The 144,179-nt window shown below is 42.4% G+C and overlaps 2 protein-coding genes across 4 annotated transcripts; both read left to right on the forward strand.

The window, feature by feature from the left end:
* The first annotated feature begins 7,120 nt into the window (after positions 1 to 7,120).
* DUSP5 (dual specificity phosphatase 5) lies at positions 7,121 to 22,492 on the forward strand. Its single transcript, XM_053583617.1, has 4 exons — positions 7,121 to 7,745; positions 13,555 to 13,703; positions 18,115 to 18,334; positions 21,019 to 22,492. The coding sequence occupies exons 1-4, from the start codon at positions 7,367 to 7,369 to the stop codon at positions 21,423 to 21,425; spliced, it is 1,155 nt and encodes a 384-aa protein (XP_053439592.1). The 5' UTR covers positions 7,121 to 7,366; the 3' UTR covers positions 21,426 to 22,492.
* Positions 22,493 to 67,538: 45,046 nt separating this feature from the next.
* SMC3 (structural maintenance of chromosomes 3) lies at positions 67,539 to 114,957 on the forward strand. 3 transcript variants are annotated; one of them, XM_053583614.1, is made up of 29 exons: positions 67,539 to 68,747; positions 69,740 to 69,815; positions 75,401 to 75,439; positions 79,124 to 79,191; positions 81,931 to 82,002; positions 82,770 to 82,849; positions 83,126 to 83,204; positions 86,731 to 86,848; positions 88,475 to 88,650; positions 89,299 to 89,379; positions 89,596 to 89,760; positions 90,085 to 90,206; positions 91,327 to 91,540; positions 98,195 to 98,298; positions 98,495 to 98,594; positions 99,009 to 99,169; positions 99,799 to 99,940; positions 102,303 to 102,453; positions 104,605 to 104,757; positions 106,916 to 107,067; positions 108,458 to 108,616; positions 109,550 to 109,657; positions 110,157 to 110,265; positions 110,792 to 111,039; positions 111,399 to 111,611; positions 111,922 to 112,113; positions 112,300 to 112,477; positions 113,451 to 113,557; positions 114,545 to 114,957. In XM_053583614.1, the coding sequence occupies exons 1-29, from the start codon at positions 68,733 to 68,735 to the stop codon at positions 114,614 to 114,616; spliced, it is 3,654 nt and encodes a 1,217-aa protein (XP_053439589.1). In that variant the 5' UTR covers positions 67,539 to 68,732; the 3' UTR covers positions 114,617 to 114,957. The 3 variants fall into 3 exon arrangements, with proteins under 3 accessions (XP_053439589.1, XP_053439591.1, XP_053439590.1); XM_053583616.1 differs by having other exon boundaries at positions 67,540 to 68,747; positions 75,401 to 75,448; positions 79,132 to 79,191; XM_053583615.1 differs by lacking the exon at positions 75,401 to 75,439 and having other exon boundaries at positions 67,540 to 68,747.
* The last annotated feature ends 29,222 nt before the right edge of the window (positions 114,958 to 144,179 follow it).

A 144,179-nucleotide genomic window follows, 5' to 3' on the forward strand; every position in this document is an offset into this window, starting at 1 on the left:
CTTCAAAAAAACAAAAGATCAAGTTGCACTAGCCATTTATCTTTCTGGCCTGAATCCCTAGGGCAAAACTGAAGAGAAGACAGTATCCTCCTAACCTTCTCCCACTCCAAACCCTCTTCCTGTAAGCATTCAAGAATGCCTCAGCACCATCCAGATTTGATTAAAACCATGGAAATGAAGAAGCTAGAATTGGGAACTAAAAATCCCATTTCCACCCTCCAGGGACAGCCTGCGGGAGGGGAAGGAACTGTATCTCTTTGCTTTCAATTGTTTGCTCTCTTCCAACTCTTCCTTTCTCTTTTTTTTTTTTTTTTTGAGATAGAGTCTTACTATGTCACCCTCTGTAGAGAGCCGTGGGGTTGCAGCTCAGAGCAACCTCAAATTCTTGGGCTTAAGTGATTCTCTTGCCTCAGCCTCCCAAGTAGCTGGGACTACAGGTGCTCGCCACAACACCCAGCTATTTTTTGGTTGCAGCTGTCATTGTTTGGTGGGCCCGGGCTGGATTTGAACCTGCCAGCTCAGGTGTATGTGGCTGGAGCCTTAGCCGCTTGAGCCACAGGTGCCGAGCCAAACAAAAAGTCTTTGAAGAGTCTGGAAAACAGGTCTTATAAGGAGGACTGTTATTTTAGAAAAGAGAAAGTGGGGGACAAGATCGCCATCTTCAATATTTCAAAGAGGATCTAGATGCATATTGTTATTTCTCCAGACCTGAAAGCAAAGGGCAGAAGATACAGAGAAGTCAGGTTTAGCTGTGTGACCTTGGTCAACTGTAAAGTGGAGACAACAGTATTTATATCAGAGGGTAGTTGTGAGGATTAATTAAGTGAAGTACTAAGGATATACCAAGCGTCTCCTAAAAATCCCAGGATATATATGTTTCCTTTTTTGGCCTCATTCAAAAATGTCTCATACGGAAATAAGCTCCCTCTCTGGAAAATCTCAAGGAGAAATTATAATTCCTTACTGCCAAGACTCTGTGCTTCAGTGCTGTCCATGACTCTTCATTGAGAAAAACCCTGGCTCACATGGAGCCCTCCCTGTCTCCAGGAACACTGAGAAGGGCTTGGTGTCAGGACTTCATTTGATCTTCTCATCAGTCCTTCTCATCAAACTATCATCCTCATGTTTGTTTTTTATTTATTTATTTTTTTTTTGTAGAGACAGAGTCTCACTTTATGGCCCTCAGTAGAGTGCTGTGGAGTCACACAGCTCACAGCAACCTCCAACTCCTGGGCTTAAGCGATTCTCTTGCCTCAGCCTCCCGAGTAGCTGGGACTACAGGTGCCCGCCACAACGCCCGGCTATTTTTTGGTTGCAGTTTTGGCTGGGGCCGGGTTTGAACCCGCCACCCTCGGTATATGGGGCCGGCACCGCACCTCATGTTTGTTTTTTAAAGACGAGAGGATCATTGCTCACAGAGGTGAAGTAACTTGCCCAAGGTCAACCAATCTGTAAGTGACAGTTAGGGACTTAAACCCAAGTCACTCTCCAAAGTCCCTGCTCTTAGAATTGCAGGGATTTTTAATCAAATCTAAATTCTTCTTCCAGGCCTGCTCTAATGCTCCAGACTTTATTGATCTCACACTTCTCTCAAATCTCTTCAGTTCTTAGTATGAAACCAACCAAATTAGCGCTCATTATTGCATGAGCAGTTTTGTGTCTCTCTTACTTATAAGTGGGCCCAGGTATTTTTATTCTCTAAATAGCCCCCTGTAGTTAATAGGCCTTTGGAAGGACAAGTTTACAGACTCCTAATAATTCTTTCTTTGACTGCCAGGTGAATTAGACAGAAGGTAAGTAAGTCCTACTTCCTTGTCGTGCCAAACCCCATCCTTTTTCCTGTGCCATTAGAGAACAGTCTTTTCTTGGCTGGAACAAATACTACCACCTTCTGAACTAGCTAATATTTATTGAGTTCTTAATATGTTCCAAAGACTGTTCTAAGTACTTAAGTTGCATTAACTCACTGAATCTTAAGTATCCTATGATCTAAGTCCTATTTTTATCCCCATTTTACAAAAGAGGAAACTGAATGTACCAGTGCATCAGTATCTGCATGAGTAAATGAATGAACGCTTTGATGATGGATAATATTATTAGTAACAAAAACCATACAAATATCTTATGCTTGCATCAAGCAATACAGCTTTATATACATTATGTCATTGACACTCACCATTAGCAAATGGACATTAATGTCCCTATTTTATACAAGAGGAAACCATGACTCTAAGGGTGAGTGATTCTCAACAGTCACAACCCAAGTGCTGTCTGTACCCTTGACTGAACATTGTATTTGCTTCATTCTAAGAACCAGCCGTCAAAGGAAATGGAAGAGCCTCGGGGACAGAAATACCTGTACACCAAAGGCACTCTATAAATATTGAATAAATAAATAAAAGCTGGTAATGGCAATGATCCGATGGGAATCCAGACCTTTGATTCTTAGTTCAGTGCTTTTTCTTTTATCTAAGATGGTGGGAAGCAAGTCTTAGGTCCAGATCTGGCAGTAGCTTTGATATACGATCTTAAGCCAGAAAAAGCACTGCCCTAAAAAAAAGGAAGCGTTATTTTCATTTCTCTGCCTTTTCCACATTTTAAATCATGAGTATATACTACTTTCATAACCAGAAACGACAAAGTAAATAAGTGGAGGAGGCAAATGCAACCTTCTGAGTGGGCTGGGGCTTGTAGAGGGCGCTCGGATTTGATTTGTACTGCCCTGGACTCTTGTGTTTGTGGGTACACTCTGATCCATCCCCACAGGACACCTGGCCCACGTTATGGGCTGGGGAAGAGCTGGGGAGAGCTCCCAGAAGCTCTGCTGAGGCTGCAATGAACAGAAGCTGACATAGGAGCTCCCAAGATTCTGCAAGCCTGTGAACTCCCTGAAATTGTGAGCTGAATGCTGTGTGTGCAGTTTCCAAGGAGAGGGCCCACAACTTTTACAGAGGGGCATCCATGATCTTCCAAAGGGTGGCCTTGGATTACAGTGATAAACCACGGCATAAGGGTTAGGATGACTGGTTAACTGAGGGCCATAAACTCTAAAAAACTTCTTGTCCCTCTGAGAATAACTGGCAGGGGAAAGTGATTATAGAATAGAACAAGGTCCTGCCTCACAGACGCACAATATTAATTTAAATTCTCTTCCTTACCCCTCAGCATGCCCTCCCCTCCATTCCAAAGCAGTAGAGGGACAGACATGATTATTCACTCCAGTAAGCCCTGGCAGTCTCAGATACTCTCCTCTTCCTCCTAGACCTGGGACTGATGAGCTCTTCTAGTTCTTGACCCTCTGGACTGTGCACCCACAGCTTTCTATTTTGCCTCTTACCCAGTAGATAAGGCCCTGATTTAAGCTGTTGCCCATTTTCTCCCCAGGTACCTCCTAAACAGCAGGCTGCTCTCATGTCTCAGCAAGCATTGAATTCCATTCCCCCAACACGGATTCAGCTCTTATCACATGAGTGTTGTGAGAGAGACCCAGATGGTGGATAAGGACCCTGAGTCTGGCCTGGGAGCCTGAAGGCTCAAGCAGGACAGATAACACTCAGGGAGCAGGCTGGGAGGAGGGAGACACTGCTCCAGCCTATGAGATCCCCCCAGGAGAGGGGCTGCTAGCAGGCTCCAGGGGTAAAAGGTGGCTTCTTGGAGGTGCAACAGTAGCTCCAAAGTATGTGAAGGTGGAAAAGATTCTTATACAAAGAATGCGGAAGGAGGGCAAGAAATAAGGGGAGAAGCAAGGTTAGAGGTGGGTTATGGCCAATTGGCCAGAACCGAGACCTTTGTGTTCCACTTAAGGAATTTGGATTTGATCAAGACAGTATGTAGGTGGCATTGAATGTTTTCGAGCAGAGCAGGTGGCTCTATGCTCAGATCCAAGCTTAAGAAGATCATATAGCAGAGGATGAGAGGGCAAGGAGGGGGCCTCGAGACTGGGAAACAGGATGCCACTGGGGAGTATAGCGTAATGGGACCCTTTGACTAAGTCATGGTCAGGACCAGCACATAATTTATGTGGCTCAGTGCAAAAGGAAAATGCAGGATCCCTTGGCCAAAAATTATTAAGACTTAAAAAAACTTTTTATTGATACATAAAATTTCACATATTTATTAGGTAACATGTAATTTTTGTTATATGCATAGGATGTATAGATCAAGTCAGAGTACCCATCACCCTGAGTATTTGTCATTTCTATGTACTGGGAACAATTCAAGGTGTCTCCCCCAGCTACTTGGAAATATACAACACAATGTTGTTAACTATACCCTACTCTGCTGTTGAATATTGGAACTTCTGCTTTCTAACTGTATGTTTGTATCCATTAACCAGTCTTTTTTTTTTTTTTTTTTTGCAGTTTTTGGCTGGGGCTGGGTTTGAACCCGCCACCTCCAGCATATGGGACCAGTGCTCTACTCCTTTGAGCCACAGGCACTGCCCTCCATTAACCAGTCTTTATCACCCTCCCCAGCCTCTCTCTGGTATCTCTCATTTCACTCTCCTCCTCCATGAGATCAACTTTTTAGCTCCCAGGTAGGAGTGAGAACATGCAATATTTGTCTTTCTGGAAAAATTATTAACAAATTCAGCAACAACAGAGCATTAAATAAGCACAGAGCCCTGTGCGGCTGTACACCCCCTCATGAAGTCAGCCCTGGCTGTAAGACTGGAGACGGCAGGTCAGAAGAGAGATCTGGGAAGCAGAACCCTAGGATTTAGTCATCTGGATGTGGGAATTGAGGGAGCCATACAGCAATCTAGTGGACAGATGACCTTCCTGCTCTGGCTGCCAGTCACCCGTCTGCTTGCTGGGCACCCCCCCCCCTTTGGGTGACCATGATCAACTGTAATTCATTAGCATGTTTAAACTTCACCCACTCCTTTCTGCTACCTCCCTAGACGTGTTCCTGTAGGGCAGTGATTCTCAACCTTCCTAATGCCATGGCCCTTTGATACAGTTCCTGTCACCACCCACAGGTTGAGAACCGCTGCTGTAGGGTCTTATCTAAAGAACATTTACCCAGTCTCTCCTGTTAAAAAAAAGTTAAAAACTTTGGTGTCACCCTCTGCTTCTCTCCCCCAACCTTTCCATGAATTTACTTCCTAAATGTTCTCCCCATCCTGTGATCACTGCAGGGTTCCAGCAGGCCCTTATCAGAGCAGGGCCCTAGATATCCACAAAAGCTTCCTGTCTGGCTGACACCTGTCTGGACCCCTCCACCACTTGCAAATAAAACATCCATCATCCACAGTGCTGCCTCAGTGACTCTCCAAATGCTAACCTGACCAGATAAGATCCCAATGCCTTAAAAAGCACACAAGGCTGTCTGTCACTTGACCCTGCTTAATTTTCTATTAGATGCTAGAAGTGCCTTGGTTTCCCCTGCACACACACCTCCAGTACTAACCATGCTGGGGGTTTGTGCTTTTTGTTTTCTTTACTGTAAGTTGTTTCTTCCTTCCTCCCCCTTCACAGCCTGGTTGACTCAGTTCTCACCTTCTCTGGAGGCCTTCTCCAGTGCTCCCCCTCCCTGATCTCCACCACACACACCTCTACAGGCCCTTAAAGATTCTTCCCTCTGGGCTGGGGCAGTTGGGGGACAGGACTCAGTTTAGTGTTGTCAGTACCCAATACAAAGTACTGGGCTGAAATGCCTAGGGGTAGATAGTGCTGGTAACAGATAGCATGCTGGAGGAGGAGCAGGTTGCAGGGAAGGCCTGCACAGATAACCCCAGAGAAAGAAGATCCCCACATCACCATAAGACCTCATGGGTAGACTATGATGAGGACAGCTCCATTGACGGCGGCTGTGACCCAGAGGGAATGCTGGCTGTCCTGGTGTCTGATTGGATTGCATTTGATTTCTGCTTTCTTCTAACAATCTCATTCCCTTATGTCAGCTGTCAACAAGCTCCTCTCTAATGGAGGCAGGCTGTTTTCCATCAAAGGGTCCCAGACAAACAATAAAATGGTTGTTGGAAAGCTTGAGGACAGAAACATGTTTCCATCCTTGTGTCCTGCAGTTAGCAGAGCCCTGGGACAAAACGGACCCTCTGTAAACACTTGCTGAATAGATGAATCGTGTGGAGCTCCGCAGGAATAAGGGGGAAGCCTGAAGCCCTTGGGGACTTGTGGGGACAGACAGGCTGGGATTATACTTGATCCACAGATAATCCCTTAAATCCAGAAGCCACCTGGACAGCATTTGGTTGGACTGAGCACCCTCGTCAGATGTATGTTGCTGAGCTCACAACAGCTTTCCTGGGGACCAGAAAAGGGCTCCTTCAAAAGCAATTTATTATTCTAATTATTACTGTAGTGACAGAGAAAAAGACTCTCAATCCTTTGAGGGTTGAATCTATTTGGGGAGATTAACTGCTGGCTCTTCTCCTGCCCACCCTCATTTTTACTTTCAGGACATTTTTTTTTTTTTTTTGCAGTTTTTGGCCAGGGCTGGGTATGAACCCGCCACCTCCGGCATATGGGACCAGCGCCCTACCCCTTTGAGCCACAGGGGCCGCCCAACTTTCAGGAAATTTTATTTCACAATAAAATTTCAAACATACAGAGAAATGGAGAAAACAGTGTAAGGAACCTCCAGGTACCCATCACCAAGCCTTAAGGATTACCAACAGTCACCTCAGCTCGTGTCATCTATACCCCAAGCCCTGAAGTCTCCTTATACGCGTGAAGGCTTCGGTAATGACGGGAATCCGCTGCGGACTCGCGTCGGGGTAGTGGCCGGCTCCCCTGCCCTGCTCCGCGCGGTGCCCCACGCAGCCCCCTTCAGGTCCCTGGCCTGCGTCTGCGAAGCTGACAGCCCGGCGGAGAGGAGCCAGCTCCGCCTCCTTCTCAGCAGCCTCCTCTTCCCGCACAGCGTGGGTCACCTCGACCCCGCAGCGTTCCGGACACCCCACTGGCAGTCACTGTGATGCGAGAGTGATGAGTCCGTCCGTGCAACGCCAAGGAGAGAATGAGGAGGCGCCTTCCACTTCCTCCTCCCGGGCTGACTAAAGCTCGGCGCCCTCCCCACTTGCCCGGCTCCCTGGGGTAGGAGGCAGGAGCCCCGCCCCGCCCCTGGAAGGCGTGACCACGGCCGAGGGGGCGGGGAAATACCCATATTTGGCCTTATAAGGGCAGCCACGTCACAGGCAGCGCTCATTCACATAAAACGCTGCGCTGCGGGCGGAATCCCCAGCTTTTTGCGGCGGCAAGTGGCCCGGTCGGGTGTGGATCCTGCGGGGCGGGAAAGAAGAGTCGAGGCGCCGGGCTCCGTCGGCCGGCCGCAGCCCGGCGGGGCGCCCTCCCGTGCCTCGCCTGTGGGCACCCTGGCCGTGGGCACCTGCGGGGCGCGCGGCGCCATGAAGGTCACGTCGCTCGACGGGCGCCAGCTGCGCAAGATGCTCCGCAAGGAGGCGGCGGCCCGCTGCGTGGTGCTCGACTGCCGACCCTACCTGGCCTTTGCCGCCTCGAGCGTGCGCGGCTCCCTCAACGTCAACCTCAACTCGGTGGTGCTGCGGCGGGCCCGGGGCGGCGCGGTGTCGGCGCGCTACGTACTGCCCGACGAGGCGGCGCGCGCGCGGCTGCTGCAGGAAGGCGGCGGCGGCGTGGCGGCCGTGGTCGTGCTCGACCAGGGCAGCCGCCACTGGCAGAAGCTGAGGGAGGAGAGCGCCGCGCGCGTCGTGCTCACCTCGCTGCTCGCCTGCCTGCCCGCTGGCCCGCGGGTCTACTTCCTCAAAGGTGAGTGCCGCGGGGCACCTGCCCCGCGCCTCACGGGCCCTGGGGTCCCCTCGCCACGCGGAGTGCCCGCTGGACGCTGGAAAAAGGGAGTCTGCACGCTCCGGCTTGAGGTGCCTCGGGAGGGCCCTGCAAAACGTCGGCTCTCGGAGCTTTCCCCCCTCCGCACCCGCATTCCTCGAAAGCGCCTGGCAGCCTGTCCGTCCGCCGGGCTGGGTGGAGTTGGTTATGCTGCGGGGGGCGGGAGGGGTCTATTGCTTAGTACTCTGGGGGCGTCGGCTCGTGCGGGACGCGGACTTAGCTGCTTCCACCGGGGTCAGGGGACTTCCCGATAACACAGATCTGGCAGGATCAGTGGCGCCGTGGTGTCCTCGTCCTCCCGACCAGACATCTGCAGTAGTTAAGCTGTGTCTTCACCGACCCCTCTTACCTTTCTGGCCCGGGCGAGTCTCCCCTTCCCTTCCTTTTCATTATATTGCTTTTTATTGTTTTCTTCCGGCCTCCTCTTCTCCGCTCCTGGGTCTTTCTCAAGCTCAATTTGGAGCTGACAGCTTTCTCTTCCTTTTCACCTTCTCCCATCCCCCTAGCCCGGGATTATCTCTGGGACCCTTCCTGAGTTTAACCTCCTGCGGGCCAGGAAATGGGAGCGGTGCCACGGGGGCAGGGTGGTGTGGAGGAGATTCAGTGGCCTTTGATTGAGAGCTGCCTGCCACTTGTCCTGCCTGCCCTTTTCACCTGCTGGAGAGAGATAACTTTGGCTTCTGGTGTTGGGTGGGTAATTGACTCTCAAACTCCAGAGCATTGGCTTCTGGGTCACTCTCTATGGCGGCTCCTGCTTTGTATTTTTAAGTCCCTTCTAACCTGAAATGATACCGGGGAAACCTGGCCTTGAGGGCCTTGGCCTTAGCCCCAGAGGATCCCCCAAGGCCCTGCCAACTCTGATGCTGACTTCTTGGGATGTAGCACACTGATTCCTTGGGTGAGCTCTAACTCACCCAAGGAGTGAATTTTAAAGCCGTGTAACTTGGGAATGTTCCACATTCTGGCTCAGGAAGATTCCAGAGGCATGTGGGCAGCTACCCCCTCTATTTGCACCTCCGGCCTACTGTCCCCTGTTGATTCCTGTTAGGAAAATAACAGAGGTAGATGATCTTCCCAGTGCAGCCCATCCATGGAGGACAGAGGGATGGCCTCTTCCAGGCTCTGGAAGGTTTCACATATGGCTCCTGATGTCTTTCTCTTACTGATGTGGTTTTTGTCTCCTGTTCTTAGCAATGAGTGCAGGAAAAGCTTCCACCTTCCCAGTAGCATGAAAGATGTTCCAGGAAACCCCTGCCAGTCCACCACTGTTCCCTACCTTTCTCTAAATGGACTGCTGACAGTAACTGCAGAAAGTAGGCAGTTCTGTACACTTACATCTCAAGAAAAGTATGTTTAAGATTATTTTTAATGAAAGCAACAAATACTCGGGTAAAATTTTGAACACATCTGTACTATGAAAAGCAAGTCTTCTGAGCACCCTAGAACCCAGTTCCACTTCCTAGAGGCAGTTACCCAGTATTTCTTGTTGGTCTTTAGATAATTTTCCATAAGTATCTTTTAAAAATAGGTTGACTATTGTATATTTCCTGTTTCAACCTTTTTCACCCACCTAGATTTTAGAGATTTGTCCATATCAGAAATATGTGCTCATCTCATGTTTAACCAGTTGGTTGGCTAAGTTGCTCTGTTGGAAGCAGTGCTGTAGAGGATACTTTGTGTGCTTTATAGTTCAGTAAAATGAGAATTGCCAGGTTAAGAGTTATATGCATTTAAATTTCAGTAGAAATTGCTTGACACCTGGGCGGTGCCTGTGGCTCAAAGGAGTAGGGCACCTATGCTGGAGGTGGCGAGTTCAAACCCAGCAACGGCAAAAAACTGCAAAAAAAAAAAAAAAAAGAAGAAGTTGCTTGATACCTAACCTTATCCTAACACTACTAAATTTTAAGTTGTTACTAGAGAAGATTTTTATTTTTCTGTCTAACTCATTTTCAGGTATAAATTCAAGTTTTGATCTTGTGTCATCTCAGATCTTGGTGGGCAGTGCCTTTTATATTTCCCACAATCCTCTCTCCCCTTCCAAAAAAACCCACATATGATGAGAAGGTGATGAGTGACTCTCATGGTCAGTGCTTATTTATATGTAGCTTTTGTGCTTTCTCTGTTCCTCTGGTTATGCAGATGTGATTGAAAACAGACTCTGAAGAAGGTTGAAGTAGCTGTGAGAATGACCACAGATCTTGCAAAACAAATGAGGCCCCAGAGAGGATTTGTCTGTCTCTCCCCACCTATGGTGGGACTGGGTGAAAGATAGGAACCATCTGATCTGGAGGATTCCTCCAGACCCCAGCTTGAAGAGGAAGGGCTCTGTTTATCTGTCCTCAACACTGAGACTCTTTGTCTGCCTGTCTTATTTTGTCAACAGGCAGGGAGGATCCAGCCCACACCCACACCTCCTGTCTGTCCCCCTGACAGCCAACTCTTTTTTTTTTTTTTTTTTGAGATAGCCTCAAGCTGTCACCTTGGGTAGAGTGCTGTGGCATCACAGCTCACAGCAACCTCCAATTCCTGGACTCAAGCGATTCTCCTGCCTCCACCTCCCAAGTAGCTGGGACTACAGGTACCTGCCACAACGCTTGGCTATTTTTTGGTTGCAGTCGTCATTTTTGTTTGGCGGGCCAGGCTGGATTCGAACCCGCCAGCTCAGGTGTATGTGGCTGACGCCTTAGCCGCTTGAGCCACAGGCGCTGAGCCTGACAGCCAACTCTTTAGAGAGATCTCTTAAAGCCAAGAGATGGGGTGACTTGAAGGCTGTTCTTCCCCAGGCATCATTCGGAAATTTGGGAGAGCCAGGACCATTCTTGACTCCAAATTCCCATCCAAAATCAGTTTGTCTCCTAGAACCCAAAATGTTGAGGCTTAGGCATGGAAAGCTGTCTGGTCATTTACTGAGGGACACCTCTGAGAAAGTTGTGAGTCAGTGTAAGCCTGTGGCATTCACTCTGTCCCCTGGAAGGAAAGTGGGTGGAGGCTGTGGCTAAGTGGGGGACCCTAAGCCTCCACCGCCTCCCCCTGCCTTCAATCTCCAGTGTGGCCTCTTGTCATGGTGGGGTACATGATAATTGTGGAGAACCAGAAGCTCATGGAGAGTGAAGGAGTGAAGTGACCACTGGGGAGAGCTGAGTGTACTGAGTGGGGGGCCGGGCAGGGCGGTTCCTGAGAGCTGAGAGGAAGCAGTAATGCAAGATGACTCATTCTAGGAATTGGCTGCAGCTCCAGGGAGGGAGCTGGAGACTGCCATGTAATCCATTAACCATTTCTCTACTGCAGGGCTTCAAACGCTTTGGCATTGCAACACCCAATGTCAAAAGAAAAAAGAGAGGCTTTTTGGAAAATATGTGGTCTTAGAATGTATGCTGAATTGATGATTGGAAACTAAGTACAGAAAAAGAAGTGCGTTTTCTTTTTTTTTGCAGTTTTTGTCTGGGGCTGGGTTTGAACCTGCCACCTTGGTACCTGGGGCCGGCACCCTACTCCTTTGAGCCACAGGCGCTGCCCGAGAAGTAGATTTTCTTGACCTAGGAAATGCTTCAGGTTGCTCTGGGTTGGAAGCAAAAGGATTCCCCAAGTAAGCCTGGCCTGTTCATCTGGCAGCACTTGGCATTCTGAGAGTTTCAAGGTTAATTTTTCATTTGGTTCTTCTCCAAGGAGCTGAATGGGCTGAGAAGGCTCATATACATATATGTGCAATTTCTATGACTTAGTCAGAGAGTGTTTTTTTTTTTTTTTTTGTAGAGACAGAGTCTCACTTTATGGCCCTCGGTAGAGTGCCGTGGCCTCACACAGCTCACAGCAACCTCCAACTCCTGGGCTTCAGCGATTCTCTTGCCTCAGCCTCCCGAGTAGCTGGGACTACAGGCGCCCGCCACAACGCCCAGCTATTTTTTGGTTGCAGTTTGGCGGGGGCCGGGTTTGAACCCGCCACCCTCGGTATATGGGGCCGGCACCTTACCGACTGAGCCACAGGCGCCGCCCAGTCAGAGAGTGTTTTTACCTTAAGTGATCCATGCGGAGAAATATAAATATGATGTTAAGAATTCTTACAGTTTGCTGGGCCCAGTGGCTCACACCTGTAATCCTAGCACTTTGGGAGGCCAAGGCAGGTGGATTGCCTGAGCTCAGGAGTTCAAGACCAGCCTGAGCAAGAGCGAGACACTGTCTCTAAAAAAATAGCCAGGTACTGAGAAGGCTGAGGCAAGAGAATTGCTTGAGCCCAAGAGTTTGCCATTGATGTGAGCTGTGAGGCCATGGCACTCTACCGAGGGTGACAAAGTGAGACTCTGTCTCAAAAAAAAAGGATTTTTATAGTCATATGTGCTAGGAGTTGGAGTAGTGATTTGGAGGTGTGTAGGGGAGGAGGTGGATCAGAAGGATAGGATAATAAGATGCGGTAGGTGACCCTCAAGAGAATAGAGCCAGTTTTTGCTTAAGGGGTCTGAGAATTAGGTTCAGAAGTTCTCAAACCGGGAGGCGCCTGTGGCTCAGTGAGTAGGGCGCCGGCCCCACATGCTGAGGGTGGCAGGTTCAAACCCAGCCCCAGCCAAACTGCAACAACAAAAAAAATAGCCAGGTGTTGTGGCAGGTGCCTGTAGTCCCAGCTGCTTGGGAGGCTGAGGCAAGAGAATCGCCTAAGCCCAAGAGTTAGAGGTTGCCGTGAGCCGTGTGACCTCATGGCACTCTACCGAGGGCAGTACAGTGAGACTCTGTCTCTACAAAAAAAAAAAGAAGTCCTCATCCCTCCAGTGTGGTTTAGAAGGTAATTAACTGAATTGATGACTCCAAATTGGACTTACAGAAAGGATTGTCGGCAGTGTTCTTAGCACTTTGTAGGGTGAGAAGGCAAGGCTGTTTTACTGCTCTGAGTTGAAACTTATTAGCCCCCAGTCTCTTAAGAATGGAGCGAGTTGCAGCTATAAGCCTGCAAAGAGCAGATGAGCTGGGGAAAAAACCAGTTCAGGAGTCTTTTCTCACAAATTAATGGAATTTTGCATAATCTCACCTTCATTTTAGATAAACCAGAGAAAATAGCTTTTGTTTTCTGGAGGGATTTGGTTATTATTTGCCAGATGTCAAGTATTTCCTTTCACAGTTTAAGCTGCTTCTGATAGACACAAATCATTGCCTCTCTGAATTGTAGCTTTTTTGGGGGGGGGCGCTGGGGATGAGTAGAGCCCATTTCTATTCTGAAACTATGGAGTTGCTCAATTTTGTTAAAATACTTACTTAAAGTCAGGCTTGTCCTGTCCTGCACCTAGAAAGTGTGCTATATATCCATGCATTATACCCACTGGGTGGGAAGCTACTTAACTCCTCCTTGAATTTAATTGAGATTTCCCAGGTCTGTGATTGTTAATTTCCTCATTTCAAACTGGTATTGAGTGCATATGATGCTTGTTTTTCCAATCTTGTGATACTTAGGAGAATGTTCTCCAAATCCATCCAGCTTCTCTTTTTTTTTTTTTTGCAGATTTTTGGCCGGGGCTGGATTTGAACCCGCCACCTCCACCATATGGGGCTGGTGCCCTACTCCTTTGAGCCACAGGCGCTGCCTGGCTTCTCAATTTTTAATCACCAGAATCTCTATTAGCTTAATATTTTTTAAATTATTCTGCACTCACAGTATTGATTAATTGTGGGTATGTCCTGACAGCCGGAGAAATCAATTCTTGTGTGGTACCATGTCTCACCTTTTGGCCTGTTCTTGTTTTTGTAGGGGGATATGAGACCTTCTACTCAGAATATCCTGAGTGTTGTGTGGATGTGAAACCCACTTCGCAAGAGAAGATGGAAAATGAGAGAACCCTCTTCAGCCAGTGTGGAAAACCAGTGCTGAATGTCAGCTACAGGCCAGCTTACGACCAGGTACGCGGTGCGGAAGAGGCAGCCTGAGTGCCCGTCTTTGATCTTTCCTCTCTCCACTCAGCAACAGTAGCTGGTTCCTTTGCAGATCAGAGTGTTGGCCGAATCCTCACTTTAGAGGACTTCTTTTGCTTGCCAACTTGCATTTCCATCCAAGAGTAAATGGGCTTCCTTCCAGCAAACAAGCTGACAAGAGCCACAGAATGCTTGGCAGCTTCTGGGGAAAGGGGGGAAGTGAACGATACATTATTATCATCCAGCTCAGAGAGGCTTCAGAACACTGGTTTAGGTTTCCCTGAAGATGTTTTGGAGCTGACTCTCAGCTTCCTGTGTTGCTCCTCTTTGTAATTGTGCTCCCCGGTTTCTGCAAACATCCTAGTACCTGTCAAGATGAGTCTTATTGGTTTTTTTTTTTTTTTTTTTTTTTGCAGTTTCTGGCCAGGGCTGGGTTTGAACCGGCCTCCTCTGACATATGGGGCTGGTGCACCACTCCTTTGAGCCATAGGCACTGCCCTCTTATTGGTATTTTTAACTAAAACGGGCAGGAGTTGGGGAAAAGGGAGGGTGTTGTAGAGAAACTCCTTTTTGGATGGCTAAGAATGTTCCTCTGAAGGTTTCTATACATTCTGAAGCTAGGGGAAATTGAGAGACAATGGAGGGCTTCATGTTTCCATAAATGTGTGTGGGTTATTGTTTTGAGGTTTCTTCCCCCTTCAAAAATTTGTGCTATGTGGTAAGTCATTAAAGGAAAATAAATAGGCGGCTTTAGTCAGGGGGTTACCTGACACCATGCAGGAAGATGAGGAAGAGACAGGTGAGAATCCACATCTGGCAGAAACCAGAGATCAAAACCTACCTGCCCATTTTACAGAGGAGAAAAATATTATTCTGTGGCTAGTGAGGTGATTATAGCTGGCTCAGTGTGCATCAGGCTCAGAAGCCCTTTCTCTCAATACACTGTTCTGCTTTCTGGAAAGAGAAATGAGAATTGGGACCTTGTTCTGTTTTCTATGCGCCCTCTAATCTAAACACCTGACTCGGCGGGAAGAGCTTTTCAAACATTTCCCATAAACCAAGAACCTATTTAAGTCATATGAAGAAAGACTTCCGGATGCTAAAATGCCAGCTAATGACCTTTCAGGGTACATGAGAAAAACAACTTTTTTAATGGAAATTAAAAAAAATTATGTCAGCTCTCCACCATGAGCAAAACCCTATCCCTGGGGATAAACTTCAGAGTAAAGCCAGGTGACCTTTTCTTGAATTGGGATCCTTGGTTCAGAAGCCTGTTAGCTTGGCCAGATGCTAGCATTTTGATTTTGTTTGTTTTCTTTTATTAAAAATCTTCACAGTATATGATGAACCCCTGGTCATTAAGCTGTGGGCAGCTGGCCTAACTGGATTTCTGTTTTTATTTGTTTATTAGTTTGGGTTGTGTTTTTTCCCTAGTTTCTCAGAAAGTGAAAGAGAAATAAGAATTGGCAGAATGTTGTGAAAGCATGGCAGACCTTTGGCCAGATGAGGGGTGGGGAGGCCCTGACGTTTCTTCATGATTTCATCTGGGGAACCCCCTCACGCTACTTCTTAGAAACGCTTCTGCTCTGAGTGAAGCCAGGCGAGGCTGGGTTAACCTTTGGGGTTTCGGAAGGCCTTTGGCTTCTTCCTTTTGAGTCTAAACAGAAGTTCAGAAAGGGAAAGAAATGTGGTTTCAGGCTGAGCTTCAGGGGAAATTAAATAGGGGTCTCAGGACTGGTGTGTCAGTGACTTCCAGGCATTTGGCAGAAGGAGCAACCTTGAGTCAGTTGTCCAGCCTGCCTCTTGGAGAGTGAGCCTATTGTTGGGGGACCCATAACTGGTCAGTGGCTGAGTGAAACTGGATTTGGACCTCCAATCCCTTTTCCAAAGAACTTCCTACTACTTCTCTTGTCTTCCTGGTTCCTAACCAGTGGGGAGCTGGTTAGGGCCTAGGGAGAAGAGGGAGAAGATGCAGCTCAGGCCAAAACCAGACCTGTCTGGGATTGACTAGCCTCAGTATCCACACTGTGTCTTTCTCTGGGAGAGAAGCCACGTCTTGTCTTATTATTTTATTCTTCAGCTTCAGATGATATTGGCAGCTATGTCATGTGTCAGGTTTTAATGCATCTATTATCCTATTTATGCATTACCCAGAAAGGATAGGTTATTATCTCCAGTTTACAGATAAAAGGTCAGAGTTAGTTAAAGAAGCTGCTTAAGATCCTATCGGGCATGATGCACTAGCCCAGGTGTTTAACCACTGTACTGGGAAGGCTGCTCTGTATGTATGGAAGTTTAGGGAGGTTTCTGGAAGGAGATACAAATATATCTTTTGAGGAAGAGAGGAAGGAAAGGAAGGGAACTTTTCCTTCCTGTTTTTTTTTTTTTTTTTTTTTTTTACCTAAAATACTTGCTTTATACTGATCACTATTGAGATGGAATCAGAGAAGCCCTTGCATCTCATGCTAAGCACTCAGATTTGGGTTTCAATCCCAGCTCTGACTTGAATAAGTTATTTCATCTGAGCCTCAACTTGCCCATCTGTAAAATGGGAATAATGTTACTCACCTCACAAATTGGTTATGAAATTGGTATGATGTTGGTACATCTAAAATGTTAAGCCCCAAGGGCCTGCTGTAGTAGGTGCTAATAAAAACACTGGTGATGGTTATTATTACCTTGTGTAAATTCTCTATAAGTTTCTTCCAAGTGGCCAAACTGGCTTTCGCTTATACACTTCTCAGGAAAGAAAAGGCATACTCCAGGTGTGGGGTAAATTGGGAATTGTCTGTTACTGGCCCTTGTCATATACCCTTTTCCCTGTTATAGATCTGGCTAAGAGTTTCCATTCTCTTATTCCAGGACAGGAAATGGAAACACAGGAAGCAGATGGATAATATGGGAAAGGCTCCCAAAGTAAGAGCCACTGTCTGTCAGCCCCATGCTTCCCTGTGAATCTCTGGGGGCTTCCATTGTTCTGTCACTGGCATTTCTTGCCACCTTAGAGAGAACCCTGTATGTTCTTTTTTTTTTTTTTTTTTGTGGTTTTTTTTTTTTTTTGGCCGGGGCTGGGTTTGAACCCACCACCTCCAGCATATGGGACCGGCACCCTACTCCTTGAGCCACAGGCACCGCCCGAACCCTGTATGTTCTAAGACTTCCAGAATCTAACTGGCTGGAAGTTCTTTTTAGCTCGGCCTTAGGGTATACAGTCTCTGGTTCCCCCTTAATCTGTAGCCTCCTTAACTAGAAACCTGGTGTTGGGTGGCTTCCCAAAAGGGTAAAGCATCTCTCACCACCACTCCTGCCAGAGCCCCATCTGAAGAAGGTCAAAGGTAGGGGAAGCCTCTCCAGTCATGGCCTAACAGCATTTCTTAGTTTACAGATTCTGGGTAGGTAGTGGTTATTTTTAGTTCCAAGAAGCATGCCTTTTTGGTGGTGGAGGAGGCACATTTTAACATCTCTAAACTCTGGATGAATCTGGGGATCAACAGTGTCAGGTTTGGGCGGCGCCTGTGGCTCAAGGAGTAGGGCGCCGGTCCCATATGCCGGAGGTGGCAGGTTCAAACCCAGCCCCAGCCAAAAACCACAAAAAAAAAAAGAAAAAAAAACCAGTGTCAGGTTTAATGAAATGCACTATATGTTAGGGCTGGCCAGGCGCAGTGGCTCGCACCTCTAATCTCAGCACTCTGGGAACCCAAGGCAGGAAGATCCCTTGAGCTCAGGAGTTTTAGATGAGCTTGAGCAATATATGCCATCTCTACTACAAATAGAAAAACTAGCTGGGCGTTGTGGGTGCCTGTGGTCCCAGCTACTCTGGAGGCTGAGGCAGGAGAATGGCTTGAGCCCAGGAGTTTGAGTTTGCTGTGAGCTATGAGGATGCCATGGCACTCTAGCTTGGGCAACAGAAAGACACTGTCTCAAAAAAATAAAAATAAATAAATAAAATGTCAGGGCTGTAAAGGAGGGCATGCGTCTTGCTTCTTCTTACCTGTAAAGAAACTGAGGCTGCTACAGGGTGAATGGTCTTGGCCAGGGTACTTTCAGGACAGCTGAACTTCACTGGCCTTTGATCCTTCCCACCACACCTTGTGATTTATTGTTATCCTTATGGAGGGCTGCCAGCATTTCCTACCTTCTCAATATTTGCAAAAAATGAAACTCTTTGCTGTGTGGGTTTTACTGTCACTGAGTCACAAGGCAGTCGTGTAGGGTAGAGAGTTGGCCAGGATGAAGGTGCCACCCATATTCTTGCCCTGGTTCTGAACTCTCCCTACCTGGAAGCCAGAAAGGGAACCCTCCCACCTTGAGAAACAAATAGGTCAGGATTGTTTTTTCCTTTCTCAAAATAAGCTAGCTAATCCAACATTTCCTGGTTCTCCTTTGCCCCTTCTTCCAGGGTGGTCCAGTTGAAATTCTTCCCTTCCTCTACCTTGGAAGTGCCTACCACGCATCCAAGTGTGAGTTCCTCGCCAACTTGCACATCACAGCCCTGCTGAATGTCTCCCGGCGGACCTCCGAGGCCTGCACAGCCCACCTACACTACAAATGGATCCCTGTGGAAGACAGCCACACGGCTGACATTAGCTCCCACTTTCAAGAAGCAATAGACTTTATTGGTAGGTTCAGCTGTCCCAACCCAGTTATTTTGGGAGTCCTCTTTGGGCATGAGTTCTTGGCTTTTGATGTCCTGGTAGGGGCTACTCTTCACTGAAAGCAAAGTGTCTTATGTGTATAGTCAGCAGTTGGAGCCAAGAAGGGATGTAGCCACCAAAAAGCCAGAGGGGAGGATCTGAGCTATTAATAGGAGCTTTAATTTGCAAGATAAATGAATTAATATAATTTTATGGCAGTACTCACTGCCGATCTTGTTATTGTTTCAAGCTGCTCAGGAGCAGAGTCTTTCCCTGTGTAATGCTCCACACAAGGAAAGCAGGGGGGAGAATCTTCCTAACTGTGCTTCTACGTAGGTTGGGATATTTTTAAAAGCAAACAGAAGGCTGGAGCTAGCACTCCTTACGCACTGAGCCCCGAGAGCCCCAGCAGTTTTGGCAAACTGGGGGGGGGCAGCTTTGGGGCAATTTGTTTTGCATCTCCAGCTAATTTTGGATTAAAGATAGCACCTGCCTCAAGCTCCATGCTTTATACACAGAAAAGTTGGCATCTTTTGCGTGCTTTCTGCATTCCTGTGAGGAAGTTGTCATATACTCCATTGTACATGCCTGAAAACGAAGGCCTTGGCCCCTCTGCTTGGGAAAGGGCTTTGACCTTTGGGTTTCTAGGTACTTGGTATTACCTGGATTGTCCTGCCCTTTGGCATCTTTTCTTTCTCCCATCCATCTCCCAAGTAGGCTGGCCTGGCTTCTTTCTGTTTCAAACTTGTAAGCACCACTCCCCAACCTTTCCCAAGCCCTTCTTTATCTTTAACGTTTATCATTGTTGAAACTGAGCTGTGATTTTTCTGTATCTTGTTCAAAATGATGTTGGAAGGGAAAAGGCAGGTGTTAGGCACAGCAATAATTACTTAGTGCAGGGAGCAATTAAAGGGCACCCCATGAGCCATGTGGTGGCCTTCTGTTGTGCACGCTGTTCCTGCTGCACAGGAACATACCAGAGGCCAAAGACTGAGCCTCTCCTGCTTGTCCCTGAACCTCTGAGCTGAGATGATTCCCTTGGAGTGTGAGAGGCAGCTAGAATGATGGATTCAGGGTGGGAAACCCTTGACCTGTTCTCCCTGTCCCTGGGAAAGCCTTGCCCTTCTCAGCCTGTTGTTTAATTACCTAGATAGCTACTTAATGAGGTCATGAAACCCGCCCCCGTCCAGTTCTCAGAACCCTCCCTCCCCATCCTGTGTGCGTATTTTGTCTGTGTCTGTGCACTCACTTGTGCAAACCACAGCCTTTTTGAGAACACAGGATGCTTTTTCCTAGACTTCATGCCCTGCTAGTGGAAGGAGGGACTGAGCCTCCCCATTGGGCTGAAATATCACAGAGGGAAGAGGGCCACAGGGAAGGCAAGTCCCTGAGGGGTAGAGGGGATTCCAGACGCAGTGTACTCTAGGCCCTTGGCATTCCTGAATGTGGTCCCCCAGGCACTTATAGTAGACTACGCAGGAGGCCAACAGCAACAAAGAGAAACGCAGGAGGTCAACAGCAACAAAGAGAAACCCGGAGTTACAACCCTGTGATTTCAGGGACTTGGGGTCTCTCCTTTGAGCTAATTTATAAGGGACTGCGTTTTGTTTTGTTTGGGGGTGGGTTTTGAATCAGTGAATTGGGGGCACCTCTGAAGAGCTACCATAAATGTCCTTTGGGGTTTTAACTCAGGGAAGCTAGGGTTCTGACACCCCAGGAATCTTATCTTTTAGATCTTGCAGATTCATTTGCAAACTTCTTGCACTTGGGGGTGGTGGATGGTAAGGGGACTTTTGTTTTTCCTTTCACAATCTTAAATGTTTTTGTACACTGTAGCCTTACAGAGCATCAGATACATTGGACTTCCTGTGATGTAATTGTTTCCTTATTAGCAAGGGAGGTAATTGGAAAGACTGTATTTTTTTTGTGGTTTCAACTCGATGGGTACCTATCTTTGATCTTTTACCCCTTCCCCTTTTTGTAGCTGTTTTGCAGGGTAGAGTGGAGCAGGAAAGGAAGACGTTCCCTTTTTATCACATTGAGCTAAAGAATGCTAACTGATGGTGGTAGCTTTATAGCAGTGACTCCCATTGTTGAGCAAGATTGAGTTTGTGAAAGCCATTTATATCTTCCGTCTAGTAGGCGTCACTTAGCCAGGGCTATAATTAGTGGCTGTGTGCTATTTATTGTATGTTTGGTGGGAGCTGAGCTGAGCCTCTGGACCTGACACAGCAAGACAGGGTGCCTGTGGAGGCCAGAAAACCTCTGCCAGAGTGGGGGCGAGGTCATGGCCATCAGGATCAGACCCAAAGAGGCAAGAATCGCTTCTCCAATTCTGCACTTCATTCAGATGGTGCTCCCAGGAAGTGGGGGGTGGAGGAGGTCTCTCCAAGTCTAGTGCCTCCAGTGGCATCCCCCAGTATCCTGGGGATCTGGGAAGCTGCTGGAAGGATTACAAAGATCCTGGATGGAGACAGGTATTGGTAGGACCCCAAAAGCTCTACTTGCACCTGTGCAGATGAAAGACCAGCAGGAGTCTAGTGTAGCACCACAGTTCTCAAGTAGGCATGACAGTTTGATGAGTAGGTTGCTTTGGTGTTTAATTCTTACATTCTGGCATTGCCTTATTCTAATCCCTACTCACTCCCACCATCTTTTCTTCTTTCCAGACTGTGTCAGGGAAAAGGGAGGCAAGGTCCTGGTCCACTGTGAGGCTGGGATCTCCCGCTCGCCCACCATCTGTATGGCTTACCTCATGAAAACCAAGCAGTTCCACTTGAAGGAGGCCTTCGAGTACATCAAGCAGAGGAGGAGCATGATCTCGCCCAACTTTGGCTTCATGGGTCAGCTCCTACAGTACGAATCTGAGATCCTGCCTTCAACGCCCAACCCCCAGCCGCCCTCCTGCCAAGGGGAGGCTGCGGGCTCCTCGTTGCTAGGCCACTTGCAGACATTGAGCCCCGACGTGCAAGGAGCCTACTGCACATTCCCTGCCTCGGTGCTGGCACCGGTGCCCACCCGCTCGACAGTCTCAGAGCTCTGCAGGAGCCCTGTGGCCACAGCCACATCCTGCTGAAACTGGGGTAGAGGAGCTGGCCTGGCCCCAAGTGCTACTGTGATTTTGTTTCTTAAACTCGTGGACATTTCATACCTGTGCAATACTGAAGGCCTCTCTCTGTCCCACTGCCCCAGTGCGATGGTGAGCACTCACCAGGCTTGCAAATGAACTTCAGACACCTCAGAAATAGGTTCTCCGGACTGAAGGAAGGCCAAGCCATTAGGAGAGCACAGGCGTGCTGACTACTGTACCTCCAGACCTCCAGCCCTCTTGGGACTGCACAGTCCTCACACCTCAGAGTTCACCTTTTCATTTCAAGTGTAAGGCAATAAACTCCTGCAGCAATGTGGGAGATCAGGAGAAAAGGCAGTTAATGAAGCCAATGCATTTTGAAGGAAGCACAATTTCCACATTATTTTTTGAACCTTGGCAGTCTTCAGTGTCTGTCTCTGTTGCTTCAGGGCATAAGCTGATCATTATCTAGTAGGAAAGTTACCCTCCTGGGTTTGTAGGGACATGAGATACATACTTATTTGAACCCTAAAAGAATTTTGAGATTCCTTCTTGGGTCCAGCGGAGGCATTTGGTTGAAGTAGGAAGATATTGGTTTTTCTAGGTTTCTTTTCCACTGTGGGTCTTCCCTGACCTGAGACTTTGTCATTCTTATTCATACTTGAACCTGTCTCATTGCACCTCTCCTCAAAGAAACTATTTGAAAAGCATTTTTCAGACCATAGAGCATCTACTGGTGACAGTAGATACCAGGAGGAAAAGGGTACCTTCAGGTATTCTGGGTCGGTGATGTCAAAAACTGTGGTTTCCTCAGCTTACTGTCCTGTATGATCTGTGCTTGTGTCTCCTCTCTTGTGACACTTGTTTTCTTCCCTGCCGCTGGGGGTTGTCTTTTAGCTTTTGACTTCCGAGATTTGCAGATTTTGCAATGCGGTACTACTTTTTTGTCTGTAGGTTACGTCTCCAGGGTAAAAGGCAATAATTTTTTTAAAACCCATGCAAATGTGAAGAAAAACAGTATGTTACTAGTTGTTATTGTTTTTTTTATAGTGCAAAATAAAAATAGTAAAAGGAAAAAGCACTCCTTCGTGTTGGTGTTGGATCCCCCCCTTTAGGTGGGGACCCAGTGTACTTCACTGAGTTTTATTTCCTAATGAACAATAAGGATGATGGTGGATGTGCAGCTGCAGATGTGAAGATACAGTGTCGCTTTCCAACTGTGGGGCTTCCCTGAGTGAGCTTGCAAGAGAAGTCCTTAGGCACAAGCCCAATGGAGAGGTGGGAGCTTTTTGCTTGCACACACCAGGTAAAGAGTTTGATTTCGGCCTCAGACCCATCACCTGTGAAGTGAGTGGATTGAGGTAGACGATCCTGAGGGTCCTTTCAAGCATGAGGCCTTTGATTCCAGCAAATCAGAGTGCCAAGCTTGCACCTGCCACCACCCTCCAGCACCTGGCACAGGCTGCATAAGTGACCAAGATATGGGGAGTGAACTAGACAAGGACTGGCCTGCCCTTCTTTCACCCTTCAGCTAATTCTTCTAGATAATTCCCTCTAGAGTTCCTAGGTAAATCCCTCAATGAGTGGGTTTAAATCCAAGGCTGAATCGACTTGCTCTGTGAGTAATTTCCTCTGCGTCGGTGGAGGAAGGAAGGGGCAGTCCCAACTCCTCTACGTCTGACTCTGCCTCTGCTCCAGCCCAACTCTTGGGGCCTGTTTCCTCATCTGAGAGAACAGGGAACTGGTTGGAGTTTGTGCCATCCCAGCCAGCTGATACCTAACATAGGAATTCCAACCGTATTTCTCAACTCTGGAGGGCTCAATGGAGCCTGCAGCCAGCATGTACCGTGTCAGCAGATAGCAGGATGGTGGCCAAACCCAGGTTCGCTCAGCTCTCCAAATACCTCACCTTAAAGGTTTGCTCGAGGTCTTGCTCTTCACATGCCTTGCTTTTCTCCAATGTGCCCTCTACAGTTTCCTTGTGAAGTCCACAGATGAGAAGACCATCCAGACCAGGGAAGCTGGATTACTTTTTTTTTGGAGTTTTGGCCGGGGCTGGGTTTGAGCCGGGATTGAACCTGCCACCCCCGGTATATAGGGCTGATGCCCTACTCCTTGAGGCACAGGCGCCACCTAGGAGGCTGGATTTCTTTTAGCCTAATTCCCGCATCTGGGCAGTCAAAGGGGACTTCCATGGTTATGGGTACAAGATGGGGAGTGCTTGGTCTAGCTGTGCCTGATCCCTCTTGATTTCACATGCATGAGCCTCTGATCAGCCTTGGAGCTTTTCCTGGAAGCCTGCCCATTGTGAAGGCCTATCCAGGTGTCGAGTGGCTGGAGAGACCTCAAGCAGGGACAGCCAGGGACTAGGAAGCTGGTTGCAGGCTGGGGTGATGTGCTAAGCCTCGTCCCACTTGCTGACATTTGCTTTATTACATTAAAGTCTCTCTGAAGGGTGAGTAAGTGCTCTAAGTCAGGCATATGAGGATTGCTCACAAGCTGGTGAGTCACTGGAGGGGAGTAAAGCCAAGTGAAGCACCACGGCTGAAGATGGCTCTGGAACCCTCTCTTCACTTAATAGTCTCTTCATTAATTACATCTCCACTTTTGCCAAGGCCAAGTTTATGCTGGCTATCATTGCCACATGGGAAATTCAAACTGATGCTCTGTTCCTTCATTCCTGAGTTTTGAGAAACACCTCTATTTGTCTCTGGTGTCACCTTGGGTATAAATATGACTGGGAGAATAGAGATGTTAGTTTTCTCCTATTTCCCAGCTGCACCTGTGGGTGAGCCCCTATCAAGTCTACTGTCGTTTCTGAGTTGAGCACGATGGGGAAAGGGTCGTATGTAGTATGTGCAACCTCAGCCAGTGTCCAGAATGCTGGCAAAACCCTATGTACCCAATGGTCTCCTTCGTGTGAGGATCCTGGGAAAATGTCTCCCCAGTTTCAATGTGCTGAACAGCTATACCTCTTGGAGTTGCTGTTGGTTTACCTTATAAACACCAGAAAGCTCATGACTGCCTGTTTCCCCTCCTTGCACATGCCACCGGGAAGCTCAGAACTAAACTTTTAGCCCACTTCTGGCAGTTTTTTATAGGAGTTTATGACATGCATCTTTGGTGTTGATGCCAACTGTTTCCATTAAATTTTTCCAACTTTTTTTTTACTTCCATTTCTTCAATGACCTTAAAAAAAAAAAAAAGCCTTTTATACCCTATTTAATGATTAAAAATACCCCAATGCATTCATGTAATGAGATGGGTATAAATACAAACAGAAGCCTGTTCATCCTCCGTGGTGTTACTCTACCTCAGTCAGAAGGCTTCATCCATTATTTTTTCAGTGAGTCTGCCAAGTTCTGCATTGTTTCTGGAATAGATTATGTCCAGAACAAAGGTCCATGGCTGGCGTACTGGCTCTTTGCCTTAGAGTCTCTGGCAATGCCCTCTCCTTTCACTCCTCTGTTCTGCTCCTGGTGCCATTCCTTAGGGAGCCATGGCGCTGGTGGACAAATTGCTCAAGGCTAGATGCAGGCCTTTCTGACCCAACTGGATGGGACTCCCGTGTTCAGATAACCATTCCCCTTCCATCCACTTAACACACAGCACCTGCTAGATTCAGGGGAACAAGAGCCATGTGGCTCCACCTCATGAAGTTCATGAATACTGATGACCGTTCACTGGGCTTTCTGTCCCAGACTGGAGGTGGCCTCCACAGTTGGACCAATGTCTCCATCCCCGTACAACCCGTTCCCCAGTTCCATCCTCTCCCCTCTGTGGCTTAGCACCTTCCCAGTCCAAGCTCCCTGCATGTGCCAGCCTGTGGATATAGGCTGTGTTCCCTGGGCTGACAATCCACACCCTGCCTCATCCCTTAGGCCCTCTGCATCGTTCATTAACATTTTATGCACACCCCCAGAGTTCAAAAAGAAGCCCTTATTGAGCCTTAGTCCTTCTCAGCTATTTGGCTAATATCAAAGTACTCCATTTACAGATGCACAAACGGAACCTCAGAGATATAAAGTGGCTTGCCCAAGGTCACACAGCTATTATAAATAGTAAATGGCAGAGCCAAAGCAAAGCTATTTCATTGATTTTTTTTTTTTTAAGAGACAGAGTCTCACTTTGTCACCCTCAGTAGAGTGCCATGGCGTCACAACTCACACCAACCTCCAGCTCTTGGACTTAGGCGATTCTCTTGCCTTAGCCTCCCGAGTAGCTGGGACTACAGGTGCCCACCACAACGCCCGGCTATATTTTTTTTATTGCAGTTTGGTCAGGGCTGGGTTCGAACCTGCCACCCTCAGTATATGGGGCTGGCGCCCTACTCACTGAGCCACAGGCGCCGCCCTATTTCATCGATTTCTGAGGTATGTAATAGGTACTTTTGTCTGTTGGGCCTCAGGCCACATTAAGGAAAAACGTTTGAGGATAAATGCAAATGTCATTGAATGCCCAGTTATACTCTATCCTAGCCACGCTGGCTTTCTGCTTTCTCTTGCCTCAGGACCTTGGCACACACTGGTCCCTCTGACTAGAAACCTTCCCTCTATAAATTTACCCTTCAACTCCTACTGGTCCTTCAATTTCTACTGGTCCTTTACTTCTCAGTTCAGACTTCACCTTCCCAGGGAAGTTCTCCCAGACTCCCAAACTAAATCAGATGTCCCTGTTGGGTCTCTCATAGCACCCTATATAGTTTCTTCATATTTCATCAAAGATTAAAAATTATTTATCTGTGATTATTTTATTAATGTCTCTTCAGACCAGAAGTACCAGGAGGACAGGGCACACTGCATTTCAAGAGTAACCTAGCACAGGGTCTAACTTATCCTAGGTGTTCAGTAAGTATTAGTTGAGGGAAGGACAAACTGGGAATAAAAATTTGTCAGAACTGGAAGCTGTTCTCTCTCTGTCTCAGAGCCCCTTACACTCTCCTGACTCGTAAACCCCTTCATGGGGATGGAGGTGGGATGGTGGTGAAAGATGAATATTTACCAATTCCTCCTCAATCCCAGAGGAAATAGTTTCCCTAGGTTTATCTGATTATTGGTCAGAGTCCATGCTAGGAAGCTGGGCACAGGCTAGGGTGATGTGCTAGGCCTCCTCCCACTTGCTGTCATTGGGTGGACCGCCCTACAGGGGTGGGGAACCTGCAGCCTTCTGATTTCAAGATCATTCTTTTTTAAGCACCAAAGAAGGCAAGAAAAGCTTCTTCTTTTTCTGCTGTGCCCCTTTTAATAAAAGGATTTGATGTGCAAAATTTGGATTCAGTCAAAAGACAGCACTTGAGTACCAGGAAGGTCACACATTTCCATAACCTGCAATCCTGCCACACACTTGACTAATTCACTGTGTAAATTGTTGGATCCACGCCCACTGGTTAGACCCCTTCCTGCCACCCCATCCCCCACCCCAGCACACACCTATGTACTCCTAACAGACACCCAGAAGCCACCAAAGGGAAGCTTGAGGCAGACCCTTGAGGCATCTGTGCATGTCTCATGCTGGGCTTCTTTCTCCAGCAGCCAGGAGAAAATGTGTTTCTTGAAAGGAACAAACTTCCCAGACAATGAAGCCTCAAATATATCACTGTGATAGCAAGGAGAAAAAAAATTATCTCCAGTCCACAGGGAAAGAACGTGGACTTGGAATCAGGAAGCATGGTACTGGAGCCAGACCCCGGGGAGCCCCACTGCTGGGGACCTGAGAGGGAAGCTCTCCCCAGAGGCAATGTGTGTATATGTGAATGTAAGTGTGCCCTAGAATTGCCAGGCTGGAACTACCCCCAAACTAGCCCAGAATGAACGGTTTTCTATAGAAAGGCAGGGGAGAGAAATGATAGTTTGTTGAGCGCTTATTATGTGCAGGCTGCAAGCCAGGTGTTTTGCATATGGTCTCGCAAGAACCCTACAAGATGGGTATTGCCAGCCCTGATTCACAGGTGAGAAAACGGAGAGGTTACTTATCCTGTCTGAGGTTACACAGCTAGAACCTGTGAATTTCAGGGTCAGGATTCCTAACTGGTGGTGGACTCCCAATGCCATGCTCTTTCCCTTAATACAATATGCTGCTTTCCAGAAAAGGAAATTCAAGAGCTTTTTAGTATTTAGCTCCATGTCTCCACCCCTATTTGTTATTTGGAGCAGTTTCAAGTAATCTTTTTTTTTTTTTTTGAGACAGAGTTTCACTTTGTTGCCCTGGGTGGAATGCTGTGGTGTCATAGCTCATAGCAACCTCCAACTCTTGGGCTCAAGTGATCCTTTTACCTTAGTTCTTCATTTTTAGTAGGGACGGTGGGGGTGGGAGTAGCACGTCTCACTCTTGCTCAGGCTGGTCCCAAACACGTGAGCTCAAGCAATCCACTGGCCTTAGCCTCCCAGAGTGCTAGGATTACAGGCATGAGCCACTGTGCCCAGCCCAAGTAATCTCATCCTAGAAGTTTGTTAAGTTTCCAAAGCTTTCTCTTCCAACATTACTGCATTTAGATTTGAGAGCTGACTTTCAAGTGAGATGCAGACAAACTAGTTTGTTAATAGATAATATAAAACACGGCAATGAAGGAATTGGAGACTATGTGACATGAAGAAGAGCTGAAAAAAGGAGTGATGTTTGGCCTGGAGATGAAATTCAGTGAACTATTTAACCAAAGTTATATAGAGTAGTGTCTAGGAACTCAGGGGCTGGAATTTCATGACCCTGAGCTTGAGTTCTGGCTCTGTCACTTCCTAGCTCTGTGGACATGGACAAATTATTTCATCTAAGTCTCCAATTTCTTATCCATGAATGGATATAGTAATTGTGTCTGCCTTGCGAGTATAGTTTTGAAGAGTAAATGTGATGAAGAATCATTGCATAGGATGAGGTCAAAGACACAGTAAGTCCCCAGTGAATAATGGTTGTGATTATTAATTATAATAATTGCAGCAGAAGCAGGATTGATACAGAAAAGGTTGTAGTGGAGAGGATTCAAACCTCAGGGCCTTTGCACACACACCTCCCTGTGCCTCAGCCCTTTTCTTCTTCACCCTGCTCATTTAGGGACCTTTGGTGGGGGGGACCTCATTCACAAGTCTCTTACTCAGGAAAGCCTTCTCAGATTTTAGGATTCCATTTTAAGTGCCCTTCTGGTGCCTTCCTATTCCTTTTGAGTACTATCACAGTGGGAACTAATGATACCTGCAATTTCATTGATTGATCGATTGATTGAGACAGAGTCTCACTCAGTTGCCCTGGGGTTGAGTGCTACCATATCATAGCTCACAGCAACCTCAAACTCTTGGGCTCAAGCAATTCTCTCACCTTAACCTCCCAAGTAGCTTGGACTACAGGCACCTGCTACAACGCCTGGCTATTTTTAGAGATGAGTTCTTGCTCTTGCTCAGGCTTGTCTTCAACTCCTGAGCTCCAGCAATCCACCTGCCTCGGCCTCCCAGAGTGCTAGGATTACAGGCATGAGCCACCACACCCGGCCTATTTATTTATTTATTGTTTTGAGACAGAGTCTTACTTTGTCACCTTCGGTAGAGTGCCGTGGCATTACAGCTCACAGCAAATTCAAACTCCTGGGCTCAAGCAATCCTCTTGCCTCTGCCTCCCAAGTAGCTGGGACCATAGATGCCAAAACGCCTGGCTAATTTTTCTATTTTTAGTAGAGAAGGGGTCTTGCTCTTGCTCAGGCTGGTCTTGAACTGAGCTCAAGCAATCCACCCTCCTCAGCCTTCCAGGATTACAGGCGCGAGCCACTGGGGCCCAGTTCGGTGCCTGCGATTTTAAAAAATCAGCTTTAGCCAGGCGCTGTGGTTCACGCCTGTAATTTCAGCACTGTGGGAGGTTGAAGAGGGTGGATTGCTTGAGCTCAGGAGTTTGAGGCTTGTCTGAACAAGAGTGAGCCCCCGGACTCATGATAAAAATGGAAACACTCAGCCGGGTGCTAGGGCGAGCACCTGCAATCCCAGTGGGCTGCAGAGGCTGAGGCAGCAGGATGCCCACAGCTGGAGTCTCAGGTTGCAGTGAGCTATGACGCCATTGCACTCTGTTCAGGGTGTTGGGTAGAACTCTGTCTCCACAAAAACAGAACAAAGAAAAAAATCAGCTTTATTTGCATTTTAGATCAATATAAGAAACAAATCAGCTTTATTCAGGTATAATTTACATACAATAAAAATTTACCCATTTTAAGTTCACAGTTAAATGTATTTTGACAAATATATATATGTATATTCATCCACATAATTGCTTCTTAGCTTTTTTTGCTAAGAGCAAGTGTAGTACAGTCATGTCATATAACACTACCACAACCAAGATATAGACTACTTTCTTTATCCTTATGCTCCTTTGCATTCATTTCCCTTCCTCCACCCCAGCCTATGACAATCACTCATGTTTTCCTTTGTTATAATTGTGCCTTTTCTAGGACTTGATATAAATGGCATCATATAGTGTAGAGGTTTTTGAATGTGGTGTATTTCACTTAGCATAATACATTGAGATTCACCCATGTTGTTACGAATACTACTAATTCATTCCTTTGTATTGCTATAATAGTCTTTCTTTTTTTTTTTTTTGTAGAGACAGAGTCTCACTTTATCGCCCTCAGTAGAGTGCCATGGCATCACACAGCTCAAAGCAACCTCCAACTCCTGGGCTGAAGCGATTCTCTTGCCTCAGCCTCCCCTGTAGCTGGGACTACAGGCGCCCGCCACAACGCCCAGCTATTTTTTTTTTGGTTTGCAGTTCAGCCGGGGCCGGGTATGAACCCGCCACCCTCGGTATATGGGGCCGGCGCCTTACCGACTGAGCCACAGGCGCCGCCCGCTATAATAGTCTTTCATGGTATGGATATCCCAACATTGGTTAATCCATTCACCTGATGATGACCATTTTGGTTGTTTCTGTATTATCTATTCATTTTCTACTTCACTGATTCTTACTCTTGTCTTTATTTTTTCTTCCTCGTATTTACTTTGGGTTTAATCTGCTCTTCTCTTTGTAGTTTCTTTTTTTTTTTTTTTTTGTAGAGACAGAGTTTCACTTTATTGCCCTCGGTATAGTGCCGTGGCCTCACATAGCTCACAGCAACCTCCAACTCCTGGGCTTAGGCGATTCTCCTGCCTCAGCCTCTCGAGTAGCTAGGACTACAGGCGCCTCTTTGTAGTTTCTTAAAGTAGAAATCTACTATTGATTTTATATTTTTTTCTTTTGTAATAGAAGCATTTAAAGCTACAAATTTTCTTCTAAGCATCTCATAAATTTTGATATGTTGCATTTTCAATTTAATTCAGTTCAAATTTTGTTCACTTGTAATTTCTTTTTTGATCTATTTGATTAATTTCAAAATAGTAAAGGATTTTTCAGATATTATTCTGTTATTAATTTGTAGTTTACTTCTGTGGCAATTGGGGAACATGCTTCGTCTGTGTGATTCCAATCCCTTTAAATTTACTGAGACTGGGCAGCGCCTGTGGCTTAGTGGGTAGGACACCAAGCGTGGCGGGTTCAAACCTGGCCCCGGCCAAACTGCAACAAAAAATAGCCGGGCGTTGTGGCGGGCGCCTGTAGTCCCAGCTGCTCGGGAGGCTGAGGCAAGAGAATCGCCAGCGTGACATAGTGAGACTCTGTCTCAAAAAAAAAAAGATTCACAATATATATCTTTAACTTATCACTGCCTTTAAATAATGCTGTTATTCTCCTGTGTGTTTAGTGAAAGAACGTATAATAGTATACTAACATGTCCCTCTTTCTAGTCTTTGTGCAGTTGTAATTAATTTCCTTTGATGTTTATTATAAACCCCATAATAGCTTATTATTATTATTATTTGTAGAGGCAGAGTTTCACTTTATTGCCTGTAGAGTGCTGTGGGGTCACACAGCTCACAGCAACCGCCAACTCCTAGGCTTAGGTGATTCCCTTGCCTCAGCCTCCCAAGTAGCTGGGGCTACAAGTGCCTGCCACAACGCCCGGCTATTTTTTTGTTGCAGTTTGGACAGGGCTGGGTTTGAACCCGCCACGCTCGGTATGTGGGTCTGGCACCCTGCCCACTGAGCCACAGGCGCCGCCCAGCTTATTATTATTATTGCTTTAAACAGTTGATTATCCTTTAAGTAGATTGAAAAATGAAGAAAAAATTTTCTAGCCCCTTAATCTGTATAATAAAGGCTGGCCCAGGGCACGTAAGGATGGCCTTGCTGCAACATCTTCAGGGTGATTTCCAGGGAGAGGCCACAGGTCCTCCTTAGTTACTTTCTTAGTTACTGCCCATATATTGACAGGGCTGACACAGCTCCACAGTTGGGCTTCCTTCTAAGTCCTCTTTCCCTACAGATGCCTGCAGCTAAGGACAGCTGAAACCTTAAGCTCTTCTTAAAGTTTACAAGGACACCGGCCTTTATGCTGGAGCATTAGTAATCATGATGGCTGATGGCACATTAATCGAGATCTTTCTTTTTTTTTTTTTTTGTAGAGACAAGAGTGTCACTTTATGGCCCTCGGTAGAGTGCCGTGGCCTCACACAGCTCACAGCAACCTCCAACTCCTGGGCTTAAGCGATTCTCTTGCCTCAGCCTCCTGAGTAGCTGGGACTACAGGCGCCCGCCACAAGGCCCGGCTATGTTTTGGTTGCAGTTTGGCCGGGGCCGGGTTTGAACCCGCCACCCTCGGTATATGGGGCCGGCGCCTTACCGACTGAGCCACAGGCGCCGCCCCTCAAGATCTTTCTATATGTCAAACACCTTGCTAAACCCTTTGTGTGCATTTTCTCTTAATCTTGCTACTACCCAATGAAGTAGACACCACTATCGTCCCCTTTTTACAGCTGAGAAAATGGAGGCTAGAAAGTTTTAAGTAGGCCTGGTGCAGCGGCTCAGGACTGTAATCCCAGCACTCTGGGAGGCTGAGGTGGGTGAATCACTGGAGCTCGTGAGTTTGAGACCAGCCCGAGCAAGAGCGAGACCTGCATCTCTTAAAAAAAAAAAAAAAGCCAGGCATTGTGGTGGGTGCCTGTTGTCCCATCTACTTGGGAGGCTGAGGCAAGAGAATTGCTTGAGCCCAGGTGTTTGAGGTTGTTATGAGCTATGATGCCATGACACGCTGCCCAGAGTGACAGAGTGAGACTCTCTCTGTCTCAAAGAAAAAAAAAAAAGAAAGTTTTAAGTAAATTGCCCAACAGGAAGATCAATAAGGGTACTTGTCAGTGGTCTGACATCAGGGCTAACCATGGCTAACCACTCCAGTCTCACCAGTGGTCTGCCATGGACATTTTGCTTTTCTCTTAACACTTATCCCTCCACTGATGTTGTACACCTGGGGAACCACTGGGTTTGGGACCTCAGCTCTCTCTGCTCCTTTTGCACGTAGACCATATGGTTGAAGTGATCAGTGGGGTTAGGTGGCAAGAACCCTGGACTAGATGTCAGGGGACCCAGTTCTCTTCTCAGCTCTGTCGTTTACTAGTCATAACTCTTTAGGCATGTTATTTACGGTCTCTGGGCTTGCAGTTTCTCAATACTAAAGGTAAGGGGATTGCATCAGATAACCTCAAAGGCACCTTCAAGTACCAACATCCTATGAGCCTATGAATTCGTGGCCCTGCTGATACAGAGTTACTGATTACCTAAACTGGCAGGACATCTAGGATTTATTTACTTTAATAATATTTATCAAAGCCAAAGTGCTTAGCCGCTTACTTTATGCTCATATATCTTCTCTGGCTTCCTGTTTATCCCAAAGGTTATCTTTTCAAACTGCCCTTTGAGCTTATAAAATCGCTTTGTGTTTACTACGTTACCAAGTGAGCAAAAAGCAAGTTATAAAACTGTATATACCCCATTTTATTACACTGACAAATGTATGTATTTTATGTATATAAATTAGATACACATACACTAATATTATGTTATGTAAGTATATAAAATATAAGTGTGTATACTTATTTTTGTATTAACAACTAACTTATATTTTATTTATTTATTTTTATTGTCTGGGATTCATTAAGGGTACAAAGGATTAGGTTACACTGATTGCATTTGTTGTGCACTTATATTTGTGATTACATTGATATAGTCTGAAAAGGATATACATCAAAATATTAGAATGACTTTAGCCGGGCGTTGTGGCAGGCGCCTGTAGTCCCAGCTGCTCGGGAGGCTGAGTCAAGAGAATCACGTAAGCCCAAGAGCTGGAGGTTGCTGTGAGTCCTGTGACGTCATGGCACTCTACCGAGGGCGGTAAAGTGAGACTCTGTCTCCACACACACACACAAAAAAAATATATATATATATATATTAGAATGACTTTTTCTGGATGGTGCAAAAACTGATTTTTTGTTTGTTTTTGGAGATAGAGTCTCACTATGTTGCCCTGGGTAGAGTGCCCTGGCATCACAGTTCACAGCAACCTCCAACTCTTGGGCTTAAACGATTCTCTTGCCTCAGCCTCTCAAGTAGTTGGGACCATTGGCACCTGCCACAATGCCCGGCTATTTTTTTTTTGCAGTTCTCATTGTTGTTTAGCAGGTCCAGGCTGGGCTTGAACCCGCCAGCCTCTGTGTATGTGGCTGGCGCCCTACTCACTGAGCTACAGGCACTGAGCCTGATGATTTTTTTTAAGAATGAAACAAAGTTTATTGAGGACGAGAAAGGTTGGTTTACTGAGCAAAAGCAAGATATAGGTTTACAGAGCAAGATACATTCCCTATAGACAACGAATGAGCCTTCTTGTCCTGACAGCAAAGTCCTATTTTTTTCTTTCTTTTGAAAAATAATTTTATATTCTTAGTATTTTTGTGTGGGGCCTATTTTTTCTTTCTGTTTTTTTTTTTTTTTTTTGAGACAGAGTCTCACTCAGTCACCCTTGGTAGAGTGCAGTGGCGTCACTGCTCACAGCAACCTCCAACTCTTGGGCTTAAGCGATTCTCTTGACTCAGCCTCCCAAGTAGCTGGGACTACGGGAGCCTGCCATGATGCCCCCCTATTTTTAGAGATGGCATCTTGCTCTTACCCAGACTGGTCTTGAACTCCTGAGTTCAAGCCATCTGCTTACCTTGGCCTCCCAGAGCTCTGTGATTACAGGTGTGAGCCACCATGCCAGCCTTATTTTTTCTTTTTTAAATTATTTATTTATGCTTATTCATATTAATACGAAGGTGCAAATGATTAAATTACATTGTTAGAGTTTCTAAGGTAAAGTTCAAGTTGTAGTTGAGCCCTTCACCCAGGGGGTGTGCTGTATACCCTTAAATTGTGCACATTAAGTGAGAGCTTACCAATCTTCCTCCCTCCTCTCCTTTCCCTTTTCCTTCCTCCTTCCTTGCCCCCACTTAAATATACTTGTATTTTTCTCTCTGTATGAACATATGGTTGTTTTTCTATTGGTTTCATATTAGTATTGAGTACATTAGATACTTGCTTTTCCATTCCTGTGAAACTTTAGTAAGAAGAATGCTCTTCAACTCCATCCAGGTAAATACAAAGGATGTAAAGTCCCCATCTTTTTTACGGCTAAATAGTATTTCATGGTATACATATATCACACTTTATGAATCCAATCACAGGTTGATGGACACTGGCCTATTTTTTCTTTATGGATTTTTTGTCCCTTGTAATTTTTGCCCAGTAGAATTGCTTAAATTTTTAGTACTTACTGCTTATAAACAATAAGCTCCCAAACCTGTAAATAAGATCTCCTTTGGATTCAGAATCTCCCTGTCCCTTGACTTCATCTCTGGGGTCTTTTCCTGGACTGGCTATGTGTCTTTCTATCATACATAACAACATAATGGGCTGGGTGCAGTGGTTTATGCCTATAATGCCAGCACGTTGAGAGGCCAAGATAGGAGGATTGCTTGATGCCAGGAATCCAAGACCAGCCTGAGCAAGATGGAAATGCAGTCTCTACAAAGTAGAGAAAAATCAGTCAGGCATCGTGGCAGCCACCTGTAGTCCCAGCTACTCAGGAGGCTGAGGCAGGAAGATCAGCTGAGCCCAAGTGTTTGAGGTTGCTGCCACCAGGAGCAATGGCTGATGCATGTAATTCCAAACACTCCGGGAGGCCGAGGTAGGTGGAGTGCCCCAGTTCAAGAGTTGAGCCTGAGCAAGAGCAAGACCCTGTCTCTAAAATATAGCCAGGCGTTGTGATGGGCACTTGTAGTCTCAGCTACTTTGGAGGTTGAGGCAAGAGGATCACTTGAGTCCAAGAGTTTGAGGTTGCTGTGAGCTACGACAGCACAGCACTCTAAGAGGGTGACAAAGTGAGACTGTCTAAAAAAAAAAAAAGTTTGAGGTTGTTGTGAGCTATGATGATACCACTCCTATCTCAAAAACAAACAAACAAAGGAAACCTAATAAAAAAAAAAATTAGATAATGGGGTTGGAGGAAGAGAGAGAGAGCAAACTCATCTCTGGGAAGTCCGCCGTCTCCAGCCCTGGCTTGCAGCTACCTCCGCTTCCTTGTCCTCCTCCCCCCACTCATTCTCTTTCCTGTTATTTTTTGTGCTCTTGGGTTAAGACAGGCCAACATTTTCCCCAGTCCATCCTCTCACTCCCAGTTTCTCCTACAATCAAGCTTGAGCCCTCCGAGCATTCACTCATTCATTCTTTCATCATAAATTACATATACATCAGAACAATAATGGAATAAATTAGTTTTTTTGAGTTAAGGACTGACATCTGAGTTCTGAGAGTGGTGTGAAAAGTACATGGAAAGCCGTAGGTTTGAATCAATGAGAACCCTCATTGCCAAGACCTCTGCTGAGCCCTGTGGGGAGGAAATGTGGGTGAACAGTCTTTGCTCCAAGCAGCTTAGAGTTGTTCAAAAGCATAAAGGAGGAAATGCAAAGGTGAGGAAAGGGGGAGGTGTAGCGATAGCATCCATAGATAAGACATGGAAATGGCTAGATTCTGCAGAGGAGGAAGGATGAATCAAGTCTCACCATGGGGTTTGGGGCCCAGGTAATTGAGAAAATAGGGGTGACATTAATCCCATCATTAATCCATTTATTCATTCATTCCACAAATACACACACTTTGAGCATCTGCCACCAGCCTGGCACTGTCATAGGTGCTAGAGTTGCAATAGGGAACAGAAGAGGTAGTAATTGCCCACCTTCCTCCTTTTGCTTACATTCTATGGAGTGACAGAGAAAAAGGAAGTAAACAAGTACATAAGATCATTTCCAAAGGTGACAAGTGCTGTGAAAAAAATAAAACTGGGTAGTGTGTCAGAGAGCACGGGGGAGGCGAGTGGTGCTGACGTGTCATTAGCTGAAATAGAAGTCAGGGGCTGGTCTGAAGAGGAAGATGATGAATTCCTTGTTAGAGGTGCTGATTCAGAGATGCTAAGATTTACCTCCTGGTGAAATAGTTTAACCTTCTCTCTAACTCTACATTATATCATTCTCTGGCTCAGAAACTTCCACTGACTTCTGGACAAAATCCCAATTCTTTAAGTTGGCCTTCAAGAGCCTGGGTGCTCCTGGCCCAGTCTACCTGTTTGCCTGTCCTTGAGTGAATCTTTACTTCTAACTGTGATGGGTTCATTACTGTCTTTACATAGGCTGTGTCCCTTTATACCTGCATACCTAGGTCCTGGGAAACCGTCCTGAGGTCTCCAGCCCCCAGATGTTTTGCTCTGTCTCTGCCTGCTTGCTCTGTTAGATTGTTGAAATGGCTTATAAGTAGGGGCCTGACTCTCCAATAAGAATGTGGAAGGCGGGCATGGTGGCTCATACCTGTAATCCTAGCACTCTGGGAAGCTGAGGTGGGTGGATTGCCTGAGCTCACAGGTTCAAGACTAGCCCGAGCAAGTACTGAGACCCCGTCTCTAAAAAATAGCCAGGTATTATGGCGGGCACCTGTAGTCCCAGCTCCTCAGGAAGCCGAGACAAGAGAATCCCTTGAATCCAAGAGTTTGAGGTTGTGTGAGCTATGAGGCCACGGAACTCTACCAAGGGCAATGAAGTGAGACTTTCTCAAAAACAAAACAAAACAAAAACAAAAATAAAAAGAGAATAAGAATGCAGTGTCCTTGGAGAGAAGACTAACCCCTTGGAGATCCCCTCTCCATTGGATTTGTGCTGTGTACCTGCCCAGGACCACATTAAGTGGCTTTACAGTTCTTCTTGCATAAAATGAAGAAGGAAAGTTAAAGTCAGAAGAACTCAGAAAACAAGAGTTTCCCACCCAAATTCAAGAGCTAGAAGATGACAGAATTCAGCTTCAGTCAAAAGTGTTCAGAAGAACTTAACAAAAAACAGTTTATTTTGCTAGAGGAATTTGAAATTGGAATGAACTGCATCTGCCTTGAACATATAGGGATAAGCCTGCCTGGTACTGGCAGGCAGAACGATGGCCTGAGACAGAGAATTCTACGGTTCCTCCCATCCCTCCATCCAAAAGAGAGGCAGGGTTCTGGGCTCTGGGACCTGCTGAGAGTAATTCACAGCCTTTCTCTGCTAGGCTTCCTTCTTCAGGAGCCCTCGCTTCATCTCAATTTCCTCCCTTTAATCTGTTGTGGGGAATGGAGTGTCTTAGTTTACCCATCTGAAATAAAGGATGATGGGTGATCACCTGCCCCCTACTGCCACCTCCCCTTCAGGACTGAGTCAATACTGATGCTCAACTTCCTGTTCTTTGAGGCCAGGATGTCCAGGCAGTGGGGAGGGTCATAGAGCAACACGTGATTGTCATTCATGACAGGTATTTGGGATGACAGTCAATACTATAAATACCTATTCATCATGACTCTCCTTCTGTTGGGTCTTTCATCTCGGGAATCTCAAAGCCCTGGACAAACGGTAATTAATTTTCACAACAGCTTCCACAGGAGCAGGCATTGGTGCCTGCTAAAGGCCAGAGGGCATCTTCCCAGTGTCCCTCCCCCAATCTTTCTTGCTCACTCCAAGCAGCTGCCAGCGCCAAGGTGCCAAAGCCAGGCAGATGGGTTGCCTGGGCTGCAGACTTCTTCTCTCAGCCTAGAAGTCTCCAAGGGCTGCAGGAGCTCCTTGCAACTAGCCTCCTGCCCCTACCCTCTACCCTACTCTCCCAGAGGGTGACTAAGAATGAACCAGGCGGGAGTGGGAGCATTTCCTACCTCCACCGGCAGGCTGGGGCCAAACAATAAGTTAGTTGACTCAGTAGGAACCACATGCTCCAAAAATACAACTGGCTGTGCCCGGTTCCATCTCATGCTCCCTTTGCCCTCTGGACACAGTCACCTGCTTCTGCCCTCCCAACCCTCCCCCAGGGGAGCTACATGATGCAATTTTTGCCTTTAATTCTGATTATAGAACTCTAAACTCATCATAGAAAACTTAGTATAGAAAAATATAAAGAGAAGCATTTTAGTAAGCCTACAATTCCACTACTTCCGAAGTAACTACTGCCAAAATCTTGCTATATTTTCTTTGTATTTTTCTACTTTTTTGGCACATGAATATATATTAATATTAATATATACTCGTGGCAAAACCACTATTATATACATAATATACTCAAATAGAACAGAAGGTTATAAAGTGAAAAGGCAAAGTCCACCTCCAAATTTCTACTCCCGAGCAGGAAACCGCTATTAAGAGTTTCCTGTGTACCCTTCCAGAAACTGTCTATTGCGTGTGCAAGCATGTATGTGCATTCTTTACATGGCTGAGGTCATAGTGTATGAATAAGTTAGTCTTTTCTTCACTTCACATGAAGACGTGAGCATTTTGCATGCCATTAAAAATCACTGGTTAAACTACTTTTATTGGCTGCGTAGCATTGTATCTTACTGATATGCCATAGGTTATTTAACCTTTTCCCTATTGTTGAACATTTACTCAGGTGAGGAGCGGAAAGAAGGAATTCAGTCAGAATGAAGTGTTAGTGTGAGGAAGCAAGCTAGTAAGTACTGGGGGGTCTACTGTGTGCCAACCACTTTTCATATCTTCCCAATCGTATGGTATCAGAGTTAGGCACTATCCCCATTCTGCAGATGAGGAAACTGAGGTTCAGGAAGGATAAGGAGGAATCTTCTGGTAGGCAAGAGAGCCAGTCCTTGTGATCTAGAAGTTCACAGTCACTTGAGGGTGCACACATGTGTAAACAAGCCCTGGCCATCCAGAGGGACATGGAAGGTACCATTGAGGTCAACTGGTATTCCTCTCCCAGACTCCAAAGGTCAAGGAGGGTTTCCTGGAGGAGGAGACCCTATGCTGAGCCAGTTCTCTGGCATCCATCAGGAAGTGCCAGGGAGGCCAGACGCCTCTGCATCCTCTCTCCCTGGATCTCATCTGTGCCTCAGTCGCTGGAGGCCCAGGTTAGCCCCTCCCTGTCTTGGGTTTGGCCCCAGCTTCCTGCTCTTCACACAATGGCTTTCCAGGTTCCCACGGTAGTAGGGTTGGTGGTGGGCCACCAATTTCTGAGAAAGTCTTTAAGAAGATGTTTCTGGTTTGTTTTCTAGAAGTTCAGGAAATGTTTATCATACTTTTGAGGAAGAGTGGGCAGTGGGATTAGTTAAATGCTTGGGCTTCAGATGGGCAGATCTGGATTGGAGTCCTGATTCTAGAGTTCACTCCGAGACTATGGGAAAGTCACCAGCAGCTGTCAGGGCTCTTGGTTAACAAGCCACAGAAATGGACCCTGACTATCTTGAACAAAGAGGGGTCCATTGCAATAGAATTATCAGGGGTTCAAGAGAGGACAACCTTAAGAAAGGGGCAGAAATTAAGGCAGCCCTTGAGGCCCAGAGCAGCAGGAGGAGGGAAGAAGTTAGTCAGGACATCGCTGCCACAGCAACCAGATGTCACAGCAAATGTAGTTCTAACTCTCCAGTACTGGGGGTCCTGAGCCCAGGCCGCAGGCAGGTACATCTGGCTGGCTGAGACTTGATCACGTAACCACACCCAGTGCCAAGAGCTGAAGGTGGGAGGATGTGCCTTTGGACATCCGTGGTGGGAAGTAGGGTGTTCCCCACACCCAAGCCAGCTCAGGGGCAGCTCTGCCTCTAGAGGGGGGCTTTGGATCCTGCACAGACAAAAACTCAAATGTCCAGAACATGGCCTAACCTTTCAGAACCTTGGGGCAAAAGAGAGACAATAATACTATCTACTTCACAGGATGCCTATAAGTGTTAAAAAGAAACAAACGAAAACCAAGTGCTTAGCACGATAAATGCTCTGTAAATGTTCATTTACTACCACTGTTATTATTGTTATCCACTTCCTCTATTTTAACATAAAATATAGTTTTCATTATAAAAGTAAAACATATCATAGGCAGAAAAGTTTGAAAATACAGAAAAATTAAAAGCAGAAAATAAATCACCTTCCACCCGCAGAAAACCACTAGCAACATTTTGGTACTTCCCTCCAGTCCGTTTTCTACGTGCTGGGGTTGGTTCTTTCATTCTTTCTCCCCCACCCTTCAAACAGCTGTGATCATTCTGTGTGTGTCCTTTTGTGTACCCTGCCTTGAAGCATATGCATTTCCTTATGTTATGAAGGGCTCTGTGTAATTATCATTTTTAACAGCTGCAAAATATCTTGTGGAGGGGATGGTGTTGTTTGCCACTGTTTGTTTTTGGGGGGGGTTGTGGTGGTGGTATGCATTTATAAATTATGAGCATTTTTTTTCAAAAACATTTTCTGATTATGGAATGCTTCTCTGGAATATAGATTAGTGTTCATTTGATATCAATTAAGTACTTTTTTCTTTACTTTCTTTCTTTTTTTTTTCTTGAGACAGAGTTTCACTATGTCTCCCTGTGTCACAGCTCACAGCAACCTCAAACTCTTGGGCTTAAGCGATTCTCCTGCCTCAGCCTCCCACGTAGCTGGAACCACAGGTGCCTGCCACAATGCCCAGCTATTTTTCTGTTGCAGTTGTCATTATTGCTTAGCTGGCCCAGGCTAGGTTCGAACCTGCCAGCCTCGGTGTATGTGGCCAATGCTGTAACCACTGTGCTAGGAAGGGCTCTCGGGTGGCCATTTTTTAAAATTCTGACAATTCTGAGGCAGGTGGGGCAGGACCTAGCTGGATGTACATCAATCACGGGGGCATTTTCACTGCCACCAAAACGTGAGAGTCTCGTAGTCCCAATGTCACCTGTCTCCACTAGTCTGCCCACTGCTTTCTCACGTTCCCAATTTGCTCAACCACTGATTAGACTGAGGTGGTTTATCCTGCCTGCGAAATTACCTGCAACCAGTGTAGTGGAAAGTACCCCATCTCTGCCTCTGGCCAGACTGGGACTTGGAGCAATTTTCTCGCATTTCCTTAACCTCTTCTGTAAGAAGCGTCATGCTTATCTTTCAGGAGTAAAGGGAGACAGATAAATGCGCCTAGATTGTTGTGTTTCTTCTTTTTTCCTTCCTTCCTCAACAGTTCCACATTCTCCTCTCTGTCCGCCTCACCCCATACCCCGCCCCCATCCCACCCCCTCCAGCCTCCGGGCACTTGCAAGTCCCTTGCTGGGTTCCAGGAAGTGGCTCGAGTCTGAGGCTGATTCCCCACCACGGGGGTATCAGATGATCCGGCTCCCCACTGGGGGTGACTAAAATGCCAGCGATGTGGATCATTTGGACTTCCTGGGCAGGGCCTGGCACCCAGCCGCTGGTGGGGCTTTGGAAACAATAATTAATATTTTGCAGCGTGTGATTCCGATCGTCCCAGCAAAGAGGGGGTCCCACCCTGAGCAAGAAGCCCCGTGGGAACTAACCCGGCTGCATTCCCCGAGCAGCTATTGTGCAATGGGCGCCCGGACCTTCCAGCAAGCTCCAGTGGGGCGGAGCGCGCACCTTTCCCCTCCAGGCTCCCGGGGCGGGACACTCACGTGGTCCCGACTCCACCCTGGAGCAGCTCAGGGTCTCACACTGGGCGACCAGGCGCCCCAGGCCATGAGTGTGGGAGTGAAGTGCCCAGTGCTGAAAGGATATCTGAGGGGCAAAAATGAAACCACCTTTTCCCCTCCCGCCCACGCCTCCTGCGCCTTTCCAAACACCATTAGAACTTGAAAGGTGCAGGGGGCTGGAGAAGAGGCTGGTGCGATGCAGAGTCTCAGTTCACAAATCGCTCTGCCCCAGATATAAGAAAAAAACCAACTAGGAGCGCGCTGGAGCTCTGGAAAGCACTGACATTGTCTAGTGGGTGCGATCTCAATGGCTCGGAAAGGCTCTCCAACCCCTAAATTCTCCCCAGCACCTGAAAATCCTCGTTGCTTTCTTTATTTTAGCCAAGTAAAAGTTAACCTTTGCCTGGCAGAGATCACTTTCCACATTAGTCGACGTAGTTTCTATTCCTTTTCTGAAAGCGACTGTAATGGAGGGTAGGGAAAGAGGGCAAATAAAACCTCAAAGTGGCAGGATCCCTTTTATGGCTTCCCCAGTGGGGCACGTGCCCTGGACCTCTGGTCACGTTGGAAACAACGCGGTGGGGCGGGGGAACTATTAGCTGTCATTCCCATTCAGTAGAGCAGGAAGTGGAGGCTCAGAGAGGTTGAGTAACTTGCCCAAGGACACAGAGTACCTGCTGGGGTAGGGTTGAAATCGTGGCGCTCAGCTGCTCTCCACAATCCAGCATAAGGGTGTGGTGTTAGTGTTTTGTCAGCTGGTTTATAAGAAGTATGAAAGCAAGTCCTCTGCTCAAGTTTTGAGAAAGCTTGGAGTCATGAAATGTGCAATGCTGCTTTTCTTTCATAAGCCTCATAACAGCCAGTGGCAAACAGAACCCCATTTTGCAGGGCAAAAACTCAAGGCTCAGAGATTTACTAAATTCAACTGTGAGTCTCTCTGGTGCAAAAAACAAGGTCATGTCTATCTTTCTGTGTCTGACCCATAATTTTATCTATGAGTGTTTGTTGAGTGTTTGCAGAAAACCTTGCCAGATCATCTCATAGGACCTGCCCATTTTACAGTTGAGAAAAACAGAGGCCTATAGCTGGTAAGGGATGTGCCCAGATCACAGAGTTAGTGGCAGAGCCTGGACTTCAGAACTCCCAGTTCACAGTCTGGTGTCTTTTCCATTCTCTCCATCCATCCATCCCCTGCACCCATCACCCCCATCCAACCCTAAGAACTGAGCTCACATACCTCCAAGGTAGTATTCTGGGCTCTGGGAATGTAAATAGCAAAGTAAGGACAGTGAGGTACTTGCTTTGGGTACAAAGTCCCTTTAGGAGAGAGAGTACGAAGAAACTCAGTAGTCAAAATAAGTAATGTTGTATACAATATTTAAAAAAAGAAATCAAATTAAGAAACAATGGCCCATGGGCCTATAGCCTGCTTTTGTAAATAAAGTTTTTTTTTTGGCCGGGGCTGGGCTTGAACACGCCACCTCTGGCATATGGGACCGGCGCCCTACACGTTGAGCCACAGGCGCCGCCCCGTAAATAAAGTTTTATTAAGACCAAATCCTATTCCCTGTTTTGAGGAGCCCAGTTTAGTCTGGGGAGACAGACCACAGGGGGTACTTATAATTCTCCATGGTTATTCTCAGGCAGCAGGAAGGGGTGAGGGGAGGCCTTCAAATCAGGGAAGAGAGTGTGCAAAGAAAGCCGTATGATGCAGCCGGCTCAGGGGGCAGATTGCAGCATGGTCTATACAGATCAGGAGCCAAGGGACAAAGTGGAGTGACTAGGTGCAGAGACCACCAGGCTGAGAATGTCCTCTAAGGGTTTTGGACTTGACACCATAGACTGGCTAAATACCCTCAGGCTGACACTGAAATTGGAGAATCAGATGCAAACCGGAGGGGCAGGTCAGAAATGTATATAAAACCGTAACTAATGTGTTTGGCTGACCATCCCTTCACATTCCCGAGGCATCTGTTCACCCCCATTCCTTGTCCCCGAGCCTAGAGCTCTGGAGGGTCACCTGTGTCTGGGCCCTTCCCTAGGGTTCAAAGCTTCCCTAAGCACCTGCTGCCTCAGTTCAACTGCTGGAAGCCAGGGAAAGCCTTGGGGGGGAGGGGGTGTCATAGCTGCAAAGGAATTGTCTTCATTTGCTGAGAATATTATAAGAATCATGTTTAAAGATATTCCAGGCTGGGCACAGTGGCTTATGCTTATAATCCCAGCTCTTTGGGAGGCTGAGACTGGAGGATAGCTTGAGGCCAGAAGTTTGAGACCAGCCGGAGCTATATAGGAACAAAATTAGCCAAGCATCGTGAAGCATCTGTAGTCCCAGCTATTTGGGGAGTCTGAGGCAGGAGGATCACTTGAGCCCAGGAGTTTGAGGTTGTAGGTAGCTATGAAGATGCCACTGTATTCTAGCCTGGGTGACAGAGTGAGACCTTGCCTTGAGGAAAAAGAAAAAAAAGATATTTCATGTAAATCATTTACAAGAGAGCTTGGGAGAAAATAAATATTCAAAAAAGATTGCTGTTATTCCTCTATGTTTATTATAAAAGTATTATTTGAAAGACCCTCCCACATGTTGGAAGGACAATGTCCTTATCTCCATATGTTTGTGTTGATTGTTGATGGTTGTGAACGCACCCCCTAGAGCAAGCCATGGGCTAGTGGCTGAGAGGGTGTGACAGTGAGGAGAGATTGTAGTGGGGGGCGGGTGACAGGCTTATTTCACGAGGCTTTCCTGGAGGAGAGGAGGGAGGTGGGGACAGAGATTTAAAGGATATTGATAACAAGATGAATGGAAGCATTATGAATGACATGACTTCTGAAAGAGCAATTTTACCTACCTTGTATGAGAATGAACGGATATCACACACAGCAAATGGCTGGCACTTAGCAAGGACCCAGGGAATTGCTGATGCCAAAGAAGGAGCAGGAAGGGGAAGAGGAGAGGAGGAGAGAAAGGGGTGCGAGGCGGGAAACCGCCTGGTTTGGTTCTGGGCACAGCTGTGCCGCCTCTGGTGACCTGTTTGAGACCTTGGAGACATCGTGCCCCTCCTGCCTCCTCACATTTCTTTTTCTTAAATGGATGATTTAAGCCAAGGTTTCCACCTCTGAGAGTCTAACATAGAATAATAAGAGCTTTTATTCACTGCCCTACCGCACCCCCGTCTCTCTTCTAAGTGATGTGCATATAACATCTCATTTGATTTTCACAACAACACTCTTAGTGGGCTCCATTATTCTCATTATAGATATAAAGAAATAGTCTCAGAGAAGTAAAGCAAACCTGTCCAAGCGGTAGATCTAGCCAGTAGTGTCTCAAACTGCAGGAAGGCAGCGAGGTGTCCACTCTGTAGGGAATACTTTTCTTTGTGACTGACTGAGGCTGGGGCTGGCCTTGGTTCCCTGGAGATACCAGTGTTGCAGGAGGCCACTGTCTTTCCTGGTTTCACTGCCCAGTTTCTGTGGCAGCCTCAGCCCGTAACTTGAACATCCGCACCCCACCCCCCTCCCATCTCAGCATAGTGACTTTCCCCAAAGGCTGTGTCACTTCACAAATGACACTCAGGGAAAGGTTCTGTGGTTGAATCACAGTGACCACTTCCTGTTCCACTCAGGGTCCCCTGTTCTTCAGAGCCCTCACTCTGCCATGCCCTGTTTAGTAATAAGTGCCACAATGTTTATAACCCCAAGACTACTAGGGAGGCTTAGTCACTCCTTCCTATACCCTCATCCTGTGAAGCTGCGAAACACCAACCCTCAACTGACACCATCCCACAGACCTGCCACAGAGAGCCTGGTGGGATCCCCTGGGTGTTTTGGGGCTGCATAAGGAGGCAAAGGGTGATCTCCATCCCTCTAGACTGGTGACGTAAGGCTGACAGGGACAGGTAGTGGGTGTTGAAGCCTTGCCATGAAGTAAAGGAGGTAGTCACTGATCCTGTGGGCTCCTCAGAGGCGCCTACTCATTGGTTGTCATTGTCCTAAGCACACAGGTCAGGACACTGAGTGGAAAGACAAATGCTGAGGGCGTTGTATGCCTGTGGGGGGAAATCCCAGTTCCCTCCCTTTTGCTCAGAAAGGGCTTCCTGGAGGCTGAGAACTGCAATGAATGTGAAGTCTAAGAGCCGAGGGAAGATGGGCCTCCCTCGGTGTAGATGCAGAGAGCAGCATTTGGGACCATCGGTCTGGATTAAGATCTTTAGAAGTCCTAAACGTCTAAAGATTATGGTACAGGTAGTTCTTGCTCTACCCCTACTCCCATAGGTAATGCAAAATAAAACCATCTAAATCCCAAAAACATGCAAGAGATGTCCAGTATAAGGAAGTCTAAAGAAGTTCAGGAATGTCCTGGTTTTTTAGTGCTTTTGTTGTGGGGGAGGGGATATTATCAATTATCAGTGTCTTTTTTCATGCTTCCAGGTGCCTCTTCTTTGCTGATGACACATGGCCCTTGTATCAATCCGTTGGATAATCCTGAAATGGATGGATGTCACAGGCCCCATATGTTGGCTATACAGGGAAGATCTTTCTTTTTTTTTTTGTAGAGACAGAGTCTCACTTCACTGCCCTTGGTAGAGTGCCGTGGCGTCACACAGCTCACAGCAACCTCCAGCTCTTGAGCTTACGCGATTCTCTTGCCTCAGCCTCCCGAGTAGCTGGGACTACAGGCGCCCGCCACAACGCCCGGCTATGTTTTTTTTTGTTGTTGCAGTTTGGCTGGGGCTGGGCTTGAACCCGCCACCCTCGGCATATGGGGCCGGCGCCCTACTCACTGAGCCACAGGCACTGCCAGGGAAGATCTTTCTAACCATTTGTGTTGTGTGACCCAGGGAGGGAGCACCTGGTCACTGGTGTGTCCCTAGTGAGGCCGGAAGTCCCTTTGATGGCTACAGGATGTGTGGGATTCTGGAGAGGGAGTGGCTCATCCTCTAAAGTCCCTTCTAGGACAGCAGTGCCAACATAGGCATTCCAAGTACTTTGGAAAAAACTTGCAAAGACCTTGCTCCAAGCTGAAGGTCACCAGCTGTAGGGTGGGCTTCTGGGGGAGTGTTGGGGACTCTGAGGGGGAAGAATGGGCCTTTCCTCCAGGAAGGTGAGTGCAGCCCTGCTTTGAAGATCTTGAACCAGCGCTGCAACTACAGCTGGAAAACTATCCACACTACCACTGGTGCCAGGGATATATGGGTCAGGAGCAGTTGGGTAGCACCAAGGGGCATTTTGGCCACCAATCGAGGACTCTGTGTTCTGGCCTGTTTGCACGTGTGCTCATGTGCTCAGCCATGAGCTCCTTGAAAGTCATGGCTGCCTATTGGTCCTCATGTCCCTGGTGCTGATCCTCAATGAATTAATTGAATGAAAAGAGAAGGAATGGTATATTTCTTTGAGGCAGCATATAAGTACACATTCTACAAACAATAAATAAAATGTCTAACAATTGTTTAATGACATTGGATAAGGATACACCAGAAACTGGTCATGGTGTTCACCTCTGGCACAGGGGACTGGGGAATCAGGGTCTGAGGGTGGGTGTCTCTTAATGGCACTTTTATAGCATGCATATATTTAGTTGGTTATAACTAAAACAAAAACACTGGATTAAAAAGTGTACAAAGCACAGGCAGTGCCTGTGGCTCAGTGAGTAGGGCGTTGGCCCCATATACCGGAGGTGGTGGGTTCAAACCTGGCCCCAGCCAAACTGCAAACAAAAAATAGCCAGGTGTTGTGGCAGGCACCTGTGGTCCCAGCTACTCGGGAGGCTGAGGCAAGAGAATTGCCTAAGCCCAGGAGTTGGAGGTTGCTATGAGCTGTGACGCCACAGCACTCTACCGAGGGCAACAAAGTGAGACTCTGTCTCTAAAAAAAAAAAAGTTTCCAAAGCGCTTTCAGCAGCCACATTAAGTAACTTGAGTGCTATACTAGAGAGCTGGAGGTTGCAAGTGTGTGATGCTACTTAGAAAAGGCTCTTGACCTTTTTCTCAAATTTAGTGACTTTCGATTTACAATTTCCATAACACTGACACGTTTATTTTCCAGTATAAAGTGCATCAAACTTACTAGGTTAAAAGTAGGCTTGTGGGCTGGGCCGGTGGCTCACACCCGTAAACCTCGTACTCTGGTAGGCCAAGGCAGGTGGATTGCTTGAACTCAGGAGTTTGAGATCAGCCTGGGCAAGAGCCAGACCATGTCTGTACCAAAAATAGAAAAACCACCCAGGCCTTGTGGACAGTGCCTATAGTCATAGCTACTTGAGAGGCTGAGGCATGAGGATCATTTGAGCCCAGGTAGTTTGAGGTTGCTGTGTGTTAGGCTGATGCCACTGCACTCTAACCTGGGCAAAAGAGTTAGAGTTAAAAAGAAAAGAAAAGGATTGTGTTTCATTTTGGATACATCAATTGACAGTCAAAAAAATGCCAAGAGTAATTGGCATAAGATTCTATCATATTCACTTTTTTTTTTAAGAGAGTGAATCAAGATACTTTTTTAAAATCAGCTAATTCAGATGAGCCATATACCTTGAGACTGGATAGTTAAAGCAAAGAGAGTAAGCTGTTGGGGGCAGCACCTGTGGCTCAAAGGAGTAAGGCGCCGGCCCCATATGCTGGAGGTGGTGGGTTCAAACCCAGCCCCAGCCAAAAACTGCAAAAAAAAAAAAAAAAGAGAGAGTAAGCTGTTGGATGGAGCTAAATTCTAAATTCCCAAAGGGTTTCTCAGAGTCTGCAGAGTAGAGTTCACTGACACTGAGAAGTTTGCAGTCTGTAGGAAGAGGGGACCAGTGTGGGGCCTCAGAGTTTTTCCTTAGCTCCTCCCATCGACTCCATAGCAAAACCCGTTTCCTTTCTGTCATCTGTGTTAACATGGAACTGCTCGACCTTGGAACATCACTCAAACTCTCTGGACCTCAATTTCCTCAATAATCAATTGGAAATTAAAATCCCCACACTTGGTTCTGTATCATGACTTTAGTGCTATTTACACAAATCTATCTATACATGGATGGAACTATACACCAAATAGAAAAAAGTCAATTTTACTATATGATAATGTTAAAACTTTAATAAAAAAAATCCTATGCTTAAGGATCGTTGAGAATTAACAGGCTTTTTATGTGGCATCTTTTTTTACCTGTTTATTCTTGCTGGCATCTGGTATAAAGCTTGGCTCACAGCAGACATTCAACAAGTTGTGTATTTGATGAGTGAATGAATGACTACCAAAAAAGAGCAGACCGCTCTTCCGTTTCTTCTCTTTTCATTCAATTAATTCACTGAGGATCAGCACCACGGACACGAGGCAGCTGTGACTTTCAAGAGGAGACCGCGTACTTGACCCTGAGCACATATTCTATAGTTGTTTCCACCCCCCTCCCTTTAGGATAGTCGGTGCAGATAACAGGACGTAGTGTAGGAGTTTGGGAAATGCTAACAGCTTGCTCACTTCTCAGACCACTTGGGAAACTTTTGACCTCATGAGAAAGAAGGGCAGCTGCTGGCAGCCTGCTTTGATTAATAATAAATGTGCGTTGCATCCCACTTTAATGTGATCCTTACAACAACACAGCAAGTTAGGCATTGTACCCCTTCCTGCTTGACAGAGTAGGAAACTGAAACCTGGGGAGTTCAAGCCACTTCCCTAAATCACTCATCTAGTAAGTGCTGGAGCCAAGAATGCAACCCAAAGTGCATAGGATATGTATGTATAAATACTATATATCATATGGATTTGTATGTGTTTATATGGATCACATATGTGTATATAATAGTATATTGTTTGTATTCGAGGTCTGACAATTAAGTTTGCTAACTCATCCTAAAGAAAAAGTGCTACGTAGTGGATCATGCCTGTAATCCTAGCACTCTGAGAGGCCAAGGTGGGCTGGATTGTTTGAGTTTGTGAGTTTGAGATCAAGCTGAGCAAGAGTGAGAACCCCATCTTTACTAAAAAAATGAAAAACTGAGGCAAGAGGATTGCTTCAGCCCAAAAGTTTGAGGTTGCTGTGAACTGTGACACCATGACACTCTTCTGAGGGTGACAAAGTGAGACTCTGTCTCAAAAAAAAAAACAAAAAAACAAAAGAAGAAGAAAAGAAAAGTACTACATTCCTTATTGCTGGATGGTCACCTTCAAAGTACTTCCCTGGGCGAGGTACACACCAATTAGTGCACACTTCAAAGCAATTTTGGAACTCTTTTCCTGGAATGGCCATCAGAGCTGTCATCGTATTACCCTTGATGCCTTGAATGTCATTAAAATGTCTTTCTTCCCATATCTCCTTAATCTTCAGGTAAAGAAAAAAGTCAATGAGGCCATATCAGGTGAGTAGGGAGGGTGTTCCAATACAGTTATTTGTTTACTGGCTAAAAACTCCCTCACAAGGCCAGGTGCAGTGGTACACGCCAGTAATCCTAGCATGCTGGGAGGCCGAGGCGAGTAGATTGCCTTAGCTAATGGATTGGAGACCAGCCTGAGCAAGAGTGAGACCCCCATCTCTAAAAATAGCTGGGCTTTGTGGCGGGTGCCGATAGTCCCATCTACCTGGGAGGCTGAGGCAAGAGAATCACTTGAATCCAAGAGTTTGAGGTTGCTGTGAGCTATGATGCCACGCCATCTTACCAAGGGTGACAAAGTGAGACTATCTCCAAAAATAAATAAATAAAATGAAAATTCCCTCACAGATAGTGTGGTGTCTGCTGGTGCACTGTCATGACGCACCAGCCTGCTTTTTCACAAACCTTTCTCATGCCAAAATTTTCAGTTAAGATTTTCCTGTTTCTCTATCAATGTTTGCTTGGTCTGCTATGCTTCTCACAGTCAGCTGACAATTTTGACACACAATTCAGTGAATTTTGGCAATGTTTTCATCAGTTCTGCACAAGGTGGCAAGTTCACAAACTTAATTGTCAGACCTTGTGTATATACACACACATACATATGTTCTGACAAACTTGCACAAGTAAACAAAGGGTATGTGCCAGTGCAACAGAAGTACTTTCTTTTTTTTTTGTAGAGACAGAGTCTCACTTTATGGCCCTCTGTAGAGTGCTGTGGCCTCACACGGCTCACAGCAACCTCCAACTCCTGGGCTTAAGCGATTCTCTTGCCTCAGCCTCCCAAGTAGCTGGGACCACAGGCGCCCGCCACAACGCACGGCTATTTTTTGGTTGCAGTTTGGCCGGGCCGGGTTTGAACCCGCCACCCTCGGTATATGGGGCCTGCGCCTTACCGACTGAGCCACAGGTTCCGCCCATATTTTTATTTTTTTATTTATTATTTTTTTTGTAGAGACAGAGTCTCACTTTATCACCCTCGGGTAGAGTGCCGTGGCCTCACACAGCTCACAGCAACCTCCAACTCCTGGGCTTAAGTGATTCTCTTGCCTCAGCCTCCCGAGTAGCTGGGACTACAGGCGCCCGCCACAACGCCCAGCTATTTTTTTTTTTTTTTGGTTGCAGTTTGGCTGGGGCCGGGTTTGAACCCGCCATCCTTGGTATATGGGGCCCGTGCCTTACTGTCTGAGCCACAGGCGCCGCCCAACAGAAGTACTCTCTTACAGGTTTCCTCACAGGCAGGGGCAGGGAGAGTTACCTGGTAGATTTCCCGTGGCTACGAGTGTCTCCTTCAGGCCAAGTACCAAGCACCGTGGTTGGTCTCTCTCTCTCCCTGGTCAACTTGAAGAATGGAAGCTGAATAATCCCAGTGCTTTGAGTTAACATATGCTGGGGGATCACCAGCTACTGGTATTTATAGAAAACACAGCTTATTTCAATTAACCCACTGGGAGCTGGAGTGAAGGAGACCAGGCAGAAATCAGGCAGGCTAGCTGGAGCCCACCAGGATGGCCTTGGCTCTGATCCTATGTTAAACTACCGGTTCTCACAACCCTAATCAGGTCCTAAGGGGCCAGTCTATTCTTTTTTGTTTTTTTTTGTTTGTTTGTTTGTTTTTATTGCTGGGGATTCATTGAGGGCACAAAGAACCAGGTTACATCGATTGCATTTGTTAGGTAAAGTCCCTCTTATAACTGTGTCCCTCCCCCAAAAGATGTGTCACATATCGTGACCACCCCCCACCTTCCGCCCTCCTTCCCTCTCTCTGCTCTCCCCTCCCCCTACCCCCACCATGTACTAGGTCATTAATTGTCCTCATATCAGAATTGAGTACACGGCATTCTTGCTTCTCCATTCTTGTGATTCTTTACTAAGAATAATGTCTTCCACTTCCATCCAGGTTAATATGAAGGATGTAAAGTCTCCATCTTTTTAATAGCTGAATAGTATTCCATGGTGTACATATACCACAGCTTATTAATCCATTCCTGGGTTGGTGTGCATTTAGGTTGTTTCCACATTTTGGCGATTGTAAACTGAGCTACAATAAACAGTCTAGCGCAAGTGTCCTTACGGTAAAAGGATTTTTTTTCTTCTGGGTAGATGCCTAGTAATGGGATTGCAGGATCAAATGGGAGAGTTTGAGTTCTCTGAAGGTTCTCCATACTTCCTTCCCAAAAAGGTTGTACTAGTTTGCAGTCCCACCAGCAGTGTAAAAGTGTTCCCTTCTCTCCACATCCACACCAGCATCTGCATTTTGAGATTTTGTGATGTGGGCCATCCTAGCTGGGGTTAGATGGTATCTCAGGGGACCAGCCTATTCTAATTAATCAGCAAGAGTGGGAATAATGAAACAGGAAATGAATGTTAGTGAATAAGGCAATTCCTTGGATCCCACAGCAACGAGGTTGCTGCTACAGCAGCGTTGTTCTCCCTCCTGATGGATGAGGCAGGTCCAGACCACTATATAAGCAGGAGGTTTCTCAGAACATACAGCAACCACAAAGGAATCTGGGAATTCTTTAGAGGAAGGCAAGTGGTGTAGTCAAAAAGGGTGGTGGGGGGGAGTGGTTAGATGAAATTGGCTTGAAATCATGACTCCAGCACTTATTAACTACATGACCTTGGGTAAAATACTTAAAAGTGTCTGTGTCAGATTTCCATAAGTAAATGGGTGCAAAACCATCTAACTTACACAGCATTTTAAAAACAGTAAACAAGGCAATATGGGGAAAGATCCAGGCGCAAACTAGGTATCTCCAAGTGCTCACTTGCTCTTAATTATTTTTAACACATAATTTTAATTTGCAAAGGTAATACATCGGGTTAATTATTGAATATGGAACATACTCAATAAGCCAAAGGGAAAAAACTAAAACCTCCTACAATTCCATTAGCCAGAGGTAGTTGTAGCATTTTGCTATTTGTCCTTTCAGGACTTTTAATGTATTTTTATGTATTATTATTATTTTTTAAGTAAAACAGGGTCATACTTCTGTGCTATATCACAACCTGCTCTTTTCTTTTCTTTTCTTTTTTTCTAGTTTTTGGCCAGGGCTGGGTTTGAACCCACCTCCTCTGCCATATGGGGCCGGCGCCCTACTCCTTTGAGCCACAGGTGCCGCCCCCAAAACTGCTCTTTTCACTTGTGAGTACATGTGTTAACATCATCTCACATCTTTAAATCTTCTACAGTATCATTTTTTGAAAGAAAAGGAACATCACAAATTTGGGCATCACAAATTTGCATATCGATTTTGCACAGATGTGATGTTAATCTTTCCTATATCATTCCACTTTTAGTATATGTGGTGTCAAAGTGAGCACCAGAATTATTTATATATTTATTGTATTTGTGTGGTTTTTGTTTTGAGACAGAGTCAAAAAAAGAGAGACAGGGTTACTTTGTCACTCTCAGTAGAGTGTTGTGGCTTCATAGTTCACAGCAACCTCAAATTCTTGGTTTCAAGCAATCGTCTGGCCTCCGCCTCCTGAGTAGCGGGGACTACAGGTGCCTGCCACAACCTGGCTATTTTTAGAGATGGGGGTCTCACTCTGGCTCAGGCTGGTCTCAAACTTTTGAGTTTAAGCAATCCACCCATCTCAGCCTCTCAGAGTGCTGGGATTACAGCGTAAACTACTATGCCCAGCCCATATTTGTTAGTTTTTTGATAATGAGTCTAATTTTGTTACCCAGGCTCGAGTGCAGTGGTGTCATCATAGCTCACTTGCAACCTCAAACTCTTGGGCTCACGTGATCTTCCTACCTCAGCCTCCCAAGTAGCTGCGACGACAGGTGTGTGCTACCACATTCAGCTAATTTTTCTAATTTTTGAGGGACGGGGGTCTCAATCTTACTCAGGCTGGTCTCCAACTCCTGGCCTCAAGGAATCCTGCCTCGGTACTCTTCCAAGGATGACAAAATGAGACTCTGTCTCAAAAAAAAAGTAAAGTTTTACATCTGCAAGGGCTTGAACAGGGCCTGGCACATACTAAGCACTCTCAACCTCTGCTTCTGTCATCACATCTCTTTCTCCAACTCTCTTGTCTCCTTTCCCTTAGATGGACCCTTGTGACCCTATGGGGCTCATCCCAGACAATCCAGATAACCTTCTCATCTCGAAATCCTGAACTAAATCATTTTGCCATGTAAGGTCACATATTCATAGGTTCTGGGGATTAAGCTGTGAACATTTGGAGGTCTTTATTCTGCCCACCACACCTGGGCAAGCCACTTCTCTCTCTGGCCTGAGTCTCCTTATGTGCAAACGATGAGTCTTCAATCAGAAAACTTTTCATAGTTCCTCCCAGGTTTGGCAGGTAGGAATATTTTAAGTGAAACCCAGGGGAGTTGAGGTCTAAAAGCTGCACTGAGTTTTTCATGGGTTTCTCTATTTGTTCCTCCAGCATGCCACTCTCTCCTCTGAGTGAGATGTTGATGTCAGTTGTATTTATGCTTTTATTAATAGAATGCGCCTACAGAGAGTGCTTAGTATGTGCCAGGCCCTGTTCAAGCCCCTTGTGGATATAAAACTTTACTTTTTTTTTTGAGACAGTCTCACTTTGTCATCCTTGGCAGAGTGCCGTGGTGTCAATGCTCACAGCAACCTCAGACTCTTGGCTTAAGTGATTCTCTTGCCTCAGCCTCCCAAGTACCTGGGACTACAGGCGCCCACCCCAATGCCTGGCTATTTTTTTTTTTTTTTTTAAGAGAGATGTTCTCGCTCTGGCTCAGACTGGTCTTGAACTTGTGAGCTCAGGCAATTCACCCGCCTTGACCTCCCAGAGTGCTAAGATTAAAGGCTTGAGCCACCTCACTTAGCCCACTTCACTTTTTTTTTTAAGAGACAGGGTCTTGGTCTGTAGCCCAGGTTGGAGTGCAGTGGCCCAATAATAGTTCACTGCAGCCTGAACACCTGTACTCAAGGGATCATCCTGTCTCCACTTCTGGAGTAGCTAGGACTACAGGCATGTACCCACTATGCCTAGCTAATTTTTTTTCTTTTTTGTAGAGACAGAGTCACTTTACTGCCCTTGGTAGAGTGCCGTGGCATCACACGGCTCACAGCAACCTCCAGCTTTTGGGCTTATGTGATTCTCTTGCCTCAGCCTCCCGAGTAGCTGGGACTACAGGCGCCCGCCACAATGCCCAGCTATTTTTTTGTTGTTGCAGTTTGGCAGGGGCTGGGTTTGAACCCACCACCGTCGGCATATGGGGCCGGTGCCCTACTCACTGAGCCACAGGCGCCACCCCGCCTAGCTAATTTTTAAAAGTTTTTTAGAGAAGGGGTCTTGCTATGTTGCCCAGGCTGGCCTTGAATTCCTGGACATAAGTGATCCTCCCTCCTTGGTCTTCTAAAGTGCTGGGATTATGAGTGTGAGCCATTGCACGCAGACACATTTAACTTTTATAACAGACCCATTAACCAAGTTAATGCTTATTTTGATGCTTATTTTATAGAAGCACAGAGATGTTGACTGTCTTGTACAAAATCACAGTGGAAGGGCTGAGGTCAAACTTGGGCTGTCTGGCTCCAGAGTTTGTGTTCTTTTCTTTTCTTTCTTTCTTTCTTTTTTTTTTGAGACAGAGTCTCACTATGTCACCTTTGGTAGAGTGCTGTGGCGTCACAGCTCACAGCAACCTCAAACTCTTGGGCTTAAGCGATTCTCTTGCCTCAGCCTCCCAAGTAGCTGGGACAACAGGCACCTGCCACAATGCCCAGCTATTTTTTTGTTGCAGTTGTCATTGTCGTTTAGCTGGCTGGGGCTGGGTTTGAACCCGCCAGCCTTGGTGTATGTGGCCGGCACCGTAACCACTGTGCTACTGGCACCAAGCCAGAGTTTGTGTTCATAACTTCTGACTCCCCAGCCTCTGATCAAAGCCCTTGACCATAGCTGTGTGGCTTTTGCTTATGTCTCTTCTCCCAGGCTGTGAGCAACTTGAGAGCAGGATCCTTATCTAATTCTGTGAATCCTCACTCTCATAACAGCCTGGCACACAAACCCAAAATGAATGAATGAATGAACAAGAGGATTACTACTTATCTACTTGAGAGTCCTTTGTTGATTGGAGCCATGGTTGCAGGACATAATAATAAACATAATTTATGGTATACTTCAAATGAGAGTGTGATCCTCATGCTAGCACCAGGAGAGAGATACTATTATTAGCTTAATTTTGCAGATGTAAACTGCAGCTAAGTAACTTGTCCAAGGTCGGGAACTGGATTTGAGTTACTGTCTGCTTAACTTTTAAGCTTACAACATGAAGGGCAGCATAAATCCCTGAGGCCTCCATTTTTAAAGTTAGGAGCAGGTATGACTCTGCACAACCAAAGAGAAGGAATGAAGCAAAGGAAGGCTTTAGTGCCGGCTTAATATGTTAAAATATTTCATTTAGTACTCAGAACACCCTTATCATTCCTTTTCACAGATGAGAAGACTGAGGTTTAGAGCGGTTAAGTAAGCTCCGCAAAGTCTACTAGTAGAGCCAGTATGTAAAACTATGTCTGTCTGACTCCACAATTCATCATGCTTCCACTATTATCAGGATCCTGGGCCTCCGTTCTCTCATTTGTAGAATGAAGGAGCTGGGTGAGATGAACTCTGAGCTCCAGCTCAGCTTGTTTTTTAAAAACAACAGCATTAATTCTGTGCTTATTGCATGCCAGGCACCAAGCTAGAAACCTCATATTCATGATGTAATTTTGTCCACCTCTGAGGTGCTATTATTATTTCCACTTTACAAATGGGGAAACTGAGGCTCAGACATCTATATATTGTCCAATGTTACACACCTACGCTGAGGGCCAGTCTGAGTATTAACTGAGGCTTGTTAGATTCGTAAGCTAAACTCTCACCCATGACCCTGTACAACAGGCAGCAGTTTCTGACAGCCTTCAGAGTGAGACATCCGGTGTTTCTGTAGAATCTGAACAAGGCTGGAACAGATGTGGGATGAGTTCCTCAATGCGTGGGCCCCTCTTCCTTGGATTTCAAGGACTTCCGTGAGGTTCTATCATGAGTCAAAAGGTGACATTGAATGGATAGTTGGCCAAGGCTCAGAGTACAGCATCAGCCCTCAAGGGCTTGGCTAGTTCTTTTGATCTTGTTGTCAAGGGAACCCTAGATCCCTCTGTGGTTCTCTAGTTTATTCTCCCTCCTGCTTCCTTGTCTTCCTACTGTTTCAAGAGAACACTTTAGAAACAGCGGCTCCAAATTGCCTACTTGTCAACGATTGAAGGAGGAGATGCTGACTTGAAATGAAAATAGTTCCCAGGACCTTCAAGCTCTCAATCAGAAAGGGCTGAAGCTGTCTCTTTCATCCATAGTTGTACTCTAGTGCCTTACAAGGTGCCTGAACAGAGGAGGTGCTCAGTGAAGGAATGAATGAATGAACTTGACCAATTCTGGAAAGGTGCTCCTCAAGTTTTTCAACTTAGGGAGCTGAAACATGGGAAAAGCAATGGGCTAAGATTCGCAGGGGCAACCAAAATTAAAAAAGAATGTGTGTGTGCAGCTTGACAGCCCTGTGATATGCAGGCCCATTTCCCTCTCCCTGTTCTCTCCACATCTTGTGTGCTGAAAAGTGCTGGTGTAGACAGTTCCTGCCCATTCAAGGCTTTTGGCCTCAAGAATCAATCTCTTTCTCTTTCTTTCATTCTCTCTCTTTAAAATTATGATAAAATACTCATAACACAAAATTTACTATCTTAACCATTTTAAAATGTACAGTCCAATAGGGTTAAGGACATTCATGTTATTGTGCAACCAATATCCAGGACTCTATTCATCATGCAAAGCTCTCTCTTTAACCTTGTGTCCATCCCATTTTTATCTACTATCTTGAATTTTAGCTACAAATACATAGACACTGGGTTTTGACTTCTTTATTGAGTCTTAGCGTGGTAGAGGGCAGGTATTGGTCCTCAAATAAATGTTCCAGAGGTAATGGATGTTGCTTTTTTTTCATCTTTTCCTCCTGTATACTTCAATTTCTGGGTTTAAGAGCAATTTTGGCTTTCTGATGCATCCTGCAATCATAATACTCCTTGACTGCCCTCTAGTGGGAACAATGAGAAGAGAAACTCAGAAAAATCTGTTCGCTTTTCCTGCTCTGAAAATGGACTTTTTTTTTTTTTGAGACAGAGTCTCACTATGTCGCCCTGGGTAGAGTGCTGTTGCATTACAGCTCACAGAAACCTCCAACTGTTGGGCTTAAGCAATTTTCTTCCCTCAGCCTCCCAAGTAGCTGGGACTACAGGCAACTGCCACAATGCCTGGCTACATTTTTGTTGTTGTTACAATCGTCATTGTTCTAATTTAGCTGGCCCAGGCCAGGTTCGAACACACCAGCCTCCATGTATGTGGCTGGTGCTATAACCACTGTGCTATGCGTGCCGAGCCTGAAAGTGGTCTTTTAAAAAAATAACTCATTACAGGTGGCACCTGTGGTTCAAGGAGTAGGGCGCTGGCCCCATATACCAGGGGTGGCAGGTTCAAGCCCGGCCTAGCTGAAACTGCAAAAAAAAAAAAAAAAAAAAAACCAACTTATTGAACTTCACGCAATCCAAACTTGTTCTTGATCCAAAGCTGGAAGTTCATCCCCGCTTTACAGATAATTAATTTGTATAATAAAAATGAATTACTAGATGCATTACATTAAAATAAAGACATAAAACAAAAACACAATTTTATTATCAGATCCAACGGACTAAATTACATTTCAGTAAGTATAATCAGAACAAACATGACAGGGAAAAATAAAATATGTGCATATAATGTGATCAGTATAGGGAATTACTATTATACTTATAACTTTTGGCTGTTCTGCTACCATGATTAAAGGAAAAATTATAAACAAAATAGTGTTTTCTCTCTTTGAATGAAAACCATGTAGATCAATATTGAAGGTTTTTTTTTTGGGGGGGGGGGACAGTCTCACTTTATCGCTCTCAGTAGAGTGCCGAGGCAACACAGCCCACAGCAACCTCCAGCTCCTGGGCTTAGGCAATTCTTTTGCCTCAGCCTCCAGAGTAGCTGGGACTACAGGCGCCCACCACAACGCCCAGCTATTTTTTTTGTTGCAGTTTGGCTGGGGCTGGGTTTGAACCTGCCACCCTCCATTTATGAGGTTGGCACCCTACCCACTGAGCCACAGGTGCCACCCGGAAAGAGATTTTTTTTTTTAAGGCAATTTTAGGAAGCTTACTTTTTTTATCTTTCACTTTTACATTAAAAAGGCCTGGTGAGGTGGCACACACCTGTAATCCTAGCACTATGGGAGTCTGAGGCAGATGGATAGTTTGAACCAAGCCTGAGCAAAAGTGAGACCTTGTCTGTACTGAAAATAGAAAAACTGTCTGTGCATTATGGTGGGTACCTGTAGTCCCAGCTACTTGGGAAGCTGAGGCAAGAGGATCACTTGAGCCCAAGAGTCTGAGGTTGCTGTGAGCTATGACATCATGGCACTCAACCCCAGGATGACAGAGTGAGACTGTCCCCCCAAACAAACAAAATCCCCCACTTTTGCATAATATCCAAGATGAAGCAAATGATTCTGTATTTTTAAATTCATCTCCAATTTGCCATCAATTGCCAATTCCAATAATTTGTCCTATAAATTCATAGTTAAATTATCTTTCAATGATGGGCAGCGCTTGTGGCTCAGTGGGTAGAGCGCTGGCCCCATATACCAAGGGTGGTGGGTTCAAACTTGGCCCCGGCCACACTGCAACAAAAAAATAGCGGGCTTTGTGGTGGATGCCTGTAGTCCCAGCTACTAAGGAGGCTGAGGCAAGAGAATCACCTAAGCCCAGGAGTTGGAGGTTGCTGTGAGCTGTGTTGCCACACACTCTACCGAGGGTGATAAAGTGACACTCTGTCTCTTAAAAAAAAAAATTATCTTTCAATGAAAGCAATGACCTATGGATCTATGCATTTCCCATGCATGGATCTTCTTTTGATAGTAATAAAATGTAGGTAGTGCCCATAGCTTAGTGGGTAGTTCACTGGCCACGTACACCGACGGTGGTGGGTTCAAACCCAGCCTGGGCCAGCTAAAACAACAATGACAACGGCAACAAAAAAAATAGCTGGGCACTGTGGCAGACACCTATAGTTCCACCCACTTGGGAAGCTGAGGTAAGAGACTTGCTTGAGCCCAAAAGTTTGAGGTTGCTATGAGCTGTGACTTCACAGCACTCTACCCAGGGCTATAGCTTGCGACTGTGTCTCAAAAAACAAAGAAAGAAAGAAAGAAAATGTAAATAGTTCTATCAAGGTGATCACCAGCTTAACTGATAATTGTTGCTAAATTATGGGGCATGTTATAACAGACTAAGGAAACACTTTTCTCAAGCTTCTTTTATTTTCCTCTTCGATCTTCTCTGTCATTAAAAACCATATTGCCTTCCTTCCTTGCTTAAAAGTAGTAAAATCATTAAAAATGCCAAAAATCATATACAAACAAACATGTCTACTGTCCAAACCACATTTTTAAAGATGAGTTCCTTATTTTCTAGAAACACTAACAATTTTTTCGTAGTCAAACATTCCTGGTAGACATTTTCTGTTCAGTAAGTGTATCTTGTCATACAACAGTTACTTATGATTAGCTTACATATTATTACATACTGTAGTAAAGAGAATAATCTCAAATTTAATGTATTAGCCTTTGCCTAATTAGCATTTTTTTTTCTGAGACAGGATCTCTCTCCGTTGCCAAGTAGAGCAATAGCAACATCTTCGCTCATGGCAACCTCAAACTCCTAGGCTCAAGTGATCCTCCTGAGTAGCTGGGACTACAGGCACATACCACCATGCCTGGCTAATTTGAAAAAAAAATTTTTTGCTGTGTTGCCCAGTCTGGTCTCAAATACCTGGGCTTAAGCGATCCTTCTACCTCAGCCTTCCAAAGTGCTGGGATTATATGCATGAGCTATTCATGTCTACACAGAAATTTTTCACTATGTAACTAGACAGTTTAGTTCAGCTAACATTTCTTTGTAAAACTTTCTTCATTAAGGAAGCAGTGCATTGATTTATGTTCTCATTCAAGCTCATTAATCTGGGTAATAATTTCAGATTTTTTTTTCAAAAAGTTGCACATTAGAGCATATTCCTACAAGAGACTTCAAACTCAAACCATATTTCTTGACAGTGTGATCCTTTATAGCTTCATATGGTTCAGAACTAGTTGTGATTATCATTAATAACACTGAAAAAAAAGTCCTCCTATCTTGACTATGTTCAAATTGCACGTGTACCAAATTAATTGTTATGTTAGCAGTATGGAGCCGCCAACAACTTGCAATGGAAACCACTTTTCTAGCTGTGTCTGTCTGTTTGTGCATCAATCTGCCATGTCATTAGCTAGTTGCTGAATTTCTCTGGCTGTGAAAAATGATACTCAAGCTACTTTCTTGGTCACAGATTCACCCATAATTTCCAAAATTTTTGATGTAGTCTTGTGCTAATCTTTTCAAAAAATTAGTGTCTTCAAGTGCTACTTTATGATACTCACAAATGACTAATACTATGAATGAAATATTGAACATCTGCTCCTATCAGCTTTTTATTGAACATCTGCTCCTATCAGCTTTTTAGTTTTTTTCTTTTTGTTACCTATCAGTTTTTTAAATTCAGCATTCTTTCTTTCAAAGTGTTCTGTAGGATTTGCAGTTTTTGGCCAGGGCTGGGTTTTGAACCCACCACCTCCAGTATATGGGGCCAGCACCCTACTCCTTGAGCCACAGGCGCCGCCCAAAAGCGTTCTGTAGAATTTAAACTTGTTTCTTTGTTTTCTATGTAAAGCTCTCTAGGGTTAATTATTTTATTAGCCTTATTAGCTAGTACATCTCTGAGAATAACACACTATAGTTTTAGCACTTAGTATCAATGATGGCTACAAAACAGAACTCAATATAGGAGGAATCATATAAAGTAAAACCAGTACAAACTCTTTTAGTTTTCATTTCTTGGGAATCACTTTCATAGTCATCATTTGTTTTACTATTGCTGCCACTGCTTTATATTAGTAAAACTGTGTCTTTTCTTGATTAAAAGAAATTTATGAAGTTTTGTTTTGACACCTGTACTATGAAAAAATATGAAAATCTGCTTCCCTAATTTAGCTAATATTTTTAGATTAAAAATTTGAAAAGTGTTTTTTTTTGACAAAATTAAGTTATACTTACTAAGTAAAAATAAATTCTCAAAGGAAATACATGCTTTTATTTTCTGACTTTTACATGGCTTTGCTTTACAGTTGACCAACTAATCTCAAAACATGGCATGCTGCAGCATGGTCCTACTGCATACACAGATCACAAACAGTTCCTGGAATGGGAGGTCCCTTGTTCGGTGAGACAGCTTTCCTAGTCATGCACTTGAATGTCAAATTGCTGTAAAGGTTTCTAAATGCCTACTTTGGATTCTGTACTGCTCTCCTTGTGAACTGGTTAACAAATGGTTCATGGGCTAAGGGGATCCCTGGAGCACACTTTGAATAGCACTGACTGTTATGCTCCAACTCCATCTTGCTAAGGGCTTTCAACACTCCCCCCCTTTAAGACAGGAAGCTCAGCCGAAAGAGTTCAGTAATAACTGCAAAACCCCAGCTTCCCCTTGTAAGGACTCCCCTTCCAGGTGTTGGCTCTTGTCAAATTTGGCTTGCATTAAGGACTCCTCCTCCCCTACCAAAAGCCCCTTATAGAAGGTTTCTACCCCTGCTTCTAGGGGTGGAAAGACTTTGAGGCATGAGCCCGCTCTCAAGCTGGCTGATCAATAAAGGACCCTTGCTTAATTTGGACTCAGTGTGCTGGCGTTTCCTATTCTGCTCGCTTTGGGTATACCATGACAAGAGCTAAGTGGCTTACCGAGATCCCCTGGTGAGTAAGTGGTGGCCCACCTTTCTCTTGGTCTCATGCTCTCTTCATTTCCTACTCTCACTTAGTGTTTCATATGTTAGATGGGGTTTCAAGAAGATCAAATGAGGGCAGCACCTGTGGCTCAAGGAGTAGGGCGCCAGTCCCATATGCCGGAGGTGGCGGGTTCAAACCCAGCCCCAGCCAAAAACCACAACAACAACAAAAAAAAGAAGATCAAATGAGATTCTCCATGTGACATGTTTAGCACGGAGCCTGGTACGGAGTAGATATTATGACAGTCACTACTAACTCACTGGTGTAAGGGAGACTGATTTCTTGCCAGCTGCACAGGCCCAGTCTGCACTGGCCACCTCAGGATGAAGCCACGGGGGAGGGCCAGTTAATCATTGCCATTCCATGAGCATAGACGGCCACCAACGCTCTCCTTTCCTGCTTGAAAAGACACTTCCTTTCAGATCCTTAATTACAGGATCTGTATTGTACTCTCTGGATTGTACTCCTCTGAGAATGGCACACCCAGGAACTATGTTGTGCAGTCCACCCAGTTGTACATGGTAGGATTGTTTGGATCAGCTTCTTCACTCTGTCCATCCACTTCCCATCCATAATCCATCTACTTTTCTGGATGCATTTCCAAGTAAGTTGCAGGCATCAGCATACATGCACGTCTTCCCCTCAAGTACTTCAGCATTCATATCATTAACTAGAACATTCATATTCTTTCTTTTGAAGTAAAATCCATATACAATGACATGCCAACATTCATATTCTTTCTTTTGAAGTAAAATCCATACAAATGACAAGCGAATAGTCACTGAATTTTAAAAAATGCATAAACCTTGGAACCTAAACCCCTATAAAGATTTGGAACACTACCATCAGTCCCCAGAATACTAAGACCACATAGTAAAATGGCATGTTTCAAGTGACAGAATTTGCTTTTTTTTTTTGAGATAGAGTCTTACTCTGTTGCCCTAGGTAGAGTGGCTTTGTGTCACAGCTCACAGCAACCTCAAAGTCTTGGGCTTGAGCAATCCTTTTGCCTCGGCCTCTGGAGCAGCTGAGACCCCACATCTGGCTAGGAGGTCTCACTCCTGCTCAGGTTGGTCTTGAACTCCTGAGCTCAAGGAATACACCTGCTTCCGCCTCCCAGAGTGCTAGGATTATAGGTGTGAACCATCATGTCCAGCCAAGTCATGGAATTTGTAAAATGGGATCAGCATTAAGACCCCTGGGTTTCGGTCTAATATGGAATAATAAGTGCCCCTGTTCTTCATAGCATCATAGTGAGAAATGGTATCATGTGTAGTGGTCTAAGGGAGACCACACATATGATACAGCACTTTGAAATTGTTAGAACTACACAAATGAAAGGGATTAAGATTGTTTGGTATCTGTGCTTTGGGTAGTAACAAGGCTCCATTTTTAAAGAGACTTTATGATTAGTTCACCGTTTCCTCCCTCTTCCATTCCAGTGTGTCTCAGGATCATATTGAATCAATCTGAGGTAGGGTTGGGGGTGAGAAGTAAAAACACTGAGGAGGAAATGATGCTATGTGTTTTTACTGGGATGTCTTCATATAAAAAGGTTGCAGCAGTTCTCATTTGCTTGGCTGTGGGTAAGCATGAATTGTGTGTGTGGTTGGTATTCTGCTTTATGGTGGCAATTTCATTTGGGAGTGATCTTTTGTCCCAGATAGTTCCTGGGTTTGATGAACTACTCATCCTAGCTAAAGGAGATCATTATATTCTGCCTCTACAGATTTCCAGAAAAGAATAGCAAATGATACAACCAAGGGACATGGGAGGCGGGTGGAATGGGGCTGTGGGGAGCCTTTAAATACCAATAGCTGGCATATATGAGCCAGGCACTGTAGTTAAGTACTTTGCCACTGTGTTTTTTCACTCTTAAATATTTATTGAGTACTTTCTGTGAACTAGTTACTAAGGAAACAACAGGAACAAAATAAAATCCCTTCTCAGACTGAAATTCCTGTAGAGACAGACAATAAATACATAAACATAACTAAAATTATTGCATTAAATTCTCAAAATCACCTTTTTGATATTTTAGGTTTTCACTGATCTTTATTTTTTTTTTTTTGGCCTATATAAATTATATAAACTAATTGTGTAAGATTCACTCAATATAGAAAAGCCTAAGGAAGAAAGTAAAAATCCATCACTGTGAAAACCATCACGAATGTTCTGGTGACCATCCTTTCATTCTTTTTTTTTTTTTTTTTTTTTGTAGAGACAGAGTCTCACTTTATGGCCCTCGGTAAAGTGCTGTGGCCTCAAACAGCTCACAGCAACCTCCAACTCCTGGGCTTAAGCGATTCTCTTGCCTCAGCCTCCCGAGTAGCTGGGACTACAGGCGCCCGCCACAACGCCCAGCTATTTTTTGGTTGCAGTTCAGCTGGGGCCGGGTTTGAACCCACCACCCTTGGTATATGGGGCCGGTGCCTTACCAACTGAGCCACAGGCGCCGCCCCATCCTTTCATTCTTATACATGTATCTGTATATGAAATTTACAGGTAAACAGGATTACCTTATATGTCCCATTTTTCATTCTAAATATGAAGCAGTTACCAGAATACTCATTTTATAGATTAGGCACCAGAATATTAATATGCCTAAAACCCCACAAATTTACAGGATAGATGCTAATCTTGATGTAAAATGTTTAAGGAGTTCTGTTGTTTTTGTTTTTATTTTAGAGACAGACTCTCACTGTCACCCAAACTGGAGTGCTATGGCCTGGGCATGTCGTAATTCACTGTAACCTCAACTAGTGGGTGACCTTTCCTGGTAGGTAGGACTGTAGGTGTGCCGCCACCACTGTTACCAGACCAAGAGAGTCCGCCACCTGTCACTGTCAGCCAGTATGCAGAGGCAGGGATAGGTCCATCAAACTTTGTCAGAAGGCCAGGATTCTGGAGAATAGTGAGAGTAGCCTCTCCAAGACTGTTCTGTTCTTTGATTTTCAAAATTACAGTTTTATACTTTTGAGTTCAAAGTGAAGACCATGTTAACTCTTAATAATTGGCTGCACCCATGATCCATAGTAAGCAATAATCAGTGTAACTCATGATCCAAAATAACATTCCAATTCAAAAGTTAATCTCTTAAATAAATCCACCTAAACTACTCAAGACAGCATCTTTAGGGTGGGAGCTAAATTTACAAAACAGTAAGAATGGCCAGCGTGGTGTCTCACGCCTATAATTCTAGCACTTGGGAGACCCAGGCAGGTGGACTGCCTGAGCTCAGGAGTTGGGAGACCAGGCTGAGCAAGAGGGAGACCCTGTCTCAAAAAAAAAAAAAAATAGCCAGTTTTTGTGGCAAGAATCTATAGTCCCAGCTACTTGGAAAGCTGGGGGAAGAGAATCACGTGAGGCCAAGAGTTTGAGGTTGCTGTGAGCTGTAATGCCATAGCTAGCGCTCTACCCAGGGCAATAAAATGAGACTCTGTCTTAAAAAAAAAAAAAAAAAGAAAGAAAGAAACAGTAAGATTGGGAGATAGGGGGTGAAGGTCAGGCAGGACCAAAACTGACCAGACCAACCATGTCAACTCTGCCCGAGCCTGACAGATTCCATCTTATTTTCATTATATGTGCTTTCACCATCACACTCTCACCCCTACTGCGCTAAATTTTAAATTTTTTTGTAGAGAGAATGCTATTAAAAATAGTTCAATCTGGGGCAGTGCCTGTGGCTCAGTGAGTAGGGCACCAGTCCCATATACCGAGGATGGGGGGTTCGAACCCAGCCCGGCCAAACTGCAACAAAAAAATAGCCGGGCATTGTGGTGGGAGCCTATAGTCCCAGCTACTCGGGAGGCTGAGGCAAGAGAATTGCTTAAGCCCAGGAGTTAGAGGTTGCTGTGAGCTGTGAAGCCACAGCACTCTACCGAGGGTGATAAAGTGAGACTCTGTCTCTCTAAAAAAAAAAAAGTTCAATCTGGCTCGGTGCCCTAGCACAGTGGTAATGGCGCCGGCCACATACCTGGAGGCTGGCGGGTTCGAACCCGGCCTGAGCCTGCTAAAAAATAACAACCGCAACAAAAAAACAGCCAGGCGTTGTGGTGGGCACCTGTAGTCCCAGCTGCTTGGGAGGCTGAGGCAAGAGAATCGCTTAAGCCCAAGAGTTGGAGGTTGCTGTGAGTTGTGACGATACGACACTCTACCCAGAGCGACAGCTTGCGACTCTGTCTCAAAAAAGGGAAAAAAAAAAAAATTCAATCTGGAATTAAGGCCAGAACTGCCAACGGGAGCAGGATGGGTGGTGAAGGCTGGTAGGCGGGTTTAGTTATTTTGTTCTAGTCCCAGCAGTGCAGCCCAGAGATCCAAATTCTAAACAAATAATGTTTTTGTTTTTTCTTTCTTTCCCTCACGACTGATACTGACCACATACAACTCGAATTGCGACTAGGCTGGAGAAAGAGAGCGCGAGAGAGAGCACGCTTAGAGCTTTAAAATCTCTTTTCGTGCAACTGTACAGACGTGTCTAGATTTATAGCACATGGTAGAGCAGTAATAGCTTCCCGGGTATTAATTATCACATTATTAAAACAAATTTTCCATCGTAGACAAGTCCCTTTAAGGCTGTCCTGCAAGTGGGCAGTTTGGAGCCAGTGGGGGGGCGTTCGAAGACGGTAAACGTTCCCAGGGAGAACAAGGGGAATAATGGAGCAGCAGGAGTTCCACACTCAGAATCGCAGCCGTCACCAGCATTCCGCGGGCTCCAGGACAGGCTTTTTAAGACAGGGGTCCGCTTTTTAAAACAACCACGGACCACGTGCCCACCGGCCGGCTCAGCTACTGGCTCCAGAGTATCTCACTCGGCTTTGGCGCCGAACTTTTCCCCTCTTATGGACGCGACCATTGGCTACGCGCTCGGAGGTAGTAGGGGCCTACCTTACGGTCACAGCTTCTCCGAATAAAGCTTACAACTAAGTCTCAGGAAAGGGTAAGCCATATAGTTCTAGAATAAAACGAAGTGTACCTAATGACGCCGTAGAAGGCTAGTTCTGCCGAGAGGAAAGAGCCAACCTGAACCTAATTCCCCCTACTCCCTGTGCGGGCTGCGCGGGTGGTTCCGTCCGAAGCGCGGGCTCCACCTCTACGGGCGCCGCCATTTTGTTTGGCTGGAGCGGAGCGAACGGAGCCGTGGGGGAGGGGTCTCGTAGGCGCCTCACCTGACCCAGGGGCCTCGCTGTTGGTATTCCGCCGGGGAGGTCTTCCATCCGGCTAGGGGCGCGGAGCCATGTACATAAAGCAGGTAAGGCTTTCGCGCCCTTCCCACCTCTCTTGGGCCGGCGAGAACCGCTTCTTGAGGTGGGGGTGTCGCCGCGCGGCCTTTCACCTCTCGCCGCAGGGTGGACCCGGGCTGGACGGGGGCTCTGTGGGACGGGAAAGGCCTTAGGCTCGCTTGCGCCCGGACTGCGGGGTGCCCTGAGAATTGGGGCGCTCCTCTGTAGCCCGGGCCTCCCCTCATCTGGTCTTGGGAGAGGGGCCGGCTGGGCGGGCCACTTGGAGGGACCGGGCCTTCCCGGACAGCCCGCTGGGAAGCGGCGGCTGGGACCTGGCCGGGGCGGCAACGGGCGGGAAGGGCAGTGCTGTCCAGCAGCGATGGCTTCGCTCAGGCCATTTGCACGAGATGGGTAGAAAGGCGGCCTCTCTAGCCCGGGGACACCCCGCGGGGCACCGGCTGGGTGTCAGCTGTAACCCGGGGCCTCTCCGGGATTTGCCCGCGGAGTCGAAGGGATCCTCCTCCTTGGGTAATGTGGAGCCCCGCCTCCTTCAGTTGTTTACCTCTGTCCAAATGGTCTTCCCGCGCGGGGGTCCTTCAGAAAAATGAGCCCATTCACATAATTTGGAAAAGATTTTCTATCCGATATATGGGACTCTGAGCACTCCTTTGGTGTGCCAAGCCCACTCCCTGAGCTTGGAGTCGGAAAAGCTGGAACCAGTCTGCCTGCTCGTTACAGTTTTGCTGTAGTACTGCGGTGTTTAGTGTTCCATTAACCACCTGCGGGGCCCTTGACTTTGGAACCCTGGGAGATCACTAACTATAACTGCATTGGCAGAAGTTACTGCTAAAAGGACTGTTTTTAGCAGATTTTTAATCACTACTTTCCAAAATGAATTTTTGTTACATGAAATTGAAAGTTTTTATCTTTCAATGAGAGACAAGAAATGAAAAATGCAAAAGAAAAATGTTCATAAGTGATTCCTTTGTGTGTGTTCTCAAAAGTATCTTTTATTTAATAGGTGATTATTCAAGGTTTTCGAAGTTATAGAGATCAAACAATTGTAGATCCCTTCAGTTCAAAACATAATGTTATTGGTAAGTGTTCCTGCTTCACTAGATCAGATGTATAGTCTCCACAGATAAATAAATTCTGCCCATTTGTATATAGGCTTAAGGAGACAAGAATTGTCTTTGAATATTTAAGTAAATTTGTATCTTTCTGTATGAAATAACTTCTGTGTCTTTTATTGCCTCGTGAATTCTTTTATAAATTTAAAATGTTTGGATAATTCAATCATAAGTTAGGTGATCATTTTTATTTGGGTAGCCTTGTGTATGAGAGTATTTTAATAGCTTTAAATTTATAGTGAATGGCAATAAATTCAGCATTTGAATTTTTCTGTTCTTCATATACCGTAATTAAAATGTTCACTGATGTGTTTTAGAGATGAACAATCTTTATACACAAATTCGTTTGTTCTACTCTTTTTCCAACTTTCTGAGAAGCTTCAGTTTTCTCATTTGTAAGGGGAGTTGATACCTGTTACGTAGGGTTGTTGGGAAGATTAAATGAGAAAACATATGAAAGTATGAAGATATAGGGCTAATGGTGATTGCCATTAACATATTTAGTCATTACAGATTCTTCAGATTATAGTGTCCAATTTGCAGGTACAGCTAACATTTTTTTTTCTGACATTTTGCCAAATTTTTAAAGGATAGATGATATGAGTGCTTCTAGACACCAGAGAAACAGACTGCTGTTGAAACAGTTCTACTGTTTAGTGTCCTCATTATGGAATGTATTAGTTTGCTAGGGCAGCCGTAACAAAATACTGTAGACTGGTGACTTAAACAACAGATTGATTTTCTCACGGTTATGGAGGGTAGAAGTCCATGATCATGATACCAGCATGGCTAGTTTCTAGTGAGGGCTCTCTTCTGGCTAATAGACAGCTGCTGTCTTGCTGAGTACTCACATAGTCCCACCCTCATGACATCATCTAGCCCTTATTATTCCTAGAGGCCCCCATCTCCATAATGTTAGAGTGTCAACATTATGAATTTAAGGGAACTCACTACAGTCCATATCACGGTGAGATTTGTATGGAAAATAAGAGGAAACACTAAATGCTAATGTCCCCAGAAGAGCCTTAGAGAATCACTTTATTTTGTATAAAATAAATAAAATGGGCAAGTTTTTCCTTGCAACCTTGTAGTTGGGAGTAAAGAAAACATTTTATTTCCTTACATTATAGCTACTGAAGAATCAGTTAATTAAATTGATAGGCCATAAGGGTAGCTTGATTGTACTGGGGTTTTGATTGTGTTTTAATTACAGGTGTTTTCTGATTTTCATCAAAATCTTTGGAAATGTAAAAAAATGAACACTTACTAGATTTATATTATTATTTTTTTACCCAAAGACTGTCTTTAATTATAATACTAGTTCATGGTAACTGTATGGAAATGTTTTCAGGAGGGATTAACAATTTCTAGTTTAAAGAATTTTCCCCTCAATATAATGACAACCAGTTTAAATAAATAAATTTGTAAAAAGGTGTAGAAGCTTCAGTTGGGCCAAGGGACATTGCTAGAAAACACAAGAATTTAATGAATGATACCAAATGTACCTATTCTAGAAAAAAAGTTGACAAATCCATCTCTTGGCTTTGTTGAGAACGTCTTGATAACACAAGATGATTATGTTTCTACACCTTGAAACCAGTTAGATTTTCAGAATCCAAATAGATGGCAGCTACTATTCCTAAGCGGGTGTTGTATATTATTTCACCAACTTACAAGTTAAAATGGATAAATACATTAATATTTCAATTGTATAATTTTATAAATGATCTGTAAAATGGTGACCATTATTATCTAGAGTGATTACATTATGTCTATAAGGTCTGTCAGATATTTTTGTTTTGGCCATTTCACTGTTTTGGTTACATCATTAGCATTGTTAACAATCACTTACAAAGGAAAATTGTGTAAGTGTTCTTTCTTTTGCTGTAACTAAACAAGTAAATCTAACATGACTTCATTGGTTAAGCATGTTTTAAAAACAGGTACCTCGGGCAGGGCCTGTGGCTCAGTCGGTAAGGCGCTGGCCCCATATACCGAGGGTGGTGGGTTCAAACCTGGCCCCGGCCAAACTGCAACCAAAAAATAGCCGGGCGTTGTGGCGGGCGCCTGTGGTCCCAGCTACTCGGGAGGCTGAGGCAAGAGAATCGCTTGGGCCCAGGAGTTGGAGGTTGCTGTGAGCTGTGTGAGGCCACAGCACTCTACCGAGGGCCATAAAGTGAGACTCTGTCTCTACAAAAAAAAAAAAAAAAAAAAAAAAAACAGGTACCTCAGGAGGGCAAGGTGTCTCATGCCTGTAATCCTGATACTTTAGGAGTAGAAGGGTTGTTTGAGGCTTGGAGTTTGAGACTAGCCTAGGCAGCATAGCAAGATCCTGCTTATTCAATCAATCATTCTATCTATTAAAATTGTATTACTCAAGTAATGTTTGACTTCTACCAGTAGAGGAGGTACAAGATAACAATATACGATACCAAACATTATTGGTATATATTGCGTATTACAATTTTAATACAGTTTTTTCCTTCCTTAAAATGTGTATATTTTGGGGGGGCACCCTCTGTACTTGTATTAGCCCTGGTTTCCTAGAAAATAGCAGGCAGTCTTAGCTGCTAAGGCTTTCATGGGAGGTACAGTCTGGGGGAAAGAGTAAGGGGAAAAGCTGGTTACAGCTTTGAAGACATGACTGGTTTGTAGTCAGAAAACTTTCAGGCAGATTTTGTGGGCCCACCATGCCTTAGAAAAGTCAGATTGGAGAGGAATGGAGAAGATTTGTCTGCTGGTGCCCATCTGTCTTTGTTGGAAGCTCTAGGGACTAACACCTCCACCTCCCTGAAGCAGTTAGCCAGTTGATAGCCTCCCTTGGATCTTCACAGATCTGACCTGAATGTACTCCGAAAGGTAGGCAGAAACAACTACAGACATTAGGAGACTGAAACTGTCCACTGATTGGCAGCTGAGGCCTGGGTTGGGGTAGGTGAATCTGGGGCACATATAAACTAGGTCTACCTAAATACCCATCTAGCCTTTGTATATAAATAAGCCCTTTTAAATTAAAATGGGTTATCATATAATGTTGATAGGCTATTTTTTCTCCTTAAGAGTAAATTTTATTGGGCGGCGCCTGTGGCTCAGTCGGTAAGGCGCCGGCCCCACATACCGAGGGTGGCAGGTTCAAACCCGGCCCCGGCTGAACTGCAACCAAAAAATAGCTGGGCATGGTGGCGGGCTCCTGTCGTCCCAGCTACTCGGGAGGCTGAGGCAAGAGAATCGCTTAAGCCCAGGAGTTGGAAGTTGCTGTGAGCTGTGTGATGCCATGGCACTCTACCCGAAGGGCATAAAGTGACACTCTGTCTCTACAAAAAAAAAAAAAAAAAAGTAAATTTTATTTTATTTTTTTTGAGACAGAGTCTCAAGCTGTCGCCCTGGGTAGAGTGCTGTAGTGTCACAGCTCACAGCAACCTCAAACTCTTGGGCTTGAGCGATTCTCTTGCCTCAGCTTTCCAGGTAGCTGGGACTATAGGTGCCAGCCACAATGCCTGGCTATTTTTTTTGTTGTTGTTGCCATTGTGGGCTGGATTCAAACCCACCAGCCTCAGTGTATGTGGTTGGCACCGTACCCACTGAGCTATGGACGACACCCAAGAGTAAATCTTGAATATTTTTTCTTAATAAATATTTAATATACTTTATAATTGCTATATATAGTGTTTCACTCTACAGGTAGGAATAATTATAGGGAAATTTTTTAAATTTCAGTTATTTGTGAATGGATTATGGTTTTAACTATTTATATTCATTAAATGGTAAACTGTCTTTTTAAATTTTTAGAAATAATTTCACATTTACTTTGAGACCATGGAAATACTATACTCTTTATCAAGAATATATATATCAAATACTATACTCTTAATCTATCTGTAGATTTGGCATCTGTTGATGACTCTTGCCTTTATTCTGACGGTTACTAAATGATGATTTTTCATTTCCAGCAGTCCTTTAACATTTCCTTGGCGCTTGGTGTTCTCCTGTAAGCAAGAACCCTCCCTCCTTATTTTTTTATCAATATGGACTTACAGATTATTCCCCTCACCAGTAATTTTAATTTGTCTAATTATTTTGATACTCAGATTGTCTTAGATTTAACTAATAAAGTCCCCTTTGAAGCTGGCTCTTGTGTTTATTATGCCTTTTGTTTTTTAAATAAAGTACTCCTTTACTTTTTGGCATAGCATAAATGACTTTTTTGGAATTTACTTTGCATAAAAAGTGATGGCCCTTGGCTCATGCCTGTAACGCTAGCACTCTGGGAGGGTGAGGCGGCCAATTGCCTGAGCAAGACCAGTATGAGCAAAATCAAGACCTCGTCTCTAGTTGGGTGTTGTGACAGCTACTCTGGAGGCTGAGGCAAGAGAATCACTTGAGCCCCCACGAGTTTGAATTTGAGTTCGCTGTGAGCTATGACACCATGGTACTGTACTAAAGGTAACAAAGCGAGACTCTGTCTCTAAAAAAAAAAAAAAAAAAAAAAAAAAAGATGGCCTTGGAACTGATTTGTTTGCCCAAGATGTTTTGGTTCAAGATTGAGAGATTGATATAATTATTTATCACTCTTTTTTTTTTTGGTAGAGACAGAGTCTCACTTTATGGCCCTCGATAGAGTGCCGTGGCCTCACACAGCTCACAGCAACCTCCAACTCCTGGGCTTAAGCGATTCTCTTGCCTCAGCCTCCCGAGTAGCTGGGACTACAGGCGCCCGCCACAACGCCTGGCTATTTTTTGGTTGCAGTTTGGCCGGGGCCGGGTTTGAACCCGCCACCTTCGGTATATGGGGCCGGCGCCTTACCAACTGAGCCACAGGCGCCGCCCAATTATTTATCACTCTTAACACTGAAAATTTCACTCAACAAATAAAAGCATTTCATATCTATTTATATATAGAATTTCTTATATCTAAATTTAGATAGTAAAAAAGTACCTTATAGTGGGGCCTTGGTGTGTGTCACACTTTATGGGGGCAAGACATGATTGCAAGAGGGACTTTACCTAACAATTGGAATTAGTGTAACCTGGCTTATTGTACCCTCAATGAATCCCCAACAATAAAAAAAAAAAAAAAGTACCTTATAATTATCCATACTTTTGTGGTTTTGTGAGACTATATATGTTAGATAGTGTTGATCATAAACAGTTTAACATGATGATGGTTTGAGAATTTAAGATGATTAAATATTTTAGAATATTAGCAGTATATGAATCTTGAAATTAATAAAAAATAGTGTATATAAATCTTGAAATTAATAAAATAGCGTGTGTAATTAAAGTGGAATTATACATTGTAATGATAAGAAATTACGAAAGCCAGGTTTTTTTTTTATTCCTATTTTAAAATATTGGGAAAGTGCAAAAAAATTAATAATGAAATACCTTTAAAGAAAAAACTATCTAAAGCCTATTATAATCACATAGTGATTAAAGCTTTTTTGTTATTGGTTCAATATTCTGTGGCATTTAATTTTAAATATTATGATGTATAAGTATTTATTTCTATTGATTTTTATGTAAAATAACTTGTACTTTTTGAAATTTTGTAGTGGGCAGAAATGGATCTGGAAAAAGTAACTTTTTTTATGGTAGGTATTGTTTTTTGAATTCTATTAAGATAGAAGTATCCTAAGATAATTGATTAAAATCACTGGTTTTCTGAGGTTGTGTCTGCATGAAACTTAATACTTTATACAGCGTCGTATTTTAGTATAGAGCAGTGTTTTTCAACCTTTTATGGCACACTTGAACCTATAGTTGAACTTCCATGGCACACTTAAATTTATGTTGATCAGGCTTAGTGCCCATAGTTCAGTGGTTAGGGTGCTGGCCATGTACACCAAGGCAGGCGGGTTTGAACCTGGCCCGGGCCTGTTAAAATAAAGATGACAACTGCAACAACAACAAAAAGAGCTGAGCGTTGTGGCATGCACCTGTAGTCCTGGCTACTCTGGAGACTGAGGCAAGAGAAACACTTAAGCCCGAGAGTTTGAGGTTTCTGTGAGCTGTGATGCTACAGTACTCTAATGAGGGCGGCATAATAAAACTTTGTTAAAAGTTAAGGGCCGTACCTATGGCTCAGCGAGCAGGGCGCCAGCCCCATATACCGATGGTGGTGGGTTCAAACCCAGCCCCGGCCAAACTGCAACAAAAAAAAATAGCCAGGTGTTGTGGCAGGCGCCTGTAGTCCCAGCTACTCAGGAGGCTGGGGCAGGAAAATTACCTAAATCCAGGAGTTGAAGGTTGCTGTCAGCTGTGATGTTATGGCACTCTACTGAGGGTGATAAAGTGAGACTCTGTCACTAAAAAAAAAAAAAAAAAAAAAAGGTTAAAAAATATATACTTTCTGTGCTTTGAACTTTTTCAAAAATAATTTAATGATCTTTTTTTTTTTTTTTTTTTTTTTGTAGAGACAGAGTCTCACTTTATGGCCCTCGGTAGAGTACCGTGGCTTCACACAGCTCACAGCAACCTCCAACTCCTGGGCTTAAGCGATTTTCTTGCCTCAGCCTCCCGAGTAGCTTAATTTAATGATCTTTAAATATTTTCTTGGCACGCCTAAGATCCTCTCAAAGCACACCCAGTGCACTGGTGGAAAATCACTGGTATATAGGGTATAAAGATCTGAGTCCTAGGACTAATTAAGCTCTGTGAGAGTGGGCCAAACACTTAACCTCTCAAATTATTGTTTTTATTTAAAAAACGGAGATGTTTGCCCTACCTTTGATGGGTTGTAAAAATCAAATCAGGTAATTCATATGAAAGTGCTTTTTAAACTTGAATGCAATATACACATGTTATAGATGCATATGTTAAAAGATGTATATGTATGCAGTAGAACAGTATTATTTTGGAAGATGGTTCATCTTTCTGTTTTAACTTCTAAAAAATGTTTTCCAAGCTGTTATATAGGATGGAGGGGTATAAAAAACTTGAGGCTCAACAAACGCTATTGTCAGTTTAAAGTCAGGAAATAGAGCTTTGAAAATCATTTCAAAGATAAAATGCATTTAGGGCAGCGCCTGTGGCTCAGTGAGTAGGGCACCGGCCCCATATGCCGAGGGTGGCGGGTTCAAACCCAGCCCCGGCCAAACTGCAACAAAAAAAAAAAAAAATAGCCGGGCGTTGTGGCGGGCGCCTGTAGTCCCAGCTGCTCGGGAGGCTGAGGCAAGAGAATCGTATAAGCCCAAGAGTTAGAGGTTGCTGTGAGCCGTGTGACGTCACGGCACTCTACCAAGGGTGGTACAGTGACACTCTTGTCTCTACAAAAAAAAAAAAAAAAAAGATAAAATGCATTTAAGTATAATAATGCCTCTTAAATCATTTGGGAAGAAAAGCCTTTTAATAGAATTAGACGATATAGAGGTCACTATGTAAGTTTGGAGACAGACTGTATTATGGTCCATTATTTCACTTACAAGAAACCCAGCAGCATCCTTTCTGATTTCACTTGTGCAAGTTTCAACTTTCTTGACTTCTCAGTGTTGGTGGGAGGGCCTCGTTTGTTTATATCTGCATGGATTTTATGTTTCTTGATTTTTGTATATCTTAAAACTTTCATAATGACTCACATACAAGGAATACTTGTTGAAACATTTGAACTCCTTAGTTGGGAGGAAAGGGGAATTTAGGAGACAGGTTTATTATGAGCAAAGGTTCTCTCGCATGCCTATAAATCTGAAGGATACTCTATATCCTGTTTTGCCTAAGTGGTTGTAATTTGGCAATAAATAGCAAGAGAGTAGGTTGGAGTGGAAATATGTATTTTAGAGTCTGCAGGGGGATCAGAGCAATTTGAACTTCATCCGTCTGGTCCTCATGATTATGGGAGGCAGCCAGTTCACATTAGTGTTTGGGTGTATTGCGACCAAAACAGCTGAGTAAAGAAGTCTATTTCTTGGCTCGGTGCCTGTGGCTCAAGCGGCTGAGACACCAGCCACATACACCTGAGCTGGAGAGTTCGAATCCAGCCCAGGCCCGCCAGACAACAATGATGGCTGCAACCAAAAAATAGCCGGGCGTTGTGGTGGGCGTATGTAGTCCCAGCTACTTGGGAGGCTGAGGCAAGAGAATCGCTTGAGCCCAGGCGTTGGAGGTTGCTGTGAGCTGTAATGCCACGGCACTGTACCCATGGCGACAGCTTGAGGCTCTGTCTCAAAAAAAAAAAAAGAAGTCTATTTCTTGGGCAGGGTGATCCAGTCAGGCCCTCTAAGGAAGTAGGAATGGCTGTTTATAGAGAAATGTAAGGACAGTTCATAAGCATTGTAGTAGAAGTTGGGAGTCTGAAACATTTTCCTGTATTTCCTTTTGTTTCTTTTGACAAAGTATTCAATTAAGTATATTGTTAGGATACATCTATTTTGTTAAAAAAGATTTTGATTAATATCATTTATGTCTAGTGGGAGAAGAAAAAGCAAATATACCATTAATCTAACCAGTCTTTATTTTGGTCAAGAAGTAGACCTTCATTTTGTCTATTTTTTTGTGATACAATGTTATCTCTTTATTTTTTTATCTTAATTTTTTTTTATTTTTTGAGACAGAGTCTCAAGCTGTTGCCCTGGTTAGGGTGCTGTGGCATAATAGCTCACAGCAACCTCAAACTCTTGGTTTCAAGTGATCCTCTTGCCTCAGTTTTTCTTTTTGTTTTTTTGTAGAGACAGTTTCACTTTATGGCCCTCGGTAGAGTGCTGTGGCCTCACACAGCTCACAGCAACCTCCAACTCCTGGGCTTAAGCGATTCTCTTGCCTCAGCCTCCCAAGTAGCTGAGACTACAGGTGCCTGCCACAACGCCTGGCTATTTTTTGGTTGCAGTTTGGCCGGGGCCGGGTTTGAACCCGCCACCCTCGGTATATGGGGCCGGCGCCCTACCGACTGAGCCACAGGCGCCGCCCTTGCCTCAGTTTTTCTAATTTTAGTGGAGACAGGGTCTCACTTTTGCTCAGGCTGGTTTCGAAGTCATGAACTCAAGCAATCCACCCGCCTCAGCCTCCCAGGGTGCTAGGATTATAGGTGTGAGCCACTGCGCCTGGCTCACCTTAAATGTTTCAGTGAAAGAGTCTTGCTGTTTTCCTTACGTCGTCATTTCCTATTTGATTAGTTTATATACAGGCAAATTTTCTGCCTTCCTTCATCTGCATGAACAGGTAACTCACTTTATCTGCATTGTTCATTACCTAACACATTGTATTCTGTTAAGGTATGGGAAGTTATGGATAAGTCATAAATCTTTGTTTTAAACTGTACTAATTGTTTGTTTTCGTATTTCTAGCAATTCAGTTTGTTCTCAGTGATGAGTTTAGCCATCTTCGTCCAGAACAGCGATTGGCTTTGTTGCATGTGAGTGAGACTGCTTTAAGACATTTTGATATTATATATTTAAAAAAAATACATTGTCAGTCCTGGTTAAAAAAAAGTTTGTTTCAAGTTTCAGATTCTTTGTAAATATAACACAGTTTATCTCTTAAGTGTATTGTTCTGCTGTGAAATTTAGCCCAATATATTAATGACAGATAAAGGCCTAATTTTTACATAATGGTTAGCAAATTGTAGGATTTGTCTTTAGGTGGGTATAATCTTTATATAAATTTCTTTAAGGATGCATTCTGGTAGGGTTTAGGAAGTACGTTTGCTGAGGACAAACAAGAGATTGAGATTGGAAATTAGGGCTTGGCACCTGTACTCACTAGGTGGGTTCAAACCTGGCCTGGGCCTGCTAAAACAACAATGACAACTGCAACAAAAAAATAGCTGGGCATTGTGGCAGGTACCTGTAGTCCCAGCTGCTTGGGAGGCTAAGGCAAGAGAATCACTTAAGCCCAAGAGTTTGAGGTTGTTGTGAGGTGTGATGCCACGGCACTCTAACGAGGGCAACATCGTGAGACTCTTGGGTCAAAAAAAAAAAAAAGAGAGAGATTGGAAATTAGGAACTTTCAGATATTGAAGCAGAAGGTTATTGGTAGCATAGAGAAACAGCCATTACAAACTAAGCAACAAAAAGGTTGTCTGTTGTTATTTTTAGCCATATTTGTACTTGAATAGTAACATCATTTTCCAGTATGAAAAACAGCATGGATGCTCCTTGACTTACAGTAAGGCTGCATCCCAATAAACCCATCGTAAGTTGAAAATGTCATAAAGTTGCATATGGATTTAATATACATAACCTACTGTACATCATAGCCTAGCTTACCTTAAACATCCTCAGACTCTTACTTAGCATACAGTTGGAAAAAACATCTAACACAGAGCCTATTTTATGATAAAATGTTGAGTATCTCACTTATTGAATACTATCCTGAAAGTGAAAAGCGGAATGGTTGTGTGGGTACTCAAAGTATAGTTTCCGCTGAATGTAAATTGTTTCATGCCATTTTTTTTTTTGTAGAGACAGAGTCTCACTTTATGGCCCTCGGTAGAGTGCCGTGGCCTCACACAGCTCACAGCAACCTCCAACTCCTGGGCTTAGGCGATTCTCTTGCCTCAGCCTCCCAAGTAGCTGGGACTACAGGCGCCCACCACAACGCCCGGCTATTTTTTTGGTTGCAGTTTGGCCGCGGCCGGGTTTGAACCCGCCACCCTCAGTATATGGGGCCGGCGCCTTACCGACTGAGCCACAGGCGCCGCCCGTGTTTCATGCCATCTTTAAGTTGAACCATTCTCAGGGACCATTTGTAAATGTACAGTAATGTAAGTTGTTAGAATTTTTATTAATCATGAATAATGAGCTAAAGTAATTGGAGGATAAAAAACTATAAAAAGTAGCCAGGTGTGGTGGTGTAGGCCTATAGTCCCAGCTATTGGGGAGACGGAGGCAGGATTGCTTGAGGCCACTGTGCACTATGATTGCACCTGTAAATAGCTACTGCACTTTAGTCTGGGAAACATAGTGAGAACCTGTCTCTGAAAAAAAATTATCAAAGGCTAAAATAAAATTATGTAATTATCTTTTTCCTAATATGAATATTGCTTATAATTAATTTTAAGACTAAAGCGAGATTCCTTGACATATCTTAATGGTGTCTCTTACGCTTAGGAAGTTCTTTTTGTTTAACCATTATCTTTTCTTTCTTTTTTTTTTTTTTTTTTTTTTTTGTAGAGACAAGAGTTTCACTTTATTGCCCTCGGTAGAGTGCCGTGGCGTCACACAGCTCACAGCAACCTGCAACTCCTGGGCTTAGGCGATTCTCCTGCCTCAGCCTCCCAAGTAGCTGGGACTACAGGTGCCCGCCACAACGCCCGGCTATTTTTTTTTTTTTATTGCAGTTCGGCCGGGGCTGGGTTTGAACCCGCCACCCTCGGTATATGGGGCCGGTGCCCTGCTCACTGAGCCACAGGCGCCGCCCAACCATTATCTTTTCTTATCCCTTCTTCAGTTTGTAATTTGTAGCTCAGTAATCAGGACTGATTCCCTGCAAAAGAATTCTTTTTAGGCTTCTCAGATAAGCATTAAACGAATTAATAACCTCTTTAGTATTGTTTTTTTTTTAGTATAGTTTTTCATTGTCTTGAACCATGACATACTAACAGTTTTTAGAATCTGGAAATGATCTAGACTTGGTATATAGTTGCTGTGTCATAGATTGGTCTAATTGTGACACATTAAATGTGTGTATTTCTATAACATTTAAAACTACATAGACTATTTCAAATTAAATATTGAAACAGATTTCCAGTAATTACCACACAATTTCTTGAAGTTTCTTTCATTAAGGATGAAAGCATACTGTAAGAGAAAAACTGCATGGAGTTTTAGACATTAGGAAATAGGTATAATTAGGTGGCCCCTGTGTTGTGGTATAAAAAAGTGGTCTACAGAATAAGATGTAAGTCTATGTAATTTTGACGTCCTTTTCATAGTTATTATTTTTTATTCAGAATCGAAAGCTGTTTAGTTGAGAAGTTTTGTTATCCTAATTTAATATCTCTGCTGTTTCGGCAAGGGGGGATATATACTAGTCTTAAAGAAAATGTTCTCTGTTGAATCAGGCTTCTTACTGTGCACTAGACTTTAAAAAATGTTTGAAGAATGTGAATGTACCACTTAAATGACAGATTTCTCATTTTTCTTATTTCTAGGAGGGTACTGGTCCTCGTGTTATTTCTGCATTTGTGGAGATTATTTTTGATAATTCAGACAACCGGTTACCAGTAAGTATCTTTTTTTTTTTTTGGTAATGATTTTGAGAATTTTACTGATGTAGCTAATTATTTTCAAACTTTGAAACATTTATAGCTCTGGTTAAGCTTTTTTTTTTTTTTTTAATTTGGCCGGGGCTGGGTTTGAACCCGCCACCTCCGGCATATGGGACCGGCGCCCTACCCGCTGAGCCACAGGCGCCGCCCTGGTTAAGCTTTTATAATTTTTAGCACATGCTAAAATAATTATATACTTTACATACTGATTTTGTCATGTCATTGTTAACCAGAATATAAGAATATAAGTATAAATATTCTGGTGAACAATGAATGAGAATGTATAGTCTATTTTGAAAAAATCTTTGTTAGGAATATTGAGTATTTATGGCATTATCTTTAGTAAGATAATTGAAATTTGAAATAAATAATTACAGTCAAGGACTGTAAAAATGACTATAAAAATGTTCTGCTCTGGGCGGCACCTGTGGCTCAGTCAGTAGGGCGCCAGCCCCATATACCAAGGGTGGTGGGTTCAGGCCCGGCCCCAGCCAAACTGCAACCAAAAAATAGCCGGGCGTTGTGGCGGGCGCCTGTGGTCCCAGCTGCTTGGGAGGCTGAGGCAGGAGAGTCACTTAGGCCCAGGAGTTGGAGGTTGCTGTGAGCTGTGTGATGCCATGGCATTCTACCGAGGGCCATAAAGTGAGACTCTGTCTCTACAAAAAAAAAAAAAAGTTCTGCTCTACTATTAAATTACCCTTGGGCTTTACATTTTTTCTTAGATCGATAAAGAGGAAGTTTCACTTCGAAGAGTTATTGGTGCCAAAAAGGATCAGTATTTCTTAGACAAGAAGATGGTCACGTAAGCATTTTTCTTTAAATTTACAGTTTGTTTACAAACAAATAAAAATCTTTTATTTGCCTCATATATGAGATATACTTGCCTCATATTCTATAAATCAATACTTAGAGCATAAACATAAAAATCATAAGATCCTCTGAGACTGATAAAACAAAGGTTTTATTGCTGGTCTTTTCTCCCTAATGCTTCTTAACCCAGGAGCTACTCATTCTTTGCTTATTGTTGGGTGTTTTAAAAGTATTTATCTAAAAAATTAATTTTAATGTTTATCAACAGGAAAAATGACGTAATGAACCTCCTTGAAAGCGCTGGTTTTTCTCGAAGCAATCCTTATTATATTGTTAAACAAGGAAAGGTAAAAAACAATTGTATGTCCATTTTATTTTTTGTTTTACAGAATTTGTTTTCTAAGGAATTCTTCATTTGAATGATGAATTAATTTGATTTACTGATTCTGGTGGTTAAGCTGAAGCAAAAGTGGACCTTACTGTCTTTTTTTTTTTTTTTTTGAGACAGAGTCTCAAGCTACTGTCCTGGGGAGAGTGCCGTGGCATCACAGTTCACAGCAACCTCCAACTCTTGGGCTTAAGCAGTTCTCTTGCCTCAGCCTCCTAAGTAGCTAGGACTATAGGCGCCTGCCACAATGCCCAGCTATTTTTTTTTTTTGGTTGCAGTTGTCATTGTTCTTTAGCAGACCTGGGCTGGGTTCGAACCTATCACCCTATGTGTATGTGGCCGGCATCCTTGCCAGCTGAGCTACGGGTGCCGCCCTGTCTTTTGTCTTTATTGATTTATGTTATATTGAAGTTTATTAACTTTTACATGGTTATAAAGTACCGAATAGATCCATTGCATACTGGGACAGAAGTGTTTTAGTAGATTAAGTAGATCTTGTTTTCTGTATTACTTCCATAGTGGAAGACATTATTGGCGTATAGAAGTTGTAGTGGTCACACATAAAAATATTGTAGAAATTTGGGTGGTGCTTGTGGCTCAGTGAGTAGGGCGCTGGCCCGTATACTGAGGGTGGTGGGTTCAAATCTGGCCCTGGCCTAACTGCAACAAAAAAATAGCCAGGCGTTGTGGCGGGCACCTGTAGTCCCAGCTACGTGGGAGGCTGAGGCAAGGGAATCGCCTAAGCCCAGGAATTGGAAGTCGTTGTGAGCTGTGTGATGCCATGGCACTCTACCAAGGGTTATAGAGTAAGACTGTCTCTACCCAAAAAAAAAAAAAAAATTGTAGAAATTCTATAAAAGTGACATTTGGGGGTGGCACCTGTAGCTCAAAGGAGTAGGGCACCGGCCCCATATGCTGGAGGTGGTGGGTTCAAACCCAGCCCCAGCCAAAAAACAGAAAAAAAAAAAAAAAAAAAAAGTGACATTTGAAAAAATTGCTTTCTAAAGGTAATATTCTATATTACTCAGTTTATCACAGAATTAAAATATTGAAAAGCTTATATTACCAGAAATTTACCATAATGTTACATATTTTTTCCCTTATAGAGATTGTATTTTTTGTTATTTTTTAGTAGCTAAACTATAAACTTTAGCTGTTTTGCTGTCTCCTAATACTGTCAACTATAACTAAGATAATTTCTTATTCTCATAACTTACTCTGTAATGTCCTAATAGTTTTGTGTCGTGTGTCTTTTGGACTAGGGGAAAATTCTTGAAGATATCCGTTAGTTACAATACTTTATACGTGTACTAGAAGCTTTTTGAGATAAGTATTGGAAAGTTAGCATTCAGAAGAAGTGATTACAAGAATATGGAGACTCAGTTTTGGAAAATGTACTAGAAGAACAAATTTTTGAAAAGGCTATTTTCACTATTTGTGGGAGGAAAATTTCTTAAAACAGGTTGATTGGAAAGCAGTTGTCTGAGTCCCCTTTTTCCTCCCAACACAGTCCCTTTTACTTCATTTCAGTTTGTGCCCATCATTTTAGATAAGCCACCCATAACTACCTTATAAAAAAGATTGCCTTCCCTCCAGGAGGGTAATGGGTGGGGCCACATCTATGGTGCATCTTAGAATGGGTACAGGCGATTGCACTAATGTATACAGCTATGATTTAACAATAAAAAAAAAGAAAAAAAAAACATTGCCTTCCCTCTAACCCTATATGCTTTATTTCCTTAATCTATTTTATTTTTCTTCATGACACTTAAATTATGCTGTTTTGATATGCTAATTTTCTGTCTTTCCCACTAGAATGTAAGCTCCATGAGGGCAGGACCTTCTCTGCTTTGTTATTTGCTCCTTTCCCAGTGCCCAGCAGAGTGGCATATATGTTGTAGCCATTCAATAAATAATTTTTAAGTGAGTAAATCAAATGAATGAATATGTTTTATTGGGGTATCCAATAATGAGAATCTGATTTTAAAAGTATATTGGAAGTGTGCATAGGTTATATGTAAATATTGTGCCACTTTATATAAAGAAATTGAGCATCTTGAATTTTGGTGTCCTCAGGGGGTCCTGGAACCAATCCCCCATGGATACTGAGGGACGATTGTACTTACAGCTTTAAAAAAAATGTATCATCAGTTACGTGTTCCACTTGTAAAAATAACTTGTTCTTTGGTAATGGAGCTTCTCTTTTATGTATTACCATATTGACTAAGAAAAAATAGTGGTATTGGCTATTCTTTCATTTATTAATGTTACCATAAAGGAGATTTATGAATATATCAATTTGAATTGGATTTTATTTGCAAGTTTCATTTAGGTAAACATGATATGGATATATAGGTATATGTCCTATATAAATTATATTAGCCAAATCACAGGCTAGTTAAAATTTAGCACACGAATATAGATTGGGCATCCTTAATCCAAAAATCCAAAATTCAAAGTACTCCAAAATCCAAAACTTTGATTGCTGACATTATAATCAAATGAAATGCTCACTGGAGCATCATTTCAGATTTTTGGGTTCAGGTTGCTCAGCCAGTAAGTATAAATGGAATTTTTTTTCTTTTTCTTTTCTTTTTTTTTTTTTTTTGTAGAGACAGAGTCTCACTTTACTGCCCTCGGTAGAGTGCCGTGGCGTCACACGGCTCACAGCAACCTCCAGCTCTTGGGCTTATGTGATTCTCTTGCCTCAGCCTCCCGAGCAGCTGGAACTACAGGCACCCGCCACAACGCCCGGCTATTTTTTTGTTATTGCAGTTTGGCCGGGGCTGGGTTTGAACCCACCACCCTCGGCATATGGGGCCGGTGCCCTACTCACTGAGCCACAGGCGCCGCCCTTCTTTTTTTTTTTTTTTTTAAGAGACAGAGTCTCACTTTATCACTCTCGGTAGAGTGCTATAGTGTCACAGCTCATAGCAACCTGCAACTCGTGGGCTTAGGCGATTCTCTTTGCCTCAGCCTCCTGAGTAGCTGGGAGTACACAGGTGCCCGCCACAATGCAGGACTTTTTTTGTTGCAGTTTGGCCAGGGCTGGGTTTGAACCTGCCACCCTGCATATGTGGGTCTGGCGCCTTACCCATTGAACCACAGGCGCTGCCCATAAATGCAAATATTAAAAAGATCCGACAAACTAGTAAAGATAGTATGTGTTTAAAAAAAAAGATAGAAAAGAAAACGTTGAAAGTTCTAAGGGTGTCCCAACTGTGGCTTATGGCTTGCAATGAATGCTTATCTGTGGTGACAGTTACTATGAGAATTATGCACGGATCTTTTTGTTACTCATCAGCTTTAGTGTTTGTGTACTTAATGCATGACCCAAGACAAGTCTTAGACTAGAGGTTGGATGCTCCTATGTGTAAAACTTCTGCTTCCCAAGCATTTAGGGTAGTACTAACCTATAGATATACTCAACCTATACATGAATTAAAAACTCTCAGGGTAGAGCATTGTTTTTCTAAAATTTTTAGATTAACCAGATGGCAACGGCACCAGATTCTCAGAGACTAAAGCTATTGAGAGAAGTAGCTGGTACTAGAGTATATGATGAAAGAAAGGAAGAAAGCATCTCCTTAATGAAAGAAACAGGTAAAATAAATGTGATTCTGTCTGTCCTTTTTTTTTTTTTTTTTTTAGACAGAGTCTCAAGTCTCAAGTTGTCGCCTTAGATAGAGGCTGTGATATCACAGCTCACAGCAACCTCAAACTATTGGGCTTAAATGATTCTCTTGCCTCAGCCTGCCAAGTAGCTGGGACTACAGGTGCCCGCCACAACGCCTGGCTATTTTTTTGTTGCAGTTGTCATTGATTTAGCTGGCCCCAGCTGTGTTCAAACTCACCAGCCTTGGTGTATGTGTCTGGCACACTACTCCCTGAGCTATGGGCGCCGCCCATTTATTTATGGATTCTTTATGTTGCAAATTACTTTTTCATTGTGTTATAATTATAAAGGGAGTTATGTCTATTATCAGAAATATATTGTATGATTGGACAGAAAATTAGTTTGAGACAATTTAAGGTTGCAATTTCTAGTAATTCTCTTTGAATAAAGAAGTGCTACTGTTAGATACAGTAATACAGCACCTTTGCAAGTCAACTTCTTTTGCCTCTAACTTCCTTGTCAGTTGTTAGGACAACAAATTTGGATGCATTCCTGCAGGAAAACACTGGAGTATAAGTTAGCATTAGATTTTAAATTGTTCAGGAATAAGTAAATGTAAAACTTAAACCCTGCTTTGCTTTTCATGGGCTGTGTCATATCATGGCTTGGAGCAGTGGTTCTCAACCTTCCTAATGCCTCCTACTGCCGTGACCCTTTAATATAGTTCCTCATGTTGTGGTGACCCTCAATCATAAAATTATTTTCGTTGCTACTTCATAACTATAATTTTGCTACTGTTACGAACCATAACGTAAGTATCTGATGTGCAGTATGTATTTTCATTGTTACAAAGGGGTCGCAGCCCCCAGGTTGAGAACTGCTGGCATAGAGTCAGAAAGTTTTGGATTAAAAATCTGACTTAATTAATTAACATGACATTAGACTTGATTTCTCTGGCCCAGAGCTTCTCCATTTGTAAAATTCTGTAGATTATGATGATGAGTAGAGGGTCAGAGTAGCCCCATCATGGAAATATGGAAATATGTAATTATCCAATATGTGGCAGCTACAGATAATGTTGTTATTAATAAAAATTAAGAATTCATGGGCGGTGCCTGTGGCTCAAGGAGTAGGGCACCGGTCCCATATGCCAGAGGTGGTGGGTTCAAACCAGCTCCGGCCAAAAACCACAAAAAAAAAAAAAAAAATTAAGAATTCATAACACCAGTGACGTTAGTTTTTTTTCAGTGTTTGGGGGAGTGCACACTGTCTTTTTTTTTTTTTTTGGCCGGGGCTGGGTTTGAACCCGCCACCTCCGGCATTGCACACTGTCTTTTTAAAAGGAAGCTTAAACTGAGGCCCTTTTACATGTAATACAAGATCAGTGTCACTATATATAAATTTTTTTTCTGATGCTTTCTGATAAAGCATCTTAATTGCCATTTTATTATCTTAGATTTGGTTACCATGTAATATCAAAGAAATAAGGCTACAGTTCTTAAGAGTAAATTTATGATACATTTGAGAAATGATGTTATTACATAAAAGTTGTATTCAATTCCTCTACCTCTCTCCCTGGTTGTTTTTTTTTTGTTTGTTTGTTTGTTTTAAAGAGGGTAAACGGGAAAAAATCAATGAGTTGTTAAAATACATTGAAGAGAGATTACATACTTTAGAGGAAGAAAAGGAAGAACTAGCTCAGTATCAGAAGTGGGATAAAATGAGACGGGCCCTGGAATATACCATTTACAATCAAGAACTTAATGAGACTCGTGCTAAGCTTGATGAGGTAAATTATTTACCTTTGACACTTACATTAATTTTGCTATTATGAACATGTTAATGTCATGCAGTATTCACATTTTTCTTATTTTTAATTTCAGAATAATATGAGGGTAAATACAATTAGGTTACATCGTTTGCTTCTGTAATGTTATTAGTCTATGTATTTTCACTTTTCAGTTATTTTAAATAGAAACTTTAAAAAAAACTCAATAAATTTATTAGTCAGCAAATTTTTTCTTTGAATTTACTCTAAGGAAAATGCCTTGTTTAGATCAGGCTATAAATGATTAAGAAAAGGCCCCTTGTTGGTCCTTGCTATAGTTACATATGAAATATAATCAGACCAGATAAGGGGAAAGCCAACCTTAAGTTTTCTTGGATGTTTTTAGAATATATTTTATAATTTGATTTTTAGAATTTATTTTATAATTAGTATGGCTGATACTTTGTGTACCATTTATTTAGGTAAGTTTCAGTTTTCTATTTAAAACCATTTTTAAAGTTTTTTTTTGCAAGTATATTTTAAGTAAATTGTTACTTTTGGTTTATTTTAGCAAAAATAAAATTTACTAGGTGTTATGAAAAACTAAGCAAATACAGCAAATAATCTAAATACAGATTTGAGGTGGCGGCTTTTTTTTTTTTTTTCCAGCTTTCTGCTAAGCGAGAGACTAGTGGAGAAAAATCCAGACAATTGAGAGATGCTCAGCAGGATGCTAGAGATAAAATGGAGGTAAGATTATAAATAAATTTAGGTGAACTTTAAGGCTTTTTGTACCAGGATTATAGAATGGTAACTATAAGGTGGAATCACAGGGATTGAGATTTGACAGACAGAATAGTACTAAAAGAATAAATAAAAGAAAAAACAGGTACAGAATTAATGGTATCACAGTTCTGTTGTACATCTAATTGCCTAGCTCATTTTTGTTCCATACTTTTTGGGTAGGATATTGAGCGCCAAGTTAGAGAATTGAAAACAAAAATTTCTGCTATGAAAGAAGAAAAAGAACAGCTTAGTGCTGAAAGACAAGAACAAATTAAGCAGAGGACTAAATTGGAGCTTAAAGCCAAGGATTTACAAGATGAATTGGCAGGCAATAGTGAACAAAGGGTAAGTTAAAATGCTAAAAATGAAAGACCTAATTAAATTTGGGAGAGTGGGAATTGCAGAAGAGAGTCCTTCCTGGGATGGGTTCATGTTTGAATTTTTTATAAAAGCTTACATTAAAATTTACACTTGAGTAGAATTTAATAATATTTTCTTGTTCCTTACATTAAATTAGTTGCAAGACTAATTTTTATCATGAGTGTTTTTTGTGAGAAAACTTTAAAAAATTATATGTAACCCCAAGAGACAATATTTTATGGTAGACTTAAAAATCAGCCAAAAAATTTTAAGCAGATTGCTTTTTGATTTGTCTTCCTTTATTTACAGAAACGTTTATTAAAAGAGAGGCAGAAGCTCCTTGAAAAAATAGAAGAAAAGCAGAAAGAACTGGCAGAAACAGAACCTAAATTCAACAGTGTAAAAGAAAAAGAAGAACGAGGAATTGCTAGGTCTGGGAATATTCATCAATACTTTAACTTTCTGCGTAGTTCCTTTATAGAAAGAACCTGGATATGGGCTATAGTGCACTAGCACAGTAAAGGGCAAAAGTTATGTGCTTACTTCAGAGAAAAAATAGGTAATGTTCACTACGGTGGGCCATGGATATGTATTGTACACATACTGCCTAAATTATTTCTCTGCGAAAAACCCTAGGATATTGACATGATCCCAACTTTAGTAAACTTGAAGCTCTTGGAGGTTAAGTAACTTGCCTTAGATAACTATATAACATTTAGATAACTAAATGTTGGGCTTTTTAAAGCATTCGTCATGTTCTTTTTTTCACTCAAAGGGCATCTTACTATGTTTCATTCTGCAGCTTTCTTCACTCAGTGCTGTTTTTTTTTTTTTTGCAGTTTTTGACCAGGGCTAGGTTTGAACCTGCCACCTCTGGTATATGGGGCCAGCGCCCTACTCACTGAGCCACAGGCGCCACCCACACTCAGTGCTGTTTAATAGACATTTTAAGTTCTGTGGATTGGGCTTGCCAATGTTTACTGATTTCACATGATTTATTATATTATCCTGTTTTTATGTCACTTAACATTCCTTTTAGTGAGTTGTCTATTTATCCTTTGCTTTTTTTTTTGAGACTTATTTTCTGTTTCATATGAGTATTTTATGTAATCTGAACATTAATATTCTATATATTATAAATGTTTTCTCTCATTTCTCTCTCTCTTGTCTTTTAATCTTTAATCTCCTCTTAATGTAAGGAATTGCAAATGCTTATGTAGATAAGGGTAATTAGAACATTTTTGAAAATAATGAGGTGGGGCACTAGAACTTTCTAAATTTACTAACCAGTCCAGACCTGGAGTAAACACAGGGTCTGCCTGAAATCCTCAGGTTATAAGATGTTCTTTGACTTTGTGATTGAAGTTAAATTGCTATTACATAAAACTGGGTAGTTCATGGGGCTGTGTTGCTTTTTACACTTATTTCCTTTTTTATATAATTTTTAAAAATGGCTTTATATTTCTATCTATAGTTCACATTATTCACTGCAGTTAAACTTTGTTATTTCCTGTTCTCATTTTCAACCCCATTCTCTTCTATCTTGTGTAGATTGGCTCAAGCTACCCAGGAAAGAACGGATCTTTATGCAAAGCAGGGTCGAGGAAGCCAGTTTACATCAAAAGAAGAAAGGGATAAATGGATTAAAAAGGAACTCAAGTCTTTAGATCAGGCTATAAATGATAAGAAAAGACAGATTGCTGCTATACATAAGGATTTGGAGGACACTGAGGCAAATAAAGAAAAAAATCTGGAACAATATAATGTAAGAACTTTTATTGCTGCTTTGTAGAAATCTTTCAGAAGATATAAACTTCTACAGTTTTATCTACTTCAGTTTCTTTTTTTTTTTTTGAGATAGTCTTACTTTGTCACCCTCGGTAGAGTGCTGTGGCATCACAGCTGACAGCAACCTCAAACTCGTGGGCGTAAGCGATTCTCTTGTCTCAGTCTCCCAAGTAGCTGAAACTACAGGCGCCCACCACAATACCTGGCTATTTTTTTGTTTTGTTCCAGTTGTCATTGTTGTTTAGCTGGCCTGGGCCAGATTCAAACCCGACAGCCTGGGTGTGTGTGGCCATGCCCTGCCCTCTGAGCTACGGGCAACGCCTCCAGTTTCATTCATAAATTTACATGGTACTCTTTAAACTAAACAAGACAGACCCTTATTTAGAAAAGGCCAACACAGCTCCGTGCACGTAGCATAGTGGTTATGGCTCCAGCCACACACACCAAGGGTGGTGGGTTCGAACCTGGCCTCGGCCAGCTAAACAACAATGACAACTGCAACAAAAAAATAGCCAGGTGTTGTGGAGGGCACCTGTAGTCCCAGCTACTTGGGAGACTGAGGCAAGAGAATCACTTAAGCCCAAGAGTTTGAGGTTGCTATGAGCTATGATGCCGCAGCAGTATACTGACGTCAACATAGACTCTGTCTCCAAAAAAAAAAAAGGCCAGAACAGTTTAATACACATATAGTAGTTCTTTCTTTTTTTTTTGAAAGAATATTTTGTCTATGTCAATGAGTATTCATGTAGATTAAGTATGCTTATAAATGTATTATGAATCGGGCGGCGCCTGTGGCTCAGCCGGTAAGGTGCTGGCCCCGTATATCGAGGGTGGCGGGTTCAGACCCGGCCCCGGCTGAACTGCAACAAAAAAATAGCCGGGCGTTGTGGCGGGCGCCTTTAGTCCCAGCTACTTGGGAGGCTGAGGCAAGAGAATCGCTTAAGTCCAGGAGTTGGAGGTTGCTGTGAGCTGTGTGATGCCATGGCACTCTACTGAGGGAGAGGGAAAATGTATTATGAATCTACCGTTAATTATAACATATCATACAGTCTAAAACAACTTTATATTATTTGTATATTTATTTAGAGACACAGAGTCTTACTCTCTTGCCCTAGGTCGAGTTCTGTGGCATCATAGCTCATAGCAACCTCAGACTCTTCGGCTCAAGTGATCCATGTTACCTCAGCCTCCCAAGTAGCTGAGACTGCAGGCACCTGCCACAATATCGGGCTAGTTTTTCTATTTTTATTCTTTTTAAAACTTTTTTTTTTTTTGTTTTTGAGACAGAGTCTCACATTGTCACCCTGAATAGCATGCTGTGGCATCATAGCTCCCAGCAACCTCAAACTCTTGAGCTTGAGCAATTCTCTTGCTTTTATCTCCCAAGTAGCTGGGACTATAGGTGTCCGACATAATGCCTGGCTAGTTTTTCTATTTTTAGTAGAGATGGGGTCTCGCTCTTGCTCAGGCTGGTTTTGAACTCCTGAGCTCAGGCAATCCACTCGCCTTGGCTTCCTTGAGTGCTAGGATATAGGATGACAGGCGTGAGTCATTGTACCCAGCCTAGTTTTCCTGTTTTTAGTAGAGATGAGGTCTTGTTAAGACTGGTCTCCAACTCCTAATCTCAAGGTATTGGCCTCCAGAGTGCTGGGATTAGAGGTGTGAGTCTCTGCACCTGGCCTATCTTATTTATTTTTCATTATTTTATATTCTAACATAATTTTATTAATAACTTACTGCAAAATATATTTTTTGTGGGTTAAAACAATGATTTTATAACTTTTTAAAATGAATTTGACATTATTTCATTATTTGCATGTTTAGCTAGCATTTCCTTAAAAATTAAAGTAGAAGATAAAAATCATTTCCAGAGTAAGACAGATCTTATTATTTGAAATGAAATAATGCATAACTATGTATGGTTGAGCAGAAGGTGATTTTGAACTTGATGAGAAGGGAGTGTGCAGGACAGGTGTAGTACACAGAATCTTCTTACCCTATGAAATCTGTACCAGTTGGTTATTGGTTAGTTTATCAAAAAAGTGCAATAAAAGCATGAAATCTTAAAATACATACAATACATAGGTATACGTGTGTATATATACATACATATAAAGCATTTTATTTTAAACAGGTATACATTCGTGTTTCAGTCTTTTGATGTAAAACCTAAGAGGGTTTTTTTTTTTTTTAGTATGAGTAGTGATTAGAATTTTTAAGGGACTTTTCTTTTTTTTTTTTTTTTTGTAGAGACAGAGTCTCACTGTACCGCCCTCGGGTAGAGTGCCGTGGCGTCACACGGCTCACAGCAACCTCTAACTCTTGGGCTTACGCGATTCTCTTGCCTCAGCCTCCCGAGCAGCTGGGACTACAGGCGCCTGCCACAACGCCCGGCTATTTTTTTTGTTGTTGTTGCAGTTTGGCTGGGGCTGGGTTTGAACCCGCCACCCTCGGCATATGGGGCCGGCGCCCTACTGACTGAGCCACAGGCGTCGCCCGGGACTTTTCTTACATGACTTCATATAATTACACCTGTTCTTAAGAATAGGATCCAGGATCCATCTACCATCAATAATGTTGCTTTTAGTTGTCATGTTTCTTTGCTCTAATTTGGACCAGTTCTTCAAGTCTGTCTGATTTTTTGTGACTTGACATTTTAAATTATTTTATTTGTTATAAAGTATATATAAATATATATACATTTATTATATATTATTAAGTTATTTCTCCCTAATCTTATAGTTGATTTGCCCATTTAATTCAGTTTTTAGTGATTCATCTTTGTTTTGTTTTTTCAGTTTTTGGCCAGGGCTGGGTTTGAACCTGCCACCTGCATATGGGGCTGGCGCCCTACTCCTTTGAGCCACAGGCACCGCCCAGTGATTCATCTTTGAATGTGTCCAAAACATGTCTTTAAAGAAACAACTCTTTGCATTCATATCTCTTTATTTAATATAGTTGCATGTAATCATATAGCCAAAACAATAACAGTGGGGAGCAAACACAACTGCCTGTGTAAGCATAAATAACTAGTAGATAAGATGAAGAGGAGTAATAGTAGCTTATTGGTTTTGAAACTCCATTAATCTGTGGTCTTTGTCAGGATACTTCATAGAGGTAAGGGAAGAATGGGGATTGATTCTGGTAGTGGAATTGGTTAGTATAGTTTCACCTATGATAGTTACATGTCCTTTGTTCAAATAAAACGAGTTTTACCTCCATGGAGCCATCAACTTTAGCAGATGCTCTTTTTGAAAGAGGGGTGATAAACCATGGTCTTCTATTGAGAGGCTTTATTCATTCTTTCTCAAGGTTGAAGTTCATTATTTTCCAATATTTTAGCCACAGCTTTGGGTATCAGAATGACAGCTTGTGAAGTTGAAGTCTTTCCCTTACTATAAACAGATGATTTCATAGTGCTGGTTGTATTATGTAAACCAGCCTTTTGCTTCTTGGTATAATCCTAAATTAATTTTCCACAGTGTATTTTTAGCACCTGCCCTGCAGTATCAAAACCCTTTTGATAGTTCTGTTATGCTTTATTTTGTTTCATATTTATGCAATACAAATTCCAACATGCTTATCAAACGTTAAGTTTCTGTCATTAGTGTTATCTTGGCCCCTCCTGTAATGTGTTGTTCCGTACAGTCTGTAAAATACATTATTTCAGCATTTAATATAAGTAACTTATTTTATAACTGGTTCTGATTATCATCATGGTTTCAGAAACGGTAATGTTTGGGATATACCTGCAAAAAAAGAGAATGTGGGATTTTAGAAATAGTATAAGCTGTAATGGTAGTTAATTACACAATAGGTTTTGAATTGTTTAGGCCTATAAAGGTGAAACGTTATTTTAGAAAATAGACTCTTTAATCTACATCTTCTAGCATGTAATCAGCCTGGAGATGAATTAAGTCATTGCCATTGAAAAGTTTAATTTTGGGTGGCGCGTGTGGCTCAGTGGGTAGTATACTGAGGGTGGTGGGTTTAAATCCGGCTCTGGCCAGCTGAAACAGCAGTGGCAATTGTAGCTAAAAATAGCTGGGCCTTGTGGCAGGCATCTGTAGTCCCAGCTACTCTGGAGGCTGAGGCAAGAGAATCACTTAAGCCCAAAAGAGTTGGAGGTTGCCATGAGCTGTGATGACACGGCACTCTACCGAGGGTGACAAAGTGAGACTCTCAAAAAACAAAAAGAAAAAAAGAAAAAGGAAAGTTGAATTTTACAAAGAGGATTTGTTTACTCTTTTTTTTTTTTGCAGTTTTGGCTTGAGGCAGGTTTTAACCCACCACCTCTGGTATATGGGGCCGGTGCCCTACTCCTTGAGCCATAGGCGCCACCCTATTTACTCTTTTTTTAAAATTTTTTTTTGCATCATTGCTAAGTTTTTCATTGAACTGATGACAGAGGGCGGCACCTGTGGCTCAAAGGGGAAGGGCACCAGTCCCATATGCCGGAGGTGGTGGGTTCAAACCCAGCCCCCGCCAAAAACCACAATAAATAAATAAATATCTATTAAAAAAAAAACAAAAAGAAACATAAAGAACTGGTGACAGAAAGCTGTGTATGATAATCCTCTTTCTAACATTTGATGCACTTGAATTTTATATGCTTTCATGTGAAGTCTTGCCCGCAGAATCTTCTTGTACAGCAGAACCTATTTACTCTTTTTTAATGGTCTCAGTTACCACTGAGTCCCAGTTTTCTCATGTGTAGTGTGAAGGAGTTTAATTATCCAAAATGTTGAGTCATGCTAATTATCCAAGATTTTTAAAATCAATTAGCAAAAATTTGAGCAAAATATTTTGATTCTGTTCCATTTGATGCAAGGATAGAACTCGTGATAAATTTATATATTATTTTTAATGTATTCCAGTCTTTTAGTGTATTGTAATCTGCAGTTCCATTTAATTTTATTGACATTAGAAATTCTCAGAAATAGTTAAATTAAGTGGTTTGATTTATTGGCACTTATGCTGTTATTGTGCCACCTATTGTTTGGCAGAAGCTCTAATTGAACAGAAGCTGGTAAAGATGAGACTATACACATTGCCCTAAAGAGTTGATAGAAGATGATGTTATGTAGTACCTGTGCTTATGTCACATTACTAGTAAAGACTAATACTTTTTAGTATTCAGGGAGTATTTGTAAGTATTTTGATATTTGCTAATAATTGGTTACATACAGATTATATAATTATCTCATGAAGCACAATTTAGAAGTACCCCCTCTCAAAGGATAGTTGATCTTCAGGTTCATCTTGCTTATTTTATTTATTTATTTTTTATTTTCATCTTGCTTATTTTATTGCTCCCTATGAAATCAAGGAGTTTTGTTTGGTTTGTTTCTTGATGATTCCTCAGCTCTTAAAACAGTGTCTGACACATAGTTGGGTTTTGGTAACTATTTACTGAATGGATGTGAGTGTCAGCTTCCTTAAACTCTAGTGAGAGGATGCTGGTTTTTTTCCAGCCCAGTCTAACTCACTAAATTCATGAATTTAGTTTGCTAACTATCCTTAACTATCCTTGTCCTACTGAATCACTTTAGAAAAACATCAAAATGAATATTATAATTCCTAAGGGAGCAAAGTATGTTTATACATTTTAAGCAATAAGAATAAAAAGAAACATATTTTCTATTTACCTCTCAGCTAAAACAGAAAATTAAATTAATAAGACTCCTTTCCCATGGGCGGCACCTGTGGCTCAGCGGGTAGGGTGCCGGTCCCATATGCTGGAGGTGGCGGGTTCAAACCCAGCCCCGGCCAAATTAAAAAAAAAAAAAAAAAAGACTCCTTTCCCTTCAAAGGTTATTCCAGCCAAATTTATTTTAATTGAATGTAAAAACATAGAACAAATCTCAGGAGATTTTTTTTCTCCCCAATAGTACCTTACTTTCATATAGGTTCTGCCTGTTAAATATTTTTTGGCTCATTGTTCTTGATTGAAAAATACTTGAAAATGTCTTTGGTCTTTTATTTTGTGTGTGTTTCTGTGTGTGTAGAGGGGTTAATATAAAAAGTATTCACTGCATTATTTTGAGAATTTTTTTTATTTTGAGAATTTGTGAATGTATTTTTTTGTTCTAAAATCCTGGAGTGTATATTATAGAAATAGTAAGGTGTAGATAACATTAACAAATTATGTTAGCAATGTTTTCTAGAGTAATTTATTTTGCGTTTTTTTCTGAGTGATGTGTTTTTTGCATAAAGATGTTTAAAATTGAAATTGGATTTTTGAACAGCTTCATTGAGGTATAATTGACATTCAGTAAATTGTACATATTTGATGAGTTTTGACACTCGTACACACTACACCTGCAATATCATCTGCTATTGAGATAATAAACATGTTTATCATCCAAAATTATTACTATTTTTTTTTTTTTTGGCTGGGGCTAGGTTTGAGCCCACCACCTCCGGTATATGGGGCTGGCGCCCTACTCCTTTGAGCCACAGGTGCCGCCCTATTATCTAAAATTATTTCTCATGCCCTTTGATAAGTCCTCCCTTGCTCACCATTTGCTCCCCCCACATCATCCGTTTATAACCATTGACGCACTTTCTATCATTATGGATTAGTTTAATGAAATAGAATTTTAAGTTTGATTTATTTTTATTTTCATAGAAATTGGACCAGGATCTGAATGAAGTCAAAGCTCGAGTAGAGGAACTGGACAGAAAATATTACGAAGTTAAGAACAAGAAAGATGAATTACAAAGTGAAAGAAAGTTAGTACAGACTAAAATATGCCTTAATTTTTTTTTTTTTGGGCTTTAATTTTGTGAGTAATGATCGTTACTGGCTGTTACATGGTCTTTAAATTGTAAATTAACTGTTAAAGTTTGTTTTCAGTATTTTAGTCTAAACTGTATTACTATTACTGTGTCATATGTGTTTAAAGGCAGTCTAATTTTTGTTGATTAGTTACTTGTGGAGAGAGGAGAATGCAGAACAGCAAGCGCTTGCTGCTAAAAGAGAAGATCTTGAAAAGAAGCAGCAACTTCTTAGAGCGGCAACGGGAAAGGTGGGGCAGGTTCTTTTTATTACTTCTGTTTACCAGTGAGTTATTAAGTCAGTCATTATTACATAGGAATTTATTAGCTTTCAAGCTACAGATCATTGATTTCAGATAATAAGTAGGAGAGTGAAGTCCAAATCACTTATCCTCTATAGATATGAAACAATAGGAATTAAGCAGCATTATTACCACCTATGCTATTAGTGATAGCACTTTTGATTTTTAGGTGATAAGTCCATTTTTTACCCTATTGTTATAGAACAGAGTACCATAATGAAAGGTGTTACTTGTAGTATTTGTTGGAGAGGTTTAATTTAGTTTCTAGTATATTTTAAAATGTATGGAGTTAATAGGCTCATTTTTTAGTAGAAGTACTATTGTTGATATTATTTTAATATTTTCACTTCTAACAATTTACAGGCCATTTTAAATGGAATAGATAGCATTAACAAAGTGCTAGACCACTTTCGTCGAAAAGGAATAAACCAGCATGTTCAAAATGGTTATCATGGCATTGTAATGAATAACTTTGAATGTGAGCCGGCTTTCTACACATGCGTGGAAGTCACTGCTGGAAACAGGTGAAGGTTTTTACTTGATATTTAGCATTTTTTTTTTTTTTTTTTTGTAGAGACAGAGTTTCACTTTATCGCCCTCAGTAGAGTGCCATGGTGTCACACAGCTCACAGCAACCTCCAACTCCTGGGCTTAGGCTATTCTCCTGCCTCAGCTTCCCGAGTAGCTGGGACTACAGGCGCCCGCCGCAATGCCCGGCTATTTTTTTGTTGCAGTTTGGCCGGGGCCAGGCTTGAACCCGCCACCCTCGGTATATGGGGCCGGCGCCCTGCTCACTGAGCCACAGGCGCCGCCCCGATATTTAGCATTTTAAAGGGAAAAGCACTAAGGGTAACCTAAGAAATAACTTTCTGTAATTTTAGTATGGTATGTCTTCTATTATCTTCTTGTATCCTTGGTTCCTTATTTAACTTTCTGATTAAAGAAGTAGGTACCAAGTATTTGTTCTTAATCATAGAAACTAGAACATGTCCTCTTTGGGTTTTCTCCATCTCTCCATTGGAATTTTCTAAGTAGTCTTTTTTTTTTTTTCCCTATCAGTACAAATTGGGTTTTATAGAAATAAAGTGAATTGTTTGATGCTTATAATACTTTAAAGTCTAAACGAAGTGTGTTTTACTCTGTTTACATGTAGGTTATTTTATCACATTGTTGATTCAGATGAAGTCAGCACAAAGATTTTAATGGAGTTTAATAAAATGAATCTTCCTGGAGAGGTCACTTTTCTGCCTCTTAACAAGTTAGATGTCAGAGATACTGCCTATCCCGAAACCAATGTGAGTCAGTTTGTGTTAAGGTCTATCTGTTCATTAAGTTTCTTTTGATTACATAAACTGTTTAGTATGTGCTAGTGCGCAGGCATTATATACTGGCATTTATTGTTCTATGAGATAAACATGCTTTTCTTCCTATAGAGCATAATTAGTATTGGGTAGGGTTGAAGAGAGAGATAGAAGTCACAGCCAAGAATGAAACAAGTCATTTCAAATGTGTAAAGTGTTGAAGTGTATAAGGACAGGATGCTTTGAGAGCATTTCTGTGTGTGACAAAGTTAAGGTTAGGGAGTTGGAGAATTCCTGAATATCTTAAAGTTTTCTGGATATACTTTTTTTTTTTTTTTGAGACAGTCTTTGTTGCCCTCAGTAGAGTGCCGTAGTGTCATAGCTCACAGCAGCCTCTAACTCTTGGGCTCAAGCGATTCTCTTGTCTGACCCTCCCAAGTAGCTGGGACTACAGGTGGCCACCACAATGCCTGGCTATCTTTATTTTTATTTTTTTTGAGACAGAGCCTCAAGCTGTCACCCTGGGTAGAGTGCTGTGGCATCACAGCTCACAGCAACCTCCAACTCTTGGGCTCAATCTATTCTCCTGCCTCCGCATCCCAGGTAGCTGGGACTATAGGCACCTGCCACAGTGCCTGGCTATTTTTTTTTGGTTGCAGCTGTCGTTTTGGCAGGCCCAGGCTGGATTCGAACCCGCCAGCTCAGTGTGTGTGGCTGACGCCTTAGCCACTTGAGTCACAGGCGCTGAGCCAACTGGGTACTTTGAGAAGCCAGGTCTCGCTCTGTCTCAGGCTGTTCTCGAACCCGTGAGCTTAGGCAATCTACCCACCTCGGCCTCTGGATATACTTTGAAAATAGTTTATAAATTAAATGAAAGATGGCTAGCAAGATGACAGATTCTGAAAGCATAATGTTGCTTTTGTTAGTAACTAATATATTTTAAATGGACTACAAATATTTTTTAGATGCTCTTAGTGAAAAATGTAATTGTTTTGAGGTACCACAGAATGTTGATAGTAATAGCAGCTATTTTTACCATCCTCTAGGTTAAAGCTGAAACCCTATGAGGAGGATCAGTAATTTAAATGGAAAATTAAGAATTTTATAAGCTGGGGCGGCACCTGTGGCTCAAGGAGTAGGGCGCCGGTCCCATATGCTGGAGGTGGCGGGTTCAAACCCAGCCCCGGCCAAAAAAAAAAAAAAAAGAATTTTATAAGCTACAAAAGGCTTCAGTTTTTTCGCTTTCAGATCCATAAATTGCCTTTGAAGCTTTAGGGAAAGAAAAGTTGAATCTCACAATGTATGAATCAAACCAGACACAAAAGAATGCATGCAGTGTGGTTCCAGTTAAGCTACATAACTAAACTTAGATGATAGAACTAGAAAGAAGTACAAGGACGTGATTAGCACACAGCCAACAGTATGGGTCACCTCCAGCAGCTAGCCACTGTATGTAACCACTTTGTGATTAGGAATGGAGCACACTTGTGACTTTTGGGGTGTCATTAGGCAGGGTTCATACTTGATGTTTAGTTCATGTTTCCTAAAAGTAATAATTAGGTGTATAGCAGGAGTTCTTAACCTTTTTTGTACTGTGCATTCCTTTGACTACTCGAAGCCTATGGAGCCTTTCTCAGAAATTTTAAATGCATAAGATAATCTACTTTGGATCACAAAGGAAACCAGTTCTATTGGCATAGTTATCACAGTATTTTAAAAAATGTGCTGTGTGGTGGTTATAATGGTGTTCCCTCTGTAATTATTAAGTTTAACATGTTTATTGCATTTTTCTGTATAAAGAGTGTATTTCATAGTTTAAAAAATTCTGAAACTCTTAACAGTTTGGGAATAAAGTTAAAAAATACATTTTATTTGATAAAATATTTTTCCAAGTATCTAATTTTGATATATACACAATATATACAATTAAAATATTTGGGGGTAATACTATTTGCATTTATTTAGGTTTTTCTATGTGAGAGACATGATCCTAAGTATTTAATATTGTGCTTAGAGTTTTGTAAATAAAGTAATCATCTGGAGAAGTTACGTAACTTCTCCAGAGCACATATATGATGAGGGGTAGAACCAAGATTTTCAACTTGGGCAGTCTGGCTTCAGAGCAGCTAAGCTCTTTTATCACTGTGCTGTAATACTGAAAACCTTAATGATACCATGAACAAAATTTCCAGGATACTTCAGTAGAACGAGTCTTCTAACTTTTTCAGTATAAAAAAAAACAGTAGTTTTGAAATATATTGGCATTTGTGTTTATTTGTATTTCTTATAGATATAATTAATAACTATTAATTTTTAATTGTGATATTTTGCTTGCTGACAAAATACTTATTTTTAGGATGCTATTCCTATGATCAGTAAACTGAGGTACAATCCCAGATTTGACAAAGCTTTCAAACATGTGTTTGGCAAGACACTTATTTGTCGTAGCATGGAAGTTTCAACCCAGCTGGCCCGTGCTTTCACTATGGACTGCATTACTTTGGAAGGTTTGTAATAGTAATTCTTAGTTTTAAACAAATAAATTGTAATAAATCATTTAACAAGCGATGAACTGTGCAGTGTCACTTTTTCTGTGCATGTTGATGAGTATATCTTATATAGTAATTCATAGTCGGGTTTAAGAGTATTTGAAAATTCGTGTTCAGTTATTTTATCATTTAAATAGTTTGTTCAAGTGAGAGGTCAAATAGGGTTCATACTTGATGTTTAGTATGTAATAATCAGGTCTATAGCAGGTGTTCTTAACCTTTTTTGCACTATGCATTCCTTTGGCTACTTGAAGCCTATGGAGCCTTTCTCAGAAATTTTAAATGCATAAGGTAAACTACTTTGGATCACAAAGGAAACCAGCTATATTGGCATGGCTATCACAGTATTTTAAAAAATGTGGCAAGGTACAGTGGCTTATGCCTGTAATCCTAGGACTCTGGGAGGCTGAGGCGAGTGGATTGCTCGAGCTCATGAGTTTGAGACAAGTCTGAGCAAAACAAGATCCCATCTCTACTAAAAATAGAAAAACTGGGGCAAGAGGATCGCTTGAGCCCGAGTTGGAGGTTGCTGTGAGCTGTGACGCCATGACACTCTACCCAGAGCGACAGCTTGAGACTGTCTCAAAAAGAATAAAAGACATAGTAATTCTTCAATGCATTTGAAAACAAGATTTAGTGATGGGTTTTATAACTTCTATAATGTTGAAACAATATTTTTAGATCTGTGACAAGTGTAATCTGATATTTATATTGGTAACAAAGTCTTGAGTACTGATACTACTGTGGTTCTTATCCTATTCATTATAGAAGGAAATACTAAATTTCCTTTTCCTTTTTTTTTTTTTTTTGAGTCAGTCTTAAGCTGTCACCTTGGATAGAATGCCATGGTGTCATAGATCACAGCAACCTCCAACTCTTGGGCTCAAGTGATGTTCTTGCCTCAGTTTTGGTATTTTTAGTAGAGACATGGTCTTGCTTTTTGCTCAGACTGGTCTCGAACTTGTGAACTCAAGCAATTTACTGGCCTCAGCCTCCCTAAGTGCTAGGATTTCAAGCATGAGCCACCATGCCTGGCCTCATTTTCAGGTTAATAAAAATAAAGATGTAAATTTTTTTCCCCACTCAAGTCATAGATCTCTTAAATATTATCTATGAAACCCAGGTTAAGAACCCCTGTGATATAGATTCACCTGTTCTCATTTTTTGTTTATTTCTTCTCTTTATATTTTATTGAAGTCAGAAAGTCAAACACAAAGAATCCACATTCAAATTTTCTCAGTTGTCCCAAAATATTTTTCTATCTAGGATCCAGTTAGGGATGCACACAGGGTCTTCTCTTTAGATTCTTTACATACAGAACAATTCCTCTTATCTCTCCCCCTACCCTCCCCATGAAATGGATTTTCCCATAGAAAGTTCTATTCTCTGGATTTGTCTTGTTGCTTCCTCATCACTAGATTCAGGTTAAGCATTCTTGGCATGAATGCTGCATGAGTGATGTATACTTACTCCATCGTTATTATGTGTACTGTTGTTAATGATGCTGTTTTGATCAATAGTACATCTTTGTTGTAAAAGGTACCTTTTCCCCTTTGTAATTAATAAGTGATGCGTGATACTGTTTTTGAATACCATGTCTTGCCAACAGTTTTTTTTACCAGTTGTTTGGCATTTTTATTCACCTTTGCTTGAATCCGTTATTACACTAGGGGTTCCAAAACAATGATTCTTCAATTCTGTCATTTGCCTCTGCATTTATTAGCAGTCATCGTTCTGTAAAGAAGACCCCTTTCCTTTCATTTTTTAAAAAGTATCACTGTTGTCGTTATTTTTGATGTCTGGTTTTATCCCCAGATACGGGCAGTAGAAATTCCAGGCTAGGTCCTATGTCTTATTGACATATCCTCATTAGTCTTCAGCACTTCCTTGCTTTCTGGCATATATTCAGGGTCACCTGGAATATATATATTTTTTAAGCTGCAAATTTTAGGAAAAAATTTTTTTCAGGGTGACTTAAATTTTTAACTTTTTAATTCTCATTATGCATTTAAATTAGTTCAGATTAGTTTTTTGACTATAAGTCAATTTATCATTGAATAAAGAAGATATATGGAATTATTGCCTTTCTTACACCTGTTTTGTTTACAGGTGACCAAGTCAGTCATCGGGGTGCTCTAACTGGAGGTTATTATGACACAAGGAAGTCTCGACTTGAATTGCAAAAAGATGTTAGAAAAGCAGAAGAAGAATTAGGTGAGCTTGAAGCAAAGCTCAATGAAAACCTGCGCAGAAATATTGAAAATATCTTTTTATTTTGTGCTTAGTTATGGATACTGTAGAAAAAGAATTATGTTTTGATTGCAGTATATAGTCTTCTGTGTTTGGGTATTTTGTGGGTCCCCCGCCCCCACGAAGTGGGGAAAATTTTCATGTCTTTTCACTTTGATTTGTATGTGCGTACAGGAACTTATGTTTGCCTATTTAACTTTTAAAGACTAAGAGGAAAAGCTAAAAGCATTTTAATATTGATCCTTTACGTAACTGTTAATAGCCAACATCAGTGAGTTACTTTTGGGCGAGAAGAACCCAAGAAATGTGAAAATTAAAGATAATCAGCAAAGAAAAGAAACTAAGAAGGCCTGGTCAGTGAATTGTAAAAGAAAAACCTTGATAGTGTTGCAGTAAGGAAGAGGGTGGGAGGCATCAGTAATGTCACACATTGTGCAGAAGTAAAATATATATGGTTTGAAAAATGTCCATTAGATTTTACTTTTTTTATTTTTTTGAGATAGAGTCTGGCTATGTTGCCTGGGCTAGGGTACAGTGGTGTCATCATAGCTCATTATAACCTCAAACTCCTGGACTCAAGCAGTGCTTTGCCTTGGCTTCCCAAGTAGCTGGGACTATGGGCACATGCCACCACACCTAGCTAATTTTTCTATTTTTTGTAGAGGTGGCATCTCACTCTTGTCTAGGCTGATCTTGAATTCCTGGCCTCAAGTGATCCTCTTGCATTAGTCTCCTAAAGTGCTAGGACTATAGGTGGGAGCTACCATACCTGGCAGATTTTATTACCTTTTTTATTTTTATTTTTTGAGACAGTCTCACTCAGTCGCCCTGGAATTGAGAGTGGTGGCATCATAGCTCACAGCAACCTTAAACTCTCGAGCTTGAGCAATTCTCTTGCCTCAGCCTCCCGAGTAGCGGGGACTACAGGTGCCTACCACGATACCTGGCAATTGTTTTGGAGACAGAGTCTTGTTCTTGCTTAGGCTGGTCTCAAACTCCTGAGCTCAGGCAATCTCGGTCCTCCCAGAGGGCTAGGATTACAGGTGTGAGCCACTGCACTTTGCCAGATTTTATTATCTTGAGATTATTTGGTGCAGATTTTGTGGTAGTAGAGGAAATGGCTATCAAAAGTCCAAGTCTGAGTAACCATAGTTGTTTTTTCACATAAAAATTATGCTGCATGGGGCGGCGCCTGTGGCTCAAGGAGTAGGGCACCGGCCCCATATGCCGGAGGTGGTGGGTTCAAACCCAGCCCTGGCCAAGAACCGCAAAAAAAAAAAAAAAATTATGCTGCATGAAGAGTGGCTAGTTCAGCTGCCAACTAAAACGGTTGTACACATGCATTTTCTTAAAACAACCATAGGGCTTTGATATAAGGCAGAAATAGTTGGTGTGTGCTTCACCTTTTGTTATACAGTGTTAAGAATACAAGTACTTGAGCATCAAGAAAAAACAAACTGTTCATAGCTTCAAGGACACCCTTAAGTGAAACTGGCAGCATTTTTTTTTTTAAGTCTAAGTTTATAACTTCTGTGTCAATTGGTACAAGCAAAAGCAACAGTATAGAGAAAAATCAGGGATCTTACCTTATCTTCCCTTGCCCAGTTCTGCATAATACACTGAGAAAACTGCCTAAATTTGATAAGGTGTTAGCACAAAGAAAGTATGGGGAAATACTAAGGAAAAGGAGGGTTTTGACAGCATATACCACTCTTTTCCTATATTTGATAATCCAGCTAGATTGAATTATTCTTCCACATTGGGCAAGACCTACTTTTCATGTATATCTTCATAATGTACCACAGTGCCTTACGTATAATACGCATAATAGATAAAACACAGTAAATATTTATAGAATGAAAAGGTATTTTAAAAATATACAATATCGTTAGATTTTACAGAAAAGGAAGCTAAGTAACATGTATACTAGTAAAATAGTATACATGTTATTTTGATAGTGAAATAGTGGGGTGAAATGTTTTAAGTTTCTATTGTGTTTAGGCAGTATAGTTCTGCATTGTTAGGATCCATAAATGTGAGCATATAACTGTTAATTTAGAGATAAAGAAAAGATAGGGATACATGGCATTGTGTTGTAAAGAACTGAAGAGAATTAAGATGATATGATAATATTTACAACTTGGAGAGAGTTTTCCTTAGCTTTGTATATGGATTAATAATGAAATTGATCAGTTGATGAACCAGATGCAACAGATAGAGACCCAACAAAGGAAATTTAAAGCATCCAGAGATAGCATATTATCAGAAATGAAGATGCTAAAAGAGAAGAGGCAGCAGTCAGAGAAAACTTTTATGCCTAAGGTTCGTAAGTATGTGTTTTATTATAGATTAATTGGGATGGATCATATGTTATATGGGTTATCTTTGAATTTTATGTGTTCCATTTTTATTGAGGCCCGTACTTTTGGATATCTATATCTATCTGTACTCTGCTTACATCTGTGTATACTCAGAGTCTCCTTTTGGCAGCATTCAAACTTTGCACCCTCATTGGATAAATAGGCATTTTAAGATACGAATAATAGTAACGTCTGACCATCGGCATTTAATTTGTCAGTACTATTTTTGTCTGGAAGCACTATAGAGTTAGTTGAATATTTGATTGTGTTTTGTCCATATTAAAATGAGTAGAAAGCAAAGTTATAAATGATAGTATGTTAATTGTCTTATGAACTTGAAACAGTTTTGACAAATCACATCAATAAGTACTATCAATAATACTGAAACAACAAAGAGGAGCCACAATTGTACTACCTTAGTACAATCTGCAACTTTTTTTTTTTTTTTTGGTTGAGACAGTCTCACTGTATTGACCTTGGTAGAGTGCTATGGTGTCACATAGCTCACAGCAACCTCCAACTCCTGGGCTTAGGCAATTCTCTTGCCTCAGCCTCCCAAGTAGCGGGGACTATAGGCACCCACCACAGTGCCCAGCTATTTTTTTGTTGCGGTTTGGCTGGGGCCAGGTTTGAACCCGCCACCCTCGGTATATGGGGCGGGCACCCTACTCACTGAGCCACAGGTGCCGCCACCCCCCCTTTTTTTTTTGTGACAGAATCTTGCTCTGTTGCTTGGGCTAGAGAGCAGTGGCATCATCATACCTCATTGATTGCAACCTTAAGCTTCTAAGTTGAAGCAGTCTTCCTGCCTTAGCCTCTTCAGTAACTTGGACTATAGCTGTGCACCACCACACTAGGCCACTTTTTCTAGTTTTAGAAGAGATTGAGGATCTCTTACTCCTACCTCATCCTCCCAGAGTGCTAGGATTACAGGCATCAGTTATTGTACCTCACCTCTGGCAACTTTTTGTTCTTAAGAATTTGCCTTAAGAATTTTTTTGTATACCGGTAGTTTAATTATGGGATATAATCTGTTCCATATACCCCCATAGTATTGCATCATATTTTTTACTGCGTAGTTTTAGTTACCAAATTTAATGAGTACATAATAATTGAGTTGATATTATTTATTTAGCTCACTAATGTCAAATACAGGTTTTCTTATTTATTTATTTTTTTTTTTTGTGGTTTTTGGCCAGGGCTGGGTTTGAACCCGCCACCTCCGGCATATGGGACCGGCGCCCTACTCCTTGAGCCACAGGCGCCACCCTCAAATACAGGTTTTCAATTTTTTATTATTATAAGTACTACAGTGACTAATAACTTTATTAATAAATGAATTTGTCATATAGCAACGTAGCTTACAAAGTTTGGAGGCAAGTTTGCATGCTATGGAGTCTACCAGAGAGTCATTGAAAGCAGAACTGGGGACTGATTTGCTTTCTCAACTTAGTCTGGAAGATCAGAAGAGAGTAGATGCATTGAATGATGAAATTCGTCAGCTTCAGCAGGCAAGTACAACTTGCAGGAAAAAAAATTTCATTGGTAATTGGCTATTATAAAAAGTGCCTCTTTTATCAAAATAAGGAATGTAAAAGAAAAGAATATTGAGAAATATAAAGATGGGACTTGGACTTAATTACCATAAGAGTAAATAATATTTTAACGAATTTTTCTATACCATTCTTGCTGTTAGGATTATATAAGAAATCTTCATTTTCTCCTGTCTTGTTTAGTTTCATTACTTATTAGTTGTAAGTAGTGTAATTAGTAAGACTGAGCTTGTTTAGCAGTGAGTTAAAGATTTGATAATGTTTTATAAATATTTTAATACTAGACTTTTTAAGTGCATAGATGTAAACAACCAACACTGAGTTCAGAAAATGAAAAGCAGGAACCTATTTTATTTTAATTTTTTTCTTTTGTTGTTTTGTTTTTGAAACAGAGCCTTAAGCTATCACCCTGGGTAGAGTGCTGTGGCATCACAGCTCACAGTAACCTCCAACTCCTGGGCTTAGGCAATTCTCTTGCCTCAGCCTCCCAAGTAGCTGGGACTACAGGTGCCCACCACAACGCCTAGCTGTTTTTTGGTTGTAGTTGTCATTGTTGCTTGGCAGACCCGGGCTGGATTTGAACCCACCAGCTCAGGTGTATGTGGTTGGCACCTTAGCCAGGAAACCTATTTTTGAGCTACTGGCGCGGAGCCGGGAAACCTATTTTTGACAATATACCTTATAAAAAGAATCAGGCACAAAAACTTAGCATTATGAATAAGTAAAAGAGAGAAAATGAAGAAAATATAGGACTTTTTGTAAGGGTATAAAATACAAAACTCCATTTTCACCGTATCTGAGGAAAGGTAATGAGCAGGAAAGCAGATTAACAGCATTCCTGTGTGAAATATGCATGTTTATGTAGACAACTAATTTTCTTCTTAATTCCAGGAAAACAGACAGTTGCTAAATGAAAGAATTAAATTAGAAGGTATTATTACTCGAGTAGAGACTTACCTCAATGAAAATCTGAGAAAACGCTTGGACCAAGTAGAACAGGTGTGTGTTTTAGTTTGGGTTTTTGGGAGGGTGGTTTGATGACCATACTATTAAAGCTGGTTATATGAGAGTCTCTGAAATTATGAGTTTTAGAGACTGAAAGCCTAGTGCTCTGTCTATGAGCCTTGGGTTGGCGTTCTAACACTGTCACCCAGTATACAACTTCTGGTATGCCATTTAATATTTATAAGCCTCAGTGTCTTCTTGTGTAAAATAAGCCTAATGGTACTTGTTTTGTTGATTGCTGGAATATTCTAGGTGCTGAGAAAATGTTAGTTAATATTTCCTCAGATGTAATCAGATGCTGAGAAATTTTCTAGTAATTATATCTTTATTTTCTCCCCCTTAATGGATACTTTAAGTATTTGCATGTTTATTTTTTGGTTTTTTTGAATGTTTATTCAAATGTAACAACAGCTATAGAAACTATTGGCAGCCGTAACATTTTGAAACAAAATTTGTATTTTGTGGTTTAATGATAAGTTTTTTTGTGTTATAGGAACTTAATGAATTGAGAGAGACAGAAGGGGGTACTGTTCTCACTGCCACAACATCAGAGCTTGAAGCCATCAATAAAAGAGTAAAAGATACCATGGCACGATCAGAAGGTGAGCTTCTATATAGTAATTTTTTTTAATTTGGCTTGTTTTATACAATTATTTGCTACAGAGTGAAATATCCAAATAAACAAAAGCCTATACTAATGATGTTTTTGTATTTTTCATCATCATAAACAATTTATAGTGAATAGAGTTTAGTAGGTTCACCATAAATAGTAACTTTTGTTTTGTTGAAATGTTTGTGACAATTTTATGAGAGACTATAAATTATTTATTTCATTGACAAAAGTGTGAGATACCTGAATCAAGTTTCTCTTAGCACTTAGTTGCTGAGAAGAAAATAGTTTTCTATAAACATTAAATTAATAAAGCTTATATACTTGAGTAATTCATACACTCCTAATTTTGTACTGATTTTAATAGTCCATGAATTTTCATAGTAAAATTTAAAGAAACTGAGAAAAATCTCAAGCCTATTTATTTTGGTAGGTCTGACTGTTAAAATCTTTGGTTGCATAACACTCTGGCTTCAAAGTAGATATTACAACCTAATTTTGTGTTTTCTTTATTTTAGATTTGGATAATTCCATTGATAAAACAGAAGCTGGTATTAAGGAGCTTCAGAAGAGTATGGAACGCTGGAAAAACATGGAAAAAGAACACATGGATGCTATAAATCATGATACTAAAGAACTGGAAAAGATGACAAATCGGCAAGGCATGCTATTGAAGAAGAAAGAAGAATGTATGAAGAAAATTCGAGAACTTGGATCACTTCCCCAGGAAGCATTTGAAAAGTACCAGACACTGAGCCTCAAACAGGTAAATCTTGTTGATTTTAAATTTGAAGTCTTGGTTCAGTGCTTGAAGCACAGTGGTTATGGTGCCAGCCACATACACCAAGGCTGGCAGGTTCAAACCCAGCCCAGGCCTGCCAATCAACAGCAACTACAACAAAAAAAAATAGCAGGTACCTGTAGTCTCAGCTACTTGGGAGGTTGAGGCAAAAGAATTGCTTAAGCCCAAACGTTCGAGGTTGCTGTGAGCTGTGATGCTACAGCACTCTACTGTGGGCGACATAGTAAGACTCTGTCTCCAAAAAAAAAAAATTTTTTTTTTAAATCTTGTGGCAAATTGGTGTGTATGTAAATTAATTTAATACTTTCTTTTTGTCTTTATAGTTGTTTCGAAAACTTGAACAGTGCAACACAGAATTAAAGAAGTATAGCCATGTTAACAAAAAAGCTTTAGATCAGTTTGTAAATTTCTCCGAGCAGAAAGAAAAGTTAATAAAGCGACAAGAGGAGTTGGATAGAGGTTATAAATCAATCATGGAACTGATGAATGTACTTGAACTTAGAAAATATGAAGCTATTCAGTTAACTTTCAAACAGGTATGTTTCTGTTTATAGTTAAAACACACACAACAGGACAAAAACTTCAGCTCTTAAACTCAGTTTGTAAAGATTTTAAAGCTATGTTCCCACATCGATAGGTGGATCTCATACATGTGAACAAATCTAGCATTTAGCTTGCTAACATATAGTAACTTAAATGTTTTACACAGCTCTTAAGAATATCCAATCTGTTATTCTTGTTCTTTTGATTAAAAAATATTTGTCTATTTTTAAATATTTCTCTTTTGTTTTAAGCAGTAATATGTATAATTCCATCTAAGCAAATTATTTGACACTTTTTTTTAAGGTCTCTAAGAACTTCAGTGAAGTATTTCAGAAGTTAGTACCTGGTGGCAAAGCTACTTTGGTGATGAAGAAAGGAGATGTGGAAGGAAGTCAGTCTCAGGATGAAGGAGAAGGAAGTGGTGAAAGTGAGAGAGGTTCTGGGTCACAAAGCAGTGTTCCATCAGTTGACCAGTTCACTGGAGTTGGAATTAGGGTAAAATATCTTTACATTCCATTTTCCTCAGAACATTACCATAGTAATTCATAGAATTACATAGAATACAGTAGAATTCATAGAATCTTGTGCAAATCTAAATTGGCATATTATATGCAATTTAATTTTAAGAGGTGATGGTTATTCTACCCTTTTAGGTTGTTAACTCATAGTATATTTTCTTAGGTGTCATTTACAGGAAAACAAGGTGAAATGAGAGAAATGCAACAACTTTCAGGTGGACAGAAATCCTTGGTAGCACTGGCTCTGATTTTTGCCATTCAGAAATGTGACCCAGCTCCTTTTTACTTATTTGATGAGATTGACCAGGCTCTGGATGCTCAGCACAGAAAGGCTGTGTCGGGTACAGTTTTGGTTTTGTACTTGCCAATGAATACCTTTCCTCTTTTATAGTGGTTTCTTGCTGACTGTAGTTTTGTGGGGACCAGACAGAGTACATATTTAATAAATAAAATGACTTCTCTTTCAGATGTTTTTAAAAGTTTAAAAATATTAGGTTACTTGACAGAGTTTAGTTATGTGAGAAGTAGATACAGTTCTTTGAATCAATTGAAAAATTATACTCCAATTAAATTTTCATACAAAAGCCTCTCATTAAAATTTGCTTTTTTTTTGGAGACAGAATCTCACTTTGTTGCCCCTGGTGGAGTGTTATGGTGTCAGTTCACAGCAACCTAGACTCCTGGGCTCAGTGATTCTCTTGCCTTAGCCTCCTGAGTAGCTGGGATTATAGGCGCCCACCATAACGTGCAGCTGTTTTTTTTTTTTGTTTTTTTTAAGAGGCGGGGGTCTTGATCTAGCTCAGGCTGGTCTCAAACTCGTGAGCTCAGGCTATCTGCCCACCTTTGCCTCCTAGAGTGCTGGGATTACAGGCATGAGCCACTGTGCCCGGCCTAAAACTTGCTTTTTTTGATGTTAGGCTAGTCCTTGTCATAAACAATGCTGATCCTGTATTTAAAGAATCTAATTTTGATTTTGAGTAAGTTAAAAAAAGTGAGTAGCAGAAGGAAGGTTGTCTTTGTTTTTTTGTGTGAGAAAACTTATTTTGTTCTGACATTTCTAATGCTTTGTTTAGTTGCTACCTCTTTATATTAAATAAAAACGGTATATTTTATAGCTCTAAGATACTGAGATTAAAAATTTATATCTGATTTAAGAAGTTAAGTTGGTAATTTTTGCATATGTATGTATGAAAAATAAAAATCACAGGTTTTTTTTGACAGTTTTGAATTTTAAGTAAGAGTAAAGATAGTTGCTTTTCTAATTTTCAGATCTGCTGAGAAGAGGAACTTACTAAATTACTATTTCTTTTACAGATATGATTATGGAACTTGCTGTACATGCTCAATTTATTACAACTACTTTTAGGCCTGAACTGCTTGAGTCAGCTGACAAATTTTATGGTGTAAAGTTCAGAAACAAGGTAATTTTATTTTACATGCAGTTTGTTAGTATTTAATTCATTATATTTATTGAATTCTGGTTTCATGTTAGTTAAATAGTAAAAGAAAACTTAGCTCTTGCTTATCGCTGCTGATACCTTTGTAAAGAAAAGACTTTTACTTCGTACCCTTAAGCTTAGCAATTTTTTGTAACATTCATCTTACTGATTTTATTTTCATTGGCATTAAGAGATTACTTCAATGCATGATCTTTACGTTTTTTTATTTTTATTTATTTATTTTTTTTGAGACAGAGTCTCAAGCTGTTGCCCTGGGTAGAGTACTGTGGCATCACAGCTCACAGCAACCTCAAACTCCTGGGCTTAAGCGATTCTCTTTCTTAAGCCTCAGCTTTCCAGGTAGCTGGGACTACAGGTGCCCGCCACAGTGCCTGACTATTTTTTTGTTGCAGTTGTCATTGTTGTTTTAGCTGGCCAGGCTGGGTTTGAACCCGCCAGCTTCCATGTATGTGGCTGGCGCCCTATCCATTGAGCTACGGGCGCCGCATGATCTTTTAACATTTATATACATTTATATTTGTCTGGACTTCATAGCTCTTTCTGGTGTTTTCTAGTCTCAAGATTCTTTGATGAAATAGCAAAGTATTAGAAACTAAACAAAAAGGTAGTTTAAATGTTTAGGCATAAGCGTTATCTGTCTTTAGAGCATTAAAATAACAGAATATTTTGAAATCCACCTATTGAACAAATACATTGTAAATAAAGGTATCAGGGCGGTGCCTGTGGCTCAGAGGAGTAGGGTGCCGGCCCCATATACTGGAGGTGGTGGGTTCAAACCCAGCCCCAGCCAAAAAAATAAAAATAAAGGTATTAGTCAGTGCTTTAGAATCACTTGGCTTAGTACGTAAAATGTATTGGTGATAGGCTGTATATTTTTAATATTACCCTATACAGTGCAAATGCTATTTCTTTAGGATTTAACAGATTTTAACATTTATTGTTCTTCAGGTTAGTCACATCGATGTGATCACAGCAGAGATGGCCAAAGACTTTGTAGAAGATGATACTACACATGGTTAATAGGAATACTGCCCTAGTTTGGAAGATGTGTATAGTAATATGATTCTCATACCCAGAAACTGTAATTTAAACCTCAATGTTTGATCATTATTCATAGTTTTCAGACTTCCGGCATACATAGTCCTTTTATATTTCTGTCTTTGTATTTTATAAGATACTCTGTAATGTTACATTTCTACTTATAGTTTGAGAATTTTATTTCCTGCACAACTTTTTGTAAAGTGTCCTGCTCCTCCTGTTTTAAATCTTTTGAAATATGCTAAATGTCCTTTCCTAATTATTTTATCAATTATACTGCCTCTTTTTTATAGCTTCAATTAAATAATTCGTTTTGTGACTAATTTAGATTGATGGCTTTTTTTTCTTTGTTATTGTCTCTTCCAAGGAGAACACCAATTAGATTGGATGTAAGCCCTCATTTTCACTTAATTACCTCTTTAAAGACCCTGTCTTTAATACAGTAGATCAAAGGTTTTGAGAGTTAGGGCTTTGACATGTGAATTTGGGAAAGGGGACACAGTGAAATCAGCCCCTATCATGGTACATTTGTTACCCAACATTGGTATATTACTGTCAACTAAACTCTAGATTTCACGAGTTTTTCCACTAATGCCTTTGTTCTTTTCTAGAATCCCACAGAGGATACACATTACATTTAGTTGCAGGTTGCTATGAGCTGTGACACTATAGCACTCCACCGAGAGTGATAAAGTGAAACTCTGTCTCTTAAAAAAAAAAAAAAAAAAAGGGTGGCGCCTGTGGCTCAAGGAGTAGGGCGCCGGTCCCATATGCTGGAGGTGGTGGGTTCAAACCCAGCCCTGGCCAAAAAAAAAAAAAAAAAAAGGGTGGTGCCTGTGGCTCAGTGGGTAGGGCGCCGGCCCCATACACCGAGGGTGGTGGGTTCAAGCCCAGCCCCGGCCAAACTGCAACAAAAAAATAGCCGGGTGTTGTGGCGGATGCCTGTAGTCCCAGCTACTCGGGAGGCTGAGGCAAGAGAATCACCTAAGCCGAGGAGTTGGAGGTTGCTGTGAGCTGTGTGACACCACGGCACTCTACCCAGGGCGATAAAGTGAGACTGTCTCTACAAAAAAAAAAAAAAGAAGAAGCAGCAGCAGCTCTAAGTTGACTACCTAAGGGACTATAACAAATTGGTCACCATACAGAGGTGGTCAACATAAGGAACTAGGCCTACTATATTGCTAGGTCTGGTTTATGAAAATCAGCTCAACTGGAGGTGGTCACCTATAGAGGTTCTCCTGTACTGTTCTTAAGCGTCTCCCCAAGGAAATAGTATAATGAAACTCCAGTGAATTTGTAACAATAAAGTACCTAAGGCTCAACGCCTGTAGCTTGGTGGTTAGGGCACTGGCCACATATACTGAGGTAGGTGGGTTTGAACCCAGCCCGGGCCTGCTAAACAATAATGACAACTGCAACAACAAAAAAAATAGCTGGGTGCTGGGGTGGGCACCTGTAGTTCAAGCTATTTGGGAGGCTGAGGCAAGAGAATCGCTTAAGCCCTAGAGTTAAGAGGTTGCTGTGAGCTGTAACATCACGGTCACTCAACCCAGGGTGATAAAGTGAGACTCTCTCAAAAAAAAAAAACCAACAGTAAAGCACTTAATAATGAAACAATATATCCAGGTAGGCGGATTGCCTGAGCTCAGGAGTTTTGAGACCAGCCTGAGCAAGACCCCATCTCTAAAAAAAATAGCAGGGCATTGTGGTGGGCACCTATAGTCTTTGCTAATCGGGAGGTTAAGGCAGAGAATTGCTTGAGCCCAAGAGGGTGAAGTTGCTGTGAGCTATGACACTACAGCACTCAACCCCAGGGTGACTTAATGAAACTATCGAAAAAAAAAGAAACAATATGTTGGCATGGTGGCTCACACCTGTAATCTTAGAACTATGGGAGGCCAAGGCAGGTGAATTGCCCTGAGCTCAGAGGTCCAAGACCAGCGTGAGCCAGAGTGAGACTCTGTCTCTACCAAAAAAAAAAAAAAAAAAATAGCCGGGTGACGTAGCAGGCGCCTGTAGTCCCAGCTACTTGGGAGGCTGAGGCAAGAGAATTGCTTAAGCCTAAGTGTTGAAGGTTGCTGTGAGCTATATGATGCCATAGCTCACTCTACCGAGGGCCACAAAGTGAGATTCTGTTTCAATAAAAAAATAAAAGGAGAAAGAAAAACTTTAAAACTAATACAATTGAAAGGCAATTGAAGGGCAGCGCCTGTGACTCAGTGGGTAGGGCTCCAGCCCCATATACCGAGGGCGGCGGGTTTGAACCCAGCCTCGGCCAAACTGCAACAAAAAAAATAGCCGGGGTTGTGGTGGGCGCCTGTAGTCCCAGCTACTCTGAAAGGCTGAGGCAGGAGAATTGCCTAAGCCCAGGAGTTGTAGGTGCTGTGAGCTGTGTACGGCACTCTACAAAAAAAAGCCAATTGAAAGCAAAAATAAAAAAAAAACAAAAAACAAACTTTTTTTGCTATATTAATTGTGAATTATTAATTCTAATAAGATGGAATAGAAAAAAGTGAAAATCCTGGGCATAATTAGTCAACTCAGACTTACAAAGAGGACAGAAATGTATCCAAGGAATTTAGCCAGTGATTCATAAAAATCCTAGAAATGATCCCTGCAAGTATGCTCTTCATAAAAAAGTCTAGGTGGCACCTGTGGATCAAAGGGTTAGGGCGCTGGCCCGTATGCCAGAGGTGGCAGGTTCAAACCCAGCCCCAGCCAAAAACTGCAAAAAAAAAAAAAAAGTCTAAGTAAAGTGCTGCTCTGTGGCTGGCTAGTCTTTTCCTCAGAATAATAGTGATTCTTTCACTTTGAGATTTTGTTAATACCATTAAAAATGTACTACTTTACCATAGTGGATCAGAAGAATATGGATTTTTTTTAGATTAGAATAATATGGCTGGCCTTACCAGTCAGACTGCCACTGTACTTCAAATCTCTACACAGAGTTTTGTGGTCAGTTGTTTTTATATCAGATACATAATTTTATATCTGGATTTTTCACTTAAAAATGTAGAATATTCTTGTTTTAATTCTCCAGAAATAGAACTTTAATAGCTGTACGCTGTTAAATAGAAGTAATATAGCTTATTTAAATATTCCATTGGAGGCTTAGACTGTTGCTTTTGGCTAACATACCAAAACCAAGAACTAGTAAATAACTTTTATACATAAAACTTTGGAAATTTATTCTTATTTTCCCAGCATAGATTGCCAGAAATCAAGAGTGCAAATATTTACAAGGCTTTTTGTAAAATTTTTATACCCTTTAAAAAGACATAAAATATGAAATGGTTAGTATAAAAGGGTTAATCAAGGACTTGACTGTTTAAAGTAAGTGAAAAAGTAATTTTAGAAAATGATGTAACTTGGGCGGCGCCTGTGGCTCAGTGAGTAGGGCGTCGGCCCCATATGCCGAGGGCGGCGGGTTTGAACCCAGCCTCGGCCAAACTGCAACAAAAAAAATAGCCGGGGTTGTGGTGGGCGCCTGTAGTCCCAGCTACTCTGAAAGGCTGAGGCAGGAGAATTGCCTAAGCCCAGGAGTTGTAGGTGCTGTGAGCTGTGTACGGCACTCTACAAAAAAAAGCCAATTGAAAGCAAAAATAAAAAAAAAACAAAAAACAAACATTTTTTGCTATATTAATTGTGAATTATTAATTCTAATAAGATGGAATAGAAAAAAGTGAAAATCCTGGGCATAATTAGTCAACTCAGACTTACAAAGAGGACAGAAATGTATCCAAGGAATTTAGCCAGTGATTCATAAAAATCCTAGAAATGATCCCTGCAAGTATGCTCTTCATAAAAAAGTCTAGGTGGCACCTGTGGATCAGAGGGTTAGGGCGCTGGCCCATATGCCAGAGGTGGCAGGTTCAAACCCAGCCCCAGCCAAAAACTGCAAAAAAAAAAAAAAGTCTAAGTAAAGTGCTGCTCTGTGGCTGGCTAGTCTTTTCCTCAGAATAATAGTGATTCTTTCACTTTGAGATTTTGTTAATACCATTAAAAATGTACTACTTTACCATAGTGGATCAGAAGAATATGGATTTTTTTTAGATTAGAATAATATGGCTGGCCTTACCAGTCAGACTGCCACTGTACTTCAAATCTCTACACAGAGTTTTGTGGTCAGTTGTTTTTATATCAGATACATAATTTTATGTCGCGGGCCGCCTGTCGATGGGTCTCAATCAGAGGGTGCTCAGGGTGAACGTTACAGGTTGGTTGAAAGGTCGACGCAGGATGGAATGACAAACTGCCACACACCACGAGTGATGATGAAAACAGTTGCACTTTACTGATTTTTAAGTCTGGTATTTATACATTTTCTTTCCAGGGTTAAAACAATGTAATCATTATTTTGCTTATGCTTGTAAATTATCTTTGTGTCTGCATATGCATTACATGTTTTCAAGGTTTTTTGTTTTTTGGGGAGGTGGCTTATCTTTTCAAGGTTTTTGCTCTAGGGAGGTGGTTTTATCAGTAACACCTGGTTACTTCCTCTTATCTAGGAATGTCAAGGTTTGTGACTTCTCTTAGTTCTATAACTCTTTTCAGTTTCTTATGATCTTATTTTTAAAATAGCTGGACATAGTCTTTTACGTATAATGCTTGACTACTTCTATATATATATATATATATTTTTACCTCTATTAGTAACTATACTTTGATTCATAAGTAATTGTTTGTTAAACATTAAACTACTCTATTGATTTGTATTACATATGAAAATTAGTGAAGTAAGATGTTTTTCTAAGTAAAGTTTTACTGCAGGCGGTGATAGTGCATGTCATGTTGAAACATCTTGTTTGCTGTGCCTGCATTGTCTCAAGTCACTGACATTTATGGTAGGGACGTGCTGTTGACCAGGCTTACTTGGAGCCACTGAGTTCGGCACAGCCATTCTTGCTGTGTTTAATTGTGGATCAGTAAGTCATTATGTTTATTCTTAGTTTCTCAAAACAATCAGGCATTCAGCTCAACAAACAGGTTTCAGGGTAAAGGTTTCTTAGGCTTTTATGCCGCACCTCATGACTTCCTACGTTCACTAAAAGGCATGCTAGGCAACTTATGCGCTGCTGTCGCAAGCCAGGGGGACTGGGGGTAACGCTCCGGGGAGCACAGACCGCCTAACCACGTACTTTACAACGCGGACAGAGCCATCCCACCACGGCCAGATGCCGGGGGTGCGGCATTTCCCCCTTTTTTGTTAATGAAACGTAGTTCAAAGAGGTCTTGGCGAACAGCCTTTAAGGAGGAAAAGACACAACGAAGGAGACATGGTAACAGTAAGACAACACAGAATATCAGGCATCCAATAATGACAATAAACACAATGTACTGAACCCAGGATAAAGGACTTAAAGATTTAAGATTGTCAGAAAGTGACTGAGCCAGTGCATCGAGAGACGTATCAGGTAGATGGGCTTCACTGATGGCAGTGATATCCTTTTGAAGGGTATGTAAGTCATGTGTAATGTCATTATCCTTCCACACACCTTGCAAATGTGCCTTTGTTTTGTCCCAAGGAGTAGAAAGATTGTAAGGTAAAGGAGTAACACAGATAGCTGGAAAGGCAGAGTGACATTTAGTTTGAAGTTTATGTTGTATGAACTTTATATCTTGTCCGAGAGCTAACACTACTTCCTCTAGGATGTTGAGTTTAGCTTCAAGTTTGTTATCTATACTAGCCTGAGTCATTAAAGTTAGAGTAATGTTGCTACTTAAAGAGTTAACAAAGTGAGCTGTATGAACTTCTTGAACTAGGGCGGTAGTAGCCACTGCAAAAGTAGTAACTATAGAAATTAAAGCTAAAATACCTAAAATTAATGCTGCTACAAATCTTTTAGGTCGAATTAATTGATTAACAGTATGCAAAACTTGTAAGGCAGAATTATCATACCAAGGATCATCTTGTAAGTCTACAGGTAGAAGTACATAAGAAGGTCTTTTTACAATTAAGACAGAGTTAAACAATCTTTCATTGAACAAATCAGTAGAAGTAAGACAATTAGTCACTTTACAAACAGTACAGGATATATGGTATGAATTGGCTATTGGTGTAATAGTTAAGTATTTATTAGGAGCTAAAAGCAAAGCATATGGATATCCAACACAAACTTTTACTGATACTGCTGCAGGATTAGACATACCAGGTTTTGTTTCTAAAATTAAGTTGGATGCAGCAACAAGTCTAAACAGATCAGAATGTAATTGAGTATTATTCTTTTCTTGGGCAAGCCATATAGGTTCAACAAAGCCAGGAGTAAACCATCGTTGAGTAGGTTGAGGGAGATCAGACCACGGAACGGCACTGTCAGTTTCACGAGTTAAATCATGTTGAATACAAGAAGTTCGGGAATAATCCCAAATAATTACTTGTGAATGAAAAGGAATATGTTTACTGATTGCATTTGGAAATCCACAGGAAAGCCAAGTAGGTGTGTTAGTCAAGGAGGATTTCCAAAGTTGGTCTTTATCCTTATATTTTTTATTACAATCAGGAATGGGTAAATGGTTTTGAGATAAACAAGTTTCATTATAATCAAGAGGACCAATAGTCTGTAATTCATACTTCCAAATATCACGTTTGTGAGGCTGATTAGAATTAGGAGCATCAGTAAAGAATGTTCTATAACTGGTAGGTAAGCAAAAGGGAGGCGTTTTGCCTTTCAGGGTAAAACAGATAGGTAAAGAATCAGCCTTTCCAGTAAAATTAATTAAAGCCGCAGCATGATGTCTAGATTCTGAGTCAGTCAAACCTCCCAGACGGAGGGAGTCATTAGAAAGAATTTTAATGGGGTCTGGATCTAACCAACCAACTGGATGGAGTAGTGGAGGGTTAGGAACATAAGACCAATATGCAGTACTCTCCACTACAGGAGTGGATATAAGTGATAGGAATGTAACAAAGTACATTGTAGGAGTTAGAGGGTTGTTTTGTGATAAGATAAGTTGTTTAGCTTGTTTCACCAGGGTGCGGATCTGTGTCCATGTGATCTTGGAAGGTCTCGGTGAGACTTTCGCTGTCGTCTTCATCCGTGATGACAGGGTCTTCATCCGTCGCAGGCGTTGTCGTCTGCGTCTGGTCTTCCGGGGGAGCCGGTTTGATGAGTCGATCTGGGATCCAGATGGGGGATTCGGCATCCTGTGGAAACACACAAGCATAGCCTCGTCCTGAGGTTAGTAATATATCAGGGCCTTTCCATTGGCCCGATAGTAAGTCCTTCCAGAGTACTTTTGGAAGGGCGGCAGCCGACTTCGGCTGCCAATGGGATAAGGCAGGGGTTAGATTATTAGAGTTCACATTGAGATGGTTTAAGACAAATAAAGCATGTGTTAAAATATGATGAGGAGAAAAATATTTATGAGCCTTTTGTAGGCGTTCAATCTGCAATTTTAATATTTGATTAGTTCTTTCTACAATCCCCTGACCTTGCATTGCTGCAGCATAAGCCATACCCTGGGCTATAGCTGGTGAGGCATCCATGCATGCTTCTAACTGTTTGAGCAACAGTGATGTGCCCTCAGACGGGGGGAGCATTCTGTTAATGGCTTCTTCCAGCCTTGAAATAAAGTCTTGGTACGGCTCCTCCGCACCTTGCTTAATAAGAAAATGTATAAGCTCCTCCAACCGTTTGAGGGACACATTGAACCCATTTTTAACTAACAAATGCTGTAACATGACACTGAATATACGTTCCTCTTTGATCAATGCGTGCCTCATGGTACCTGTTGATTACTCACACTTAACCGGTCAGCCTTTACCGGCGGGACTGCAGCTCCCTGGTGAGAGTCGCCTTCAACCTGAAAAGAGAGAGAAAGAAAGAAAAAGAAAGATCACCTGTCCTTCAGGTCCCTGTTCGAGGGCGCCAGCTGTCGCGGGCCGCCTGTCGATGGGTCTCAATCAGAGGGTGCTCAGGGTGAACGTTACAGGTTGGTTGAAAGGTCGACGCAGGATGGAATGACAAACTGCCACACACCACGAGTGATGATGAAAACAGTTGCACTTTACTGATTTTTAAGTCTGGTATTTATACATTTTCTTTCCAGGGTTAAAACAATGTAATCATTATTTTGCTTATGCTTGTAAATTATCTTTGTGTCTGCATATGCATTACATGTTTTCAAGGTTTTTTGTTTTTTGGGGAGGTGGCTTATCTTTTCAAGGTTTTTGCTCTAGGGAGGTGGTTTTATCAGTAACACCTGGTTACTTCCTCTTATCTAGGAATGTCAAGGTTTGTGACTTCTCTTAGTTCTATAACTCTTTTCAGTTTCTTATGATCTTATTTTTAAAATAGCTGGACATAGTCTTTTACGTATAATGCTTGACTACTTCTATATATATATATATATATTTTTACCTCTATTAGTAACTATACTTTGATTCATAAGTAATTGTTTGTTAAACATTAAACTACTCTATTGATTTGTATTACATATGAAAATTAGTGAAGTAAGATGTTTTTCTAAGTAAAGTTTTACTGCAGGCGGTGATAGTGCATGTCATGTTGAAACATCTTGTTTGCTGTGCCTGCATTGTCTCAAGTCACTGACATTTATGGTAGGGACGTGCTGTTGACCAGGCTTACTTGGAGCCACTGAGTTCGGCACAGCCATTCTTGCTGTGTTTAATTGTGGATCAGTAAGTCATTATGTTTATTCTTAGTTTCTCAAAACAATCAGGCATTCAGCTCAACAAACAGGTTTCAGGGTAAAGGTTTCTTAGGCTTTTATGCCGCACCTCATGACTTCCTACGTTCACTAAAAGGCATGCTAGGCAACTTATGCGCTGCTGTCGCAAGCCAGGGGGACTGGGGGTAACGCTCCGGGGAGCACAGACCGCCTAACCACGTACTTTACAACGCGGACAGAGCCATCCCACCACGGCCAGATGCCGGGGGTGCGGCAATTTTATATCTGGATTTTTCACTTAAAAATGTAGAATATTCTTGTTTTAATTCTCCAGAAATAGAACTTTAATAGCTGTACGCTGTTAAATAGAAGTAATATAGCTTATTTAAATATTCCATTGGAGGCTTAGACTGTTGCTTTTGGCTAACATACCAAAACCAAGAACTAGTAAATAACTTTTATACATAAAACTTTGGAAATTTATTCTTATTTTCCCAGCATAGATTGCCAGAAATCAAGAGTGCAAATATTTACAAGGCTTTTTGTAAAATTTTTATACCCTTTAAAAAGACATAAAATATGAAATGGTTAGTATAAAAGGGTTAATCAAGGACTTGACTGTTTAAAGTAAGTGAAAAAGTAATTTTAGAAAATGATGTAACTTGGGCGGCGCCTGTGGCTCAGTGAGTAGGGCGTCGGCCCCATATGCCGAGGGTGGCGGGTTCGAACCCAGCCCCGGCCAAACTGCAACAAAAAAATAGCCGGGCGTTGTGGCGGGCGCCTGTAGTCCCAGCTGCTCGGGAGGCTGAGGCAAGAGAATCGCGTAAGCCCAAAAGTTAGAGGTTGCTGTGAGCCGTGTGACGCCACGGCACTCTACCGGAGGGCGGTACAGTGAGACTCTGTCTCTACAAAAAAAAAAAAAAAAGAAAATGATGTAACTTACAGAAAATGATTCTGCTGTGACTTGTATAAATATATATTAGAAATGTGAGAAAAGGTGAAAGTTGACTTTTGGAGAGAATTTTTTATTTTTTGAAAGTCTTCAAGCAAACCCATTTCTAAAAAAATGTGGTTAATTTTTTTTTTTTGTAGAGACAGAGTCTCACTGTACCACCCTCGGTAGACTGCCGTGGCATCACATGGCTCACAGCAACCTCTAACTCTTGGGCTTAGAGCGATTCTCTTGCCTCAGCCTCCCAAGCAGCTGGGACTACAGGCACCTGCCACAACGCCGGCTATTTTTTTTTGTTGTTGTTGCAGTTTGGGCGGGGCTGGGTTTGAACCCGCCACCCTCGGCATATGGGGCCGGAGCCCTACTCACTGAGCCACAGGCGCCACCTTTTTTTTTTTGAGATAAGTTCTTGCTTTGTCCCCCAGGCTAACGTGTAGTGATGCCATCACAGCAACTTCAAACTCCTGTGCTGAGTGATCCTCTTGTTTCAGCCTCCCAAGTGGCTGGGACTACCAGCACATGTCGCCACGTCAAGCCAGTTTTTCTCTATTTGTAGAGACAGGGTCTTGCTCTTGCTCAGGCTGACCTTAAACTCCTGGCCCCAAGCGATCCAGGGCTCCAAAAGTGCTAGAATTACTGGCATAAGCCACAGTGCCTGGCCTTGGTCAAGTCTTGAAAGGAGTTTCTCCTTCAGCAACTCTGGAAGATACAGGACTGCTACTTTCATTTAGCTTCCCACAAAAGGAGACTTACTGGTGTTCAGGGAACGTGAACAGTAATCAGACTTCACTGTCACTCAGCAAATGGTCTTATGCAGGACATGCAGCTTAGTTATTGGGAGGCTTGCCATAGAGGTGCAGGGTGTGTTCTGCTAAAGGATTTGTTACAGTAGAAATTGTATTAATTCTTTACCTTTTTCTCAGGAATGTCTCCTTATTCTGAAACACTAATAATTAATTTGCATATTTGTGCTGAGTCTTAACGTGTTAAGCCAGTGGTTCTCAACCTTAACGCTGCAACCTTTTAATGCAGTTACTGTGGGTTGCCACCCACAGGTTGAGAACCGCTGTGTTAAGCAGAGGATGAGTGAATGGAAACCTGTTACACATTAATGCAGTTAAAAATGGGGACCGCCCAATGTTAACCTACTCCTAGAAATCAGGAGAGACCTTCCTTCCCTACTTGAAGAGTTTTCCCTTTTATGGTTTTAAATTACATGTAATTAGGTGGAAATTATCCTCTACTTTTGTGTTTAGATTTAGCAGTAGTGATGCCCTTGTTGCCTTAGTTTCATCTTAGGGGAAAAATGGGTGGTTCTTTGCATAGGGCGGAAGGAATAACAATCTGTGTGAATTGTCTTTGCCTGGAAGGGTGTTACAGCATTTATTTTGGTCACATTATGTAATTCTTTTTTTTTTTTTTTTTTTTGTAGAGACAGAGTCTTACTATATAGCTCTCGGTAGAGTGCCGTGGCATCACACAGCTCACAGCAACCTCCAACTCCTGGGCTTAAGCGATTCTCTTGCCTCAGCCTCCGGAGTAAGTGGGACTACAGGCGCCCACCACAACGCCCAGCTATTTTTTGGTTGCAGTTCAGCCGGGGCCGGGTTTGAACCCGCCACCCTTGGTATATGGGGCCGGCGCCCTACCGACTGAGCCACAGGTGCCACCCACATTATGTAATTCTTGATAAAGTAGGTTGATCGAGTTAACATTTGTAGAAGGAACATTATTTTGGCAAGAGCTCAGATTTTTCAAGCATGTCCTCTTCAAATGCGACTTTCCTGTCTACACTTTAAGCTAAAAATATCAGAACCTTGAGAGTTAGAATATATTTAGATGCAGAGATACAAAATTTTTTAGCTTGATACTTTAATTTTATAGATGAGGAAATGTCTTAAGCGATTCTCTTGCCTCAGCCTCCCAAGTAGTTGGGACTACAGGCGAACCACCACAACACCTTGACTAGTTTTTGGTTGTAGTTGTCATTGTTGTTTGGCAGATTCGGGCCGGATTCGAACCGGCCAGCTCCGGTGTATGTGGTGCCCTAGCTGCTGAGCTACAGGCACCGAGCCTGGAGAAATAGATTTTAAGAGCACAAGTCACTACCATTTTTGGTTTTCTTTGCCCTTTTCCTCTCCCCTCTCCTCTATTTTCTATGGACCGCACCGATTTAGGCACAGTCTGATCACTTGTCTCCATGTGCTAGGGGACTGGATTACACCTGGCTGCTGGTCCTCTGCATGAAAGTTGCCAACGCTGCCCCATAAATCTGCCACCATGTGGCACTCAATCTCCCCTTCCTAGAGACAGAGCGTCTCCTGGGTGTAAGAGCCCTTGTGGCAGCCAGTACTTGCACAGGGACATGAGGCAGCATAGAGATAAGGTTTGCAAAGAGAACTTGGATATGTTTCCTCTCTCATGTCCTCAGGTCGGTTGGTATAATTCTATTATAAGGAGACATTGGCATTTGAATGATGCCTTTTTATGGATTCTGCGTGGTTCAGGTAAGTGACTGGCAGGTTGGTTATGAAACATAAACATTGTATACAATGATAACAAGCCTGTGTTAGTCTCTTAAATTAGGTTGAAAAGTATTCCTCTATTACAAACATGATGATGTCAATGTACATATACAGATGAGAAGACAAAAATCTTAGAAATTCAAACTTGCAGGACATGGGTTTAAGGCCAAATCATTTGGGGCTACAGAAACTGTTAATTTGTAATGTAGTGGATGTCCATGCCACTTCTAAGGCATTGAGAGCTTTTCAAATAAAAGAATCTATCATACCACCTCCGAATTAGAAGTGATGGCTGCAAAATTTGCTATGCTTGAGGCTTTCCTCAGTATTGTCTGTGCGGCCTCTGTCTCCCTGTATCCTAAATCTCAAGTTATCATACTTCACTTTCTCCAGAACCGCTAGAGGGGGCCCTTGACAAAGGCTAACACCTCTCCATTTTTTGGTCTGGTTTTTCAGACTAAGTTATTAGTAGAGTTCCAGGAGCACGAGATAGTCAAGGTGTGATATTCTTTTTTTTTTGGCAGTTTTTGGCCGGGGCTGGGTTTGAACCCACCACCTTCACCTTCGACATATGGGGCCGGTGCCCTACCCCTTTGAGCCACAGGTGCCACCCAAGGTGTGATATTCTTGAGATTTCTCTGTTGCAAGAATTTATGAGCTAAGTGTTAACTGCTTGAAGCTCAGTTATAAATTGGATGATTTTAGCCAAGGTACCTAGTGTGTGTACTCAGCCAGAAACCTGCTCTGCCAAGATGCTTGCAGGTCATTAAGAAGGGGCACCTGGTTTGGGATGTCAGCTGCTTCTCAGGTGCCACTTGAAAGAGCCTCCACCACAAAGCCTCCTGCTTTTGTGGCATGGCATTCTGGGGGGAGGGGATGGAGGAGCAGGAAAGAACAGGGCTCTACAAACACCCCCAGATTTGTAGATAGCTTTGATGCTAATTCAGAGGTGCCTTTCACCTTCCTCGGGGCTGGCAAGTGTTGGCACTGATGTTGTATTGAGTTTTAAAATAGCAGCAAGAGGTTTGGTAGAGAAGGATAAACTGGGGCTCTACTCTCAGCTCCACAGCTTTCCAAGAAGAATTGCGAGATCAGTTACTTCACCCTCAAGGAAACTTAGTTTCCTGTTCTGCAGACTGGGGTTACCACTACTTCAAAGTTGCTGCCGTTAAGTGAGATGAGAAAGGCCTCATCTGGTACCTAGTAAGTAATTATCAGGTTGCTTGTGTACATCAACATACAGCAAAGAAGCTATCTCTAAAGGACTGTGGCCCTCCTGCTTTCTGCCTCAAAGGATCAAGGAATCACTTGAAATCAAACATCTCTTGTTCTTCTACCCAGCCCAAGGGGGTTGATAGAAAGCACCCCAGAAGTGTGTCCACAGAAAAAGAAAACAAAACAAGGGGAAGGGTCACTGGAAAGACCTCTTTGGCAACCAGCTTCAGTGGCTTCTTTCCTGGAGGTTCCTTAGAACTTTAACCTCACAACTGGGATGAAAGACTGTCACTCTCATCTCAGAACTGAAGCACCATGTTGCTCACGTACCCATTTGTATCTTGAACTCCCATTAATCAAAAGGCCATGCTCGATGCCATACTCTCAGTGTCATGGTGGACAGAGCATCAGAGGATGATATTTAGCCGACTGAGTGACCCCAGCTGAGGTGCAGACGCTGTGTGGGATCCTACACACCTGCGCCCCATGGGGATGAATCCTTTCTTCTCTAAGTAGTATTGGAAAATGGACTTCTAGAACAATTCTAAAAACTAGTACTTTTGGCTCAGTGTCTGTAGCTCAGCGGCCCACTTTACCTGCCCTCCAGGATGAACCTCATGGCTAGGTAAGATTCTGGAACAGCTCAGCCAGAACTTTGTCTGAAAATGTCTGCAAGGCATTTTTGTTTGTTTGTTTTTTTGATTTTTTTTTTGTTGTTGTTGTTAAATCATAGTTGTGTACATTAGTGCAATCAAGGGGTACAATGTGCTGGTTTCATATACAATCTGAAATATTCTCATCAAACTGTTCAACGTAGCCTTCATGGCATTTTTTTAGTTATTGTATGTAGACATTTGTATTCTGCCTTTAGTAGGTATCGCCTGTACCCATTCTAAGATGCACTGTAGGTGTGTCCCCACCCATAACACTCCCTCCACTCTAACCTCCCCCCTCCCTTCCCCTTCCTTGGCCCTTTCCTCATAGTCTTGTGCTATAGTTGGGTTATAGCCTTCACGTGAAAGCTATAATTTAGCTTCATTGTAAGGCTGAGTACATTGGATACTTTTTTTTCCATTCCTGAGATACTTTGCTAAGAAGAATATGTTCCAGCTCTATCCATGTAAACATGAAAGAGGTAAAGTCTCCATCTTTCTTTAAGGCTGCATAATATTCCATGGTATACATGTACCACAATTTGCTAGTCCATTCGTGGGTCGATGGGCACTTGGGCTTCTTCAATGAGTTAGCAATTATGAATAGGGCTGCAATAAACATTCTGGTACAGATGTCTTTGTTACATTGAGATTTTTGGTCTTCTGGGTATATACCTAGTAAAGGAATTATAGGATCGAATGGCAGGTCTATTTTTAGATCTCCAAACATCCTTCCAAAAGGAACGTAGTAGTGTGCATTCCCACCAGCAGTGTAGAAGTGTGCCCTTTTCTCCACATCCACGCCAACATCTCTGGTTTTGGGATTTTGTTATGTGGGCTACTCTTACTGGGGTTAGGTGATATCTCAAAGTAGTTTTGATTTGCATTTCTCTGATGATTAAGGATGATGAGCTTTTTTTCATGTGTTTGTAGATCATGGGTCTGTCTTCTTTAGAGAAGTTTCTCTTTAAGTCCTTTGCCTACCCTGAGATGGGATCACTTGTTCTTTTCTTGCTAATACGTTTGAGTTCTCTGTGGATTCTGGTTATTAAACCTTTATTGGAGGTATAACCTGAAAATATTTTTTCCCATTCTGAGGGCTGTCTGCTTGCTTTACTTACTATGTTCTTGGCTGTGCAGAAGCTTTTTAGTTTGATCAGGTCCCAGTAATGTATTTTTGATACTGCTTCAGTTGCCTGGGGAGTCCTCATAAAATATTCATCCAGGCCAATTCCTTCAAGAGTTTTCCCTGCCCTTTCTTCAAGTATTTTTATAGTTTCATGTCTTAAGTTTAAATTTTTTATCCAGTGAGAGTCTATCTTAGTTAATGGTGAAAGGTGTGGGTCCAGTTTCAGTCTTTTACAGATTGCCAGCCAGTTCACCCAGCACCATTTGTTAAATAGGGAATCTTTTCCCCACTGAATGTTTTTAATTGGCTTGTCAAAGATCAAATAACAGTAAGTAGCTGTATTCTTCTCTTGGTTCTCTATTCGGTTCCAGACATCTACTTTTCTGTTTTTGTGCCAGTACCATGCTGTTTTGATCACTATTGATTTATAGTACAGTTTCAGGTCTGGTAGCGTGATTCCTCCTGCTTTGTTTTTATTTCTGAGTAATGTGTTGGCTATTCAAAGTTTTTTCTGATTCCAAATAAAACGAAGTATTATTTTTTCAAGATCTTTTTAAAATATGACAATGGATCTTTAATAGGAATTGCATTAAAATTATATATTGCTTTGGGTAGTATAGACATTTTAACAATGTTGATTCTTCCCAGACATGAGCATGGTATGTTTTTCCATTTGTTAACATCTTCATCTATTTCTTTTCTTAAAGTTTCATAGTTCTCTTTATAGAGATCTTTCATGTCCTTTGTTAGATAAACTCCCAAATATTTCATCTTCTTTGGCACTACTGTGAAATGAATAGAGTCCTTGACTGTTTTTTCGGCTTGGCTATTGTTGGTATATATAAAGGCTACAGATTTATGTGTGTTGATTTTGTAGCCTGACACATTGCTGTATTCCTTGATCATTTCTAAAAGTTTTGTAGTAGAATCCCTAGTGTTTTCCAGATATACGATCATGTCATCTGCGAAGAGAGAAACTTTGATCTCTTCTGACCCTATGTGGATACCCTTGATTGCCTTTTCTTCCCTAATTGCAAAGGCTAAAACTTCCATTACAGTGTTAAAGAGCAATGGAGACAATGGGCAACCTTGCCTGGTTCCTGATCTAAATGGAAATGATTTCAATTTAACTCCATTCAATATGAAATTGGCTGTGGGTTTGCTGTAGATGGCCTCTGTCAGTTTAAGAAATGTCCCTTCTATACCAATTTTCTTTTCTTTCTTTTTTTTTTTTTTTTTGTAGAGACAGAGTCTCACTTTATGGCCCTCAGTAGAGTGCCATGGCCTCACACAGCTCACAGCAACCTCCAACTCATGGGCTTAAGCAATTCTCTTGCCTCAGCCTCCCAAGTAGCTGGGACTACAGGCACCTGCCACAAAGCCCGGCTATTTTTTGGTTGCAGTTTGGCCAGGGTCGGGTTTGAACCCGCCACCCTTGGTATATGGGGCCGGTGCCCTACCGACTAAGCCACAGGCCCCACCCTATACCAATTTTCTTAAGTGTTCTGATCATGAAGGGATGCTGATATTATCAAAAGCTTTTTCTGCATCAATCGAGAGAATCATATGGTCTTTATGTTTTAGTTTGTTTATGGGCTGAATTACATTTATAGATTTATGTATATTGAACCAGCCTTGAGACCCTGGGATAAATCCCACTTGGTCATGGTGTATAATTTTTTTGATGTGTTGTTGGATTCTGTTTGTTAGGATCCTATTGAGTATTTTAGCATCAATATTCATTAGTGATATTGGTCTATAATTTTCTTTACTTGTTGGGTCTTTCCCTAGTTTAGGGATCAAGGTGATGTTTGCTTCATAGAATGTGTTGGGTAGTATTCCTTCTTTTTCTATATTTTGGAAGAGGTTTAGTAATATAGGTACTAGTTCTTCTTTTTTTTTTTTTTTTGGTTTTTGGCTGGGACTAGGTTTGAACCTGCCACCTCTGGCATATGGGACCGGCGCCCTACTCCTTGAGCCACAGGCACCGCTCATGGGCTTTTCTTTTTAGGGAGATTTTTTTTTTTTTTTATTAAATCATAGCTGCGTACATTAATGTGATCATGGGGCACCATACATTGGTTTCATAGACTGTTTGACACATTTTCATCACACTGGTTAACATAGCCTTCCTGGCATTTTCTTAGTTATTGTGCTAAGACATTTACACTCCACATTTACTAAGTTTCACATATACCCTTATAAGATGCACTGCAAGTGTAATCCCACCAATCACCCTCCTTCTGCCCACCTCCCCCCTCCCTCCCCTCCCTTTCCCCCTTCCCCCTATTCTTAGGTTGTAACTGGGTTATAGCTTTCATGTGAAAGCCATAAATTATTTTCATAGTAGGGCTGAGTACATTGGATACTTTTTCTTCCATTCTTGAGCTACTTTACTAAGAAGAATATGTTCCAGCTCCATCCATGTAAACATGAAAGAGGTAAAGTCTTTTTAGAGAGATTTTGTATAGTTGATGCTATTTCAGAACTTGATATAGGCCTGTTCAACATTTCCACTTCGTTCTGGCTAAGTCTTGTTAGGTGGCGTACTTCCAAGTATTGGTCGATTTCTTTCACATTTTCATATGTCTGAGAGTAAAGTTTCTTGTAATATTCGTTAAGATTTGTTTGAATTTCTGAGGGGTCTGTTGATATTTCATCTTTACCATTTCTGATTGATGAAATTGGAGATTTTACTCTTTTTTTCCTGGTTAGGTTGGCCAAAGGTTTATCTATTTTACTGATCTTTTCAAAAAACCAACTTTTGGATTTATTGATCTATTGTATAATTTGGCAATTTCCTTCTAATCTTGTCTATAACCCATCTATCCTTCAGCATAAGGTTGTTTAGCTTCCATGTTTTTATATGGGTATGCATATTCCTGTTGTTATTGAGTTCAACTTTTATTCCATGATGGTCTGAGAAGATGCAAAGAATAATTTCTATATTTTTTAATTTGCTGAGGTTAGATTTGTGGCCTAGGATGTGGTTGATTTTGGAGAATGTTTCGTGGGCTGATGAGAAGAATGTGTATTCAGTTTTGTTGGGATGAAATGTTCTGCAGATGTCTGTTAAGTCCAGATGTTGAACAGTTAAGTTTAAATCTAAAATTTCTTTGCTTAGCTTCTTTTTGGAGGATCTATCCAGCACTGCTAAAGGGGTGTTAAAATCTCCAACTACTATGGAACTGGAGGAAATTTAGTTGCTCACCTCTGTTAGAGTTTCTCTTACAAATTGAGGTGCATTCTGGTTGGGTGCATAAATATTAATAATTGAGATCTCATCATATTGAGTATTACCTTTAACAAATATGAAGTGTCCATCCTTATCCTTCCTTATTTTGGTTGGTTTAAAGCCTATTGCATCTGCGAATAGCATTGCAACGCCTCCTTTTTTCTGCTTTCCATTTGCCTGGAGTATAGATGACCATCCCTTCACCTTGAGTCTATATTTGTCTTTTAATGTAAGATGTGATTCTTGCATGAAGCAGATATCTGGCTTGAGTTTTTGTATCCAGTCAGCCAAACTGTGCTCTTTAGAGGACAATTTAAACCATTCATATTAATTGAGAATATTGATAAGCCTTTCAAGAGTACGGTGGACATTTTTAATCCTTTTGCGACTGTGGAAGTTGGAATTTGATCAAAATTTTCTGGGTGGGTTTACTTTTGTGGTGGAGGATTATGCTGGTCTTTATGGAGGATAGGTCTGAGAATATCCTAGAGAACTGGTTTAGTTATGGCAAATTTCTTCAACATGTGAATGTCATTGACGTATTTAATTTCTCTGTCATAAATGAAACTCAGTTTAGCTGGGTACAGGATCCTGGGTTGAAAGTTAGTTTGTTTTAGGAGATTAAAAGTCAATGACCATCCTCTTCTAGCTTGAAAGGTTTCAGCAGACAGATCTGCAGTTATTCTAATATTCTTGCCCTTGTAGATGATGGTTTTCTTTTGTCTGGCTGCTTTCAGAATTTTCTCCTTCATATTAACTTTGGTGAAATTGATTATGATGTGTCTGGGGGATGTCTTATTTAGGTTGAGTTGTGCTGGAGTTCTGAAACTGTCTGCTATCTGAATTTCAGAATCTCTTGGCATGTCTGGAAAGTTCTCCTTCATAATCTCATGGAGAAGAGACTCTGTGCCTTATGAAGCTGCTTTGTCACTTTCAGGGATCCCTATAAGATGAATATTAGTTTTCTTCGAATTATCCCAGAGCTCTCTGAGAGAGTGATCTGTTTTTGCCCTCCATTTCTCTTCCTCTTTGAGAGTTTGGGAGCGTTCAAAAGCTTTGTCTTCAATGTCAGAAATCCTTTCTTCTGCTTGCTCCATTCTGTTAGTGAGGGATTCTACTGTGTTTCTCAGATCTTTGAGGACTGCAACTTCTTATCTCAATGTGTCAAAATCTGTCATTTGGCCTTTGAATTCATTGAATTCTTGAGATATCTTTTGGGTTACTGCTTGGAATTTTTATTCAATTTTATTTGCTATCCAGATTCTGAATTCGATTTCTGACATCTCAGCTATTTGTGCATGGGATCTTGTGCTGTGTCTGCCCCATTGATCCTTGGGGGAGTTGATCTACTCTGATTGTTTATATTGCCAGTGTTTTTCTGTTGATTTCGCCTCATGATTGTTTTTCACCGTTGCCTCTGGCCCTCCTCAGAGTTGGGGAAGTGTCTCTCCAAGATTAGACCTCAGCGGGATCACTCTATTGTTGCTGCATCTTTGTAGGGAGTGACCCTGTGTAGTTCCTCTGGGGCTGCCCCAGCCAGGGAGTTCTGGTTGTGGAAGCAGCTCTGGAGTGTGACACAACTGGATCCAGCAACAGGGTGGGAGGTGGTGCGCATGGTTCTGGGGGTGCCTGGTGCCCAGTGACTTTGGCACTGACAGCCCAAGCCTCCAGCATTCTCTGGCCAGGAGAAGGGCTCCTCACAGAGGCAGGGTAGGCTCCAGACGGCATCGGCTACCAGAGTCCCTGGCCAGAGGAGCGGGCTGGTGTGGAGACAGGGAAGGTGCAGGAGGGAGGACACAGGGTTGCGCGGCTCCTGGAGTTCCTGGTCAGGGCGTATGGAGACCGGGCGGGTCACGGGTCATGGCGCCGCTCGTACGGAAATCTGAGCAGGCGCCGGTCGTGGGTCACGGCACAGTTCTTACTTGGGTCTGGGCAGGTGCTGATTGTGAGTCGTGGATCATGGCACAGCTCTTCTGGAGGTCCGTGCAGGCTCTGATCGTGGGTCATGGTGCAGCTCTTCCGGAGGTCTGGTGGGCGCTGATCATGGGTTGCGGTGCAGCTCTTCCACAGATGTTCCATCCCAAATGAGCCCCCAAATATGATACCAGAATTTCACTTGCTGTCAGGGATTCGAAGAATGAACCCATGGACCACAGATCAGTGGTAAGATAGGACTTTTATTAGAAGTTAGAAAGAAATACAGAAAAGCACCAGAGCTTCTGGAAGGGGGAAAGAACTGAAGAACTCCCTCTGCAAGGCATTTTGTATATTTTGAAGATTTTTGTGTATTTCATTAGCATGCAGAGGGTTTCTAATCTAAACCTATATTCCCCAGTTCTGTCTCCTTCTTCATGGGTGGGGAAGTGTGGCCTTCTGATTTCAAGATCTCAGTTCTTTCTTTGCTACATCCCTTTTAGTAAAAGGATTTGTTATGTAAAATTTGGATTCAGTCAAAAGGCAGCACTTAAGGACCAGGAGGGCCACAGGTTCCACCCCCACCCCCACCCTTGCTGGTGGCAGGGCCAGGTGAGACTCAAAGGGCACCTGAGAAGCAGCTGACATCCCAAACCAGGTACCCTTTCTCTTAGACGGAAATGTATTGGCCTCCAAGAGTGCAGTCAGGCTTGCTAAAACCTTTGACCTTTGGGAGGAAAGGATGATCAGTGAACCCAGGAGAAATCCTTTCTGAGGCATCTATACAAAGGAAAACACTTTGGTTTTGTTTTTATCTAATGAGAAAAGTAACACTTTTTTCTTGATGAAGGAAAACAGTGGGGCAGCAGCTGCTGCAGAGGGGGAGTGTCTGCTCCTGGCAGAACTTTAGAAAGAAAAGCCCCTAAGCTAGAGGGCTGGGGTTTTCAGGGGTCCCCTTCATCCTGGCCTGCCATAGTATGTGCTACTGTCCACATTTTACTGGGCCCTTCAGCTCATTCCCATCTAGAGGGAAGAGTATTTGTGAACTTAGCAGTTTGACTCCTGGCCTCTTCAGGCCTGAGGAGGAGCCCTCAGGGCTCCCTCACCACAATCCTGGCCTCCTGAAAAGCACCATTTTTTAAAAGTTAAAAACATGATTCTCATACATGCTATTGAGAGCATGTGCCAGAGACTTATTTGTCTCAGTAATGAGGGAACCAGAGGGATGATAAAAGTTCTGTAGCCCAATAATCCTGGGGGAGAGCTTTTCAATTTACCAGTGCTCTGCTTCTCTGTAAGGCAACATCTCATTTTACAGAGTTGGGCCTAATCAGGACAAAATAGTGGATCACACTAAGTTACCTCCCCCTGGAGAGTCAGATGACCCTGGGGTTCTGCTCATCATGGCTTGGAAAGAGTATCCAAGCTTGTCCCCAAGTACTGGGTTTATTTTTTAAATATGTGAAGCTTCCCTGACCTTCCCCTTCAGTCCTCAGACACAAACCCATGAGGAGAGCAGTGTGAGGACTCTCAGGTTGGGAGGGGAGAGTCCTGGTGACCAGCAGGTCCAGCCAAGCAGGTGAGAGGGGTTGAGGGGGTGGAAGGGAAAGCGCAGGGTGGGGGGTTGAGGGCTCCGCACCAGGGAGATGGATGGTTGGATCGGCTCTGTTTCAAGACTCACCTGGTGAGGACTTGCGCTATAATTAGCCAGTTTTTCAGATGAGGAAATTGAAACTTAGATTAGGAATAGGTCCAGAGTCACCAGTGTTAATGCGGGCCTGTGCCTCTGAGCCAGTAGTGTATGGGGCCACTGAGAGGGAGGCAGAGGTGACACTGTGTGAGAGGGACCATACGTGGTGGGAGGTAAAGGTGATGCTGTGTGTGTGCAAATGCACATGCACTGGGCGGGAGGGAGGAGGCGACACTGCACATGTGTGCACATGGACTACACTGGGTGGGAGGTAGGAGATGACTTCCTCCAGCAGCAGGTGCAGAGCCCAGGCCTGGTACAGCCTTACTCATCTAAACAAAGCCAATGGCAGGATTCCACACATCTGCACACAGGGCACTCATTCCCATCCCTCTTCAGCACCAGCTGCCTTGGACCCCAGGGAATGAGCTCAGCAGGCGGGGGCCACAGCGATGACAGCAGCAGGCAGTGCCTTGGACAGTTTCGTGCTCCAGCTTTAATGCTGTTCCCAGGAAGTCTGGATCTCTGCCCCCTGTGGACTGGAAGGAGGAGAAAGAGGGCATGGCGGGTGGGAGTCTGGGGTCTGTAATCAGATAGGATGCTGTGATGGTAGCAGCTATAGCAGGGCCTGGGGAGGAGGCTTGGGCAGGCCCAGGGTTTGGATTCATTCGTTCATCACAGTTCCCTGGGGTGCTGGAACCTGTATCTATACCAGAGTCCTTAGTGTCACCAACACAGCCTGTGTAGGGATGGGGTCTCACGGGTGGGGTGGGAGGCAGTGTGTGCAGGCTCTAGACAAAGGCATGGGCTTTGAGTCCCAGCCTTGCCACCAGTTAATTGCAAGGTCTTGGGAAAATATGTTAACCTTTGTTTCTGTTTCTGCTCTAGTCAAATGGAGACACTGCATGAAACTATCTTAAAGGTGGTTGGAGCATGAATGGAGTGCCTTGCACACAGCATTTTCTCCATGAATTAGGTTTAATTTTTTTGTGTCAGTTGTCAGCCAAGTTCCATTGTAATATTTTGGGCTGGAAAAGCTCATATGTGCTTACTCTAGAAAGGATTCAACGGCCAGCCCTCAAGAGACCGTTTTCATACCATTGTCTAGTATTGTGTAACAAATGACACCAAACCCAGGTAGATTAAAATAAGCACCACTTTATTATAGCTCAGGAACCCAGGCAAGGTGCAACATGGTCACTCTTGGCCTTACGTGGCATCGATAGCGGTCATCTAAGTAGCATGGAGCTGACAGATGGACTAGAAGCCCAAGAGGCTTCACTTCCAAGGGCATTTTTACAGGGGCAATGAGGCTGGATCCATTAGCACTTCAGGCAGAGGCCAGTGAGTGATTTCTTTAGCATGGGGATCTCAGGGTGGCTGGACTTCTACATGGAAGTTCTGGGTTGCAAGAGAGTGTTACCAATGGCTGAAGTGGATGGTTCTAGGCTTCCTATGACCTGGCCTTGAAAGTCCCAGAACATCATTGCCACATTTGATTTGTCAAGCTAGTTACTTGATCCAAGGGAAGGGAAATTGGGCCCCATCTCTCCATGGAAGAATGGCTAAGATTTTGCAGCCACTTTTTTTTTTTTTTTTGTAGAGACAGGGTTTCACTTTATCGCCCTTGGTAGAGTGCTGTGGCATCACACAGCTCACAGCAACCTCCAACTCCTGGTCTTAGGCGATTCTCCTGCCTCAGCCTCCCGAGTAGCTGGGACTACAGGCGCCCGCCACAACGCCTGGCTATTTTTTTGTTGCAGTTTGGCCGGGGCCGGGTTTGAACCCACCACCCTCGGTATATGGGGCCGGCGCCCTGCTCACTGAGCCACAGGCACCACCCTTGCAGCCACTTTTTAAAAAGAATTTTTTTTTTTATTAAATCATAGCTGTGTACATAAATGCGATCATGGGGCACCATGCACTGGTTTTATAGACCGTTTGACACATTTTCATCACACTGGTTAACATAGCCTTCCTGGCATTTTCTTAGTTATTGTGTTAAGACATTTACATTCTACATTTACTAAGTTTCACATATACTCTTGTAAGATGCACGGCAGGTGTAATCCCACCAATCCCCCTCCCTCTGCCCACATCCCCCCTCCCTCTCCTCCCTTTTCCCCTTCCCCTTATTCTTAGGTTACAACTGGGATATAGCTTTCATATGAAAGCCATAAATTAGTTTCATAGTAGGGCTGAGTACATTGGATACTTTTTCTTCCATTCTTGAGCTACTTTACTAAGAAGAATATGTTCCAGCTCCATCCATGTAAACATGAAAGAGGTAAAGTCTCCATCTTTCTTTAAGGCTGCATAATATTCCATGGTGTACATATACCACAATTTATTAATCCATTGGTGGATCGATGGGCACTTGGGCTTTTTCCATGACTTAGCAATTATGAATTGGGCTGATTTTGCAGCCACTTTAATCATCTACTACAGTTAACCCTCAAAGAGGATCTTTACAAAGTTTTTCTTTGGGTAGAACTTCTCCAGAGGCATCTTGGAGGAGTAGGAAGAATCCTGGATCAACTACCAGGAAATATGGTTTGAGTCCAGCCGATCATCACTGTGTGCTCCCATTATGTTAAAGGCTCCATGTCTGAGGCTGGGAGCACAGTGGGAGGTAGAAGGTGCTCCTGGGTTCTAGAGGTCAACCTGGACCTGCTTCTAATGGCAAGTCATGCCCCTCCTTGGTGCTCACGTCCCTGGTGAGCAGAATAAGAGGTTGGATTTGCTGCCATGAGCCTTTCCTTAGAACCAGCCCCTGCGGGAAAACTGAGAGAGACCTGCCTGGCTTCATGCATACTTCTCAGTTAGCTCCAGAGTTGTCTATGTGGCTCTTACCTTTAACAAAGTCACAGAAAAACAGCTTTACAAAGCTCAATGAGAAAGAGGTGGCTGGTTTGTTTATTTATTTATTGAGACAAGATCTTGCTCTGTTGCTTAGACTGGAGTGCGGTGGCACAATCATAGCTCACTGCAGCCTCAAATTCCTGGGCTCAAATGATGCTCCCACCTCAGCCTCCCAATAGCTTGGACTACAAGGGTGTACAACCACACCTGACTAGTTTTTTTGATGTTGTTGTTGTGTGGTTTTTGTTTTTATTTATGTATTTATTGCAGTGACAGGGTCCTACTATGTTGCTTAGGCTGGTCTTGAAATTCTGGACTCAAAAGATCCTCCTGCCTTGGCCTCTGGAAGAGCTAGGATTACCAATGTGAGCCACCACACCCGGCTAGTTGATCTGTTTAGAAGATTCTCAGTAGGACTCCTTTGAATTGCCAGCTTTCCCAGAGCTGCAGAATAAGAACAAGGGTACAAAATGAGAATTCCTGGCCCTTTCTCAGAAACCCAGGGCTAAAAGTCCTACTTGCTCTGTGAACCCCAGTGTGTTGAAGGACTTGGGATCTGGGTCCCTGGCAGAACCAACCTGAAAGGGGGAGAGGCCCAGGCCAGGCATCTCTCTGCTCACTGGTTCTACACTGATTTATTTTCCTGGGGAGGTCCCCAGAGCAGTCCAGTTGGGGGGTTCCAGAAAGCTGCATAGACCCCGAAGGTCCCTGCCCTTGAAGACCACCCTGGTGCCTCAGATCCTCTGGGCAACCCTGGGCTAGGCCATCCCGGGGAGGGAGTGAGGGGCCCAGGGTCTGGCCACTAGGGCAGGAGGTGAGGGAGCATGGACAAGGAGTGTCCTGGCCTGGAGCCAGGGATGTGGGATTTGCAATTATCCTGGGGCCTGTAAATACTTAGGGCAGCTTTTTAATGTTGAGACCATGAGTACTTGAGCCAATGGTGTGCTACACCCCACAGCCAGGTCCTGCCTCCCCCATTCACACACGCACATGTTTACCTCTGCTGCCCACACACTATGCACTTCCTTTTAGGAGAGAGAAGTACCTTGCACAGAGGAATTATGCTTTGTGCTAGGTATGTGCTGGTTGCTTTTTGTATAGGACCTCATTTAATTATGACAACAGCTCTGTAAAGTGGGCCCCACTTCCCCCATTTTGTATAAAAGACAACTGACTGAGCCAAGGACAGTGTAGTAACATGCCCAGAGATCCACAGCTAATACCAGTTAGTAGCCGAAAAAGGACTGAATCCTATCCCCTCCCCACTAGCTCAGGCCTGCCCTAAGGCTCTGTCCAATGCCGCTAGATCTTGCCTCGCATCATCTTTTTTTTGTATGTAGCAGGAACGTTGGACTTTAAAATGACTAGTCAGGGTGGCACCTATGGCTGAAGGAGTAGGGTGCTGGCCCCATATACCAGAGGTGGTGGGTTCAAACCTGGCCCTGGCCAAAAACTGCACCAACAAAAATAAAATAAAATAAAATAAGATAAAATAAAATCTATGCATCATAAAGGAAAACAGTGATAAGTTCAACAGCATTAAAAAAAAAACAACCCTGCATAGCCAAAAATATACACCATAAGCAAAGCCAAAAGACAAATAACAAGCTAAGGGGAAAATACTGCTAAGGCAAAAGTCTAATCTCTATAATATATAAAGAGTTGGGCAGGGCGGCGCCTGTGGCTCAGTGAATAGGGCGCCGGCCCCATATACTGAGGGTGGAGGGTTCAAACCCAGCCCCGGGCCAAACTGCAACAAAAAAATAGCCGGGCGTTGTGGTGGGTGTCTGTAGTCCCAGCTGCTCGGGAGGCCGAGGCAAGAGAATCACGTAAGCCCAAGAGCTGGAGGTTGCTGTGAGCCGTGTGACGCCACAGCACTCTACCGAGGGCGGTACAGTGAGACTCTGTCTCTACAAAATAAATAAATAAATAAAAATAAAGAGTTGGGCAACGGATAAAGACTGGCCTCAAAAAAGAAATATAAATGAATTTTAAGCAAATGAAAAGATGCTCAACCACACTTTTATAAAAAAGACAAATTTAAAGTATAAGTAATATTCCAACTATATACTCAACAAATGTCTCAATTCCACATTATACAGGGAAACTCTATAATATAAGTGGAAAAATACAGACAAACCAATTTTAATTTGAAAAATGGGCAAAAAGTTTCAAAAGGCATTTCTGAAAGTCAGTACGCATTGAAGTCTTCACCGAATGCAAATAAAAATCATGAGTTACCCCTGTACACTCAGCAGTATGGCCAAAATGAAAAAGACTCACAATATCAAGAGTTGATGAGGTTGTAGAGCAAGTGAGACTCTCATCAGTTGCTGGTGGGAATGTAAATTGGCATAACTATTTTGGGAAAATGTCTGATGGCCTCGTAAAACTAAAACATGCAACAATCGTATGATCAGCAATTCATACTTCTATACCTCAGAGAAGTTAATACATTTTTACCACTTCAGAGAATTTCTTTCATGCCCCTTTGCAGTCCTTTCTTTTGGTTCCAGCAAACCACTGAGCTGCTTTCTGTCAATATAAATATACTTTAAAAAATAAATATTAACGGGCGGTGCCTGTGGCTGAAAGGAATAGGACCCCAGCCCCATATGCTGGAGGTGGCATGTTTGAACCCAGCCAAAAAAAAAAAAAAAAAAAATATATATATATATGATTTTTATTTTCTAAAAATTCAAATAAATGGAATCATTCATTATATACTCTAACTTGCTTCTTTTGCTGTATATGTTTTTGAAATTCATCTATGCTGTTTTATTCCTTATTATTTCTAACTAATATTCCAACTTATAAATATACCACTATTTTATTTTTCTTTTACTATTGATAGATATTTGGATTGTTTCTAGTTTGGGGCTACTATGAATAAAGGTGCTATCAGCATTTTTATACTAGTCATTGTGTGGACATATTTTAAATTCGTCTAGAGGAATTTAATTTCTCTAGGTAAGCAATTGCTGGGTTATATAGGTTGTTATAGTTAGTACATTTTAACTTTATAAGAAACTGCTAATTTCTTTTCAGGTGGTTGCATTTACATTCCCACCAGCAGTGTATGAGAGTTCCAGTTCCTCTGTATCCTCACCAACATTTGATCTCGTCAGTCTTTTTAATTAAAGCCATTCTGGCAGGTGTATAATGCTTTCTCATTATGTTTTACTTTGCATTTCCTTGGTAACTGATAATGGTGAGAATTTTTTTCATTACTTATTGTCCATTTGTATATCTTTGTGTTTATATCTTTGTCCATAAAAATAATTGGGCTATTTGCCTTCTTATTACAGAATTGTAAGAGTTTCAATATCTGGATGCAAGTTATTTGTGAGATATGTATGCTGTGAACATTTTCATCCAGTCTGTATATTGCCTTTTCATTTCTTTTTTTTTGCATTTTTTTTTGGCCGGGGCTGGGTTTGAACCCACCACCTCCGGCAAATGGGGCTGGTGCCCTACCCCTTTGAGCCACAGGCGCCGCCTGCTTTTCATTTTCTTTCTTTCTTTTTTTTTTTTTTGTAGAGACAGAGTCTCACTGTACTGCCCTCGGGTAGAGTACCATGGCGTCACACGGCTCACAGCAACCTCTAACTCTTGGGCTTACACGATTCTCTTGCCTCAGCCTCCCGAGCAGCTGGGACTACAGGCGCCCACCACAACGCCCGGCTATTTTTTGGTTGCAGTTCAGCAGGGGCTGGGTTTGAACCCGCCACCCTCGGCATATGGGGCTGGCGCCCTACTCACTGAGCCACAGGTGCCGCCCCGCTTTTCATTTTCTTTTTTTTTTTTTATTGTTGGGGATTCATTGAGGGTACAATAAGCCAGTTACACTGATTGCAATTGTTAGGTAAAGTCCCTCTTGCAATCATGTCTTGCCCCCATAAAATGTGACACACACTAAGGCCCCACCCTCCTCCCTCCATCCCTCTTTCTGCTTCCCCCCCCATAACCTTAATTGTCATTAATTGTCCTCATATCAAGATTGAGTACATAGGATTCATGCTTCTCCATTTTTGTGATGCTTTACTAAGAATAATGTCTTCCACTTCCATCCAGGTTAATACGAAGGATGTAAAGTCTCCATTTTTTTTAATGGCTGAATAGTATTCCATGGTATACATATACCACAGCTTGTTAATCCATTCCTGGGTTGGTGGGCATTTAGGCTGTTTCCACATTTTGGCAACGGTAAATTGAGCTGCAATAAACAGTCTAGTACAAGTGTCCTTATGATAAAAGGATTTTTTTCCTTCTGGGTAGATGCCCAGTAATGGGATTGCAGGATCAAATGGGAGGTATAGGTTGAGTGCTTTGAGGTTTCTCCATACTTCCTTCCAGAAAGGTTGTACTAGTTTGCAGTCCCACCAGCAGTGTAAAAGTGTTCCCTTCTCTCCACATCCACGCCAGCATCTGCAGTTTTGAGATTTTGTGATGTGGGCCATTCTCACTGGGGTTAGATGATATCTCAGGGATGTTTTGATTTGCATTTCTCTAATATATAGAGATGATGAACATTTTTTCATGTGTTTGTTAGCCATTCGTCTGTGGTCTTTAGAGAAAGTTCTATTCATGTCTCTTGCCCACTGATATAAGGGATTGTTGGCTTTTTTCATGTGGATTAATTTGAGTTCTCTATAGATCCTGGTTATCAAGCTTTTGTCTGATTGAAAATATGCAAATATCCTTTCCCATTGTGTAGGTTGTCTCTTTGCTTTGGTTAT

Source organism: Nycticebus coucang, chromosome 3 (assembly GCF_027406575.1).
Source record: "Nycticebus coucang isolate mNycCou1 chromosome 3, mNycCou1.pri, whole genome shotgun sequence".
Lineage (NCBI taxonomy): Eukaryota > Metazoa > Chordata > Mammalia > Primates > Lorisidae > Nycticebus > Nycticebus coucang.

Excerpts from the sequence above, each read along its gene's own strand:
- SMC3 (XM_053583614.1), top strand. Across the intron at positions 91,541-98,194 it reads AAAATCTGGAACAATATAAT|AAATTGGACCAGGATCTGAA; the intron begins GTAAGAACTTTT and ends TTATTTTCATAG. Across the intron at positions 98,299-98,494 it reads GAATTACAAAGTGAAAGAAA|TTACTTGTGGAGAGAGGAGA; the intron begins GTTAGTACAGAC and ends TTTGTTGATTAG.
- DUSP5 (XM_053583617.1), top strand. The coding sequence starts at position 7,367 with ATGAAGGTCACGTCGCTCGACGGGCGCCAGCTGCGCAAGATGCTCCGC. Across the intron at positions 13,704-18,114 it reads ACAGGCCAGCTTACGACCAG|GGTGGTCCAGTTGAAATTCT; the intron begins GTACGCGGTGCG and ends CCCTTCTTCCAG. Across the intron at positions 18,335-21,018 it reads AGAAGCAATAGACTTTATTG|ACTGTGTCAGGGAAAAGGGA; the intron begins GTAGGTTCAGCT and ends TCTTCTTTCCAG.